At 43.7% G+C, this 144,179-nt stretch overlaps 1 protein-coding gene across 1 annotated transcript; it reads right to left on the minus strand.

The window, feature by feature from the left end:
• Positions 1-54,861: 54,861 nt before the first annotated feature.
• On the minus strand, positions 54,862-109,297 carry XPNPEP1 (X-prolyl aminopeptidase 1). Its single transcript, XM_082673245.1, has 21 exons — positions 109,206-109,297; positions 101,703-101,791; positions 96,692-96,816; positions 84,825-84,888; positions 83,520-83,624; positions 80,007-80,099; positions 79,610-79,753; positions 77,278-77,373; positions 75,058-75,139; positions 73,281-73,491; positions 69,151-69,240; positions 68,489-68,539; positions 67,246-67,304; positions 67,034-67,111; positions 65,061-65,132; positions 63,248-63,308; positions 61,689-61,758; positions 60,651-60,824; positions 59,958-60,034; positions 58,641-58,739; positions 54,862-55,409 (listed from the first exon to the last, which is right to left on the minus strand). Exons 1-21 carry the CDS (start codon positions 109,235-109,237, stop codon positions 55,281-55,283), a joined length of 2,001 nt encoding a protein of 666 aa, XP_082529371.1. The 5' UTR covers positions 109,238-109,297; the 3' UTR covers positions 54,862-55,280.
• Between the last annotated feature and the right edge of the window lie 34,882 nt (positions 109,298-144,179).

A 144,179-nucleotide genomic window follows, 5' to 3' on the forward strand; every position in this document is an offset into this window, starting at 1 on the left:
CCTCCAAGTTTTCATATATACAAGTCTTAATTCTCCAATACCCGTGTAATAGCTGAGACATATCTTATGTTTCCTGAGTATGGCCCCCAGGACCTAGCACAAAACAAGCACTCTTTAAAATCATTCAATGCATGATATCGAACACAAATGAACATCTGGGAAGCCCACTAAATGCAGATTGATCACACTGCCTTACAGCACACAAGTATCAGTTTGAAGGAGAAAAGCCAAGACCGACTCCACCTCCTGATCCTAAGCACTAGATCATTATCTGTCTCTAAAGAACTATGTGTGAAATTCCTGAGGTTATAAGGAGAAACTACACACAGTCCTTGAAACAGCTTTCAAGGGTGAATAATGCATGCTCTATATTTAATGCATGAGAATGCAAAATGCAGAAAATTGCACAAGAGAGGTCAAACTCCCATTCCCTGCAACAAGAGATCTTTCTGTCTTCCTGCCAATAAATGAATCACTGGTTATTAAATATTGTTTACCATCTAAACAGGGATCCACAAAGCCTGTGTTCTCTGATCTCTTTGTTTCAAGGCTTCTCCTAATCAGGGACATCATCGCCTAATTTAGTGATGCCATGTATCTTGCACCTTTCTGAAAAGTGGGCACCATAGCTCCACTCCCTATAAAACTGGCTACCATGTTGCAATTTGAGGAAAAATAAATCTTACCATCATGATGATAGTCTGTGCAATTGAAGCCAGGATAAAGATGGCTCCGAGAAAATGGAATCTTTGACAGCATAATTTTTTTTTTCTTTTTTTGCGGTACGCGGGCCTCTCACTGTTGCGGCCTCTCCCGTTGCGGAGCACAGGCTCCCGACGCGCAGGCTCAGCGGCCATGGCTCACGGGCCCAGCCGCTCCGCGGCATGTGGGATCTTCCCGGACCGGGGCACGAACCCGTGTCCCCTGCATCGGCAGGCGGACTCTCAACCACTGCGCCACCAGGGAAGCCCCGACAGCATAATTTTAACACTGTCAAATTATTCAGCTTTTTTCTTAAAAGTCACTTAATACTCCACACAGAGATTACTTTTGCCATCAAATATCACTTTGGAAAGAGTTAATGATTTAGGAACGTCTACATATTTGTTAAAAGGCTAATACAGCAAATGCATGAGATGCCATAACCAGAGAGCCCTCTCACCCTGCGAGTTTTGTGTGATTGCTTCAGTCGGCATCATTAACATAGGGCATCAGAGAGAAGGGGGCAGCCAATAAATTACTGGCACTCCCAGTAATTGGAGACCAGAGTCAGCATCAGCACTGGTATGGTTTAGGAGGATGCTGTGACCTTTATTTGGTAAAGAGACCTTTCCTATCCAGCAGTAGTCTTATCTTTTACTTTAAAACTTAAATAGGGCTTCCCTGGTGGCGCAGTGGTTGAGAGTCCGCCTGCTGATGCAGGGGACACGGGTTCATGCTCCGATCCAGGAAGATCCCACATGCCGCGGAGCGGCTGGGCCCGTGAGCCATGGCCGCTGAGCCTGCGCGTCCGGAGCCTGTGCTCCGCAGCGGGAGAGGCCGCAACAGCGAAAGGCCCACGTACCATAAAAAAAAAAAAAAAAAAAAAAAAACTTAAATAAAAGATTTTGTTGTTGCAAAGACCTTAGTCTTTGGGCTGAAGCTCATTCATAAGGGAAATGCATTTTTGATGTGATGATGATAGTAGTGGCAATTAAGTTGACTGAGTGCTCACCGCATGGCAGGCACTGTCCAAGGACTTTACACATGCTGCCTAATTTCCTTAAGTACCACACAATGGGTAATATTGTGAACCCCATTTTACAGATTTGAAAACTGAGGCACAGAGTTTAACTTGGTTAAGATCTCACAGCTAGTATGAGTCATAGGTATTGTAACTGCTACACTTTACTGGTTCCTAGCAACAACTACCACCTACAATTCAATACATGCCAAGCTACCTATGCATGTACAATAGCTGCAATTAAGTACGTGCCAAAGGGCCCCATGGTAAACATTTTCTTAGTTGATCCTCACCAACAAAACAAAACAAACAAACAAAAAGAGGTAGATCTTTACATTCTCATTTTATGTATGAGGCAACTGAGGATTATAGAGATCAACAACTTGTCCATAAACACTGCTCCCATGACCTAATTTTTAACTCTGTATTGAATACAAGTCTCAGTACATTGAAGAGTGTTTCCGTTTGATCATTTTCTGGAAGTTACACTTTTCTTGTTTCTTCTAATGGTAACTTCCAATTCATCTCAGCATATACAGAGCCTTTTCAATTGGAGGGACTTTTGGGGCCCTGGTAGAAGTCTTCCAGCTTCAGGACCCTAAACACATATAACCTGAAGACTAATAACCATGACCCACGTGAAATTTTGAGGAACACATCCGAAGGGGTGTAGAGGCTGGGTGAGACCATGGCATTGGGGGGGGGGCTTCACTGGGGCTCCAGTTTTTCCGTGCTGTCTCCAATTGCCCTGTGTGTAGAGGGAGAGAGGACCAAGTATACCTTGACACAATCAGTAAAGCCTTTGTTTTCTGAGCCTGAGTGATAACTCTATGATATATTACATCCCTCTCCTCCAATACGTCTCTCACGCTTGGTATTATCTCCATGGCAACTAGGAATGCATCCACAACCTTGAGGATATGTTTGTCTGCCTGTCTACCTATCTTAAGGTTAAGCTTGTTAACCTAAGTGTGTCAAAACATGATGGTTTCCAGCTCAATTTTGAATTAACTTAGTGAATCATGAAATCCTGGGAATCAAACTGCCCTTTTTCAAACCCGTGCTATGCAGCTTGTCAAACACGAGCAACTTAGCCTTAGTGAGGCTCAGCCTCCTTCCTCATCTATACAATGACAGAAATATAAGACTATTAGGAGGATTGGATGCGATTTCTCATAACGTTTGAAAAATAAAACCTAGGACAATAATTCGTCTTTAGAAGGGCTCCACAAACGTTAGCTCCACCGTTGGAGAGCATCCCTTTAGCTGTGTAATGTGTTGACTAAATGGACGTAGCACACGTGTCCCAGGGTTTTACTCTCAAAGGTTTCCAGTTGACTCTCTGTGGGTCATCTCAGAAGCCTGGTGGGGAAAAATAGGGGACATCCAGGTTAGAGAACCTGTGGTGAAACACATTGGTTAAGAAACAGCCAACCTCACACACTGCAATCCAAGTACCTTTGGTTGTTGAAGAGAATTGGCTTTAATTACCAAAATACCCTCATCTAAATTGCCTCTCTGAGAAAAAGAGCTTGAAGAGATTGAAGAAAAGGGCCTCTTTCCTCACTTCAGGTCTTCAGGGGTGGAAGGAACGAAGCCCTCCCCTCATCACACCACCCAGTAGGAAGCTGTAATGGCTAGTGTTCTTCTGGGGATTTGAGATAAGAGACCTGAGTGAATGATCATGAATTTTCAGCTGTTCCACAAGAGGTGCCTCATGATGAGCCTCAAAATAGGATGAAATCTAGGCAGACCTCCCAGATGAGCACTAATTGGAGCAAAACCTTTTCTGTAACAAATGGCAAAGCTAAGGTTTTTGTGCTGTGTATTTTTTAATGGTGCTATAGTCCAACTAATAAAAAAAGTGATGCAAAATCAATAATTCCTACCTTCCCCAATGTACACCATCTAGCCTAATCAAACCCGTTGACTTGCTGCAACCCACATGAGCAACTTGTGTACATAGGTTTTCACACATGCCTCTTGGAATGCTTCTCTTCACTGCCACCCCACTGCCCATCCTCTAATCCCAGAGCATTGTCTAGCCCTTCCATGCGGTTGTCTCTGAGAGCTGCTGCTCTCACTGACGTCTGTCTTCAGAAACCCAAAGGAACTTAGCATGCCTTCTGAGCAATGCTTCTTACACTGATTATTTACTCATTTTCTATAAATGCTAGGAATTGCTTTTCTTCACAACTATTAATTATTTAAATACAAAGACTATGTCAGATATTTTTTCCATCTTTTCACGGCGTAACAGGCCCAGTAAATATTTGCTGGTTGGTAAATAATGACTTCTGTGTAAATAAATACTGCAAAATTTGTAACAAATGATCAATTCAAATACTTCACAATAAAATATTTCTTCCTCATCCCTCATCTTAAAAATACAGCATTTTAAAGCCAGAGGGAAGATTCCTCAACCAATCTCCTCATTCTTTAGATGAATCCACTGAAGCTAAAGAAGGTGAAGTGACTTGATTAAGGTCACATCTAACTAGAAGCCAATTAGGGCCAGGGCCCAGATCTGCAGACTTCTAGTGATGTACCCTTTCTGATACACAGCGTGGTGCCCCAGGGTTACACTCTACTTGTAAGTTGGTCATCACAGTTCAGTAGAGGGAAGACAGACTGGGAGCTAGATGGCATGGGGCCACATCCTTGTTCTTTCACTAATTCATTCTATGGCCTTGGAAAAATCATTTAACCCTTTGGCCTCAGGCTTCACAGCTGCAGGAGGAAAGATGTTAATTCTGCATGATCTAACTCAGAGTTCAGCAAACTACAGCCCACAGGCCAAATCTAGTACACACTTGTTTTGGTAAATAAAGTTTTACTGGCATACCCGTTTATTTACCTATTGTAAATACCTATAATGGAAGAGTTGAGTAACAGTTAACAGAAACCATATGATCCACAGGCCAAAATATTTACTATTTGGCCCTTTGCAGAAAAAAAATTGTTGACTCTCAATCTAACCTATATGTAGTACAGTTGTATGAATCTAATGTATGCAAGGATTCTTTTCATCTATAAAGTGCTATATCCACATTTAAAAAATCATTGTTATTGACAACAATAGTAGCAATAGCAATAGTAAATCATGAAATATCATTTGCAGTAAAGGCGTAAAATTTTCTTTGTTTGGGACTTCCCTGGTGGTCCAGTGGTTAAGGCTTCGCCTTCCAATGCAGGGGGTGTGCGTTCAATCCCGGGGAGCTAAGGTCCCACATGCCTCCAGTCCAAAAAGCCAAAACATAAAACAGAAGCCATATTGTAACAAATTCAGTAAAGACTTTAAAAAAATTGTCTTTGTTTAATAGGTGGCATCTACATGATATATTGCTTGATTTGAGATCACCTCACCTCACCTCACTATTGTTCATAGTAACATGTTTTTGCAGAACCAAGTGACAATTTTAACAGATCCAGGAATATTTCAAACTAATTAGATCATTTATATATAAAATATAAAGCAAGTGTTTTCAGAAGAACATCAGGTCATCCATGGAGAGCATCTGCCCTCATTTTCATCACTAACCTGGCTCGCTATGTGAGTACCATCCTGTGTTATAAGTACCATGTAATGGAATTAACATTCACCTGGAAATACTGACTTGACACACACTGACCTTTGACTATTGGCTCTGTTACTCTAAATGTATTAAGCTTTTCCATTGATGTTTCTGGGAGGGAGATTGGTGGCTCACCGTGGTTTTCCCCTGCCATGTACTCTGGGCATGGACATTAACCAAGGAAGACAAACTGTTCTCAGCAAAGTGGGAGATGAATCATTGGCCATGTCCAACTCACTGCCATGGTAATGACACGGGATTTTATCCTAAGAATTACAGCAGTCATTGAAAGGCCTTAGAAGAGCTCTTCCTCTTATGTAACCACAATGTGGATAACAGGTTGGAGGTGCAAGAGCAGATGTGGGAACTGGCTAGGAGGCTGCAGGACTAGCCCAAGCAGGAGACAAGAATGACTTTGACTAGAGTTGTCATGGAGATGGGGATATGCAAACCATCATGAACAAGCTGAAGCTGGGGGTGACGTGGGAAGAAGCAGAGGAGGCAGGACAGGCACTGGCTTTGTGTTAGCCCAGATCCAACCTAGAGCTGCACGAGGGCGGTTAGCGAGAATCCAGCCAGATTGCATTTCCCTCAAATTCATCTCCTGCCCCTATTTCTAATGCTCCTAGAGGCCCATAAAAGCAATTCCAATTAGGGGTCTTTATTCCTCTCCAATAAAACTTAAAACTTTCATTTGATTCAGTAAATTCTTAACAACATCTTTTTATTTGCCTCTTTAAAAAGCCATTTTTACATGATGTAAATATAACAATTATTTAGTAGTGATAAATACATTCCTAATTAAACAACTATTTTATTACTTACTAACAGCTTAAAAAGTCTGAGATCCGTCGGGAAATAAAATATTTTATTTATAGGAATTGGGCTGAGAGACCTGATCTTCCTGGTGCAAATGAGTCAGAAATGACCAATATAAGTAAGATGAAACAGGATTTATTAGGCTTTAAGGCTGGGGTTCCTGTTTCCTTTGAAGTATTACTCTGCCTGTATTTGTATATGCATGTTTATGTATACGTGTGCATATGTGTGTGTATACAGAGCAGTTTGCCATGAAAGATAAGAAATGTCTATGTGATATGAACCTTCTCCCACCTGCATGACTAAAATATTCCTCTGAAATTTCTATGTCAGAAAAGAGCCTGAAACTTCTAAATGTTAAAGGCAAATACCCCTCAGAGAGATGAAATAGGGAACTTTGATCAGCTATTAATGACTCAGTGGAAACATACATATCTTCTCCAATAGCTGAGAATAAAGCATTGAGGCCATGGGAATTTTGATGAAGGATATGTTCAAATCATAAATTGCACTTCCAGGCACCACGATGGAAATATCTAGAATGCTGGGCACTACTATGCTGTTGGTTGGGGAAACAGTAACCAAAGACCAGATTTTCAATTTTACAACTTTTCCGAGGCCAGCCCTGACTCCTAACCAAATCATATATTAAAGTTGGGCTTTATTTCTGCCCACTTGGACAGGCTTGTCTTGGCCTGGCCCAGTACCCCAGAAGGTGATTGTCTTTTTTTTTAACTTTTTAGTTTATATTGGAGTATAGCCAGTTAACAATGTTGTGCACAGCAGGCGCACAGCAAAGCAACTCAGCCATACATATACTTGTATCCATTCTCCCCCAGACTCCCCTCCCATCCAGGCTGCCACATAACATTGAGCAGAGTTCCCTGTGCTATATACTAGGTCCTTGTTGATTATCCTTTTTAAATATAGCAGTGTGTACATGTCAATCCCAAACTCCCTAACTATCCCTTCCCTCCACCCTTAACCATAAGTTCATTCTCTAGGTCTGGGAGTCCGTTTCTGTTTTGTAAATACGTTCATTTGTATCATTTCTTTTTAGATTCTGCATATAAGCGATAGCATATGATATTTCTCTTTCTCTGTCTGACTTACTTCACTCAGAAGTTGATTGTCTTTATGTTATGAGAACGAGGTTTCTAATAGTGTGGAACATTCACAGTCTTGTGAGCTTGTTTTTAAATGACAAGAATGGACCTGTATAGACCTAGCCAGACTCTTTTGCTTGGATCACTTCAACATCCAAGTCTATGTAAAGAGGCTGGGACAGGGACTGAAGTGTAGGCCGTCTGTGCCCATGTAATGAGAAGAATGATCTAAATTTTTCCTCCTTCTGTTCAGCCATTTTTTTCATCAGTTCATTCATCTATTCAACAATTCAACAGCTATTTCTTGAGCACCCACCTGTGCTGGGCCCTGTGCTGGAGACTGGGGATATGGGAGTGAGAAAGACAGCCCAGGTCCTGCTCTCATGAAGGTAAGACCTGGTAGTAGACCAAGACTGAACTTCATTGGAAACATGTCATCCATCCTAGAAGGGCAGGGGATAGTCACCAGCTCTGTCTCTGTTTTACCATGTGACCTTGGGAAACTCTCTTGCCCTCTGAGCCTCAGGTTCGTTATCTGGGCTTTCGACCAGATGCTCTCCAAGATCTGTACCATTGTTTCTTGTGGCCTCCAACCAAACATGACTGGCTGATCGGCAGCCATGCTTCTCTGCAACACAGATACATCTGGATTCCTAAGAAACACCTCCGGGGGACTTGGAAGTGGGTGAAGCTACGTCATTGGGGGTGGTTTCACTAGGCATTCTGGCTTTCTTTCCATTCTTCCTTCATTTTTCTAAATCTCTGCTCTGTACTGGCTAGGCAAAGGAAGATGCATGCGCCGGCACTCTCAGCGTGTTTCTTCTGAGCCTAAGAGTGATAAGACAAGAGGAGGGGGTGCAACTTAAAGATGCTTTATCCGTCCTGATCACTTTTCAGAGAACTAATCTAAAATCCAGGGGGCAAAGTAACTTGATTAAGATCCCACAGCAAAAAGGAATCAGTCTGGGGCCAAGATGTACACCGCCAGGCTTGCAGTGGCATGCCCCTCCTGAACCCAGCATGCTGCCACAGTGTTCCCACATCCTGGTCACTTGATCCTCATAGTCTAGGGGGAAAAGAGTGAACTGGGAGTCCGTGCTGTCTCACCAATCCACCGTGCAGCCAAATCACTTAACCCCAGTAGCCTCAGCGCCACAGCTGCAAGAGGCCAGATGTCTTAGTGCATAATGCTGTTGTGCAAACAGAACGCAGGTCAGTGGTCAGACAAAGAAGCTTTTAAACACAACAGTGCTACATCCTTGCAAACCACTGGAATCACTGTTGTGGAAATGGTAGCAGTAGTAATAGCCATAGTAAATCATGAAAGATAAACTTCACCCGAGCCCATCAGGATTTTTGTCCATTAAATGTGTGGCAACCAAACTGCCTCTGGTGTCCACAAAATAATGTTTTGTAAAACTAGATTATACCTCTGAAGATTTCTGAAATATTCTAGGAACAACTGATATGAAGACTTGTGTACAAAACATAAGTGGATGTTGTCAGATCAGCAGCTCAGCCACGTAGGGCCTCTGCCACCACTTCCATCACGAATGTGACCCACCGAGGACTCCCCCATGTGCCATAAATGTGTAGTTAGACCTCCCACCTGAGACTCTGATTTGGAGCAAACTGACTTTCAGCGTTCATGTTTGTTGCTCTAATGCATTGGATTTATTATCATTAGCATCATTATTAGCATGGAATTAGCATTAGCATTTTTGAGAGGGAAGGTTTTGCCTCCAAGTGGTTGATTCCCTGCTCTGTTATGGACATGCTATTTCCTCAGTTCAGGAAAACACCATTCTCGGAAAAATAGGAACATTAATCATTGGATCCATCCAGTCCCCTATCCATCCAGCCCTTGGGAGAGGATTGATTGATGGAAAGTGCTAGCCTCAAAGTCAGAAAACCAGTTTCTGCAATTATGCTCCACATTCCACAAATACCTGAGCCTCAGTTTTCTCCTTAAACACATGGAGCCAGTATCTTCTTTCTCCCCTCCTCAGAAAGGGTTTTGAGAAGAAAATAAAGAGCAAAAGAAAAGTTATCATAAACAAGGAATGTTTAAAAAGAATGAAGTACATACCAAGTAGTTGTATAATATAGAGAGAGACTAGCCAATACGTAAGTCTTTATCTTGTGCCAGACACTGTTCTAAGCACTTTACATAAAATAAACACTATTGACTAGTAATAATAATAGAGTAAGTTTAATAAAGATTTATCCATATGGATGTTCACAATTTTCAAGCAGGGCATCAGCACTTTTCAGCCGTCTCCAGGCACAGCTGTGTCTCAATTCCAGGACAGGAACTAGAAGAGTTGCTGGGCCATGTGATCTGTAGGAAAATCTGTGCAGACTGTTCTACCCCTACAGCGCCTTGAGTGATTGGCTCCTGACCCGAAGTCCTCAGTTCAGCAGATGGAAAAATAGTCTTTCCCACAGGGAAAGGGGAAGAGAGTGAAATTATTTGCTCTCCTTCTGATATAATTCCCCATGTCAGGATTATGGTGTCGGGTGCAGTCGTAAACCCCATGGATGAAAAGATAACTTAAAATGCACATTTCATTCCATGTGTGGGTATTTCAAAGGACCTCAGGGTTGATCAGGAGACAAGACGGTAATAACATGCCAGTTAGTTAAAGAACCAGAGGATTGAATGGCTTTGTTCAACTACTGCTGAACTGATGTGCCCACATGTAGAAGATTTAAAATGTTGGCTCCCAGGCGCAGGAGCTAAATAAACCCACTTTGTTGTTGTTGTCTTAGTTTTCTTTCCCCAGAAGATAACATCTACCGTGTAATAAGTGGAAGTTTCTCCAACACAAGACACCCACTAACAACTTCCAAAAGGGATGGGGCCCAGCTGGGGCCAATAGAATGCGCGGTCTTGTCGATCATTGGTGAAGATAACATAAGAACTAAAAGAAGGAGACTGCGCCGCAGGTGAAGGCCTACAAGAAGCAGCAGGGCGCCGGGCGTGAGAAACACAAGGAGCTGCAGAGGGCGGCAGCGCAGGACCCGGCAGGGGGCTTCCTGGAGAAGTAGGCGGCCACCGAGAGCCGGCCCCTCGACCCCTTCACGCCCAAGGCCGCCTCGGGGAACGACCCAAGCGATGCCCCACGGGGCCCAGTACGGGCCCTGCACGCAAGGACAAGGACAAAGCGCTGCCCAGCGTCCGGATCCCGCCGCTGACCCCTGAGGAGACGGCCACGAATCAGGAGAAGCCGTCGCGCGTCGTGACCTGGCCCGCGTTCGGGAAGCGCTGCGCATGTCTGCACGTCCCTCCTGATGCCCGTGTGCTTCAGGCCGCTCCACAGCTCGGTGAACCGCGTGCGGCTCGTCACGCGCAGCAAGCACTGCCTGTGCGCCAGGACCCGCGAGCCTGAGGAGCGCTTCGCCGAGCGCCGGGCTGCGGTCCTCTGGAGCCGTGGGCACTCTGGAACGCGTGGAGAAGCCGGTTCGCAAGGACCACGTGGACCCCGTGAACCGGAGAAGCTCCCGGACCGCGGCATCATCGTGCTGCAGCGGCTCCGGAGTGAAGCTGCAGGTGGAGAAGTCCAGGCCACTACGGTAGCTGGTGAGCACATCCTCCATTTTGTTAGCTGAGCACATGTTGTATGCCAGGTACTGTATCGGGTGCTAGCTGGGATTTTAAGGGGAATAACGTACTTTCTGCCCTCAATAATACCAAACTGCCATTTCTTGAGTGCCAGGGTTGCTGGGCACTGTTGTAAGTATCCTGTATGTATTTGTTAATAGATCCTCATTAGCAGCCCAAGAGGTGGATGCTATTCAAAAAGTTTACAAATAATAAATGCTGGAGAGAGTGTGGAGAAACGGGAACCCTCCTACACTGTAAATTGGTGCAGCCACTATGGAGAACAGTATGGAGGTTCCTCAAAAAACTAAAAGTAGAACTACCGTATGATCCAGCAATTCAACTCCTGGGCATATATCCAGAAAAGCTGAAAACTCTTGCTCAAAAAGATATATGCACCCCAGTATTCACAGCAGCGCTGTTTACAATAGCCAAGAAGTAGAAACAACCCAAGTGCCCATCAACAGACAATTAGTTTAAGAAGATGTGGAATAGATAGATGATAGATAGATAGATAGATAGATAGTGCAATATTACTCAGCCATAAAAAAAAGAATGAAATATTGTCATTTGCACCAACATGGATGGACCTAGAGATTATCATAGTAAGTGAAGTAAGTCAGAAGAAGACAAATACATGATATCACTTATATGTGGAATCTAAAAAATAATGCAAATGAACTTACTTAGAAACAGACTCACAGACATAGGAAACAAACTTATGGTTACCAGAAGGGAAAGGGAGGGGTCAAGGGATAAATTAGGAGTATGGAGTTAACAGATGCAAACTATTATACCTAAAGTAGATAAGCAACATGGATTTACTGTATAGCACAGGGAACTATATTCAACATCTTATGATAACCTATAATGGAAAAAAAATCTGAAAAAGTATATATCTAACTGAACCACTTTGCTGTACACCTGAAACTAACACAACATTGTAAATCAACTCTACTTCAATTTAAAAAAAAGAGGAGAATGCTATTATTATCATCACTATACATATGAGGAAACTGAGACACAGAGAGTTTAAGTAACTTGCTCAAGGTCACTACGTAGTGATTGGAGTTGCTGCGCTTTGAACCCCAGCAATCTGGATTCAGTGCTCAGGAGACCAACCGCTGCACTCTACCACCTCTCCTGTGGGAGGGGGGATACGACAGGCACAGGCATGATCACCCTTCGCTCAGTGCTACCCAAATGGTTTGCAAATACGTGCTTCAGAAAAGGGACATGGTTAATCAAAGAAGGCTTCATTTTGTTATGAAGCGTGTAGAACTCCACAGGCAGGGATGGGTGGGGGTCACCTGCAGCTAGTGGGAACGGTGTGAGCCAAGTCATCCTGATAGAAAACACTGCTTCTCACACTTTGATGTGAATACAAGTCACCTGTTTATTGTTGCAAGGCAGTCCAAGCACAAGGGGTGTTAGTGAGATTCCAACCAGATGAGGCTTTTCCCCAAATTCATTATCTGCCCCTGTTTAAAATGAACATGAAGGCACATGAAACAAGTCCTATTAGGGTCTCTTTATTCTTCTCCAAGAAAACTTGAAACGTTCATTTGACCCAGTAAAATTCTTAATAACCTCTTTTTTATGTTCCTCTTTTTAAATCAATTTTATGTGTTCTAAGAAAAAATGATTAATGACTAGTGAGAATGTTTCCCTAATACCACAGTTACTTTCTTAAACTTCCCAACTTAAAAATGCTTCAAAAAAATGCTTCAGGTCTGAAATTTGCCTAGAAAATCAATTATTTACCTAATGTGTGTTATAATTTTCTTTCAAATAATTATCTAAGGGTTGGAAAGAAAACAAATTGGGCTGAAAAGCTCAAGTATGTAACTTTAGACCTGATCTCCCTGACAGAAATCGAGAGAATTTGTCTCTATGAAATGAGAAGGATTAATGAGCATCTGTGAGTGAGGCCCTGGTTTCCTGTGGAGGGTGTGTGTGCATGTGCATGTGCACGTGTGTGTGTGTTTCACATAAGTGCACTGCGTGTGCACGTGCATATCTGTGTACCGATGGATGATCATTAAAGAATAGGTGTCTTTAAACAAGAGGCTCATTTTCAGTCCCAGTGGCTGGGAGTTGAAGTAAGTGCCTGTGTGGCAAATCCCCACCCACCCCAGCTGAAAGATTTCTCTCTGCATCTCTAGGGCAACACCTGAAATGTATGTTTTGTAGCTAACTCGCTAGACAGGTATAGGATGTTTTAGTCAGCCACTACTGATTCAGTGAAAGTCTGATTATCAAATACTCTGTATTCTCCCACAACTGGCTTCCATGGGTAATGAGAGCTTTGCTGGAGGACATGCTGGAATCATGAATTGGGACCTGGGCTTTCCAGGGCACCTTATGAACAGTGCCCTGGGCACTAATTAGGTAGCAACTCTTGTAGACTGAAAAAAAAATGCGCAACCTAAAAGTTGAGAGCTATGTTTTATTCAGTGGACATTCTGAGGAGACAGAACTCTCAGATCCCTCTGAGGGACTGCTCTGAAGAGGCAAGGGGCGGGCCAGGATATATAGGAGTTTTTGCAACAAAGACCAGGTAGTCGGAACATCGGAAGATTACTGCTAATTAAAGAAAACCAGACATCTCAAATTAATGAAATTAGTGCTTTTCTATGAATGGGAAACTGCAAAGTCTGGACTCATTGAAATCATTCCTTTGATATGCACCTCAGCTATCTGGGGGCAGTAGCCTGTGTTTTCACATCCTGAGTCTCCTCAGGGTGCACTGTTGGGAGTGGCTGCATCAGTTGGCTGTTTGATGGCAAGCATTCCGTTTCCATCCTGAGTTCCCTCAGGGCTCCCCTTCAGGGCGGCTGTAATGTGGTGGCTTGATAGCTGCCACATCCTTTGTTTACTGATGTGGCAGGCGGCATTCTTAGTTCACACTCTGGTACAGGTAACCAAAGGTCCACTTGGTTAACTGGTCGACTCCGCAAATTTCTGGGGACCCATTCTGTCTCCTAAATCATGCATTAAAATTCGACGTGATTTTTGGTCCTGTGGACAGTCTTCAAGGCTTAGCTTGACACTCCTCACCACTCTAGAATTTTTCTTTCTTATGGCTCAGGCAGAGTCAGACCCAGGGCTATCTTCCCTAGTAGGAACAGGCTTGACATTCTTTAGAAGATTTGCAAATAATCTTCAAACCCCTATGTCCCCTTGGGATACCCTACTACCTCCCCCAGACTAATTAGGATACAAGAGAAAAGCCCTGGGTAGAGATTCTGCCTCTCTCTCTCCCTCTCTCTCTCTCTCTCTCTCTCTCTCTCTCTCTCTCTCTCTGTCTGCCTCTCTCTCTCTCTCTCTCTCTGTCTGCCTCTCTCTCTCTCTGTCTCTGTCTCTGTCTCTCTGTCTCTCTGTCTCTGTCTCTCTCTCTCTCTCCCCCTCTCCCCCTCCCTCCCTCCCTCCCTCCTATGCCACCTCAAGATCTCTCTCTCCTTCTCTCCCTCCCTCTCTCGCTGTCTTTCTCTCTTTCTCCTTCTCTCTCCCTTTTTCTCTTCTCCCTTCCTGCCTTCACCTTGTTTATTTACATATCGCATCCATTTTCTCTTGCCTTACTCTTACTTATCCTCAAGCCTCAGATTTATATCATTTTTTTCTGAAAAGTCTCCCACAACCACCTCTTCAGTCTCCCACTCCCCAAATTACATTAGGCACCATCCTCTGTTCTCCCTTTATCATATTTATTATTTTATCTGGTAATTATCTTCATATGGGATTGGCATCTGAAATGGGGTAGGGTCGGAGAGCAGTCTTATAGGACTGAATCTTCAAATTGTGGAATCTGTTACTATCTTCTGATAGACAGTGTCAGAATTGAGTTGGACTGTAGGACACCCAGCTGGTGTTCAGAGAATTCCAATTGGAATTGAGTGCAGAACCTTTTTAGGAAGCCACACATAATCTTTCTTCTTTATGTGAAAGTTCAGCTGAGCCTTCTCCTGAATATGAGAAATGGTCCTTGCCATATAATTTTTTATTTTTATAAATTTTACTTATGTATTTATTTTTTGGCTGCGTTGGGTCTTTGTAGCTGCGCGTGGACTTTAGTTGTGCTCGTTGCAGTGAGCGGGCTTCTCATTGCAGTGGCTTCTCTTGTTGTGGAGCACAGGATCTAGGCACTTAGGCTTCAGTAGTTGTGGCACGCAGGCTCAGTAGTTGTGGCTCTCAAGCTCTAGAGCGCAGGCTTAGTAATTGTGGCGCACGGGCTTAGTTGCTCCGCGGCATGTGGGATCTTCCCAGACCAGGGCTCGAACCTCTGAACCCCTGCAGGCGGGTTCTTAACCACTGCGCCACCTGGTAAGTCCTTGCCATACACTTTTGAAGGACCATTATTGTCAACCCAACACCAAATAATACTGTCATCAGCGAGATAGATGCTAAAATGGAGAATGCTGACCCCTAGTTAAGATTAGAGTAGGAGTCAGTTACCATCTGTTAAGAGCTCTTTGGGTGCCAGACACTGTGCTAAATGATTTGTATACATTATCACAAACGCTATGGTAATCTTATTCTCTGTTTTACAAAAGAGAAACAGGCTTAGAGAGCCAAGGTGACTTGGCCAAGGCCACACTGCTCGTACACAGGCAAACCGGGAATAAGACTGAATATCTGTCTGCACATTTCACAGTTTATCTGCTGCTCCACACCACTCAGAAACCTCAGTTAATCAGAATGTTCAGGGAATGTTGTGATGGAAAGGGCTTTCAGTTTGGATGTAGAAATTAGTGTGTGTTGAAGGTGACCAGTTTTTAAGTGTTGGGTTACATTACTGATGTGAACCTGTCTGTTGTCATTGCTTTCTCCCTTAGAAAGAGGACAAAGGTAGCTAATACGCTGAATAATTGGTTGTTTCTATCAGAAGAGTGCTGGCTAGTAAACACTACTTGCATTGTTTTTCAAATCCTACCTTCATTCATAGAGTCCTGAAACTTACACATGTGTACAAGGGTCCACTCCCCTTGTGTGAGAAACAAAAAGTCTTTTAAAAAATTTTATTGAATTATAGTTGATTTACAATGTTGTGTTCACTTTCTGCTGTATAGTGAAGTGACTCAGTTATAGATATATGTTCTTTTTCATATTCTTTTCCATTATTGTTTATTATAGGATATTGAATATATTTCCCTGTGCTATACAATAGGACCTTGTTGTTTATCCATCCTATGTAAAATAGTTTGCATCTGCTAATCCCAAACTCCCAATACTTCCCTCCCCCAGACACCCTCCCCCTTGGCAACCACAAGTCTGTTTTCTATATCTGTGAGTCTGTTTTTGTTCTGTAGATATGTTCATTTGTGTCATATTTTAGATTCCACATATAAGTGATATCATATGGTATTTGTCTTTCTCTTCCTGACTTCACTTAGTATGATAATCTCTAGGTCCATTCATGTTGCTACAAATGGCATTATTTAATTCTTTTTAATGGCTGAGTAATATTCCATTGTGTGTGTGTATATATATATATATATATATATATATATATATCTCACACCTTCTTTATCCATTCCTCTGTCGATGGACATTTAGGTTGTTTCCATGTCTTGGCTATTGTAAATAGTGTTACTATGAACATAGGGGTGCATGTATCTTTTCAAATTATAGTTTTGTCTGGATATATGCTCAGGGGTGGGATTGCAGGATCATATGGTAACTCTATTTTTGGTTTTTTGAGGAACCTCCATACTGTTTTCCATAGTGGCTGTACCAATTTACATGCCCACCAACAGCATAAGAAGGTTCCCTTTTCTCCACACCCTCTCCAGCATTTATTATTTGTAGACTTTTTAATGGCCATTCTGACAGGTGTGAGGGGGTACATTGTGGTTTTGGTTTGCATTTCTCTAATAATCAGCAATGATGAACATCTTTTCATGTGCCTATTGTCCATCTGTATGTCTTCTTTGGAAAAATGTCTGTTTAGGTCTTCTGCCCATTTTTCTATTGGGTTGTTTAGTTTCTTGTTATTAAATTGTAGGAGCCGTTTGTATATCTTGGAAATTAAGCCCTTTTCCTGTCCATTGCATCATTTGCAAATGTTTTCTTCTAGTCTGTAGGTTATCTTTTCGTTTTGTTTATGGTTTCCTTTGCTGCGCAAAAGCTTATAAGTTCGATTAAGTCCCGTTTGTTTATTTTTGCTGAAAAGCAAAAAGCCTTAGGAGTAGAAAGATGCTAGTAGAGGAGGGAACACAATGTGGGTAGAGGACCTACAGCCTCTGCAGTGCACAGAGAACGTGGGTCCCAGTATTTCTTGCCACATGTCAGTAAAAGAGAAAATAAGAACAGTCAGAGCGAATCATGACAGAATGGATAGTGGATCGGGCCAAGAGTTCCAGCCCCAGTTCTTCACTTCCTCTTTGTGTGACCTCGGGTGAGTCATTTTATCTCTCTGGCTCTCGCTGAACTCATCGGTAAACGGAGCAGTTTGGTTTAGGGGATATGTTACGTCTATTGGAGAAAAAAAATAAATGAATAGTGATTACCCTGGAAGTAGGAGGTGTAATGACTGAAAGAGAGCATGAGGGGGGGAGGTTTGAGGTTCTGGTAATCTTGACCTGACTGCTGTTCCAAGAAAGCGTTTACTTCGTGAAACATCATCAGTCTGTAAGCTTACTCTTGGTGCACTTTCTATATGTACTTTATTCTTCAAGAAGAAAGCTTACATTAGAAACCAACAAACCAAAAAATACACTAGGCACTTTAAATCCTAATTGGAAGAAAAGGTCAAGTATAAACATAGAAAAATGTTTTTTAAAGTGTTTAAACCCCCTATGAGTCTTCTTCTCATTTGAAGAGATAAGTGACTATTAGAAAGGAAAAAAAAAAAACCTCGGCTCCAAATCATGATAGGATAGTTTGGACAGCAAATCATCATTTACATGGTCACCTATCACAGATTTTCCTTTTGAAATATGATCTGAATACTACATAGTCTGATTTGTTTTAACACCCCCTATTCTGAAGCATTATATTTAATAAGTTGAAGTAGGAGGCATTAAGGTGAAACCTACTGTTACCAAAACCACGGAATTCCAGCAGCAACATTGTTACCCTATGGTTCTATGATCCCACAACGCAATGTAATGAGACTTAAAGGGTGTCAGGACTTGGGGACGCCAGGAGTGTGGAAAAGGGATGGCCATCAGTCCTGTGAACACAGATCACATTTAGATGAAGGTAACCTTTTCTTTACCATTAAAAGCAACCTTTTATTTTCATGTAACCTGAGTTTCCAATGAATATAGGGTGTACACAGTTGAGGGTTAGGAGGAAGGAACTCCGATACTTCAGACACTGAGGCAGCACAGCGGCTTCAGCTTATGAAACAACAGCAGAGGAATGGGAATCACTCTGACCACTGTGGGACAGAATACCAGCCCTTGAATCAGCCTATTTCAGAGGTGGCCCTCAGGCAGGCTTGGCAACAAAGCATATTCTCCAGCAGAAGTCAGCGCCTAAAAAGACAAGCATTAGTGTTAGAAAACTGATGTCTTATAAATGCGGATTTATGAGAATGTAAATTGGTACAACTGCTTTGGATCATTATCCAGCAGTCCTGGTAAAGTTGAGGATATGCATCCCTTGTGACCCAGCAGTTCCTCTCCTCGGCTTGTGCAGTATAGAATCCTGCCCACAGGTGCCCACAGCACACGGGTAAGGTTGTTGCTAGCAGCATTGTTTGTAATTCCATCAACACGAGAATGGATACCTAACTTATGACACATTTGCACAACAGAGAAGATGCCTGGACCAGAAGGGTATGTATCAACATGCATTTGTCTCACGAATATACTTTTGATTATAAGTGCAAGTTTCAGAAGAATACAGTATGACAATATTTTATAAATTTTCAAAGCAGACAAAAAAATACTGTAGTTTTTTGTTAGGCATCCATATATATGTATTAAAGATATAAAGAGTAAAAACAGGAATGATGAACAAGTTCAGTAACCTCCCTGAGAAGAGATGGGGGATGAGGGGAAGATTCGAATAGGTAGAAGCATGAGACATTCATAGGTGAATCACTATGATAATACAGTTCATCGTATTAGTCTTTATACTTTTTTGTATATCCAATCTTTTATGCAGTTTTTAAAAATTTTAATTGAAAAAATAAGAGTAAGATTTACTCACTCATCCTTCCATCCGTATGTTCATTCATTCAGTATGTATTTATGAGCATCTACTTTGTGCCAGGCACCCCTTTAAAGTCAAAGAGGAAAATGAGAAAAGTAAAAAGGATAGTCACTGACCTCAAAGGTCTCGTCAGGATAAAGAGACACACAGAGAAACTTAGACCACAGTGTGAGACTCCTTCCTTTTACAGTGAAGGAGTCTGAGTCGAAAAGGAAGATACGCCTTGGGCCAAAAGTACACACAGAACCTGCCTCCCAGGCATGTGGCTAAAGATGAGGGTGATCATGAGAGGAAAGCAAACCTAGCTCCATGGTCACAGGACACAAAGCTCACATTGGACTCCTGGCTCTTCTTCCCAGGATGCAGTGATAGCCATCATCCTGGCAAGTGGTCCCACTCAGGCGCCTGAGCTGTTTCAAACAAATTCTGCACTAAGGGTGATTTGTGCTGTGTTGTGCTTCTCTTTCAACATAAGTGTCATGATTCTTGGCGTAGAAGTGTAACAATGATAGGGGTACATTCATCAGTCATTCTAATGCCTTGTGTTTGAAGAGCAGTTTGAAGCTATTTTTCCCCAAGACTACTTAATATCAGAACATATTGGTTCAGACTACAGCCCTCTTCTGTGCTCTCGCTCACAAAAGAACCAAGGAATGCATTGTCCTTGTTACAACCATTGTGGGGAACTGGGTGGGGGGTGTATCAGACATTACACGATACCAGAAACCGAGCAAGGCGGGAAGATGGGGCAGTGTTCTGTCAATTCCAAGGAAAGAAAAATAACCTGCAGTGTTTTTTTCTTACAACCTGTGTGACGCTGATGACAGTAATACCAGTAAACTAAATAAGGAATGATATATGTACATATTGAGTCATAATTCCAAAGATGTCCATTGTCATTAAATGGCATGTGGAAAGCCCAGAAGTAGTTTATGGTAGAAAAAATATGACTCTTTCATTAAATACCTCTTAGACATCTGGAACAAAAAAATGGTGGCTAAACATTACTAATATTTTCAACATCTGTGATTCTGAATGCTTTGAAAATATGCACATGTGTGTTAATTTATACTTTATAGCTTTACAGCCTGTTGCAGGAGGATTAACTCTAAGTCTCACATCGTGCAGATGAGGACACAGAAACCCAGATGGGTTAAACAGCAACATCCCACAGTTTGTGAAAGAGCTGGAGCAGGAAACTGGCTCCCCTTATTCCCCCAGCACAGAGCTTCCAATCTCCCGTCAGCGTACATAGCAGTGCTAAGTCATTGACAGTAGCTCACAGAGGCAGTGGCTCTCAAACTTTCATTTGGGTTTGAAGTTTAGGGATGATTCTGAAATCAGTTGGCCTTTCATTCATGGGCAGCCAGCGGCCATAAAAAATGAGGATTGGTGTTTTCCCTTCTGAGCAGGATGAGAGGGGGCATAGCTGCCTGCTGTATGCAGGAGTCATTAGCCGTGAGTCTCCCTTGTTCAGAAATACTTTATAAAGATGATGTCTATCCTCTGTCAAGGTGACATCTGTTCTGCAAAGAAATCAGAGCAGTGAGTGCAAGAAACATGAAACGTATCAAGCACAGAATACAAAAGCAAGGGCTTTAACTTGCCTTGAAATGTAAGGTGGCATGAATCACTGGAGTGCAGCTTGGGTTGGTTTGTTCATTTGTTTATTTTTAACTATAGGAGGAAAGAAGATAAAAGATCTTTCCTGGGCCTGGACCATATGTCTATAGGCAGTCTTTGGTGTCACCGTAAAAGCCCTGGCATCCCATCACTCACATTGGAAACAAGTCTTTCATTTATCCTTCCATTGGTTCCTTTAGGCCTGAGCACTGGTACTGATGTCTGAATTGCTCTGGAGTATAAAACTCTCTGGAGTCCAAGAGACCCCACGCAGTCATAGAAATGCCTGCCACCTGTGTACCTAACTCGACTTCTCCTCCGTGTGAGGGCCTTTTGTGGGTCCAGCTTTGTCCCAGTCAGGGATAGGCGGTCACCTAGATGCCCCTGACTGCCTCATTCTACCCAGCAAGAAGTAATCATAGGGCTGGTTCAGCAGCCTCTCAAGATGGCTCTGGATTTAGCTTGAGTGCCCCCTGTTGACCAAGCCGTACTTAGTTTCCCAATGCACTGATCTCCAGACTTCAGATTCTCCTGTCTGGATTGCTAAGATCCGCCTGTGTTTGTCTTGGTTCTCCTGGACCCAGTCACCTTGCCATCTGTGGTTTACAGTCTCTGGGAATTGGATGAAATGTGATGTTGATCTTGAACTTACTATTTTTACCAGGGTTAGCACCATCACAAGCCATGTGTCTTTCAGAGAACTAGCTCCAGGGTCAAACCCTGCCCTGATCTGACACACCATCAGCTGCACCAGCAGGGCCTCTGAACTGATACCCATAGCGCCACATGCTGTAAAGAACCAAACGGTGCAATGTGGAAATGACCCCTGGTCACATAGAACATAAAGCCACCAGAACAGGACGACAGCCAAGATGTAACAGAGGCAGGTGCTGGTCCCTTGTGACTTTTGCTCTTTTTATCCCTCATTAGCTGGATGGCCATAGGACAGTTACTTAACTTCTTTGAGCCTTAATTTCATCATTTGAAAGATGGGAATAACAATACCAACCTTACTCAGTGGTGATTACACCTAATACATTTCTTGCTGTGGGGCACTGGTACATAATGAGCTTTTAGTAAATGGTGGATCTTATCTTTATTATCCTGATTGATGGAACATGTGAAAGTGCCTGAATTATAGTAGTTGACAAACAGGTATTTGTAGAAGGATTTTGGTTATTTCAAGGCCTTTTTAAAAAAAATCTCCTTACAGATTTATGGAAAAGCAGGTGCCCATCAATCCTTTCACTGCCTCCTACCTTTACTGTCTCTTTTCTTTGCTTTCCTGTACCATGTAATTATTCCCTGTGGTTTTCTGGAGCCCCAGAAAACACAGCATCATGTCAACAGTGATGCTTAGGCATTTGTGTGACACTGAACAGTGTTTACATCCTCATCTCTTACATCCTTACAACAGCCAGTTGGGGCATTTGAACAGGCGTTGTCCCCCTTTCAGTCGATGAGGTCATCAAAGAGCTTCTAACCAGTTAAGTGTCAGAGAAGAGACCAGAGCCCAGATTTTATGATTTCTCACCACAAGCTATGGTTCCATGTTACAGGCTGAGTCTATGTTCCAAATCTCCCCAAAACCTGAATCAGAGAATTAAAAGTTACTATGTCATCTGTAACCCCTTTCATCTGTCATAAGCCTGTATTGAAGAAAGCCATTCTGCAAGGCATCAAACATAAACCATTAGTGTACTCAACGCTGTGTAGGGGACGGGGTGACCCTGAAGCACCTCTGTGTCCATAAGGTGCCTGTGGTCTCTTTGGAGGGACAGAGTAACTGTGATGACGACAGCAGCATGAGGCCACATACAATTCCATAGCCACTACATTAGGGAGCATTAGAAGACTTGTACTAGAGCCCAATCCATGTAGATTAGGTGCTTGATTTTGCGTAATTCATTTGTATTCCTTGAGTAGCAAGATACTCACAAAAGGTTTTTTGGTTATTCCTCTCCTAGAAGAGACCTAGAAACAAGAAAAGCACAAGGAACACTTGGGCAAACAAAGATGAATAAGATTTCCTCTGAAGATCTGCCCCAGGTTGGCAGAAAAAGTCCTCGCTCTCTCGCTCTCACTCTCGCTCTCTCTCTCTCTCTCTCTCGCTGTCTCTCGCTCTCTCGCGCGCGCTCTCTCTCTCTCTCTCTCCCCCTCTCTCTCTCTCTCTCCCTCTCTCTCTCTCTCTCTCTCTCTCTCTCTCTCTCTCTCTCTCTCTCTCTCTCTCTCTCTCTCTCTCTCGCACACACACACACACACCCCCAAGAGTATTAGCATGATAGAACTAGAAGCAAAAAGCAAAAGGTATTACATTATTTTTAAACCTTTCTAGGCCTGGGAGGCATCACTTCTGATTACAACTTCCCAGGAGCTGCTGTTGGGTTTGTCAAGGTGCCTTAGTTTCCTGATGAACATGCGTATGTCTGTGACATACATAGATCAGAAAGAAAGAAACCTCTGGGGGAATATAGTTAAGACATTGCAGGATGGTGACCCAGTAAGAAAGCCAACCCACATTCTTTCAACTTGGAAAGAATTGCTGAAGCCACCTATGTCATTAGATTCCTTCACAAAATATGTTGCTGTGCACAGAAAATAGATGTTGGTAACACAAGAGCTCCTGGAAAGTGGAAAGTTCTAAATATATTCACAGCTGTTTCCCCTCAGGTTTTGGGTTTTGCTCCAGAGCCAGTTTCAGAATCTTATTTCAATTGAAAGTTTTTACCCAATCTGATATGCATTGAGGTTCCATCAGGTAGAATCCATTGACAGAAATTGCTTCCTGCAATGATATATGATTCGTTCATTCACATCTCTGAGGTATTTAGAGGAAATTATCCATGAATTGCATCATTAGTTTAAAAGCAACTGCAGTTGTTTTTCTGTCAGTATAACTTTAAGCCACGTAAGATCATTAGTTGGGAAAACATATTTGAAAAGAGTATATAACTAGTTCTCTCCCCAGAACAGTATGATTTATGTTAGAGAAACCTAGCATTGGAAATTAAACTTTTAAGCATAAGTCATCCTTGGGAATGACATCTAGATCCCCTCTTCTCCCTTGACACGCCCCACTGCAAAGGTGTCCAAAAAGTACAAGGATATTTCTAGGGGTACAGAAAACTGTGAAGATATCCACATTACAGCTGCAAACTACTGTGATGACAAAATACGTCTCCATTGGCTCACTCAGCAAAAAGCCAAGAAGATTATTTGCCGTTATTCTACTAGACCATTCATCAGCCTTAGCTTGCTTTCTCAGTTTGGTGGCCTCCTCGAGGGTTCTCAGTGTCTGGCTGCTTGGCCATGAATTAGGAGGCAGCAGTGCCAATTACATCTCTGCCCAAATTGCTGACACTGGCATCTTATTTAGAGTCCTGTTCTTGACTTTTAGATCACCTCTTTCTCTCTCCTCTATATGAGAATAAAATTCAGTGTGAGATGAGATTCATAAATGTCATGTTGTGGTTTTACCGTCTAGAAACATCAGGACAGAAATGTGCTCGGAATCTTACCTTTTGCTCTCACTGTGCTTCTTACTATCCAGCACCAGTGGAGTCGTTCAGATCTTTCTTACCAATGAAATATAGTCTGAAATAGCTCCGTAAACTACATAAGCAGAGAGACAATGGAAAAGGCAAGGGTGAGTGCAGCCAAACAAGTGTAATAGAAGGAAGAGATGATGGTTTGCTTGGCCATTCTTTGCGCTACCATCAGAATTTGGATTTTTATGGCAAGTGCTAATATATGAGGAGCTACAGAGGAGCCTTCAATGATGTTGATGCTCAGGGAACAGAGCATGGTGTCAGTTCCATGGCCTTCCCCTGATTCATCTGTAACAGAAGGGCTGGAGTTCAGTCTCAGCTCTGTCACCTTAATAGTTTTGTGGTTTTAAGAATCATTCAACCACTCTGAGTTTATAATCTTCATATATAAATCTAGGGCCTAATAACTAACTGATGGAATTTTGAAAACTGTATAAGATAATGTATGCAAAGTACTTTGTACAGTGCCTAGTTTATATTAAGCAAGTCAATAGTCACTATTACCGCTGTAAATAATAACACTACTATTATATTTCTTCCAATGGACTTTAATCATTTTTAAAATCGGTTTCTGTCCCCAGTATACAAATAAAGGGGGAAAAGGACTCCCAAAATCTTAATTCCCATGATTACATAATAATCAAAGCCTTTTAAAACAGCCCACTCTTCCCAAACTACATGTTTATAGGAGGTAAACCAATATAAACCAGCATAACGTTGGTAGAATCTGTAGGATGCATCTTTTAGGGAAGGGTGGGCAAAATTTCAATATGAAAAGCAATGTGGGTATTTGCTGCTGAGAGTTTATTTTCTCTTTATATCAGAAAATAATTATGTATTCCTAGTCAAGATTTATAAATAATTACGATAATGTAATTCAGAGGCTTGATGTATAAACTAGGATCATGCATTGCATTTAAATGTCATGTCATATCCTTTGGTGTCTCAGTGTGTAAGAGTTCCTCAGTCTTTCCTTGCCTTACATGACCTCAATATTTTTTGAGTTGAAGCTAATTACTTTGTAGAAGGTCCTTCAGTTTTTTCTACTGTTCCGTCGTGATTTTTGCATTTTAAGCAGGAATCACACCGAAATGATGCTGTGCTCGTCTCAGTGCATCATATCAAGAGTCACATATCAGGGACATCATATCCATGAGCCCTGTAACGAGAGATGTGAACTTTTGTCACTTGGTCTGGTGCTGGCTAGGTTTCTCCATTGTAGAGTTAATTGATAAATATGTTGTACTTACTTGAAGCCACATCTCAGGAATCTTTGATTCTGAAATCATGAAAAGTCTTCCTACTCAGAAGGGGAAAAAGTGTTCCCTAATTCTCAGGAGATGGCTGACTGTCATAATTTTAAACAAAGTGTGAGGATTATTTTTAAATAATTTAAATAGATTAATAGAAGAGTCTGACTTGCCTCATTACCTTGTCATCAAGATCAGTGGATAGATCTTTATCCTTACCTTACTTGACATTTTAGTGGCATTTGACGTTTTGACCCTTCCTTACATGAAACACTCCTCTGTTACTTTTTCCGTGATGACAGTCTCTAATGTTTCTCTTCCTAAAAGCTGGCCAGACTTGCTCCTCTGTCTGACCACGTATATATTTTTGGTTCTTTATCTATGTAATGATATATAACAATTATAATATTTTAGATAAATATGTTTAAGAAAAAAGAAGCAACAACATTCCAAACTGCTTGCAAAAGGCAGGGCTTAATCCTTTCACAGTCTGGACACAAATCAACCTCGAACAATACACAACATTAAATTGCAAAGCAATTAAGCTTGAAGGCCTAAAAGACCCAAATTTGTTTTATAATGAGAACCATGAGGTCCCAAATTGTGAAGTGACTTTCAAGGGTCCCTCTTGAGTCACTGATAAAATTAGAGGGAGAGAAGTTTTCCAGTGCCCCAGGCAGTAGTGTTTCCCTCCACCATCTTGCTTCCCAGCCGAGTACCTTACAAGAGCCACATTTCTGTTCTGCCAAGAACAGTCAGTGGTTGGTCCAGAGTATCCTCGAAAGCTTTTTCCAATGCCTCTGTTTATCCCAGACTAAACCTTGACTCTGCTTTGCTTTCACCTGGACAAAAGAAAGAGATTAGGAAACACAGGCTAGGAAAAATGGCCTGGAAAAATACTTTGTATGTTTAACAACTCTTATTACTTGCTTATGATTAGCAAGAGAATAGATATATAGGGCAGAATGTTTAGAAACTACATGGGGGAAAAAGCTGTCAGATGAAAATAAAAATGAACCATAATCCTGCCACAAAAGGATAATATATTCTCTTATAAATCTTTCTATATGTGCATATGTAACAATAGATAATGGTAGATAGTAATATTTTTTCTAGCTAGCTAACCAGCTGCTTTTTAACAAAACAAATGGAGTTTATTATAGTTTCATAATTGTATGTAGACTTTTTTACTAATTTATGTCCTAGCGACTTTTTTCTATACCTTTAAATATTCACATAAGTAATGTTAATGCTTGTTTAGTGTCCCGTAGTAGAAATGCATCATTATTTGCTTAATGAATTTTGGAAACTTCAGACTGTTTGCTTTAAAAAAAAAATACAAACAATGCTTCAATGCATTTCTTAATAGAACAGTCTTTGAGTATAACCATGATAATCTCCTAGGAGGGAAAATTGGGTCAAAGAGATATATATACATTTTTAGGATCATTGAAACATACCAACAAATTGCTTTCTCAAAAGATTGTACCAACTTATTGTCCTATCAAAAGTACATTGACACATTGTAAATCAACTATACTTCAATTAAAAAAATTTTTTAAATACGTTAGCAAACTCACAGTGTGTAATCATTGGCGGAAAAAAAGCCACTTTGCTAATATAAGTGAAAACATTTTTTAAATTGTGGTAAAATATACATAAAATAAAATTTACCATTTCAACTATTCTTAAGCGTACAGTTCAGAGGTCTTAAGGACATTCACATTGTATTGCAACCTAACCACCGTCAACGTCCAGAACTTTTTTCATCTTCCTAACTGAAACTTCATACCTATGAGACACTAACTCCTCATTCCCCTTCCCCTCAGTCCCTAGCAACCACCATTCTACTTTCTGTCTCCGTGAATTTGACTACATTAGTTACCCCATATAAACAGAATCAAGCCTTCTTTGTCTTTTTGTGACTGGCTTATTTCACTTAGCATAACGTCTTTAAGGTTCATCCACGTTATAACATATCAGAATTTCCTTCCATTTTTTTGATAGAGTATAATTTTAATCTGGTTCTTCATATTATTTATTGGAATAGCTAGTAAGTAATACAGAATTCTGAACCAAAGTATAACTAATAAATTTTTCTAAACCTCTGATTTGTATATTTGAAGAAACTGTAAAAGATTTTTCAGGCTTTTAAATTTACATTAAGAAACTTCAGTGTGTTACTGTGTGTGATTTTGCATGATGGTGGTAGTTAAACAAGGTTGGATTGCTAAAGAAGACTCACAGGACCCCAAATGACGATGCTTACAAACCCACAGTTCATTACAGATAATGCATACTCAGTATAGCAAGGGCATTAAATAAGGCTGTGCATCACAGCCAAAGGCTATCTCACAGCAGGGGATCTGGAGCGCCCAGGTGAAAGCTGCCTTTGCCCCTACTGTAAGGCCCTGGCAGAGTAGACGTTCTCAAAAAGATCAGGAACCACTGATGTGTGCAGAGAACACCTTGGAACCAGGGGGTCCAAAATGCTGTCTCAGCTGGACATTTTTATATTTTCCTGGTCATGTAGGCATCCTTCTGTTAAGTGACCAGCCTCAACAGCAGAGCCCTCCAGGAGTCTCACTGAGACCAGATGCAAGTTGTCAGTCTCACTGTTATGCGTAAAGAGTGCTGGCACCCAGCCCTGAAACTCCTCAGACCCAGGATTACAAAGCAACACTATTCTTTTTGTTGTTGTTTTGAAGTTTTGAATTTTATTTTATTTATTTTTTTATACAGCAGGTTCTTATTAGTCATCCATTTTATACATGTTAGTGTTTACATGTCAATCCCAATCTCCCGATTCATCACACCACCACCACCGGTCCCGCCGCCGCTTTCCCCCCTTGGTGTCTGTACGTCTGTTCTCTACGTCTGTGTCTCAATTTCTGCCCTGTAAACCGGTTCATCTGTACCATTTTTCTGGGTTCCACATGTATGCATTAATATATGATATTTGTTTTTCTCTTTCTGACTGACTTCACTCTGTACGACAGTCTCTAGATCCATCCACGTCTCTACAAATGACCCAATTTCGTTCCTTTTTATGGCTGAGTAATATTCCATTGTATATATGTACCACATCTTCTTTATCCATTTGTCTGTTGATGGGCATTTAGGTTGCTTCCATGACCTGGCTATTGTAAATAGTGCTGCAATGAACATTGGGGTGCATGTGTGTTTTTGAATTATGGGTATATGCCCAGTAGTGGGATTGCTGGGTCATATGGTAATTCGTTTTTAGTTTTTTAAAGAACCTCCATACTGTTGTCCATAGTGGCTGTATCAATTTACTTTCCCACCAACAGTGCAAGAGGGTTCCCTTTTCTCCACACCCTCTCCAGCATTTGTTGTTTGTAGATATTCTGATGATACCCATTCTAACTGGTGTGAGGTGATACCTCATTGTAGTTTTGATTTGCATTTCTCTAATAATTAGTGGTGTTGAGTAGCTTTTCATGTGCTTCTTGGCCCTGTATGTCTTCTTTGGAGAAATGTCTGTTTAGGTCTTCTGCCCATTTTTGGATTGGGTTATTTGTTTTTTTAATATTGAGCTGCACGAGTTGTTTATATAGTTTGGAGATTAATCCTTTGTCTGTTGATTCGTTTACAAATATTTTCTCCCATTCTGAGGGTTGTTTTGTCGTCTTGTTTGTAGCTTCCTTTGACAAAGCAACACTCTTAATCAGCATGCTTCATGCCTTGATCAGTGGTCAGTGTCATGCAAAACAGCTCAACCTGATTCCGGATCTGCTGGAATTAACACGCACAGCATGGAGTGTAGCGCTCCAGGGGAGGTATGAATTATCTGGTTGTTTCCATTTACTGTAGAGGTAGGTTCAGGTTTTCACAAATGCTAGTTACTCATAAAATGTGGCTATGGATGTTGTTATGAAAGAATCACATTTACTTTTTATCTCATCCCATAATTCTTTAACCAGAGATGTAAGTCTTCTCACACCAGGTATTGCTAGATGGTGTCTATTAAACTGCATTTGTCCCTTTGTGTACTAGCGTTGCTTCTTCTCTTAGGGCAGATGACCCTACTGTTTACTGAAAAATTCTGTTCTGAAATGTCTTTCAAGGTAAGTTTTATTGTTTGCCTCATATACTTTGCTTTTCCGTTTATTACTATTATATTTTAGGTTAGCCATACCTTTGGGCACTGCTAGATAGAAAACATAACAAACAAGCTGAAAAAGATTTAAATTTTTTCTGTATTTAAAAGAAAACTCAAAAGGTTAGTGTGCTTTTTTTAACGTTTCATGATTTAATAGCTGAAGTTGGAGACTTATTTCTCTTTTTTTCTCCTGTTCTCTTTATTATTTTTAGTGTGTAAAAAGAATGTTTAACATGAGAACCATATTCTTAGAAAAATGTTAAGTATACAATACAGTATTGTTAACTGTAGCCTCTATGCTGTACCATCACTCTCTAGGACTTATTCATCTTGTATACCTGAAACTTTGTACCCTTTAACTAATACTTCCCCACCTACCCCGTCTTCCAGCCCCTGGCAGTCCATTCTGTTCTCTGCTTCTATGAGTTTGACTATATTAGAATCTTCATGATGGTATCACGTAGCATTTTTCCTTCTGTGTATAGCTTATTTCACTTAGCATAATGTACCCCTGTCCAGATTCAATCATCTTGTCCCAAATGGCAAGATTTCCTTCATTTTTAAGGCTGAAGCACATTCCATTGTACATATATACCATATTTTCTTTATTCATTCAGCCATTCAGCCATTCATTGATGGACATGTAGGTTGCCTCTGTGTCTTGGCTATTCTGAGTAATGCTGCACTGAACAAGGAGGTGCAGATATCTCTTCAAGGTGTGATTACGATTCCTTTGGATATATTTTCAAAAGTAGAATTGCTGGATCATATGGTAGTTTTTTTTAACTTTTTTGAAACACCACCATACTGTTTTCCATACTGGTTGCACCAATTTACATTCCCACCATCAGTGTATAGGGGTTCCTTTTTTTCCACATCCTCTCCCGCATTTGTTATTTCATGTCTTTTTGGTGATAACCATTCTGACAGGTGTGAGGCAATATCTCATTGGGTTTTGATTTGAATTTCCCTAATGATTAGTGATGTTAAGCACTTTCTCATAAAACTATTGGTCATTTGTATGTCTTCTTTGGGAAAGTGTCTATTCACTTTGCTCATTTTTAATTGGATTATTTGGGTTTTTGGCTTTTGGTTTATATGAGTCCCCTATGTATTTATTTAGTATTGTTAATATACAAAGAACTACACATGTTTAATGTGTGCAATCTGTTGTAAGCATTTACCACGTTTTGTTTATCCATTCATCCAACCAGGGACACTTGGTTGCTTTTACATTTTGGCTGTGGTAAATAACACTGCTATGAACTTGGGCATACATATATCTGTTTAAGTCCCTGCTTTCATTTCTTTTGGGTATACTCCGAGAAGTGGAATTGCTAGATTGCATAGTAATTCTATTTTAATTTTTTGAGGAAATAAGTAGATCAATACATTTTAATTTTTAAATCTTAAATTATTAGTGAAGAGTGACGTTTAGAACAATTTTATGGGTCTTGGCATTTCTTTATTTGTGACATGAGTACATATTTTTGAACATTTGTAATTTTTATTAATATTAATAATAGTAACTATTTCCTCTTATGGAAGTTGCAAGTATTTTTCCATTTATTATTTACTTTTTACTTCATTAAAGGTGATGTATCTATTTGTGTATGTATTTATTTTAGAAGTGGGGTGAGAGGAATGGAACGATTCTTTCTAAAATAAATATGTGCAGTATGAAAATTCAAAGTTCATATGCTGACACGAAGCATAGTCTGACAGAAATGGCTTCCAGAGAGCAGCACATCTGGCCTTTGAGTCTTTGTCTTTGCTATGATCCTTGACAAGCAGGCACACCTGTTCACAGCCTAAGTTCCCTCCACCCAGCATTTAAGGAGGAAGATGTTCTTGCAGGAAAAGCAGTAAATCGACAGGAGAGATGCCCGTAAAGTCTCATTCAGGATGCTTAATGTGAGAGATTTTGGTGGAAAAAGAAAATTCCAACTATATTGTCACTAAGCTGCTTGAGAAATAGGCAGTCAAGTCGTGATTAATGAGCATTTCCTACATCATTTATGCCCAACCGCTCTGCAGCTTACTTCTGCAAACTCTAATGCAAGGCCTCAGAGGAAATACTATTTTCTCTGCTTTTGAGTATTTCTCAAATAGTATTTCTGTTTGTCTCCTATGTCCACTACTACTTTCTAGGTCACACAGAGAGCAGTCAGGTTACCAAAAGAGTAAAAGAATTATCAGGCTTAAAAAACAAACAAGACAAAGAAAAACCAAACAACTCTTAAATATGAAAGGTCTGCTTTAAACCTTAGCCCACAGATGTCTTCAGATTTCTTAAGGTTCTTTTTCTTGATCTCTGAACTACCAGTTAACTCCGTTTTTCCTACTCACAACTCAGTAGTGGCATCTGTATGAATTAGTCAAACTCAGAGGCAGGTGGGAAATCTGTGTCTTTGCTTTAACCTTAAAATCAAACCCACTCCTTTACAACAGTGTTTCTCAAACTGTTTTTTATTATTATCCCTCAAAAGAGCCCTTTTAGACAATTTTTCCTAATCACCCTCCTCCAATGAAATTTTAATATCATAGGTATACTATGCATCTGTTTATGTAGTGTGTGTGTGTGTGTGTGTGTGTGTGTATATATATATATATATATATATATACATAGTAAAAGAGTAAGGTTTTTTCCACCATCCCGCTCTGGCAAGAATCAATTTTTGCCCCCACGAGAGCAATATCACATCTATTGAGAATGAATGATCTACATGTTTTCTCTAAACAGCCCATACTCACCTTTAGAATCGCAGAATCTCAGAAATATAAGGAAACATATTGTTCTGCTGATTGAATTGTCCTTACCCACTGACTTGTAGTAGACCCATCTGGGAAGACTCTTTCTTTTAAAATACAAATGCTGGGGCTGGATCTAAGATGTACTCTCTCAGACTCTCTGTAGTTGGGGCCTGGATAATTTTTTTTAGTGCCAAGGGACGTAAGTGCACACTCCAAATTTTGAACCACTCATTAAGTCCAATCTTCACTTATTAATAACTTTTAAAACAGCTTACATTTATTGACTGCTAATGATGTACCAGGCCCCCTGTCCTGATTCTCTATCTCAGATTGCTTAAAGTAACCCCATGACTTAGGTATTACTATTGACATTATTTCTTTTTTACAGTTGGGGAAAGTGAGACATAAAGGAATTAAGGAATTCACCCAGCGATACACAACTAGTCCAGGCAATTTGACGCCAGAATCATCACTCTTTATCATTTGTCCACACAGCCATGCAGCCACCCTCATGCATAAATCATCCACTGAGGTGTCACTTTCTTGTAAAAGAGACACACACAAACGATTCACCTTATACTTCTGGATAAAAGTATGTCTTAAGAGAAAAAGCGTGGGATTTAGAGCCAAGTAAATTCTAGTTGGAGTTTTAAATCCTCCATTTTCTTAGTATGTTACTTGGGAATTTCTTTTTTTAGTTTATTATTTTATTTATTTATTTTGGCTGCATTGGGTCTCCGTTGCTACGTGCAGGCTTTCTCTAGTTCCGGTGAGCGGGGTCTACTCTTCGTCCTGGTGTGCGGGCTTCACACTGCGGTGGATTCTCCTGTACAGCACGGGCTCTAGGTGCGTGGGCTCAGTAGTTGTGGCTCACAGGCTCTAGAGTGCAGGCTCAGTAGTTGTGGCGCACGGGCTTAGTTGCTCCACGGCATGTGGGATCTTCCCGGACCAGGGCTCGAACCCGTGTCCCCTGCATTGGCAGGTGGATTCTTAACCACTGCTCCACCAGGGAAGCCCTATTTATTTATTTATTTATTTACTTTTTTGGCTGTGTTGGGTCTCCGTTGCTGCACGTGAGCTTTCTGTAGTTGTGGCGAGCGGGGGCTACTCGTTGTTGAGGTGCGCAGGCTTCTCATTGCGGTGGCTTCTCTTGTTGTGGAGCACGGGCTCCAGGCGTTTGGGCTTCAGTAGCTGTGGTGCAAGGGCTCAGTAGTTGTGGCTCGCGGGCTCTGGAGCACAGGCCCAGTAGTTGTAGCTCACAGGCTTAGTTGCTCTGTGGCATGTGGTATCTTCCTGGACCAGGGATCAAACCCGTGTCTCCTGCATTGGCAGGCGGATTCCCAACCACTGTGCCACCAGGGAGGTCCCGGGAATTTCTTAACCTCCTTGAGCCTCAAAATCTTCACTTGTAAATGCGGTTAATGGCACTTTGTAAATAAGGTTGTGTGGGGGGAAGTCCTAGGCTAGTGAACACACAGCAGGTAGCTAATAAATATTTGTTCTCTTTCCCCTTCCTTCTTTGTCTCTGCTTTAACATGTCCAATGAAAATAAGCTCACTGCCAACATAATGAGGAAACTAGAGCAGAGTAACATTTCCTAGTGACCAGTGTATGATCTATCACGTTTCCCAACAAGGGCACTCGGGGATACTGGTGACCATTCTTCACAGATGCAGAGCCAAAGTGTAATCGATGTGTGTGATTTATTTTTGCAACCACTGAGCAGTCACATAATTAAGGTAAAGAGCAAGAAGTGAGAGGTGAGCTTAACATTGAACTGAAGAGGAGAACCCTGAAAGAACATTGCCCTTTGAGGATATAAGAGAATGCTGTGAGGGCAGTAAGCAGGTCTTGTCAAGGAGTAACAGAGGAGATAAGAGGGACCAAGCAATGTTGTGAAAACTCAGGGATGCTTTCATAGATATTATAGGTCATGGGTTAGGTTCCTCAGGTGATAGGCTCTGAGATGCAGATTTGCATCCAGGAGATTTATTGGAGGATGTTATCAAGACATAACCTATAGGGAAAAACAAGTAGAATTATGAAGAAGGAGGGATTGAACCATGATACTGTCACGACAGTGTCCTCAGCTGATTCCCACAGGGAGGGAGTGTGAACTTGGGTGAGGTAGCTCTCTTTAGCTAAGGGCAGTTCTCAGAGAGCAGCTCAGCTGAGAGCTTCGGCTGCCAACAACGTCAGCAACTGGGAGAACGACTCTCTCAGGCCTAAATGTGGGAGTGGACAGGGCTGGGGTGCACCGTAGCATCCACTACAGTCTAACCCCTTGAGTTAAGTGGATTCACTTGCTTTGGACAATAATTTCTGGGAACATCTCCTTCAAGGTTCTAGTTGATCTTCTGTCCTGGAAAAGAGTCATACTCCTAGAGCCCCTGGTGGTGAATTAATTCTTTAAACCTAGGACTGTTTCCTCATGAACTTCCTGACTTCATTGAGTGGTATCTTCGTATCTCCTCTGTAGAAAAATCTCATTTACTTGTATAAGAACACTAATAGAGAATAGATAAGAATGGAAAGAAGTGGAAAAATAGGGTCCACTTTCAAAATTTATGCAGCTGAATAAAGGAAATGAGGCGTGAGTCGGGGATAGAACATAGAGAAGGCCAGTGGTAGAGAAAAGGGAAGGTGGCCTCTGTGGAGGATGAAGATTGGAATAGTGAGAGAGGAAGTGATGGGCTTCGAGGGGTGTGGCGTGGAGAGCGGTAGAGGGAGTGTGCACCAGTGTGAGATCTGGTCATCCACTCATGGGAGATTTTAAATCAAATTATTGGGTGTCTTCACATCTTTGGTATGAAATCTGGACTGGCCCGGTGGAGAGGTTGACTTGATAAGAGAAATGAATGAGGCTGACCCTATGGATCTTTGTGGGGAAATAGGCAGATTGCTCTGGTGGATGGCACAGGGGGGACCTTCCTGGCCTTCTCTTCCACGGTCCCTTCTCTGGGGGGGGGGGGGTTGAGGCGGGAGGCATTCCTTTCCCTCTGATACCTACTCTCCTGTATCTATCAGCCCACAAATAGATTTTCTTTTGCCCCCAGATAATAATAACAACAACCCCAAAGCTATCCATTTTGATTCATACAGATCTGTGCCCTGCTCCCAGCCGGGCCTCCTTGCTAAGAGAACTGAGGGAAGTGAGGCTGCCCAGACTAAAGTTGCTGATCTTCTCCCAAAAGTCTCCCTGCTGAGGCCTTAGCAAGTGAAAGTTTGCTTTTTAAGAAAGTGCCTTGCAAAGGGCAGCCCTGTATTTCTCTGTGGCTTGAGCAATGTCATTGCTGCCCAGAGAATGGAGAGAGAGGGGATTTACTGCTTAAAGGGCTTCTCAGTAATCACGGGCCTCAGCAGAGATGCAAATCCATAATTTATGGAGGAGGAGATCAATCACTAGAAAACACATCCTGCCTATTCAGGTGAGCCGTTGATCTCCGAACTCCTGTCAGTCCATCACGCTGAAATGAAGGGTCTGGGCCAAGGACACCTGGCACTGCCTTTCTCTGCCACTGGCTTTTAGGGCACAGACAGGAATTTTGTCATTGTCTCTGAGGCTTTAAGACCTATAAACAAGGCAGGGTTTGGAAAATAGGTTCATATAGGGGAAAATAGGAGAGGAAGAGGGGTCTACACTTCATCAGATCTATCTTAAAGGGACAAGCTCTCAGCTGTTCCTGCAGGTGACGGGGAAGCACGCAGGAATCAAGTCTTCTATGTGCGGCCAGAAATGAGATCTGGAGATTGAAGGCTGGTGGTCAAGCTGAGGATACAGAGACATATGATGAGCATTGGCTTATCTAATCCGCTTGCAAAATAAGAGGAAAGGGCAAGAGGGAGACTGAAGGGAAAACAGGAGAGCAAGTGAAGGACAGAAGTCGCCACAGAAGAAGAATGAAAGTGAATTCTTTACTCACTAAAGAATCACAGGGAGCAAGAGGAAGTGGAAACCTAGAACCGTAATATGCCTAGAATTGCTCAGCGGTCTGGCAGACTTGACCCAAATCTAATGTTATTCTCATTTTCAAATGCCCAGGAGTTCTAAGAGGTACCTGCTTCCTGTCCCTGTAATTTATGGAAATGGAAAAACCCAGACACCAGAGCAGCTCCACAGACGTTCATGTCCCACTGGCCTGCGCTCCAGCTGGTTCTTCAGACCACACAGGTCCTGTCAGGCCCTCTGGAGAGGAGGAAGGCTTTGGCCAATAGGAGCAGCTGGGAGATATTTCCCTCTCCTGCTCCCACTGAGGCATACTGTAAGGACCTTTATGGACTGAAGTGAGAAGTATCCCACCAGTATTCTTTGTTCTTTCGTTCAGGACTCCCAGAAGAAAAAGCATCCACTCCTCCCCTAATACAACCTGCTCACAGAGACATCATTTCCACCAAGATATCAGTGGAATTTCTTCTCCTCTGTGTTTTTACATTTTAACTGAGACCAAGCCCTAAGTCTGAAAGAATGAATTGCTAAGAGTGAGATTTTAGTAATAGCCAGCCTTATGAGTAGGCTGGGCCCCAGGCAAAGCACTCTTGATGTGACCTATAGACACTGAAGGATCCAGCCTCTGCCCAGGTCAACTTATATCCACTTGTGATATTTGTCTCTCTCCTCAAACATACCACCATCTCATCAGTCCCAGGGCCTTTGCACATGCTCTTCTATATGGAGCTCTCTTCTGCCACTCTTCACATAGTTAATAGTCCAGATTAGCCTTTATATCCCAGGACAAATGTCACTCCTTCAGGGAAATCCTCCCTGCCTCTCAAGACAAGGTCAGGCCTCCCTTCTAGAGACTCCCCAGTACCATGCACCACCCCTGCATTTCTCCTTTGTCCTGAAGGCCTCAGATCACAAGCTTGACAGTTTCTGGCTACCTAAAGAAGACCAGTGTGGCTAGGGTATAGTGGGCAGGAGGGCTGAGTAGGTTAGAGAGTCAAATAAACCAGGCCCATGAAAGCTTAATTCAGGATTTTAGTCTAAGGGCATTCAGAAAACACTGCGGGTTTTAGGCAGTGGAGTGGATTCATATTGTAAATGATTACTCCAGCCACTGGGTGGAAATGGATAGAGGTAGAAGGCAACATTAGAAGCAGGGAGATTCGTTGGAACACTATTGTGATGAGGATATATAGTGAGTTGTACCAGAGGTATTTAGTGGAGGTGCAGAGGTGTAAATGGATTCAGTGTATGTTTGGGAAGAAGGTACCAACGACGTATTCATAGATTGAATGTGGTGTTTGAGGGAAAGAAAACTAGCTTTTGACTTGAGTAACCAGTAAATGCAGCACTGTTTACTGACATGAGGAAGATTGATAGGAGTAGGGAAGTGAGGGAAATCGATGCTGTTTCGGTAAGTTAAATTTCAAGGCTTTTAGACATGGAATTGCTAGGGAAGGTCAGAGCTGGAAAATGATATTGTGCCATTATTGATCTATAGATTGGTTTACCAGGGCCAGGGTTGCTACTTGAGGATAGTGGAGGAAGGGGATGACATCAGTGTTTGCAAGTGAGTGAGCTTGTAGAACCATGGAGCCTGACTGAGCGAGAAGGGTAAAAAGGACCCTGGAGCGCTGAGAATAGGGCAAACGTGATAGCGTAAGAGGACTGAAAGTAACAATGAGGTTATGTGATTGGTCACATGGGAGATCCCAAGTAGGCGAGATGGAAGCATGGAAGATGGTTGTCAGAGAGTGGATTTAACGGGCAGAGACCTTACACGTTCCAAATCCCAAGCCTCTGCTATGCTGGTGGTATTGCTCTGCTCCAAAATATCTTTCCTCCTTTTTCGGCACCCGTCCATCCGTGGATGTTGTTACCCACTCTAACTTTAAACCAGCTTGATGCGCCTGTAGGCTGCCTACACATTGACCATTCAGTGGTCGCTGGGCAGGCTCCGGAGCCATTTGTGAACACCTTCCCACATCACTTCCTGCTGCTGTAACTCCGCTTGATTTCTCACCCTGTGGGACTCTGCTGGGCTCTTCCCCTCTTTGCTCTGGTCTAGATTCTCGGTTCCTTTATCCATGCAAGATCGTGCCTTCTGCTCCGGATTCTCTCGGCTGGTAACCACTGCCCCAGTTAGCTTTTTGGAACTAAGCCTCTGGCTGACATGGCACCCACTGGCTCTGCCTGGTTCTCCACAAGGGAGAGGATTAGAAGACGCCCACAACTTCCTCCACCATCCCTTCCCCAGAGCCTTCTCTAGCAGGTGCCGTTGCCCTACTGATGAGCTCCTCCTCCGTTTTCTCTCTACACCTGAGAATATGTTCCCATTAGCTTTGTAATAAACATACTCCTCTGGCGTGCTTTAACTGTAGGAATCTTATTCTGCTCCTTATTCCCTTTTTATTTTAACACCTGTATATGAAATTTGATCTCAATCTTTTTGTCATTCATTTTTATATGGAATTGGTTGTTTTCCTTCCTAACTTCATGGCTCTAGAGCTCCCTCTTCTGCTGTTTTTGTGAAATGTTCACAATATGTTGCCTTCCTTACTGAAAATCGCGCTCTGGTCTCCCCTCCTTGCATCTGGACTTTTTTCCTCCTTGCCTCTGTTAACCCCGTGCTGCTCACTTTGGATCTTATTCCCGGCAGTAAGTCACTGTGGGGTGTGGTCTTAGAAGGAATTCTGTCTGGTTAGCTTTGAGAGTTCGTGGGGCCCTGAATGCCAGGCCCTTGAGAGCTCACCACTTGCACACAGGCTGGCAGAGCCTGAAAAAGTCCTGGTCTCACCAGTTGTTCTCAGGTTGGCCCTCAAGCTTCCAGTGAACACCTGTCTGCTTGTTTGGGAGATTGTGGCATATGTCAGATGCCCCACTGCTTTCCTTTGCTTTCCCCGGCGCAGTTGTGAATACAGTTCAGGTCTTGGAGTTGGTGGTGGTTTGGCGCCACTTACTCATACTTACTGTTTATGAAGATACTTGGTCAACTAGCTTTTTTGTAGCTGTTGACTATAAACTTGGGGGAGTTGGAGTTTTTCCTACCTAATTGCTCTGCTTAATTTTACAGGTGTACTTGGCGAAATGACAAAAGAATGCCACCACTGCCATTATTCCAGGCTCCCTTGGGTTATCTGTTTAAGCCTTTTAACAACGCTCTGAGGTACTTACCATTATTATTCCTATGATACAGATGAGGCAACCAGAACCTGGAGAGGTTAAGCAGATTTCCCAGTTTCAAATATTATAAGTGGTAGAAATCAGATGGGAATCCAGACATTCTGCCTGTGCAGCACACACTACTAACCACTCTGCAAAGCTGCTTTTAAGTGTCATTAAGCCATCAGAGGGACGAGTAGAAATTGGACAAATGAGCAGTAGGGAGAAACCTGTTCTGGGTTGAAAGAACAGAATAGACAAAGGCCCTATGGCTTCCCTGCTTCTGAGGAATTAGAAGAAGCCAGTGTGGCTACAGACTTGTGAGACACGAGGTGATGCATAAAAAGGAATCAAAGTAGATTATTCAGGACACTGCAAGCCATGGAAGAGACTTTGGATTTTATCCTATATGCAGTGCAAAGTCATCAAAAAATCTGTATGCAACATTCTGACGGAGCTTGGAGGAAGGACCTCTCTGCTCCACTTAAAGAATGAAGTTAGGTATCTCTGTTGTTTTCTTTCTTCCAGTTTTATTGATACATAATTGACATACAGTACTGTATAAGTTTAAGGTGTTCAACATAATGATTTGACTTACATACATCATCAAATGATTACCGCAGTAAGTTTAATGAACATTTGTCATTTCATATAGATACAAAAGAAAAGAAAAAGAAAAAATATTTTTTCCTTGTAATGAGAACTTTAGGACTTATTCTCGTAACAACTTTCATATACAACATATAGCAGTGTTAATTATATTAATCATGTTGTATTACATTACATCCCTAGTACTTATTTATCGTATAAGTGGCTGCTTTCGTCACCATACAAAGATATTACATAATTATTGACTGTATTCCCCACACTGTACGTTTCATCCCCATGACTCATTTATTTTGCAACTAGAAGTTTGTACCTCTTAATTACCCTCAGCTATTCACTCATCCCCTCACCTCCCTCCTCTAAATTAGGTATCTTTGGACCTAAAGAATGATTTAACCAGAGAGGAGATGAATGAATGGCATGATATATGCATTCATTGCCCATTTAGAAGTGAACCAAGATAGGAGTGAAAGTGGTTCCTAGGGAGAGGAAGTGTCGTGAGAAAGGAGGCTAGAGAGCTTAGACAGGGGGCCAGATTGAGAAGGCCCTGGACAGTCCTTGCTCAGTGGGTTCCTGGGAGCAGTGGCTTTTCTCCACATCAGTTGATACTAGGAGAAGAGTGGTGACAGAGCCACAGAACCTTTGACACAATCAGAGCTGAAGAGAACCACTGCTTTACATTGAACAGAGCAGCACATTTTTTCGGGAGACTGTTTCCCCTTTTGCAATTTTCAGGACTCTGCATCAGAAGGTCAGCCACATTCACCTGTCAAGATATTCTGGTAGTTTTTTAAGGAACCTCCATACTGTTCTCCATAGTGGCTGTATCAGTTTACATTCCCACCAACAGTGCAAGAGAGTTCCCTTTTCTCCACACCCTCTCCAGCATTTACTGTTTCTAGATTTTTTGATGATGGCCATTCTGACCAGTGTGAGATGAAACAGAACTACCATACGACCCAGCAATCCCACGACTGGGCATATACCCTGAGAAAACCATAATTCAAAGAGTCATGTACCAAAATGTTCATTGCAGCTCTATTTACAATAGCCAGGACATGGAAGCAACCTAAGTGTCCATTGACAGATGAATGGATAAAGATGTGGCACATGTATACAATGGAATATTACTCAGCCATAAAAAAACGAAATTGAGTTATTTGTAGTGAGGTGGATGGACCTAGAGTCTGTCATACAGTGTGAAGTAAGTCAGAAAGAGAAAAACAAATACCGTATGCTAACACATATATATGGAATCTAAGAAAAAAAAAAAAGGTCATGAAGAACCTAGGGGTAAGACAGGAATAAAGACACAGACCTACTAGAGAATGGACTTGAGGATATGGGGAGGGGGAAGGGTAAGCTGTGACAAAGTGAGAGAGAGGCATGGACATATATACACTACCAAACGTAAAATAGATAGGTAGTGGGAAGCAGCCGCATAGCACAGGGATATCAGCTCGGTGGTTTGTGACCACCTAGAGGGGTGGGATAGGGAGGGTGGGAGGGAGGGAGATGCAAGAGGGAAGAGATATGGGAACATATGTATATGTATAACTGATTCACTTTGTTATAAAGCAGAAACTAACACACCATTGTAAAGCAATTATACTCCAATGAAGATGTTAAAAAAAAAGATATTCTGGGTAATAATGATTCCCTTTTCTTACTATTCATATCAGTTGCCTTTTGTTACAGTCACTGAGGCTTTGTGAGATGGCTTTGTGATGTGTTCTATATAATATTCCGCATTTTCCTATTCTCTTCTAAACTTCAGCAGAATTATCAGGGAAAATGGAAAAAAAAAGGATGCTGCCTGTGACTCGGGTATTATTTTTATCTACATCACATGGAGGAAAATTGCTTAAATGCTGTGGGATTGTCTTCCTGGGATCTCACATATTAAGTAAATATATAAAGCAGAGTCACTGTTCCACACCCTCACTGATGAGTTAACTTCTAGAGCTGCTCTAGGTTTCCATTTTAAACTCTGCCTTCTTGTTTTAAGTTTGTAGTCATTGGAAATCCTTTGTGAAAAGGCCACTGAATGAAGAGACAAAGGCCATAAGCCAGCAGGAGGTTGGGACAGTTCTAGTCAGCTAGGGGTCATCATGTGGAAGAGATGGCAGGTGAGAGCCACTAGCGGCAGCTGGGGGATGAGGGCATCAACCTGGTGAAGGGAGTCTGGGTGGGGCACCAGGAGCATCTGCCGCCTGGGCTTAGGTGGGACCACATCCCTAGTATTTCTAACAACACTTTTGTCTGGGTAAAAGGATCTACTCGGTAATAGAAGAGTTTCAGAAGAGTTAACAAAGACTGCCTTTTCAGAAGAGTTAACAAAGACTGCGACATTTGTTTGCTCTGAGATTTTGTCTTAGTGGCTGTGCTCTGGATCTGGTCTCCGTCCTAAGGCTGTGCTTTAATGGCCACACCTTGAAATGGTTAGAAGCAGTTTCATTTTCAACCCTGAGAGTCCCAGAATCCCTGGGCTCTCTATATCTATCTGAATCTGTTGGCAAACTTTCTTCCCTGAGCCCATCCCTTTCTTGTACTACCTTATCAAAAAAGGCTAGTAGCAACCAGCTCACGTTTTCAAATTCTGCTTTAAAACTGACTAACCCAAGTCAAGAATACTCTGTTTTCCAGACTGCCACAGGCAATAGTTTCACAAAATATTTACCAGTACATAACACGGGTTGCCATTCTTCCAGCATCCTATAAGAGTTTTCTCACTGCCGTCTGTTCACCAAGAGACCATGCAGTGATTGTAGAAATATAATTCTTTGAAAGGGCAGTAAAGAATTGGGGCCAATGATGTAATTAACACAGCATCTAACGCAAGGTGGATTAATGAGAATCCTTTTCATGGGGATGGAGAATAGAAGTTACCCCTGTGGATCTAATCCAGATCCTTTCTGCCATGTGATTATCTGCTAAGAGAGCCAGTCTACAGATATAGACAAATGAACAGAACAAAGCAGAGGTGTGAGAGGCACCAAGGGTTTCCTGGGTTCCTGTCACTTTGCACTTTCCCAGTTCCAGCTCCTGAGGCTCAGCTGTTTTCCTTTGCCTCTATGAGTCCCCTTTCCCCTATCTTTATGGTAAATTCCCATTTTTACTTTACACTAGCTTAAGTGGTTTCCAGTTACTTGAAATCAAATAGTCTCAACTAATTCAGAAGAACATGATGTACCTGAGACCAAAGTCATGTACCAATCCTCGTATGGTCCAGCGCCCCAGCCCCAGCCAGTCTGGTGCTGGACCAGATTATCACTTGGCTCTCTCCTGGTTCTGAAGTTCTATGTAAGGTGCTTCTGAATAAGCACACTGATGTGAGGAACCCATGACTTCCACAAGTAGAGCCCATGACAGGGAACCACCGTAGAGCGAGTGTGTAACTCAGCGCACAGCCACCTCCATGTGTACACACTCTACCAGCTGATGATAAGTGATAAGTAAGCGCTCACTAAGTCTTTCTTTCTCCGTCCAGAACCAGCACATTGCCCTCTGCTCATGGCTGGGTACGTGGTTGTGTGAAGAAAATCAGTTGCCCTATAACTATTGTCTTTTTCAGTTTGTAAATCAGTGTTATATTACTTTAATGAAAAAAATTGGGAAGCATTCTTTATGATCTAAAATGGTAAATGTAGTACAGAAAAGACAGAGTCTTACAAGGTCCTACGGTATAGCACAGGGAACTGTATTCAATATCCTGTGATAAACCATAATGGAAAAGAATATGTGTGTGTGTGTGTGTGTGTGTGTGTGTATATATATATATATATATATATATATATATGTAACTGAATCACTTTGCTGTACGGTAGAAATTAACACAACATTGTAAATCAACTATACTTTGATAAAATAAATTTAAAAAATAAAAAGAACCAGCACATTGGTTTAGGTGCATAAATGTGAGTAAAAGAGTAATTTACTTTGTAGATTTAAGTGGGCTTTGCAGGTGGCATCAACTATCTATTATAGACACTGAACTAGAACCAGCAGACTGTACCATTACGATATGTGGACACATGAAAAAAAAGCAAACAAGGTTTGCCATGTGAGCAATGAGAGAAGTTCCCCACTTCTAGTAGGTGGGGTAAAATTGCTGTATCCTACACTTAGGACTAGTCAACCAACCAGTATTCTGTCTCAGCTCCCTCCAGTAGTTTAGGTGGCAGGTAGCAGGTGGGTTAGGAATGGAGGTGAAAGACTCCATAGCACATCCAGGACTGCCTAGCCCGAGAGGTGCAGAGCAGATGCTCATCCAGGGCAGAGAAGTAATCCCAAGAGAGAAAACGTTAAAGAACTTGGCCTGCGGTTGACTTAATTAATACACCACTTCAAGTGTGGGGAAGGTCCTTATACAGACGTCCCGGCTGGTGATAATCTGGCCTCAAGGAAAACTAAGGAGTAGGTGGCTAACATTGCAGACCACTTTGTGATTAGAACAGGGGGACATTTGATGGCATGGGGTTTTTAGCAAGAAGTCCTGCAGTAAAGGATAGAGTGCTTCAGCCAGGGGCTTAGTGAATAAAATGTTGACTCCAGATGGCCATGAATGATGGCACCTAACTTCTGTGGCCCTGTTCCCTCATCTCTAAAACAACTTGTTGAGTTTCAGATTTGGCCATTTTTAAGTATATGGGATAGATTAGGTATGACTTCTCTTGAAAGTTTTCCCTGCAAGATATCTGGTAGGATATGTCTTCCCATGTGACAAAATGCCATTAAGAGTCATAACTGCTGCTGCGCAACTTTTGTCTTTTAGTAGAAACTCCTATTCCTTGAACGATGTGTATTGGTACATCTTTCTTTGCTTTTTTTCTCTTTCAAATAAAATGTTTAATGTTTGACTTGCTTATCCATATGTGTTCTGGGAATCAGTTTCCGCCCAGTACATCCTGCTGGTTTATTTCATAGCACACTTTTAAGGAGTGAGGATGCAAATAGCTTCACAGGTAACTTGACCTTGAAAAACTGTGGAGACTGACAGAGGGAACTCATCTTTGAGCAGCTGTTCTCAGTGCAACATTCGAATCTGTAGAAACATAGCTAGGCTCATTGGATGAACATTTAGAATCCTAGTAAATTGCTCAGAGATTCCTAAAGTCCATTTTAGAGGATCGGACCATGCGACGGTGGTTTTTGATACCGTTATTTTAATTTGTGTACTCTGTCCAAAGTTACATTTTAAAAAGTGTTTGTGCTTTTTGTAAAGTGATTCATTTTAAGCACGCTAAAGGTCATTCGAGTGTTGTTCTCCAAAAATAATAATGTCTACCTAACATTGTGAAAATTTTAATGATTTTTGCTTACTCTATGAAGTACTTTTTGTCTCTCCTGCTGTTATCTCTTTTACTTGCCTTATGTAACATCATTGCACATAGGAACCCCATGGATGAGAGTCATTTTCAGAGGGGAAAATGAAAGGCATCACCTTGTGACTTTCCAGTTTCTAATGATCCGTATATTAGTCATGTTCAAATCCCCCACTGGACTAGAACAGATACATTCCTTAAGCCTTTGAGGTTTGTGTACCATGTCTCTCCAGAATGTTAGAGCCAGAAAGGGCCTTAGAATTGGTCCACTTTATGAAATCGTTCTATTTTTTAGATGAAAAAAATAGTGTCCACAAAAGTTGAGATGACTGGTTCAAGGTCATTTGGCGAGGTGGTAGCAAAGCACAGAATAAAATCTATTCTAATCCATCTTCCACTCTGTTATCCTACCTAACAGCTGAAATTGAAGACACCATGCTTTTCTCCTGCAAAGTTTTTAGCTAAAAAAATAGGAAAAGAATCTGGTTTCTCTTCCCACTTCATCTTGGCTCCAGATCCTGCACCTAAGTTCTTAAATCAGAGGATAATAGAGTAGACATGATTATGGATGTATTCAGAGAGCAGCAAGAGCAAAACAACTAAAAACAATAATCTTTGCAGAATCCAGGAAGGAAACACAAGACCACCCACATGGTCCTGTGTCCAGTGACACCCAGAAGGAGACCAACAACATGACCCAGAAAGGAGGCAAATTAAAGCACACAGAAGGGAATGAAGCTGGAGCACCTGCATCGTCAATAACCAGTGTTTGTTTGAACAACTGTAGCACTGAGAGAAGAAAAAAAAAGAAAATTCCACTATTGTAGTTGACTCAAAGAGAGACATGCTACAGTTTCTTTGATGTTCTATCAGAGGGGATCTGCGACAAGCAGCCGGGCTTGAAAATACAGAGCTCTTCTGTTGGGAGGTCAGCATTAAGACTAAAAGATATCAGGAAACATCAGTAGGATGGACCCAGGGATTTCTACATGTGTGACTTGGACGCAAGACTGTTTTTTCAGCTGTTAGAGCTACATAGCATCCGTCTCAGTAGCATGCCCTGAGGTGACCAACACAGTGGCAGGAAATGGACCGTGGTCTCCTTGATCTAACCGGAGAGACATGGAAGCTCCCCACTAATGATACTGACTGCCAGCAACATCAAACCTCAGTGCCAGTGGGTGAAACAGCAGTGAGAACAGCAAGAGTCCGGCTGAGGGAAAGACCCCTAGGGGTGGAGGTGGAGGAAGACTTAGAGAGGAGGTCCTGACTCTCTCCCCTTTGCTGACCACCTCCTCTTGGGCCTGTGGGTCTTAACCTTGATGGTTCATTTGGGGCCATCGTAGTGTCATCCATTATTGCCCTCCTGTGTTCCTACTCAGGACTGATACGAAAGTTGGAAACATGAGCTCCAGCTCCTGTGCCACCTCCTCGTGTTCCCAACACTGGCCAAGGCTGCATGGGAAGCTCTTCACCAACTCAGCCTTAACACAATATGGGGGCTTCCCTGGTGGCGCAGTGGTTGAGAGTCTGCCTGCCGATGTAGGGGACGCAGGTTCGTGCCCCGGTCCGGGAGGATCCCACATGCCGTGGAGCGGCTGGGCCCGTGAGCCATGGCCACTGAGCCTGTGCGTCCGGAGCCTGTGCTCCGCAACGGGAGAGGCCACAACAGCGAGAGGCCCGCGTACCACAAAAAAATAAAAATAAATAAATAAACACTATATGGTGGTGATGGTATCATGGTCCTGCTAATAACACTTTTCAAGCCCCGTGTCTTCCTCACAGGGCCCTTAGCGCTCTTCATCCCCATTTCTCCAAATCTTCATCGTCCCTTTCCCCGACAACGCCTCTGGAACAGTCTCCTTTCTCCCGAAATTATTAGCTCATTCATGTGCTTGGGTGACTCCTGCAGCCAAGGGGGTTTCTATTCACCAGTTCCCTTTCCTTGTATCTTTGAATGATGCAGCTTCTGGATAATTGACGATCTGTGCTCATCTATGTAACATCAGTGAATCTCTTCACTCTTCTAATACACATTTAACTGGGACTTAAATATCCCCGTGAGCTACCCACAATATAAGAAAAATAAAAAGTTCTCTAAAAGCCTCTTATTTTTCCCAAGACATACTCTGTGGTTGTTATCCTTAAGTATTATTGTAAGTGTTATCTAACAGTGCACTGGTTGCTGTGAAGAAACAGAGGTGAGTTTCAGTGAGTTACTAATTAGAGAAAGAAAGAAAGAAAAAATATATATATATATATAATATCTAAGAAATCAGGGAAAGCACAACGGGAAAGGAGACAAAATACTAAGAGATTGTTAATTACTTTGTAAGAATGTTTGAGATGCATGGAGGGGTGTGTTTCTGAACATGTGTTTAATAAACCTGCGAACCCACCGGAAGGTGCCTGTGAGACGCTTGGAGTGTTGCTTTGATGACTTAAACCGGCAGCCAACTAGTTTCCAAATGGAAAAGGTTTCCTTTACTTAGTTTAGACAGTCGGTGTTCATTGTTCTAATCACTTTGACCAACCACCCCACAGGTCTCTGGATCCTGGTGGTTGATCTCTGGCCATTTCCAGATGGGTCACACCTTACTCTAAATGGGGTTGTCTCTGAGCATGGGTTGTAACCTACACAGTCATTTTTCCTACAGAAATGAGTAAGTTTCCAGTAAGGACAAGGCATTGGAAGTCCAGGGGATATAGTAGTGAGCAAAGCAGACGAGGTCTCTGTCCTCATGGAGTTTACAGTCCAGCGCAATGGACGCACTTACACGTGTACCTGTGTGATTGTCTAATCATAGCTACTCTGGAGGCAGAGCTCTGTGAGAGTTCAGGTGAGAGACAGAGGTTTCCTTGAAGATGGGGTGATTAAGCAATGGTATAGAGGTGGGTGGGGATTAACTGGGGGAGGGGAAGCAGCATCTGGAGGTCCATTAGCACAGAGAGGGTGACACATTTGAGGAAACCAGACGGTGATCAGGGTGGCTAGAATATAGACAAGACTGGCCAGACATGGGGCCAGAGAGCCAAACAAGGACCGGCTCAGGCAGGGTCTTGTGCTCACATGGACAATCTTGAATTTCATTCCAAGAACAATGGCAAGTCACTGGGGTGTGTTAAATGGTTGAATCTGTGGTCCAGTAACGAAGAGTAGAACAAGGCTTGACTGTTGAAAGCATGCTTGCCTCTGACTGATATGAAGCAGTTCTTGAATATCTCTCAAACTTGTGTATGTCTTTTTACAAGGGAACCTGAAGAATGTCATGTGAGGCTTTTGTCCTCTCAGCATCTGCGGGGAATCTCTGCTCTTGACTCTGCCCAGCTGGGGGGAGCCCAGTTTTCCTTTGGCTCTGGATACAGAGCCCTCTTGTGCGCCGCACATCTGCCCTCCTGTGTTTCCTTCAGAAATCCACGCCTTTGTGAGCCAGAGCTCAACCATGGAGTAATGAGGGAGGTGAACTAGGGAGCAAGGCGTGGGTCAGGTCTGTGGGAAAACCAGCGGCTAAGTTACCACGTGGAGGAGGGTAACTGGATCTTCCTCAACCTCACTCCCCAGCCCTCCTGGGACAGGTGTTCGAATCTTGGCTTATGCCAGCTAACATGAATAGCCTTTGAGTTTTGAAAATAATTAAATATCAGTTTGAAGTAGCAACCGAAAAATTGACCAAATCCATAGAGATTACTGAAATCAGCGTCTTGAGGCACACCTCAGTTTAGGGAGAGCTCAAAATTAAGAAGGATATTTGCTGTTGCTCCTGAGCCCCTGCTGCCTTTTCCAGTCCACCCTGAGGGCCATTTTCCCTCCACTCATCCTTTCTTTTGGTGACTCTGGGCACAGCCTGCTTCCTCTCCCTCATCCTACCAGCCAACAACTCCTGTTCCCCTACCCTGTCTATCTCCTAACTACTTTCTTTTCTCTTTTTTTATGCTTATTGATTTCCTTACAGAATGGAATTGAGTAAAGGGAAGATGTATGAAGAAACTACACACACAATATTATGTCAAGAAGAACTTCCTCAGAGTCAGCTCTGTTACATGGTAGATTGAGTTCCCAAGGAAAATAATGAGGCCAATCACCTGAGTTATTTAAAAATCAGCTGGACAAAGAAACCAAGGATGTGCTGGCAGGAAGGCCCCAGTCTCAGCTATATTGGAATGAAGAAAATGATCCTAATAGGATTTTTCTCTCCTCATTTTACTTTTTCTCTAGGCTGAATCCTTTAAGTCATGCTGAAATCAGTTATATCCAAAGACAGCAAGATTCACTACTTTCCTGTGGCCAAATTCATCAGAAACTAGAACAAAAGCAGGGAAAGGAGGTATTAAAGAATCGCTTTTTCAACTATCAAGAAACTCTCTGGTCCCATGGGAGAAAATCAGTGTAGAACTCTCATTCTTGGCCTGTTCTTGATTCTGTGATCAAAGGAAAAATTCTCTGGAAACAGGAGGGTAAGTTCTGCTAACATTTCATGGTAAAAACTACTGTGTTATACGTAGCTTCCTGCAGGATCTGCATATAATTTTTGTCCATCAACAAGTAAAATTTTACTCTCTGAACAGCACATTTTCCCACTACATGTTTATGGCAATTTCTCTGAAGTCCATTTATTTTTTTATACAGCCTTGCAGAGCATTGCAGAAGCCTTTTCAAACTCAAAATATATGAAATATAGTCATTACTATATTGGGGCAGATCAGTGTCCTTCCCACCTAGCACTCTAGTGTCCAAGCAAAGATGCTATGGTTTTCCATCTTGGCATCGTCAGATAAACATATCCCTTTACTTGACCCAAGACTTCAGTGAAAAATCTACCATGATTTAATAATCAGATAGTACCTCATACATAGAGCACTTGTACTTTATAAACTCTTTCACTAGTATCCACTCTTTTGATCTTCAGTTTGGGTATTATTAAGTCCAGTATACAAATGAAAGATCTGAAGCTCGAAAAGGGGGAAATAATCTGCTCATTGAATGACACAGAGATAGCAAGGGCAGGCTGGAACACAATCCCCGATCTGTCTCCAAAGCCCTAGATTCTTCCCATTCTACCACCTTGCCCTTCTCAGGGGGTTGGGGCAGCCTCACCCTAGAAACATGCAGGTGATAAGTTTTAGATGCTGAATGCAACCTCTATATATGTCAGACCAAAAACCTACACCCTCAAATAGGACATAATAAACATGCTGTTTTAATCAGTGACCCAGATGAAAGTAGCTGCTTATCTACTTTGAAGCATTTTTCATTCATGGGGAAACAAGGATGCAAATTAATTTGAACTTTGTGTCTTTGGGTTGAAGGAATTCACCTGATCCCTGAAAATGAGATTCATTCTGCCTGTTCTCTTTGCAGACCCTCTTTTCCTGGCCTCCTTACACCCCCAGGGTACCTAGGGGTCTTCCCCTGGGCATTGAGAAAGCAGTGTGTTGGAGTAACAATAACTTACTGCTGATTAGGTTTAATTGGAAGATCAAGCAAGGTAAACCCACACAATGCCTTGAGCAGGAACTTTCTGTCTTCTGCAGCTGACTGGTTCTCTGCCATTTCCAAGGATCATCAAAAACTGCAAAAACTTGACCTTAAGGATGGCAAAGAGTAAAGGAAGAAAACTTGTGAACATGGAATTAATGCCCTACTGAAGGCAGACCGCAAAAAAGATTTTAACAAGACTCACCACTACCCCTGAAGGTAGGCAGGACCTGACATCTGCTTCTAATTAATAGAATATGGCAAAGGTGGTGGGACGCTGTTCCCATCTGGCTAAGCTGGTGAAGTAAGCATCCGTGTTCACAGAGCTCATCTGTTTGGCTTAAGGTGATTGGGGTGGGCATTGGTTTTTGTTTTCTGTTACTTGCAACAGGAACTGTACTAACTGATATTACACCACTGGCAAACTCAGAAGTCTAGTTTCCCACGTTGATCTCCACAGCAACATAGATCAATCAGAGTTATAGATTTTTTTAGGGCTGAAAAGAACCCATTGAATTCTAGTCCAGCACACTTTTCTTTATGAATTAAGATCCACAGTGTTTTGGAAAAGGGTGACAAACTATATACCGATCAAATTTCTTGACTTGAAGTCAAATGATTTTTTTCGACTACTCCACACTACTTCAATAATACATTAAGAATCTTTTAGACTGATTTTTGATAACCAACTATGTACTCAGCTTTCTGCTCCCCCTTAAAGAAAGACTGAACATTGAGAAGTACTGCCCTTTGGAAAAACTGAAGAAAGGCATAAGAATGTCAGTGCAAACAACAGTAAAAATTCTGTGCCCCCTCCAAACATTCTAAGATGATATAAGATTTTGTAGGATTTATATTTATCCACATATAATTTTCGAAATAGCCTATTTTTTTCCAATTTTTTATTGTGGTAAAATACACATAACAGTATTCATAATAAAAGTAGTGAGTGGAAATATAGTTGAACTATACTTGTTAAGGACCTTTTTACTGTGTACCTTCAATTACTCCTTCCTGTCCTTTGTGCTATCATTGTCATGTATTTTAATCTTATGTATGCTATAAACACACAAAACATTGTTACTATTTTTGCTTTAAACAAGCATGTGTCATTTAGAGCAGTTAAACATAAGTACATGTTTTATTTTAAAAAAACTGAATAGTTTTTTATCCCCTATCTCCTATTTCTCTTCTTCCTTCCTTTTTCTCAGCCACCATTACCACCATATCATTTATTGCAGAATGTATTTTACTTAGTCACAGGTCAAATTGATCACAGGTCAGATTTAATTGACAGGTTCTTAAAATTTAATTGACAGTTATTTTTTTTAATTTATTTTAACATATTTATTTATTTTTGGCTGCGTTCGGTCTTCGTTGCTATCTTCGTTGCTATGCGCAGGCTTTCTCTAGTTGCAGCGAGTACGGGCCACTCTTCATTGCGGTGCGCAGGCTTCTCATTGCGGTGGCTTCTCTTGTTGTGGAGCACGGGCTCTAGGTGCGCGAGCTTCAGCAGTTGTGGCACGTGGGCTCAGTAGTTGGCTCATGGGCTCCAGAACACAGGCTCAGTAGTTGTGGCACACGGGCCTAGCTGCTCCACAGCACGTGGGATCCTCCCAGACCAGGGCTTGAACCCGTGTCCCCTACCTTGGTGCGCCACCAGGGAAGTCCCGACAGAGTTATTTTTAATGGGATTCTGGATATAGGTGGAGGTAAGAAACTCCTTATCTTAACCATAATTTTCAATTCCTTTATTTATCATAGTAAATAATTTCTGAATTATAGCCATTAATAAAATTAACTTCTCTATCTACAAAATGTAATATTATCTAGAAGTTGTAAACTTATCTTTGGTCATTTTTTAAATACACAGTTCTACGTGGTGATGGAGCCAGAGTTAATAATTTGGACCTCTCGTTTTACTTGCTTTCAGTGGGAAAAAAATCACGTTGATACCAAAAATTATGTTGATAGCTTTTTAGAAAGGAACCAGCTGAAAGCAGTGGATCAGGAACAATCTCTAAATATGGATTAGTGTTACATTTGATTCAAGATGGATTTGGGAACCTGTTTCAATCTGGTTTAATTGTAGGATGTACATTCAAATGTAATGAAGGGGATTTTGCTCCTGGCCATAGAATAGCTATAACATCCTATCTTTTGTTCTATAGCCAACTTGACCTAATGGATATCTATAGAACATTCTACCCCAAACTGCTGAATGCACATTGTTTTCAATTTCACATCTAACACTCGCCATAACAGACCAGATGCTAAGCAATGAAACAAGAATCAATACGTTTTTAAAAACTGAAATCAAAGAAAGTATGTTCTCTGACCAAAATACAACTAAATTAGATATTAATAACAAAATGATGTCTTAAAGATCTCCAAACATTTAAAAATTAACATATTTCTAAATAGCCTATGTGTCAAAGAAGAAATCACAAAAGAAATGAGAAAAAATGTTGAATTCATGAAAATTAAAACAGCATATCAAAATACATATGATGCAATTAAAGAAGTGTCTGCAGTATATCCATGTACAGCACAGGGAATATAGCCAATATTTTATAATAACTATAAATGGAATACAACCTTTAAAAATTGTGAATCACTATGTTGTATACCTGAAACTTATATAATATTGTATCTCAACTATACCTCAATTTAAATAATAAAATAAAAAGAAGTGTCTGTAGGAAAAGTTATAACTTTGCTTACATTTAAAAAAAATGATAAACATACAAAAATCAGTGTACGACAAAGATATTATAAGAAAAGACAACTACAGGCTGACATCCCTTGTGAACATGGATGTTTTAGAATTATTTTTTAAAAATTAAGAAAGTGAATCCAGCAATATATTTAAAAAGCCAAAAAATTATGACCAAGTGGGAGGTGTCACAGGAATGCAAGTTTGGGTTAACATTTAAAAATCAATCAATAGGGCTTCCCTGGTGGCGCAGTGATTGAGAGTCCGCCTGCCGATGCAGGGTGCACAGCTTCGTGCCCCGGTACGGGAAGATCCCACATGCCGCGGAACGGCTGGGCCCGTGAGCCATGGCCGCTGAGCCTGCGTGTCCGGAGCCTGTGCTCCGCAATGGGAGAGGCCACAACAGTGAGAGGCCCGCGTACCCCGCATACCGCAAAAAAAAAAAAAAAAAAGGAAATTGCATATGTACAGAATGGCCCAATGTCTGTGCATATGATGTGTATGTGTGCATAAATATTCTTTTATCCATGCACACATACTTTTTCTATATATTAATGAATGCTAAATACAAAGAAAGAAATTGGCAAAAATACATAGCAAATAGTGGTTATACCTATGGGGTATGACTTGGGTTCCTAAAGCAGCAGACCCAAAGACAAGGATTTGCATGTAAGTGGTTTAATGGGAGACGGCTCCAGGAAACACTGGTGGGAGAAAGGGAAAGTCAGACGCAGAAGGGAAGGAAGAAAATAAAGGGTGTGTTATTGAACAAGTTCCCACAGTGGGCAAGGAGGGCTCAGTCCCACTGAGAAACCCCAGGAGGCAGTGTAGACCACGCCTCGGACATCCCAGCCAAGGGAAGAGGAGTTCGTTTTCCCATGCCCAACCATCATGGTCTGAGGCCTCAGGGGCTTTAGCTCTGCCGGCCCTTCAGGCTGCCCCTCGTGCGCAAGTCCAGAGAAAGCCAGATAGGGAGTAGCAGGCACCTGCCAAAGACCACTGTCTATAAGTAGTGAGACAATGAGACGCCTGCACTGTCCACTGTAGGGTAGACCACAGTAGACTGCCACTTTCGACATGATTTTTTGTTGTTGTTGTTGTTTTTTAATATCAATGACGTATTTTAAAATCTGGAAAGAAAAACTTAGAATACTCAACAAAATATTAGGTTTTCTAGAGAAAAGACTTAAGAGGCTTGAAAGTAAGTCAGAAAATATGCAGGGAGGCCAGGGAATCTCTCCTCAAAGGGGTCCTTCCACCTAGAAAACGTGCCCTGGACGTGAGCCCACCCCACACACAGGGTGGATGGTGCCGGAAGAAGAAAGACGGCGGAGATGAAGCACGTTCTGACATTTTATTCACTGGTCATAAATACAGTCTCGTGCGCATGAAGGGGATCATGAACAAGGGACTAGCACCTGGAACGTGACTGTCGCAGAGCACTCACTGCTTCACCATCACTGGCCAGAGGACTCCCTGCAGCTGCTCGGGGCATCCCCCGGATCAGGCTTTTGGCTTTGTGGCGATCCTCCTTCTGGGACAGCAATTTATTCTTGGCTCATTCTCAACAATTTTAAAAAAATTCATAAAAGATAGAGTGTTTGCAAGAAAATATCAAAGAGGATAAGAAGATTTTCAGTTCTTCTCAGAGTCTAAAAGTAAAACGGGAAGGTAAGGAAGAAGGAGAGAAAGGGAAAAGATGTCAGGGGTGGGCCAGGCTTCTTCCTTTCCCCAGAGCGTTTAAAAAAACAAAAACAAACAGGTATTAATGCTGTTTGGAGATGGGCTGCGTCTCTCTGATGAGCCACTCGAGGGCTTCCTGGCGGCCCTGTTTTTGCAGTTCCTTCCCGATCACGTCCCTGCAGGTCAGGTGGTAGTTGTTGAGCCAGTCGCACTGCAAGAGGGAAGGAATACAGATGTGGTCTCACCATCACACCTTCACCAAAGGCTGCGCAGCGAGCAGTGAGGCACCATGTGCTGAGATCACAGGATGAGTAAAGGAGCACAAAACCCTTTCTCCCTGCTCATGGACAAGCGACCTCCTTGTGTTCTACCTCCCTGGAAACAGATGGGACGAGGCCACATGGCCGGTGGTGAAAATGCTCCTGGAACCACCTGCATGTGGACTGGAGTGACGGTGAGGGAACCACGAATGCCTGACGGTAAGCCGTGGCTCTGGATGCAGAGTAACCTGTAACCGGGTGTCCCCCTCGACAACACCCCTGGAAGCCATGACGAGAGAGTGGGGGCAGGGGTCTCACAGCTCCTGCACCCACCCTGGTTGCCTCAGCTGCTGTGAAGACACACCTGAGGCTGTCCTGCCAACGCGCTGAGTTTCCTATCCCGTGTCCGCCTACAAAGCTGAATAAACTAGGATCAGTCAAGCCGGTGAGGGTCTTGTGAGTGTGGCCGTCTGGATGCGCCCAAAGCCTTTGGAGGTCAAGGCCTGCGCTGCTGCAGGGTGAGGCTGGGAGTAAGCTTGACCTTCAGAGCCTCAAATGAATGGAGCCACCACACCAGGAGATAGAAAAGAGGTAAAGTATGGAACCTGACCGGACTTGGGGTGTGTGTGTGTGTGTGTCTGTCTGTTGGGACGGGGCGGGGGGTACTGATGCGCTGAACCTGATGACAAGGGTTCTGCCAATCTCCTCTGGGTGAGGAGTGAGGGAGGATGAGGGCTGGAGGGAAGCCCGCTCTGCCAAGACGACGACAACCCATGCTCCCCACTGCCCCGAAGGGGGCCTGACCACATCACATCAGACAGACGGGTTGGTGTCGCCGATGACTTTGACCCAACTGGTGCTCCTAGGCCCACGGATAAGAGGTGGGGAAGAGGGGTCGGATATCAAACACAAGCAAACGGCTGCATATCAGCAGCAAGGCCAGGCAGGGCTGTAAGGCAGCCTGCCGTCCAAAGCAGCTCAACAGTACAGACAGGAGCAAGCCTGGGGCCACAGAGACACTCCCAAGACCCTTTTGGTTGGGGCAAGCTGGGGCACCCGCCACCGCAGGGGGCTGGAGCAACGTCACAAAAGCCTTGGCAGCCTACAGCACACACATTCATGTCCAACCAAAGTCCTCTGCTGCCACCTGGTGACAAATTGATGGGAATGCAGCACTAACCCCAAAACTCCCTAAAGTTTCTACTAAGACTGGGAGACGGTAAAGGGCAATGACTGGTACTTTAAAAGCCCAATGGACAGCATCTTGCTGTGGGGTATTACGGTGCCTTAAGACAGAATGAAGCCCCAGATTTACTGAGTGGTATATGGGAAATGAACACTTTTGCTAAAAGAGGTAATAAATACACTCTGCTTGGAATATTAAATACTGTCCTCTACTTGTAATTTGTGGAAACTTGCTAATGATTCCAAAGTAAGAAGATATTATCTGTCCTATAAAAACTAACTGGCTAAAAGAATAGTTCAGTGATTGGGGCATGTAAGGTACAGTAATGAACACTGGACCAGGCAGACAGCACTGGTCTCTGTCCAATGTCACGGGGGAGTCACAGGTTAAAAAGACTCTCCCCCAAGGAAAAATGGCCTCGCTTAACCTTCCTCAGGCACTATTTCCCTGGATAAAGTGGAAGGTCACGCGGGAGAAATGTGTCCTGACTGGTACACTTCACGCGGACAGCAAGGCCTATGTGACCTGGAATCACTTGGCAGATGCCACAGCCTTGGGCTTCCAAGAGGGTAAAGTGACTTCTTAGTAGAGGGTCCCTTGCTAAGACCCTGGAAGCTGTGCTCGAGGGCCACAAGAAGAGACTGGCTCCTTGGGCAGAGGGCTGTAAGCAGGGTGGCTGCCGTGCTCACTTCTGTGCTGTCATGCCCTCTCACCTAAGCCAGCCCTGTGGGACCGGAGAAGAGGCCCAGGGCCGCAGGAGAGACTCTTCCCGCTGAAAAGACACACCTGACACTGTGCTGCTGACAGGCTGCTGCCTGTTGTGTATCCATCTACAGCCTGAATAAACCAGCATCAGCAGGGCTCGTTTGGGTGCTGTGAGCGGGAACGTTTGGCTGAATCGAGGCACTGGCGGTCAAGATGAGGTGCCCAAGCACAGAGGCAATCGAAGCAGCAAGTGGATGACCTTCCTCTGTCACCCATCTGTGAGCTGGATGGGGCAGAGGGGAGCGTCTGGCTGGGAGGAGCCCGTTCCACGGCCCTGCAGAAGGGAGCTCCTCAGCCCTCAGAGGCGCTTTCCTCTAGTGCCAAGCACAGGGCCCACGCAGGCTCCATTGAGGGTACGTTTCTGCCTCAGAAGCCCCTGGGGTGAGGCCAGTGGCTGCCTCTGGTAACAAGAACTTCTCATCCCTCGAGTGCTGCACCACGCGCCTGCCTTTGCCTTCTGCTGCACTGCTGCCTGCCTGCCTTGCTCTGGAATTCCTGTCCTTCTGGCTTCTGGCTTCCTGGCTTCCTGGCTTGGGCCTGACCACTTCACAGCAGACAGACAGGGTGGTGTTGTTTCCACCCTGTTTTGACCCTTGTCCCTGCTCTGACCCTGATCACCTGCCCCATCCCTCAAGCCTTACTCCAGGTTCCTGGGCCTGCCGCCTCACCTGGCCTCATGAGCCTGGGGACCCGTGCTGGGATTTGCAGGGCTTCCAAGACCTGTCACCCTCTGAGCCTGACAGGTGAGCGCTGCTGTGCGTCTGCTCTGTGACGGGTTTCAGAGCCCAGAGCAACAACCTCTCTCCCTGCCTGTGACAAAACTCGGCATATGGTAATAGCGTTTGCTTCTCAGTTCCTTAGTTTCACGCAACACAAGAAAACAATCTGGCGTGTGCAATGGCCCCACCCACCCACAAAAATGCAGGGAAGACACATGCCCATGTTTGCTAAACATGCCTCAGGGCAGCTATGGCTCTGGCCCTCCTGGAAAACAACAGCACACTATTCATTCCCACCTGTGAAGCCCTACCATCCCCAACAGTGAGGAGAGCAGGGCTGTATCTACCTTGAGACCCAAAAATACAGGAAAAGCACCTCCAGTCCTCAGGAGACCTAGGATTTTCCAACTCAGCTGGCCTAGGCTCTAACTTAAAAGTGACAGCGGAGGAGAGCACGTAGGGCAGCTCTCCACCCCACACGCTTCTGCCCTCCCCCAAGGCTTCCTTGTTACCTCTTTGTCTGTAAGAGAATCCACATCTATCATTTTGGTCTGTATCGGAACCAAAGTTAGAGGGTCAAAGGTCAGGCTTCCCCGGTTACTGAAGTTATACTGTGGGAGAAGGAAGAAAACAGAAGCTTTTACTCCTCTTTACCACAATGACCCGCCACGAGGTCACTCCCACCCGACAGGACCGTCCCTCAGAGCCAGGTGTAACTAGGAATCGAGACGTGGTTAGCTGGTCACCATTTTTAACAGACACAGGAGACACGATGAACACAGCGGATGCCACTTTCCAAGAGCTGCTCCACTGTGCAAACCGCAGCCTGTGCCACCAGGAAGAGCCAAAGAGTGCTGAGGGGCTCCCAGCAGCAGGTCCACAAGGCTCCTGCCTGCTGTGATGGAGGAGAGGCACAGAGGGTGTCTGGAAGCAGGGGGAGCTCTGGTTTTGGTTCTCGAGCCTCTGCTAAGGCATAAGTTCCCCAGCAGATCCCTTTTTTTTTGACATCAACCGTGCAGCCTGCCTTGACCCAGCCAGGCCCATCAGGTGACAGGTAACAGGTCTGTCCGGTGCACGTGGCATGGAATGGCCAGGGTACACAGGGCACGCTGGGTCTCTGTTCCTGGCGGGGCCTGTGGGAGTGAGGGGAGAGGCCACTCTCAAGAAGAGTGACATGAGTGTGCAAGCAGAGAGCAGACTCCTGCAGTCAGCTTCCCTGAAAACTGAGGAAGCCACCTCCCTCCAACGGTTCCACTTCCAAAATCACCCATGGAGGAGAAGCAAACACGTCTTCTAGGTCAAGCCCAGCACCTAAAGCCTGTGACCTCTTGGTAACGTGATGGGGAGAGGGTGACACACCTGTCTTCCAGAGGGCACCACACCTGTGGGGCCCGACCCAGGGGGTAACTCGGGCCTCCTCAGCTTTACCTGATAAAAATCATCTGGGGCATTTGTTGAAAATAGTTCCCGGGCCCCAGCCCTGGAGATTCTGCTTCAGTGTCTGGAAGGGGCCTTTAAGCGAGCACCCCTCCCCCACAGCAGAGGCGGCTTGACGACAAGAAGCTGCCTCCAGTAAGCTCGGAGCCCCAACTAACAGCAGCAGGGGGCTGCCTGGGGCTCCACGAGGTCCAGTTCAGGGTCCCAGTTCACTAAGGATTTTCCTTCTGGCTCTGCAGAGGAGAATGAATTCCAGGAGAGGCACCACTATCAGGGGAAGGAGGCTCCATTCTGGCCCCAGAATGACATGCTCTTGGTTCCAAGGACAAAAGTCCTCATCCTCCCCCATTAAGGAATAAGGGAATTTAAAAAACAAAATCCTAATTACTCACCTTGGTCTTCACAGGCACCACCAGGACAACATTCTCAATGCGAATTCCGAAAGCCCCGTCTTCATAATACCCTGGCTCTAAAACAAACCAAACCCCAAAATGAGAAACAGCCCACCATGAAGATAAGCACAGAGAAGCCTGCACTCCTGGGACGACAGCGCTTCCCAAGAAACAGATGAAGGGCCACTCAATCTGGGTGTAAGAGCCCAGAGAGCCTCCTCCCGCAGGGCACTTTTAATAGGCACTTGAGGTCCAGACAGAGAAAGGCTCAGAAGTTCCTGAGAACTGGCTGCAGGGTAGGGAGTACAATAACAGAGGATCCGCCAAATAAATGATGGGGCATATCCATAAGACACAATGATGCAGGCAGTAAAATACATTCACAAAGATGTGGTAACGACATGGGAAAAGACATGAAGCTAACGTAGCAAATTATTAAGCCATGTTTCCCCTGGGTGTCTGGATTACAAATGATTATCATTTTCTTCTTTATACTGTTCCATAGTCTCACTTCTTCTACAATGAATATTTACCACTTTTATAATCAAAAAAGGTTGTTGTTTGTTGTTGTTTAATTCAGGAGGGGGAAATTATTTCCAATTTACTTTATAATAATGAAAATATAAGAAACAACAAAGAGCTTTCAGAAAGGCCAGAGGACCCATGCACACCCTCTAGGTAAGGGACACCTACCATCAGTGACAATCATGCCGGCCTCCAAGGGCTCATCAGAGAATGTTTTATAACTGATGCCACAAGGACCCTCGTGAACATTCAGAAAAGACCCAACACCGTGTCCCGTCCCGTGCAGGTAATCCAGGCCAGAATCCCATAAAGCTGAGCGGGCAAAGGAGTCAAGAAGGTGGCCTGAAAGACACAGTAGGAAGCACTCGGTGATTCTGTACAGTACTTTTCAACTTGCAAAGCACTTTGGAGATTACATTTGTTATGTTTGGCTGCAGAAGGTGAAACAGAAACCAGCGGGTAAAAGTTACTGGAGGATTCAGGTTTCAGCCCAATACAAAGAAGAACTTTCTCACAGTCAGAGCTCCTGAGGAGGGCAGCTCCCCCACCAGTCAGAGCTCAGTCTGAAGCTGGAGGATGCTGGTGAGGAATGGTCGCCTGTAGCAGGTAAGGGCTGCAGTAGATGACATGGACGCTCCCTTCCCAGCGCTGGGACCCTACAGTTTCAGAATTACAAGATGAGATTCTAACCAGACTGCAAGCGTGGGGAAAGTGGTGCCCAGGGAGATGAGTGCCGGCCCAGCCTAAGCAGACTCAAGGCCCAGGTCTTGTCAACTCCCCGTGCAATGGCCCACCCACCCATCCTCATGCAAAAAGGTATATGTCTCAAGTCAGGTTCTCAGTAAAGTAAATCCCAATGAGGGTCCTGAAAGGAGGCACTGGCCCAGCACTGAAGGGCAGACAGGAGGCTGCGCCAACTTCCACTGGGGCCCTGAGGCCGTCATGCCCTGCTGCCCTCTCCTGGGAGCCACCCACATGGGTCACCCGACACCATAATAGGTCAGGAGGGAGGCTCACACCTGACCCTGGGCCCAGTCCGAAGCCTGGCTCCCTGGAGGTCCTCTCAGCTCAGTCCATGCAGCACCCCCATTTGCCCAGGATGGGCCTGAAGTAGGCTGGGGGCTGGTACGGCAAGGGAAGGACATGTTCTTCCACCCAAACTTAGACACGTCTGATGCCTGCCATATGATTGAAGGAATCACCTACCTTTGGTTCCAGTCGGGAAAACAGCTGCACTCACAGCTATGTGGCCCTTGAGGACACATGTGAAGCACTCCTGCCAAAGAAAACCCAGAGGGCATGTTCAGGACTGGCAAAGACGTTTTAATCCTGTCGTTTTCGGGTAGCTCTGAAAACCTTGCCTCTGAAGGTTTTGTAGCAATACCACAGAGAAAATCAGAGGAAAAAGGAAAAAAATCTGGTGGTGGAGAAAAACCTTGGCCTTGGTACCAATTTTCCAGAAAATCTTGAAATTGCATTTAATAAAAGAGAACTGACTGAGAGATGACCCCACAAGTCTTTCCCTTGTAATGAACATTCTGCCATACTCTCGGCCATCTGAGCCTCAGAAAGACTGGGGAAAAGTACTAAAAAGTACTGATGACACTAGCTAACGCTTACTGAGCTACTCCTCTGCCAGGCATGATGCGCACAGCACTGTGCGTTTAATCCCACACTTCTTACTGGAGGCACTCTTGCCATCCCCACTTCATAGATGAATGCCAGGTCACGCAGTTCATAAGTGGCAGCATGTGGCCTTGGAGCCAGGCAGCCCTGCTTCAGCCTCTGTGCACCTCACCACCATCTATACTCAGGGTTTAGTCCCTACTGCCTGGACAAGAAAAGTGCTGTTTGGAAGGGTAGTGGCTTGCCAGTAAGGTGCAGAGTCAGGACTAAACCCCACACTGTTCAATCTGGTCTGGATTGAACACAGTACAAGAAGAGTCACACCAAAGGTAGGTATCTGGAGCCAAGGTCACACCCTTCTTCATCTGCTGGTGCCTGCAAATGAATGACACAAGGGACCAACTCTGGGAAATGTGCCCTGCTCTACCCAATAAAGCCCTCTTCCCTGGACAAGCTTCCTGAAGGAGCTCCCTGGAAAAAGAGATATACTCAGAGATTCAACCAGTATTTGCCAAGCAGTGACTATCATCCAAGAATCTGCTGGGCTCACAGAACCTTCACAGCCAGCCTTGGAGGTGAGTACTCTTCTCACCGCTTTTATGGATGGTCTAAGTGTTGAGTTCAAGGTCATGGAGTCTGTAAACAGCAGAGAAGATCTGAAGCCCGGTCTCCAGACTCATGGTACACATCTCTCTACCTTACAGCTGTTTCCTCTTTTCCATGCCAGACAGACCAGAAACCGAGCAGTGCATGTCATTTCAGAGTGTTCCTAGTGAGTTGAGCCTACAAATAGGAATGCTGAACTTGAAAAAAGAACGGGGGTAGCTTTCAGAATGAAATCTAGCCACTGTTCGTAAAAAGGCATATTTTCACTACCCCACTCCCTTCCCCAAAGAAACTTCCTGACTGAAGAGAAGGCCAAAGCTATTAAAACTTGAATCTGAGCCACTCTGACCTTAGCAGACAGAATGCTTTTAAAATCTCTCCAATAATTAAATGGATGTCATAAAGCAGATAGCCTGATTCCACAGTCATGAGCTATTTTATTGCCCCACATATAATTTTTACTTATGTATACAATCCTTTTCACAAGAGAGAACTGTCAAAGAGCAGAGAGGGCCTCTCGAGTTTTCTCTTACCTTCTCATAGGCTGTAGGGGTTCCAAAATGCATGGTACGAGTCACATCTGTGGTTCCATCCCTTTCCAAAAGGAAGGACAAATTAGTTTTCACTCAGAATAAGCTTTTGCTCAAATGTGAGACAGATGAGGATGTGGAGAAATTGGAACCCTCATGCACTGCTGGTGGACATATAAAATAGGAGAGCCACTCTGGAAAGCAGTTTACAGTTCCTTAAAAGGTTAAACACGGAGTTACCCTAGGACCCAGCAATTCCACTCCTAGGTAAACCCCCAAGAGAACCGAAAACATATGTCCACACAAAAACTTATACATGAATGTTCATAGCAGCATCACTCATAATACCCAAAACGTAGAAACAACCTAAATGTCCATCAACTGATGAGTAAACAAAGTGTAGTATACACATACAATGAAATATTATTCAGCAATAAAAAGGCATGAAGTACTGATACACACTATAACCTGGATGAACCTGGAAGACATTACACTAAGTGACGGAAGTCAGCCACTGAGGCCATATAATTCCATGTATATGAAATGTCCAGAATAGACAAATCCAAACAGACAGAAAGTACACTAGTGGTTCCCTGGGTAGAGAGAGTGGGAAGCGACTGCTAACAGGAATGCTGTTTCTTTTTTGAGGTGATGAAAATATTCTAAAATTGATCGTGGTGACAGTTGTACAATTCCGTGAATAAACTAAAAACCATGAATTGTACACTTCAAATGAGTACGCTGTATTATATTTCAATGAAATTGTTAAAAAAAAAAAAATGAGACAAAGTGTGAATGCAAGGATGGCCCAGTGTAGTGGGAGTGAACTCAGTCAGGCCCTGACACACACACTCTTGGTCTACAATGTGAGGACTGTTTCACGGAAGACACCATCCCTGGGATTATGAATGAAAGGGAGGTGGACAAAGTAAACAGGAACCTGTTTCTAGCAAAAGAAGGTCAAACTCTAATTCCTCCTGTCAGGATGGCAAGCGGTTTATTGGACCCTAAAAATGCCCAAATGCATCTTTTAGAACACCCTAATCCACCCCTTGACACAGAAAGAGTAACTTCCAGAATACTGCTAAAATTTAGAAGTGAACCATTAGAACACCATTACCCAAGAAATCCAAATACCCTTAGCGCTAGGCTTTTATTAACTCCAACACACACATCCCAAGGCTAGGTTGTGGCTTCCATCTCCACCAGGCAAAGTCCCAACTTAAGTGGAGAAAGTAGTAAAAGAAAGTAGTAAAAGGCCTTGCTCGTGTGCTCTCAATGCAGACAACACCTATTCCTCTCCTCCTCGTGGGTTCCACATCAAGACCCAACCAAATCTTGGTTTCTCTGAGAAACTATTCTAGATGATGACTGTGAAAGCAGCAAGGCATGAAGAAGGAAATTCAGAAATTCAGGGACAGCCCTCGTTTCTCATTCATTCATTCAAAATTATGCCATCACTTCACAAGGCCCTGGGGCCACTAAAAGTCTGGGGAGCTGCCAGGTGATGTATGGGCTGGAGCAGAAGACTTCCCAATGGTTCTGAAAGCTTACTTTCAGTTATTTATTTAGTGTTTAACAGCTTCCAGCCAAGGACTAAACATTTCTATCAAACAGTCTTTTGTGGGAACAGGATCACAACTGGGCTATTTCAACAAGGGGTGAAAAAAAGGACAAGACGTGGAAACAATTCCATCAGTGGCTGGCGCAGAATGAGATGACCAGCTGAGCACTCTCGGCTGGAGCCTGGCTTGTCCACCTACTCATCTGCCTTGATTCAGTGGAGTCAAGCTCTACGCAGCCCCGATTCACTTACTTGTATTGAGCACCCGAGTCAATGAGGTACACCTCATCCAGAGACAAGGTCCTATTCGTCTCAGGGACCGGCCTAAGAAAGTTAATTAAAAATTAATTATTCCACAAATGTAAATGCTTCCTGAATCTGGGAGGAAGGAATACAAGAGTTCTTTGTACTGTGCGAACAATTTATGTAAGCCTTAAATTATATCACACTAAAGTTACCCAATAGGTTAATTATTTCAACTAATATTAACCTTCTACTATTCAAAGTCCTAGTCAACCTATCTCCCCAACAGATAAAGAGCTCAGGAGAAGGAAATAACATATTTCTTTGTATCTTCCTCCATTTGTGACTGGAAGAAAACAAGTGTTCATCAGATAATTGTAAAAGCTACAAAAAAATAATCATCAACAGAAGCAATAGGACCAAGCTGGGAAGTGGGAGGAGAGCAGCCGCAGTCATTTGTCTTTTTTTTTTTTTTGTGGCGGGGGGGTGGGGGTGGGGGTGGTCCAGGCCCCTGCCTCAGCCTCCACTTCCCTCCCTCAGTCCTAATCCCACCAGGTGCCTCCCCACTTGCTTCCTAGACCACCAGACAGGCAGAAGGTCAGTGTCTCAGTCTGGGAGAAAACCTAACAGGATTTTTGCTGGGGAAAGGAATGGGCCATGATGCTCTTATGCTGGAGCTCTTTTTTCAAATGAACATCTGGTATTTTTTAAAGTGATCTGATTTCTCCATGCCTTTTTCCAGACAATATGCTGCACTGGGAAAAGCTAAAAGGGACGCGAGCATTCCAAGTCTCCGCCCTGCAGCCGAGAGAGGTTCTCAGAGAGGTTCTCCTTCATTTCCAGGCAATAAGGGTGAAAGTGGGCACTCGAGCCCAACTGGCAGAAGAGACAACCAGACACGGGCCCAGTTTCAGCACCCTCTCTGTCAACAGGCTTCCAACAGCCACAACGAAGAGACACCAAAGGAGAAGCAAAATTCTCCCCCCTTGGTCTGAAATTATTTATTGTGTTAATTATATGCAAAATTCTAGAGTAGTATCCAGCCAGGAAATTCATCACCTGCATTAAATATAAGATAAAACTAAAGTCCTTTTGCTATTTTAATGTTGGAACAGAGGCATTAATGTGAGAGAACTGTACAGTCACATATCTGTGACTGTCTCCCACACAACAGCTTCAAAATTTGTCCCAAGACTAAAAACTCTGAAAGTGATTAAAAAGGCGGGGGGCAGGAATTTGTGCCCATGTACAGCACTGCAGCACAGTGAGACAGCCAAGTGTTCCTTCACTATGCACATCACGGGTGGGGAGCAAAGGACTCAAGATGCCCGCACGAGGCAGAACCGTGTAAGCCAGGTGAAGCTGAAGCTGGAGCCCCACTTCCCACCACCTCTACAGGCAGGTCTAGCAGTTCTAAAATACATCAGCGCCCCCTTTGTCTCACAGTGCAGGGATGCATGGCTCTGTGGGTCCATGGGCTCTTGTAGGTCATGTGGTACAAACCCCCATAGGCTGGGGAGGAAAGAGAGGTTACAGATTATCTCTTCAACCGTAGCAGGGTGCTCCACAACCTAGTGATAAGCTTTTTTGGTATGGAGGTGATGGAGCTCACAGGACGTCTGGACTACTGCATCGAGAAGGCTGCCACTGTCAGAAAAGAAAAACACTAAAAATTCTAACTACTAAGATTCAGGGATTATGAATACAGATACTGCAGCCTCAAAGGAAAGAGGGACAACCCGTTTGACATCGCGAGAATGTCAATGCGAAACCTCTGTGCCTAAGAGTTGGCTCCCAACAGGATTTAGAGCAAAGAAGAGAAAATAAGACCTCCAAGGTCCTATTTCCCATATAAGAACAATCTCAACAGACACACGGAGGTGGGCGCCAGGGCCTCTGGTAGAATAATGTCTCTCCCCTGCTCAGGCTCCTGTGCAGAAGCAGCAGCAAAGCCGGGCAGCGTGCTCCTCCGCATGCCTTACGCGTAGTGAATGATGGCGCCGTTGGGTCCCGTACTGGAAATTGTTGGGAAGCTCAGGTCCACAAAGTCAGCCTGCTGCCTGGAACAGAAAGATACACAAGAGCAGAGTGGCTTAAAGGTTTTTACTGTGCCAAGAATCGGGGCCCTCCCGGCTTCATGTAACTTGCCAAGGAAATGAGCACAAGGTTCATGGGCCCCCACAGTGATCCTTACCTGCGGAATTCCTCAGCTTTGTCAGCAGCTGAGATCTCCGTCACGCCACCTTTGGGCACCTATAAGGAAGTTGCTTATAAACCACTGGGGTGTGATAAATTCATCCATCTCCTACATATTATAGGAGGTGCATTAAAAGCTTACTTTTTCCTCAATCCCCATGTCCCAACTGTCCAATCTATAGGACACAGCATATGTCTCATCTTTACAAGGAGGGAATTTCCAAAGGCTCTTACTAAAGCCATCTAAAAGTAGAAGCGTTTCTATACATTTAATCTTTCACTCAACTATTTCCCTCAGTGTTATATCCTGAAAACTCCCAAAACTTAATACACCTAAATTTAAAAATTAAAAAGCATCCCCACCTAGGATATTATCCTAAGAAAGTGATCCTAAATAAATAAAGATAAATGCAAAGATATTATTACAAGGTAAGTGCAAAAAAAATTTTAAACAATCTAAAACATTTGAAAATAGAAGGAATGGGTAAATAAATCAGTCTAGCTACTAAACACAGTCTCTATTTGAATCATTTTTTTAAAGACCTCAAAGCACATGGAAAATGCTCACACTATGATAAGTAAATAAAATAAAATACAAAATCATAGCTGTACAGTGAGACACATGTAAAAATGATTTATGTTGAAAAAACAATGTACACAGATGAACAATTGCCGAAGAGGAAAAAACTGCTACACCAGTGGGAATCAGGGCGATATTTTCTTCTTCCAATTTAAGCTACTTTAAAAGAGTTGTTTATATAATATTTAAAGGAAATATGATATTGTTTAATAAGAGCACAAAGAAATCACCTTCCTGTCAACTACAAGGAGTGAAAGGGCAAGAAACTAATGCCCAGGAATCAATTTAATATAAAAAGTTTCATGGCTTAAAGTTCAAAACATACACAAAGATCTTTTTTCTCTTAACACAGTCAGCTTGCCTGTAATATCATAAGAGTCATTTTTTCTTATAATGAAACTCCACTTAGTTATAAGACAATTCCTTAACCACAAAGGATCCATTCTGTTAAGGAATTTCTTTCTTCATCTTTGTTACTACTGTCCATAATTAAAGAATTTTTACACACACACCAAATTCCCACAAAGAACTATTAAAAGAGAGTACTAAAATTAGATCAAGATCTTAGACCTCGTGGTCAACCAGAGCCACAGTTCGAATCACATGTAGATAATTTCTGAATAATCTATATCCATGTGTTAAACAAAGACTAAGAACCGACCTCTTTCTCCAGCCAGTTAAAGAGTTCACAGAGGGCAACAGCATCTTTAATCTGTGCAAATAACAGAGACATTTTTTAAAGTTATTACTGAAAATCAGATGGGCAGATTCAAAGCCCAGCCCTAATGTGATACTGAGAGGGCTGCACTTATAGGGCTACAAACCATCAGCAATCAGGGCTCTACATGCAGGCATTTCCTGTGAACAAGTGTGCAGCGATTTCCACTATGGGGGAAAGGGCTCCCCTGCTGTTGAGTAGTTCAGGCACAATCAGGAAGGGGCCCACCTCAGAGCACACAGGAGCACCCTCAGAGGGGTCATTCCTGTACTACTGGAGCAAGAAAGACAGGCCACTGTCAAAAGCCGTCTCTGGGCCCCAAATCTTTCTAGATCCACTGCTGGCCTTGAAACACAAATCTAGGCCTCTTCAGAGGCTTCACCTTCATCATTACCATCACCTACACTATCATCATCAACCTCCTTTTGTGTTTTATATTATGTAGAGATCTAGCCCATCCAGTATTTTATTTCATTCTCTCATTAACTCTGGAAAGCTCAGAGAAGTTCCCACCTTGTGCCAGGCTCAAGGCCACACAGCAGGTGAGGGAGCTGGGCCTTCTGACCACCATGCATCCCCTCTTCTGCACAGGCTGCTTTACTCACGTGAGCTCTCCTCATGCCTTCTGATTCAGCAGAATTCTTCACAGCTTTGGCGATGCAGATGGGGGTGTAAGGCATACAGCAGCGATGGTCCTGGGGCGAAAGGCAGTCATATGGGAAATCGAGTCTGGCTCACTCACCCAAGACCAAGGCTATCACCTCTCCACCCAGCACAGCACACTTAAGACAAATCATTGGAAGAGCTCCCACTCAGGACCCACCCAGCTGTCCCCTGGGGCCCGAACACCTGCCCTTTTTGGTTAGTGACTCTGAGCATGGCGAAAGGTGCTTGAGCTCATCCAAAAAGATAAAGTAAAAACATAAAACAAGTTATTTCTCATCTATCCCCCACCCCGTAGCTTTTTGAGACTGCTGGCTGCCAGCCATCAGAGAGATACTGCTTTTCAAACCTCCAAGGTCATGGTCAGAGTTCACTAACAGATCAAAGCTTGACCGAAACAACCCCTTTCTGGCTGCACAAAGGAGGCTTTTTCCCACTGTCTAGGGACGCACATGATGGATGAGGGGGGAGGGGAGGCTCCTGCTCAGGGATCAGCTACTGTTAAAGGTCTGATCTTAAAGGGCCTTAAAGGGCCGGGGAAGAGCCTTCCCAATTTGAAAACAAGTTAGAATCCAGCCCTGTGTTACAGGGAGGGGGGAGGGATTTTGCACCACCTTGCACTTGCACTAGCACAGAGCTTCTCAAAGGGCTTTCCTTCTCTCCACTCTCCTTGCTCTCTCTCTCTCTGAGATACCTACCTGTCATGAGACAAAGGCAGGTATGATCCCCAAGGAGGTAAAGCTCTGAGTAACTATGTCATGCAGTGTGACAGTGACAGGGGTGCAATGGCAGGCCAGGTCTAGAGGGCCAAGCCTGGGCTCCTCCCAGGATGGCCCACTGCTAAGTGGAGGAGAGAGGCCCAGGGCAGGACAGTCAAAAAGGCTACAACTCCTTAGGTAGATTTATTCCTAGATATTTTATTCTTTTTGTTGCAATGGTAAATGGGAGTGTTTTCTTAATTTCACTGTCAGATTTTTCATCATTAGTGTATAAGGATGCCAGAGATTTCTGCGCATTAATTTTGTATGCTGCTACTTTACCAAATTCATTGATTAGCTCTAGTAGTTTTCTGGTAGCATCTTTAGGATTCTCTATGTATATTATCATATCATCGACCTGTATGCAGAAAATTATAAGACACTGATGAAAGAAATTAAAGATGATACAAATAGATGGAGAGATATACCATGTTCTTGGATTGGAAGAATCAACATTGTGAAAACGACTCTACTACCCAAAGCAATCTACAGATTCAATGCAATCCCTATCAAACTACCAATGGCATTTTTCACAGAACTAGAACAAAAAATTTCACAATTTGTATGAAAATACAAAAGACCCCAAATAGCCAAAGCAATCTTGAGAACGAAAAATGGAGCTGGAGGAATCAGGCTCCCTGACTTCAGACTATAATACAAAGCTACAGTAATCAAGACAGTATGGTACTGGCACAAAAACAGAAATACAGATCAATGAACAGGATAGAAAGCCCGGAGATAAACACATGCACATATGGTCACCTTATCTTTTTTTTTTTTTTTGCGGTACGCGGACCTCTCACTGTTCTGGCCTCTCCCGTTGCGGAGCGCAGGCTCCGGACGCGCAGGCTCAGCAGCCATGGCTCACGGGCCCAGCCGCTCCGTGGCATGTGGGATCCTCCCGGACCGGGGCACGAACCCGTGTCCCCTGCATCGGCAGGCGGACTCTCAACCACTGCGCCACCAGGGAAGCCCAGTCACCTTATCTTTGATAAAGGAGGCAAGAATATACAGTGGAGAAAAGACAGCCTCTTCAATAAGTGGTGCTGGGAAAACTGGACAGGTACATGTAAAAGTATGAAATTAGAACACTCCCTAACACCAAACACAGAAATAAACTCAAAATGGATTAAAGACCCAAATGTAAGGCCAGACACTATCAAACTCTTAGAGGAAAACACAGGCAGAACGCTCTATGGCATAAATCACAGCAAGATCCTTTTTGACCCACCTCCTAGAGAAATGGAAATAAAAATAAACAAATGGGACCTAATGAAACTTAAAAGCTTTTGCACAGCAAAGGAAACCATAAACAAGACCAAAAGACAACCCTCAGAATGGGAGAAAATATTTGCAAATGAAGCAACTGACAAAGGATTAATCTCCAAAATTTACAAGCAGCTCATGCAGCTCAATAATAAAAAAACAAACAACCCAATCCAAAAATGGGCAGAAGACCGAAATAGACATTTCTCCAAAGAAGATATACAAATTGCCAACAAACACACGAAAGAATGCTCAACATGATTAATCATTAGAGAAATGATGGAGAAAAGGGAACACTCTTGCACTGTTGGTGGGAATGTAAATTGATACAGCCACTATGGAGAACAGTATGGAGGTTCCTTAAAAAACTACGAATAGAACTACTATATGACCCAGCAATCCCACTACTGGGCATATACCCTGAGAAAACCATAATTCAAAAAGAGTCATGTACCAAAATGTTCATTGCAGCTCTATTTACAATAGCCAGGACATGGAAACAACCTAAGTGTCCATCAACAAGTGAATGGATAAAGAAGATGTGGCACATATATACAATGCAATATTACTCAGACGTAAAAAGAAATGAAATTGAGTTATTTGTAGTGAGGTGGATGGACCCAGAGCCTGTCATACAGAGTGAAGTAAGTCAGAGAGAGAAAAACAAATACCGTATGCTAACACATATATATGGAATCGAAGAAAAAAAAAAAGTAATGAAGAACCTAGGGGTAAGATGGGAATAAAGACACAGACCTACTAGAGAATGGACTTGAGGATATGGGGAGGAGGAAGGGTAAGCTGGGACAAAGTGAGAGAGTGGCATGGACATATATACACTACCAAACGTAAAATAGATAGCTAGTGGGAAGCAGCCGCATAGCACAGGGAGGTCAGCTAGGTGGTTTGTGACCACCTAGAGGGGTGGGATAGGGCGGGTGGGAGGGAGGGAGACGCAAGAGGGAAGAGATATGGGAACATACGTATAACTGATTCACTTTGTTATAAGCAGAAACTAACACACCATTGTAAAGCAATTATACTCCAATAAAGATGTTAAAAAAAAAAAAAAAAAGGCTACAACTAAGGTACCTTGAACTCCTGTGCCAGGCCTCAGTTAAAATGAGGGGGAAGGTGTCAGCTGCTTAGCACCACCCAGCAGGGGCTCAGTCAAGGGCAGGGCTATCAGTATCATTTGACCTTTGACAAATCCCCAACTCCCAAAGCCTCCCTGGGCCTCAGGTCTCCTTAACTATGAAATGTGGTGGGAGAGGTGGGTGTAGGGTAGTGTCTCCCAAACTTCAGATACTCTCATACCACCTGCACAGGTCTTACCCTAGCTGCTACCCCCTGGACCCTTATTTACTAAGACTTTTCTTTAGACTATCTTTGAATCAACATAGGTTACTGAACTCAACTCTCTCTTAAGAAACAATTTTTATAATATACGGTCTCATATGCTAATCATATTTTTTTCTAGTACACACTAAAACACTTTTTTTATAGTTGATATACAATATTATATAAGTGCGAGGTATACAACATAGTGATTCATAATTTTTAAAGGTTAAATTCCATTCAAAGTTATTATAAAATACTGGCTATATTCCCTCTGCTATACAATATATCCTTGTAGCTTATTTATGTTATACATAGTAGTTTGTACCTCTTAATCCCATATCCCTATCTTGCCCCTCCCCCCTTCCCTCTCCCCACTGGTAACCACTAGTTCATTCTCTGTAACTGTTAAAACACTTTTAAAACAGAGACATTTAAATAAACCTAAGTATGAATGTGTACCACCTAAAATCATCTCTCATGTCACGTTTTGGAGAACACAATGGGTTTTGGAGAACTCAATGGGTTCTAAAAGCCTCACACTCCAGCCCAAAGGGCTCATCCAGGGAGATGACACCTCTGACCCAACAGCCAGTCCTGGAAATCTGCCTGAACAACCTCTGCTTCAAAGACAAGCCGCACGATGCCAGGACTGGAAGGGGCCTGGCAGCTGGAGTGGCAGGTTTAGACGGGTCTCTGGGGCTACCAACCTTGGGGATGGCCTCGCTCACGGCATAGCTGGCCTTGTCGCTGACCCACACCTTCTCCCTCGGGGAAAGGCTGGCGCACAGGGTCTTGAGCTCGCTCAGGATGGACTTGTAGGGAAGCACCTGGATTCTGTATTCAGCTTCCAGGCCCAAGTCAAGCAGCAGGTGCTCCTTCACACTGGGGGCATCTGTGCGGTCGCCATCAATGAAGAGCCTGCAGAGGGGCCAGAGGTGAGGTGACAGAAAAGGCGGGCACAGGAGTGAGAGGACAAGAACACAGACCCACACACAAGCGACAGGCTCTACCTCCCGGCATGCAAGCCAAGCAGTTCCTCCTTCCTCCACGCCTTCCCCAAATCCTGCTCCCCAAACTGCACTCCCTGCCCTGCGTATGCCGTCACCTTCCACCCCACTCCCCAAGCCAGGACCTGGGCACTCTCCTCCTTGATGCTCCTCCTTCACTCCTACATTGAGATCTTTGAACCTATAGCTTAAACACCCCTCAAACCTCTCCAGCTTTCGCTGTAGCCTGGCCCAGTCGCTGCCCAGGTACAGGTCACTACCATCTCTCACTTGGATCAGTACCACAGCCTCCTAACTGGTCTCCCTGCCTCCAGTCTTCCCTATCCACCCTATTTCTCGCAGCAATCATAATTCACCCCATAATTTCACTCCAATCATAACATTCTTTATGATTTACAAGCCTGACCATGTAGTTCCGTGTGAAAAACTCATTCGGTAGCTCCGCAGCATCCTCAGGACAAAAGCCCCAAGCTCCTGAACCTGGCTCACAAGGCCTTGCTTATGGGGGCCCTGCCCACCTGCCGGCTTCCCACTCCAGGTTCAACCACACTGGACCACTCTGGGTCCTCCACGCATACTGTGCTCTCTCCTGCCCAGAGCCTCTGAAAATGCTGCTTCCCCTGCTTAGATCACCGTTCCTCTTCCTCCCCGCCCCCTACTCACCTAGCTAACCCACACGTACCCTTAATCTCGGACTCAATATTACTTTCCCCAAGAGCCTCCTCTGACCAGGTCAGGCCCCTCCAATAACACCCGTACCCACTCCAATGACAAGTTAGTGCCCACTATGTGCCCAAATGCCCTCAGGAAACCTCTCATCTCTGCAACTCTAACCCAGGACCCTGTCTGTCTCATTCACCCCAACACCTAACAGAGACCCCAGCACATAACAGGCACTCAATAAGTATGTTGTCTGAATGCAGAAAGCCATCCAAATAAGAAGAGCAATGGCAGGTTGGCCACAAGCAGCAGTTTAAAAGATAAACTGACAAGGCACAGCTCAGGGGGTTTTTCTGTGTCACTTCTGACCTTCCAAAATGACTGGGTCTATTTGCATCGTGGACCCAGGATTGTATAACAGAGCCCATATTCCCCTTGGCATTGGCTGCTAGGAAACCTGGAATCAAATGTATGGCCTGAATAAGACTTTGCAGCAGGACTTTTGTGAACTAACCTCACTCTCTCCAGTTTTGTTCTGATGTCCTCGACCACCTATTTTTTTTATCTCCTAGTACTACAGAGACTTTCAGAGATTTCAAATCATTTTCAGGATTAAAAGAGAGGCAGGATATAAATAATTATCTACTGTTAAGGAAGACAAGAAGGGGAAGGAAGAGAGGCAGGAAAGGGAAAGGGCAGGAGAAAAGCAGCATTCTAGCACACGTCAGGCCGAGGCTGGCGGGCCCGGGCCAGAAGGGGGCGACTGGGGCTCCGAGGAGCGTGGGGAAGGACTTTCAGGTGCGGGGCCAACACTCACATGATGGTCTCTAGTCCTATGATTGCATAGGAGAAAAATACTGGATTGTGCTCCACATCTGATCCTCGGAGATTGAATAGCCCTGAAAAAAAAAAAAAGTTCCTGTCACCTGCCTGAGTGAGAGTTTAAGGGGTAGGTTGTAGAGCAAGGGAAGAGCTTCCACTCGCTAGGGAAGGACTGGGCGGCATCACTCAGAGAAGCTGGGAGCCTCACTTCCTGGTCCCACCTCTGAGCTGCAGTTGCTCATATCCGCCAAATGATGGCACCAGAACTGTTTCTTACGCTACCGCATCACCATCCCGAGAAGGGGATGGAAGAGTTATTAGTCAGAAAACCCAACAAATGCCCTCCAGACAAGAGTTGAAATGGTCCACCTGGCGGTGACCTGCCAGGCCTAGCAGGCCTGACGTGCCACAGAAAAACGCTCCGGCACTCCCAAATACAGGGGACGGAGCCAAGCACTCGCTCCCTTCTGAGGGGAACGACCTAGAGTAGAAAAACTGAGACCCACCCATGAGGGAGGCCAGATGAGGCCCTCTGTGCGAGGGTCAAGAGCCCCAGGAAGGCGGGGCTTCCCGGCAGAGGAACAAAAGCAGTGAGTCAGCGGGGCTCCAGCCCACGAATGAAACCCGAGCCTGCAGCCCACCCGGAACCACGGCTGGGTGGAGGACCTGCCTTGGCCAGTGTCAGGGGGTCTAGTGAGGTCACTGCGTGTTGGAGAAACTTAGAGGGACCAGCAGAGAGCACAGCTCCCGTCCGAGGACTTCCAGCTGCCTAATGCTTGCTCTCCTGAGGATCAGAGTGCAGAGAAGACCCTGGCGTAAAAAGCACTGTCTCTATTTTAACATCATGGCCTCGCAAAGTAAAGCAATGAGGCAATATGTTTTACCTATCAGACCAAACTAGCACTCTTTTTAAATGACAGCACCTGGGGCTGGCAAGGGTGTGGCGAGAGGGGTGTATTCACACACGCCTGTGCAACCTTTCCGGCAGGTACATGGCAAAATGGTCAAAGCCCTGCCATGCACACCCCCTCTAATCCATAACACCACCTCTAAAGCCAACCAGAAGTTGGAAGAAAATTATCAGAAACTAAGACATGGATTGTGATGCACCAGGACTCTGATGGATGTTAACAAAATCACGAGAACATTGGAAATTACTCAAAGGGCGTATGTAGGGGAATGGTTAAGTAAATTATGATACAACCATATGATGAGACATTTAATATTCACTTAAAATTATGCTTATGTATGCTTAGAGTATTCCGATACACTGGAAAAAATCTAGCTACAAAATTACAAATGTGCAGAATGTTAACTGTGATTTTCTGTGTGTAAGGAAATTATAGGTGATTTTTTTTCTTCTTTCTACTTCCTCTGCGCTTTCCAGGTTTTCCGCAATGGAAATGTGTGTCTTTTTAATAATAAAGGAGAGAAATTAGCTTTATATGTTATTTTCTCCGACGTTAAAGTTATTTAGTTAATTAGGGATATAAATCACTGACACTCTTGACAAAGTTTGGAACTGGGAATTAGAGAGCTAGGACACTGTGCAGTAAACTTTCTTTCTCTAGTGAGAAAAATCAAAGAATAAGGCAGTGCCTTGTCTCAGGTACCCTGGGTCAAATCCAGTCAGAAAATAGCAGACATATTAAGAAGATCCCTTCAGGTTCTAGAAGGCACTGAACAATTCCATAGGGATAGTTTAAGGTCTAAAGATTAAAAAACTGCTATTGTACCAAAAGGCTTGTTGAAGAACTTTCAGTTCCTGAGTTTTCTGAAGTAGAAATATTTCTAGAACATCCTCATTGTGAAGAACTTGGGGATATACAGGAAAAGGATAAAGAAAAAAATATCTCCTGTGATCTTACTTCTATACCCATAGAGACACACGAATGTTGACAGGCACCAAAAGTTTGTTGGAAATGTCCCTCCTTAGAGATGTGAAGTCCTGAGTAGACTGGCCAGAGAGGGACATCATCACAGATTTAACATCAGCCCCTGGCTGTAATACAGCTCCAGACCAAGCTACATTCCCCTCCCTGACTCCCTATAATTACTTCTCCATCCTACTCGGCATATCATATACCCCACTGGTGACAGTCTTTTGCTTATTCCCTGGCCACTCAGAAAGCTGAATTGCATGAACACACAGATTCCCAGAGAACCAATGCAGAGACTGGGTAACACATCCCAACAGTGAAACCAGAGCACTCACATGCAATCTCATCCAGGGCAGTGACCACAAACCACACGACGTTCCTCTCGGCCATTTTCAACCGAAGATCTACAACTTTGTCCTTCCAGGAGATGCCTGCAAGAAACAAACATACTTGCGACTCCAGCCCTGGTCTGGTCCCAGGGACCTGCGGAAGCCAAGTGAAAGAACCCATTCCAAACATTTTTAACCAGCACCATATCCCAGGGAGCATGTTATCTGAGCAGACAGGAGGCCCAGATTCAAGCCCCATACATGAGAAGTGACTCTAAGCTAGTTGACTGTCAAGAGCCCTGACTACCTCAAAGAAAAAGTAATTCATTTGTTCATCCAACAAATGTCTATGAAGCATCTACACTTCCCAGGCATAGATATCTGCAGGTACCATGCTGGTCACTGTGGTTACAGCTCTGAGCTACATGCAGTCCTTGAGCTCATGGGGCTTACAATCTAGAAGGGAAGACAGACAATTAAACCAGCAATTAGTGGGACTTTCCTGGTGGCACAGTGGTTAAGAATCCACCTGCCAATGCAGGGGACATGGGTTCGATCCCTGGTCTGGGAGGATGCCACATGCCTTGGAGCAACTAAGCCCGCAAGCCACAACTACTGAGCCCGTGTGCCACAACTAATGAAGCCTGCACACCTAGACCCCATGCTCTGCAACAAGAGAAGCCACCGCAATGAGAAGCCTGCGCACCACAATGAAGAGTAGCCCCCGCTTGCCGCGACTAGAGAAAGCCTGCACAAGGCAACGAAGACCCAACACAGCCAAAAATAAAATAAATAATTTTTTTAAAAAACACCAAAAAACCAGCAATTAGTTACACTTCTGTACAGGGAGCTTTGATAACACACTACCCAGCAGAGAGAACTCACCGAGTCTTAGAGGTCAGGGGAATATCACCTACCACTTTACATTCCTGGAGATACGAGACTTGCCCTTCAGTGCTAAGACCGAGGAATTCTCTACAGTCTGACTCAGTGTGACAACCACTTCCAAATCACACTTGCACCGTCAGACACAGCCACGGCCTCCCTGCTCTCCCCAGGATGAAACTGCGGTCCTAGAGGAGCTCACCCCATCACTACCACCACCACCACCACCCAGCATGAAACAGCACATGTAACGCAGGGCGCAGCCACCTGTGAACACAGCAGGCATCTGTCTTATTCGCCCAGCACCTAGCAGTGTCCTGTACACAGCAGGCACTCATATGTCTGCTGAACAGAAGTTTTACCAGCCACACCTGCTCTCCCCGCTTCTATAAGCAATAGGTCAGAGCCTCTGCTTCAGTTGAACAAAACTCAAAACACACTGATGGAAAATGCTGAGCTGACCCTGGGCCACTCACTGGACCCATCCCCCTAATCTGTAATACCCTCAGGTGAGGGTGTCACAAGGAAAGCAAGCTGGGGGCTGTCCCCACAACTAAACGCTGCTTTGAAGACCAGCTCGGGAATGCTGTTTAAAACTTGACTGAGAGTCTGGGCTGTAATGCTTTCTTCCCAGGACCCCTCTGGGCAATGTGCCTACATTCCAGACATCCCCCATCCACCTCTCCTCTGCCGTTTCTACAGCAAGGCTCCCTCCCCTGCAGCCCCACCTCCCAGGCCTTTCCCTCTGCGCTCCTCACTCTTCCATAAATCACACTTTCGTCTCCCAGAAAACATTCACAGAACTTGCTCCTCACTCACCACTATCACACAAGCCAAAGAAACCCACCCACACCCCAAAGCTACTAAAGCAGAGGACAGACAGAAGGAGGGCGCCTGGGAAGGTAAACGTACAAATGCTGACAGAAGAAAAGGAAATGGAATCTAGAAACCTCTAGGCTCACTATAGTCCAATAAAAATTAATTTAAAAAACAAAACAAAACAAAAGACAATCTGCTAAGGCTGGGGTGTGTATACAACCCAATCAGCTGTTGACACTGATTGTGGATTAATAAATATGAGAAGGAAAAAAGTTTAAATAAAGAAATAAAACTCTCAAGGTGACTAAATCAAAACAAGAAAAGAAACCTGTAGTCTGTTTCCAATATTAGACACGTTAGAGGGGCAGTTAGCAACTGAATGGTAAAAAAGCCATCTCAGCAGCACCCACAGGTCTGCCCAGAGGAGCTTTGCAAGAATAAACTGTGCCAAAGTAGGTGGCAAGTAGGTGGCAACTGTGGAAACAAACTGAACTCCTGCTGCATCAAATGCCCCACGTGCCAGGGCGGGGCAAAATCCTCCAGTCAGCTCAAGCTCGACCTGGATTCAGAGGACTTTCGTTGAGGTGAAGGGGCCGATGGTCGGGGGCCTTCTGGGCACAGCCGTGGTTCTGACCTGTGTAATCCAGGCCCAGTGTGATGAGGGGCTTGCACGGACGCTCAGGCCGGTCTGTCCAGATCTTGTCCACAAGGTTCTCCTTGATAGGAATGAGGTGGTGGCCAGCGCTTCTCAGAACCTTGGCCATCTTCTTCCAGTAATCTGAGGAGAAACACACGTGGTCTAGCTATGAACTGAACACCCTTTACAGGCAGCAGGGCTTTGAGAGCCTGGCACCTTCTGAAAGGCTATCCCGTGGCCCTGTGCTAACTCTTCTCCTCACCTTGACCTTTGTTGTGACATCAAATCATGCTGAGCCCCCAAATGTTCCACAACCCACAAGCAAACAGGGAGGATGGAGAGGCCTCTAGAACTCACTTCCTCACCCAAGATGAAAGGGCCTACGCTTACTCACCTGTAGGAATGATCAGTGGGTCCACACCAACCCTGGATCCTTCAGGAAGTACGCTCACCAGCCAGTCTTCCTGAGTTGGTGTGTCCTTCAGACCTACAGAGGGAAGAACTGATGAGAAACAATTCCCAGGGGACCCGAGCTCGTTGTCCTATCCAGAAGGAGGAAATTCACCAACATCATGATAGCAGGGTCTTTATTAAGCACCTTCTTCAAAGAGAATTGACAGCACTTGGAAAATCTGAACTTCCCTTAATCCTGGAAGGCTATCAAAAGTGTAAGATGCTACAAAAGGAAAACATAAAGTAAGATGGTATATAAGGAATGGGTGAGACAGAAGAAAAAAGGAAACAGGATTTTCATTAGACCCCTGATAAAAAGGCATCCCAGGAATCGCTGCAATACAGGTACATGGTGTCATCGTGAAGATCGTCTTGTATCAGCCTTCGGTCACTTTACCACTACTGGTGATGAGAGGGTGGGTGGTGATATGGTGAAGGCTAGAGCTGGGAGCCTCCCTTACATCGCACACCAGGTAAGGGGAACACACACCACAGTGCCCTCCCCATATCTGTAGGGCAGCATTGCAGAGTGAAGGCCCCCGCCAGACAACCAGGCCTGACTGGCAGCAGAGAAACGTATCCAAAGACTGTAAGAGGGACACACAGGAACCCAACATCGTGTCTTTAACTGGCTCCCTGGGCTTCCCAACTACCAAGAGCAAACAGTCATAGGACACCAAATAAGCTTCAAAAAAGGAACTAAAGTTATTTTTATATCCCCGTTTTTCTTTAATTCGACCCAGTATCTTGTATGTTTCAGATGTATACTTTTTTCATCAAATTTTTGCTAAACAACTAACATTTTGAGAAAATATTAAGAGCAAGAGTTCACATATTCTGAAATAGTACTGTTTTACCATTCTACCTAGCGAGTACTGATAACCACATAACCACAGAAGGGAAGTTCAAAGGTTTGTAAAGAAATGAGCTCATGGGACTTCCCTGGTGGTCCAGTGGTTAAGAATCCGCCTTCCAATGCAGGGGACGTGGGTTCGATCCCTGGTCGGGGAACTAAGATCCCACGTGCCTCAACCACCAAGCCAACTAAGCCCAAGCGCCACAACCACCAAGCCCACACGCCTCAACTAGAGAAACTGTGTGCCACAAACTACAGAGCCCACATGCTTTGGAGCCTGAGCGGCACAACTAGAGAAGCCCGCACGCCACAACAAAAAGCCCGCATGCCGCAACTAAGACCCCACGTGCTGCAACTAAGACCCAATGCAGCCAAAAAAAGCAAACAAATAAATAAATATTAAAAAAAAAGAAATGAGCTCATGAATCTGTTCTAAAAAACTGCCTAGAAGCTGGCACTGAGTTTTTATTTTGTTATTTGATTCTTTCCTATTTTTTTCAAACCGCTAAACAAGCCACTTACTAACAAAGTTTCTTTAATGCCCCTAGTATAACTTTCACAGGATGAAGTCATATCATCTCCTAGAAGACAGATGTTTGGCAAAAACCCCAGGGATGAACCACTCCCCAACTACACCCACCAGAATCTCCCTACACAGGAGAGACAGTGAGGAGGTGGGCTTAGGGCAGAAACTAGAGAGGGGCTTGGAAGGGAGAAGGACTCATCCGCTGGGGCTGTTTTAGAGGACAGGCAGACAGTATTCGCTCCTCTGACACTCTGACCCCCAAAGCGCTGACTTATCTAACAGCTGGAGTTTAGGCCCCAAAGAGAGATGACCACACCCCAGAGGCACACTGAATGATCCACTGGGGTACAAGCAGAAAGTATTAGGACGTCCATTGGTAATTTTTCTTAAAAAATAAGATATCAATCTTTGCTTGTATTTGAAATACAGATGGACTGGGCGCATATACCGTCAACAGAGGCATGTAATCAAAAAGTTTAAAGGTCTAGTGGCCTATCCATTTATAATAGCCCTACAACCCCAAGTGCCTGTGTGTGTGTGTGTGTGTGTGTGTGTGTGTGTGTGAGTGACAGAGAGAGAGAGAGAGAGAGAGAGAAGAGGGAGAACAACTGGGACAACAACCACCTGTAGCTTTGATGTTTCTATATTTTTAAAAAGACTTTTGAGAAACGGAAATTTAAAATAAATCCACTGCCAGGATAAAAACGTTCCTAATTCCTCCTTCCCTAAGACAAACAACACTTATATATGTGGAGAGTGTGTGAAACACACACACACACACACACACACACACTACCTCAGTAGGCTAACTGCTTGGATCTTGGAGTCAACTCACCTCAACTCAGTGTCAACAGCCCTCTGTTCCGTGAACCGTGAGTCTGGTAACAACCTGATTTCCTCATTACTTCCAACTACAAACAAGAAATACCAGGGATTTGGCCTCATCTTCTCTTCCTCACTCAGCCCTGGTAGCCCCTTTTCCCTCCTTCTATTGTCCAAGTTCAAAATTCAGAAGGCAGAGGCCTTTGTACAACCACTAAAATCATGTTTCAAAAGACTATTATAGTGACAAGGAAAAATACAGCATAAAATTAAATGAAAAAACAAGAGTACACACACACACACACACACACACACACAATCATTATCCAATAAACACTGAGCTCTATGCTTCCCATATACTATTTCTTTAACCCTCACCATTTTATGTGGTACTTTCTATTACTATTCCACCTCACATATGAGGAAGCTGAAGCACGGAAGGTGAAGCAACTTGCCCAAGAAAGTTCCAGACCCATGCTCTTGCCCTATGGCTGAGCTGCCAGAAGCAAGTCAGGATCCTCAGAGGGAGAGCTTCCTAGCTTCAGTTGCCAATGGCCCCTTACCTTTATCTCACTTTGAATCATGAGGCAGCAAAGAGCAATGGAAAGGCCCCAGTGCATGAATCAAATGCACAGCAAGCTATGTGAGCTGCAGCAAAGCAACTGTCCTCTCTGGCCCTCAGTTTTTCCTCACTGAAATGAGTATCCTGAACCAGGATCTTCCAAAATTAAATGCGTAATGGTATGTGTATATCAGCATGTCATTTTCTTGCTTTTCCTTGTGCCATGAACTGGACTGTGTCCCCTCAAAATTCATACGTTGAATGTAACTATATTTGGAGACAGGAGGTTTAGGAGGAAATTAAGGTTAAATGAAGTCATAAGGTAGAATTCTAATCCAGGAGGACTGGTGGCCTTCTAAGCAGAGGAACAGAGAGAGATAGCCATGTAAGGATACAGTGAGAAGGAGGCTGTCTGCACGCCAGGAAGAGAGCTCTCACCAGAACCTGACCACAATAGCACCCTGATTTCAGACCTCCAGCCACCAGAAATGAAAAAGTAAATTTCTGTTGTTTAAGCCACCCAGTCTGTGGTATTTTGTTTTGGTAGCCTGAGCAGACTAAGACACCTTGGATTCTAAAAGGGGCCCGTGGCCCCATAAAAGGGGTAAGATCCAGAAGCCCTGAGGAGCCCTAGGGTCCCCTGCCAGAGCTGCCCAACTAAAGTTGAGATGGCTGTGCCTCTACGCACCCATCTTCATAAGCGTCCAGTTGCTGTCCATCTGCTTGGCAGCCTGGAGGAAGTAGCGCCCATCAGTCCACATGGCCGCATGTTCTTCTGTGACGATGGCTGTGCCTACAGCAGGGGAGCAAGGAGATGAGAAAAGTTTCTGACCACCACCTAGAAGCTGCACAAAACGGCAGCAGGCAGGCAAGCACGGTGAGGGGCACCAGATCCCGTGTGGCCTCACCACCGCTCCGGTGGGGCCTCTGGTGGGGCAGCGGGGCCTTTAACTCCAAGAGAACCTCCAGGCAAGAGAAGATGATACCACTGAAAAACAGCTGTGGGCCAAGCTCCGAAAGAAACAGTCCTGAGTCAGCCTGGGTATTGGTCCCTGCACAGAAAGGACCCCACTTGTACAGCATGAGTCAAGGTCAGTAGAAAGAGGTCTGTGGACCTGTGGCCACAAGGGTCTCGTAATTAACAAGACAGCAGTGAATCTGCTCAGTGATCACAGCCATCTGCTCCACCAGACACCCTAAAGGAGGTGTTTCACCTTTCCCAAGAGAGACCACCTGGATGCTGTCAGTGTTCATTGTGATGCAGCAGTTGGTCACCAGCCAGGAGTTTATGCCTCCCACCTCTATCTGCCCTCAGTTCCCACAGGCCCAACAGAACTCAGGGCTTTCAGCAGAGGTGTCAGCCAAAACCAATTCTAAAGTGCCTTTTACATCAACGGAAGCAGTGCGCTAACTGCGAGGAGAGGGGTTTGCACGGAGTCTAGCAGCTTTGAAGGATGGGAGTCTGAAGGGGGGAACCCATCCTAAATCTCAAGGGCACAACAGCTTTGGGAAAGTTAGGGCAGGGCAACAATGTAGCTCAACATTCATCTTTGTTATTTAAGCTGAAACTGAAAACAGAGAAACCAAAAGTCAAGCGCTTAGACAATTACACCGGACCAATAGGCTAAGGAGGGGGTTTTAAGGGATGCTATTAGTGTCCCACTTTTTATTTGGAGTGCTAGTTACACGGGGTATTCAGGTTAATTGATACACTTTTCTGTATGTATGTTACAGTTAATAAAAAGTTCAAAAATATTTTTTAAGTAACATTTTTTAAGATTTGAAAAGCAAAGGCATAGAGAAAAGAGACACTAAAATGTAAGCTTAGGAGCTGGGGATGCTGGGACCACATCCCCTCTGCAGAGGCTCAATGGGGACGTCTGGTTTGCTTTTTTTTTTTTTTTGGTTCTATATCACAGGCTGAAACCGGTTCTAGTTATTTTTGAGAGGCAAACAAAAGTACCAAAAGAACAAAGAGAATTTAGAAACTCACCTGCAGAGCCATCAAATCCAGAGACAAAGGCCCGCCGACAGTCACAGGGAGCAATGTACTCACTCTGGAAAACAAAAAGGACAAGGAATTGGACCTTGATCAGTCACATGCGACTCCTGCTCAGCCCAGCAGGGCTGCAAAGCTGGCAAAAGCTGGGCACCTGCCTTCAAGGAACTGCCAATCTAGCTGAAAAGGCAAGCTGAACATTTTTTTTTTAATTAGTGCACACTACAGAAGACCCTAATTAATTACGGGCTAAAAACCTCAATTTTTTCATCTGGAGAACAAAGCAAGTCAAGAGAAACAGATCAAAACTGCTCTTTCCTCACTGAGATCTTACTCAAAAAACAAACCAATAGCCTTCTCCCTTCCTTGCCACTGACATTTAGGCATCTGTTATTTTTCTCAAAAGCCCGAATTTCTGTTTTATGTGCCAATAATTCTCTAACTTAAGTCTCTTTAGATATCAGCTTATTTCTGAACTTCCTGTTTGTATCCTCCATCCAAGGCAGTGTCACCAATCTCTCCCACGCAGACCCTGTCCCTTCCTGTTAGGGAACAAAGGGAAATGCTTCCTCTAACCCAGGAGGCTTCAGCAAAATAAAACATCATGTTCAAATCCAGGTCCTTCCCAGCCGATAATCCCTTGCCTCTGAATGGAATGGGATTAGGGCTAAGAAGGTAAGAGGTTCCCATTCCTGGGGAAAGGGTACGAGGCCACATTGTGTAACTTCTGGTAATAGCCAGTGAGGCACAGAGAGTCAAGTAACTTGTCCAAAGTCACACAGCTAATAAGTAGCAGAGGCAGGATTTGAACCTGGGCGGTTTCAGAGCCTCAACTCTGAAGCCCTATGCCACGCTGCCCCCATAAAACACATCGCATCCCATCCTCAAAATAACTCTCCAGGATAAGACCAATAGCAAATGAGAAAACTGAGGTTCAAACACAGAATCTTTAAGTAACCAACACGTCAATAGCAGGGCCAGGATCTGGTCTACTCGAGACCAGAGCCACTGCTCCTTCTCCTGTTAGCAGGTTTTTCCTGAGTTAAAGGACTTGGCAGGGTTAAGAATGCTTAGGATAGAGAAGGGGGCTGCTGGCTGGACCCCAAGGCATTTTGGGACAGTCAACATGATGTAGGGGAAAACGGCTCCCAGGTTCTAGTCCTGCCGTGTGGATGAGAGCTGCCCCTTTCACCAAGGCAGCCACAATCGCAGCCTCAGACCAGTCACAAGACCATGACCCACAGAGGTGCTGGAAGGGTCAGCAGAAAGAATCATGATGGCAGGATGAAGGGGCTCTGAGAGCTCTGGGTCGCACCTGCCCTCTAGCAGGCCCAGCTATGTGGTCTGCAACGAGTCTCCTCACCTCTTTCAGCCTCAGTTCCTCATTTCTACAACGGGTCATTTCAGATTGCTGAATGCAATGGCAAGCAAATGTTTGATCCTGAAAACACAAGGGAACATCGACCAGACAGCACTAAGGACATAAAAGGAAGTGGCCTCCGGCATCATTTGTGAACTGCAGAGCCCTCCTTTGTTTACTGACCCAGGAATTAGTGAGTGCAAGACTGAAAAAAAAAAGGCCAAAATGGGAGAGTCTGTTCCTACCCTTCTCCTAGTTCTGTTGTGAGGAACAGTAAGTGAATGTTCAAAACAACTCACCAGAAACCTGGGAGTGCTGCGTATATACAACAGAAGAGACGATATTAATCTCTTCCTCCTGAGGGGTGAAAAAGCAGCTAAGAGGCTGGGAAAACTCAGTTAACAAAAAAAACCTTGTGCTAAAACTCAGAGTACACAACAAGGAAAATACAGAGGGGGCACTCTGGACCAACAAGGAGGTCCGCCTGGCTGGGTGCTCTCCCACCCGACGCACAGTGAGGAGGCAGGTGAGGGGCTCGGCCTGGTTGGGCTCTGGCACACAGGGACACAGCTCTCGAGCAGTGCCTCACCCCTACCTGGGGAAGCCGGGGCGGAGGCTCACGTCCCCCCAGGGGTTACCTGGAGCTGCCTCTCAGCAAAGGCAGGAGAAGAGTTTCTCCAAAGGGAGATGGAATTAACAGCAGGTGGATGTGTTTGGTTTGGGATCGAGAAGAGGGTGGAGCAAGAATGTCTAGACATGACCTAAGTGGTCAACACGCCAGAAAGACATCACTGACCAAAGCTGTCACCTCCACACCAACAGGCTAAGCAGAGGCCAGACAAGCACTGGGCCCGGGCCTCCCACTCTTCCCCCAGCCATGAAGCTGGCAAAGCCCGGGAACATTCTCCCTAGAGAACAGCAAAAGGCCTAAAATAAGCCAAAGCCTTAGCATACTAGGAAAAAGCCGCAAAGAAACACAGCCGTTGGCTTTTTTCTCCAAAACTGTCCATTTATCTCCATCTCTAATATGTCCCTGTCCAAGCCTCCCTCATCTCTACCTGGACCACTGTCCCTACAATCCACTCTTCACACACACTCAGAGGGAGCTTTTCAAAATGTGTATGTGTCATGTTAGCATCCCGCTTAAAATCCTCCAATGACTTCCCATTACACTTAGGATAAAATCCAAACCCCAGGCCGGTCCCCAAGGCATAGCTTGGTCCCGCCCTGCTCTCCGCCCACAGTCCTCCCACTCACAGTGCTCCAGCCACACCACCTGCTTTCTGCTCCTCGCTCTTGCCAATCTCATTCCTGCTTAAAGGCCTTTGCACATGCTTTCCTTGTGCCTATAAAAGTCTCCCTCTGGTCATGGTATGGCAGGCTCCTTCCCATTATTATATTTCAGGTCAGATGTCACCTCCCCAGAGAGGCTTGCCTAGACTATCCAACTACAGTAGCCACTCAGCCTCTTCTACCCCTCTGTATAGTACATTTTTCTAGATGTTTCTTTTCTTAATGACTCTTTTACACTGTTATTGTCCTGCCCCCCAGAATGTAAGTCCCATGAGATCAGGGTGTTTGTCTGTCTTGTTTGTCACTGTCCCTGTACAGGGCACAGGTGACACACACTAGGCCCGCAACCAATACTTGCAGAATAAAGGAAGAGCAGGAAGAGAGATGAACCTTTCTCCGTAGTTAAGACCTTAGCCACCTCTTTGAAGACAGAGAAAGGGCTACAAGCCAAGAAATGCAGATGCCCTCTAGAAACCGGAAAAGACAAGGAAATGGATTCTCCCCAGAGCCTCCAGAAGTCACTTTAGCCCTGCTGACCACTGCAGACTCCAGCCCTCCAGAACTGTAAGATAATAAATTTGTGTTGTTGTAAGCCACTAAGTTCGTCACAGCAGCAACAGGAAACTAATGCTTTATCCAACAGGAAAAAGGCCAGAAGGGATTACAACTGGGGTTTCAAACTCAAAAGCCCTAGGGTACAGGCAGGTAAACGAAATGAGTAAAGCAGGACAAGAGGTTGTCTCTTCTAGAGAGAGCAGCTCCCACTCAGCTCTGATTCCTGTCATGCTGGAATGTGAACCACGTGTTGCCAACCTTCAGTATTTCAGGAAAAGCTAAATATATGTATGTTCGTGAGAGATCACTCAATTTTTAAACGTTGGCACCTAATTCAAACAATTTAAATAACACACAGACAAATAAAGCATATCAGTAAACTACAGAAAAACAAAAAAAAAGCCTCAGCCATGTCTCAAAATCCAGCTCAGACATGCCCTCTTCCACAACGCTTTCTGACCCAGCCGGCTTTCAGAGATCTCCCACACCTCTGGATTTTACCAAACCATCCACAATGGCATTCATCCATGCTCCCCACCTTGGGTGATGATAACAAATAATACTGGCTAAGACTGACTACTTGCCAATAACTATCTTCATTTCCCCTAATTCTAACCCCAACAGCAGCTCTGGAAGGTAGCATCCTTCCCATTTACAGATTTAAAGAAAAAAAAGAAGAAGAAGAATCAGCAGCTCAGAGAAGTAAATTACTTACTTACCACCCCCCCCACCCCGCCCGAACCAAGACACCACTGCTCTAAGTGGCAGAGCCGAGATCTGATCTCAGGTTTGACTTTCAAAAGCCCATGCCTTTGCCACACTGCCAAGCAACTGCCCCCCATTCACCTCTACCTTCATCAACCACGTAACAGATGTCTCCTACATGCAGGAATCAAACCTATGTTCAAGCCTGGCTCCCCCACTTACTGGCTTTCTTGTCTCTTAAATGAAACCAAGTCAAGGTACGTGGGAAAAATGGATAGCTGCCCAAAGATTCACGCCCTTTCCTTACTGTAAGGTCACTGAAGAGCGGTTGGTTTCCCATCCAGGACTTCATTTCCCAGGCCCCCTTGCATCTAGGCAGGATCACATGACTAGTTCTCACCAACGGAAAGAGGGTGGGAAGTGATATCTGAGTCAGGGCAGTTAAAGATGGACGCACCCTCTCCATACTCCTTCCCTTCCTCCAGCTGGAATGGTGGCATCACATGATGGAAAGTGCCTGGATCCCTGAATCACTCTTCTTCCTAGTGGAAGAAAGTCACCCACCAACCAGGAACACCCACTCTGGACTGCTACATGAACAAGAAATAAGGCTCTGCAATACAGAGTCACTGAAACTTTGAGATGTGTTACCACAGCTAGTGTTACTCTAATTAATACGGTGAATAAAATCACTCCGGGATAAAAATCACTACCTCCACCCCAGGAGAAAGCCTATTTAAGAAATACAAACAGGAAGCCAGCTCCTGGAGGAATGGGAGTAGAATCAAAAAGAGTTTCGGAAAATCGGAGTCATGTCTTCCAGAAGGAGGAACCATAAACACAGCCAAAAGCTCAAGGTGGCAAAGCCACCCCCACAAGGATGGGATCTGTGGACTAAGCCGAGCCCAAAAGCAGACGAGGGGCCTCACAGAAGGGGAGGATGAAGAGTTCGGAATTCTCAAAGGTGGGGCCAGCGCAGTTCTGGCCCCAGCCAATGATTCCCCTGGTTTGGGGCCAGTCGTGCCCGCAAATCCCAACATTTGCCTTAGAAGGTACAAGAAAACACCCAGATTACAAGAGAGAATGGACACTTCTTCGCTGCAAAAGTCCCCCCGGGCCCAAACTCATTAATACTACAACCATTGTTCTGAGTTTAAAAGAAAAAAACCTTAGAGTCGAAAAGGACAGAGAGGAGCAGACCCCTGGAGTGCCAAGTCCTTGCACAATTACATATTCAGGGTGCGTGTTGTCTCCAACATGCAACAGTGTGTGGGTGTGTGTATTTGTGCTTTGGAAAGTACACAAAGGACAGATTCAAGACTCCTCTTCATTTCTCTAACACCCTCCCCCTCCCCAACCGTAGGAGAAATTCCATCAACACTGAATCTAGCCTGAAACGAAACAGGAACAAGAGCCCCAGAGCACAGCAGCCTCTCTATTACTGAGGAGGCTCCTGCGGCAGGTCACACACAAAGCCAGCACTTCCTGTCCTCACAGTCCTGGCAAGGACCCAGAGTCCCACTTAACAGTCATCCCAACGAGGGCCCTCCTCTCCACAGGACCTGAAACAAGGAACGTGGGGCTTCTCATTTCTTTCTTTGGATGGCAACACAAACCCTCTCAGCTTCCAAACTTCCCAGTTCCCTCGGTCATCTGCCTGCAAGGTCCTCGCTCAATCTATCTACCGCTTCTCCTCCAAATCCTTCCCTTCTTCTCTGCTCCTAAGACCAGCACCCAAGTCCAGGCCCTCTGTACCCCGACGCTGGGATCCTGCACTGGCCTCGGAACAGGCTTCTCAGTTCCCAGTGTCTCCCTTCTCCAATCCACACTGAACACTGCTCCCGTTGATTGATCGTGTCACTCTCTTATTCAAAGACCTTCAGTGGGTCCCTACTGTGTAACAGAAACCTAAACTCCTGACTCTGGTGGCTCCTGAGTGGCCTTGACCAGACCCTATTATTCTTTCTTCTTTAGGGTTATCATTATTCATGTTCTCCTACTTCCATGGATTTGCCCATGGTATTTCTTGCACCTCTCTACCTATAAGCACCCAAATTCTATCTGTTCACATTCCAATTTAAATGCATTTCCATCATGAAGCCTTCCTTGACCCTGCCAGCTTAAAATATTCCCTCTCACCTATGAGTTCAGTCCACACTTTAAATCTGTGCTTAGCATTAGAGTAGCCACCAGACACATGTAGCTACCAAGCACTTGAAATGTGGCTAATGTGACTGAGAAACTAAATGTCTGATTTTATTTCAACTAATTTAAATATAAATTTTAAAACTGATGCTCAAGGCTCAGATATTACAAAACTTTTTAAGTATGTTTAGAACAACTTTGGTATGTAAGGCCACTTTTTCAACTGTAAATTTTATGAAATCTAAATACAGATCAAATATTTCCAACAAACATTCCACATTCAAGTTGAGATGTTTTGTAATGAAATACATACCGGAATTGAAGACTCAGTATAAAAAAAGAAATGTAAACTATCTCACTAATGATTTTTTATACTGATGATGTGATGAAATGATAATATTTTGGACATACCGGGGTAAATAAAATGTATTATTAAAAATAATTTCACTGTTTCTTTTTACTTTTTTTTTACTATGGCTATTAAAATAGTTAAAACTACATATGTGCCTCATATACTTCTACTGGACAGTGCTGATTAAGTTCTTTCCTATGACATTTACTAGTCACATTTTGTGTTAGATTTGTGACTGGGGCTATCTACTCTTTAACCTCTTTAAGGGAATATTTTCCCTCATTCATTTCTATAATAGTAATAATAACAACAACAGAAATAGCAGCTAATATAATGAGACTTATTAGGTGACAGACATGCTTTAAGCATTTATATCTATTAACTCATTTGATCCTAACAACAGCCCTAAGAGATAGATATGTCACTGTCCCATTTTTGCTGGTGGGGAAACTGAGACGCAGAGAGTTTACCTGACACTTAGGAGTTTGAGGTAACTTACTTGAGGTCAAGCAGCTAGTTAAGTGGCAAATCTGCCACCTGAACCCAGACAGTTTCTAGAGCCCATACGCTTACCTGTATGCTAACTGCTTGCCTTTTACATTTGTCCCAATACTTGGCCCTGATATGGTAGTCAGGAAATATGTACCAGACAAGCAAAACACAACTTCCCCTGCCTTGTAAGGCAGATGGCTAAGCTACAGCAATAGAAATGATAACCAAAGATTATAAAAGAAAAATGGGGGGGGGGGTAGTGGGGAGGGAAGTGAGAGAGAAGAGGACAGCAAGAGTACAAAAATATGTTTGTGAAGCCTAAACAAATAGACACTTCTGCAATAAAAGTGCCGCCAGCTCATATCAAGCAAGCTTAATTTTTTGTGCTTTCAGGATGTTGCTGGAAAACACATTTTTCCAGGATTAGAGCTTCAACTTCCTCATTTAGGGAGGAGCCATCCAATTCTGATATTCCAGATCCATTAGCAGGAGGTGAAACACTGAGGGAAAGCCTGGAACATCACTGGGGTTTGGCCAGAGTCGCTGCCATTCCCAAAGCTGAATAGGAAATTGCTTTGGGTCTATTAGGTCACACCTAATGTCAAAGACAGAATTTTAAAACATCAATCAGGGTATTAGACCAAAAACCAGCATTATGATACCAAAAAAAGTTGGCTCAGGAACAGCACCCAGGACCAAGAACATCAAGATAAACTTGGCTTGGCTACAAGAACGTCCCCTACCAGTAAACACAGATTTTATCCTAACTCCAGGCAAAAGAAAACTGAAACCTAAATACCAACACTACAAAGCTTCCAGCACACCCTTAACTGGAAACCTTCAAAGGTTACTGCAAGTAATACTCACAGGTCAAATCTTTCCATACGATGAGGCCTCACCTAGAGGTGAAGGTTCATAAATAAAGCAGAACTAGTAGGAGTTTGGCTGCTGCTCCACAACAGCCTGTGAGACCCTTTCAAAGGAGAGACCCAGTTTCGGAAAACAGTGTGCTAGTGCTATGAGGGTTAAGGTTATGTGTCAACTTGACTTGCTAAGGGATTCCCAGATAGCCAGCTGGTAAAACATTATTTCTCGGTGTGTCTGCGAGGTTGTTTCTGGAAAAGATTAACATTTGAATTGGTAGACCCAATAAAGATCGCCCTCACAGATACACATGGGCTGCATCCAATCAGCTGAAAGGCAGAGAATGAAAAACACCACTGCTGAATCCAGCAGAGAATCCATGTGACAGGAGGCCCAAGTCCAAAGGCTGAAGCCTGGGCCTGACAGGAGGCAAGGAAGAGCCCATCAGAGGCACCCAGGCAGGAGAAGAAAAAAGGAGCTCCTTGAGGACAAGGACAAGGTCTGCCCTTCTTAAATGGTGGGATGCCCAGTTCCTCTGCTACTTACACCTCCTCAGGCCCAAGCTATGTTGGCTACCCTACCTACTCATCCAGCCCTTAGTCAAGATGAAACTTTGGTTCCTATGAAGCTGGTGAATCTTGTTCATCTAGAGAACAGAGGTGAATGGAAGAATTCTGTTACCAAAGCCCCACCCTAAACCCCACCAGTCTCTCCTTACCTCCCCCCGTCTACAGTACAGGGCCACCTCGGCTTTCTCACGTGCCAACAGTCCCCTTCTGGCCTGATCTGCTGCTTCTCCTACACTTACACATTGTTCTCCCACCTCCCCCTTCACCCCTTCAACCACTTCTACTTGCCAAACCCTCATCTTCAGGGGCCTCTCCTCTTTACACCTCCGCTTCCTCTCACGTCTTCAAGGAGCAAGTTCAAACCCACTGTGGTACAAAAAGTGCTACTGAAGGTCAACAGACTAAGGAATTCCATGGAACAGAGTCCCTACCCCACTCCTGAGATGACTGTGGAAATTCCATGGACATTTAAATCTGAAAAGTGCTGAATACTTCATCTGTTCCTTAGAGTTGTACAGTACACACTCATATATTAAAGACCCTGAGAAATCCTACAGTTAAGAAACTGTTCAAATGGGCAAAGGACTTGAATAGACACTTCTCCAAAGAAGATACACAAATGGCCAACAAGCACATGAAAGGATGCTCAACATCACTAATCACCAGGGAAATATGAGTCAAAACCACGACATATTACCTCATATCCATTAGGACACCACCACCAAAAAAAAGAAATAACAAGTGCCGGCAAGGATGTAAAGAAATTGGAATTCTTGCACGCTGTTGGGGTAAATGTAAAATGGCATGGCCACCATGGGCAACAGTATGGAGGTTCCTGAAAAAATTAAAAATAGAATTACTATAGGATCCAGCAATCCCACTTCAGGTATATATCCAAAAGAATTGAACAAGATCTCAAAGAGACATTTACAGATCCATGTTCAGTGCAGCATTATTCACAAGAGCCAAGAGGTGGAAGCAACCTGAATGTTCATACACAAATGAATAAAGAAAATGTAGTATGTGCATACAATGGATTATTATTTAGCCTTATAAAAGAGGAAATCCCGTCATAAGCTACAACATGGATGAACCTTGAGGACATTACACTAAGTGAAATTAAGCCAGTTACCAAAAGACAATACTGCATGATTCCACTTAGATGAGGCACCTAAGGTGGTCAAATTCTTAGAAAGTAGGATGGAAGTCGGCGAGGACAGGGAGAGGTGTTCAGTGGCTGTAGTTTCAGGTTTGTAAGACGAAAAAGTTCTAGAGATCTGCTGTACAATTATGTGCACACAGTTAACACTGATGCATTGTACAGTGGTGTGAAAAATGGTTAAATGTTAAGTTTTTTTACCACAATAAAAAAAAAAGGAACTGTTCCACTCATTTCACTATGTTCTTGACCCCTGACTACATTTTTTGCAGAACACCTTACAAAACACAACAGGAATGCTGTAGAATACGGTTTGGGAAACTCTGTTCTAAACATCAAAATATCCTGAATGTCATGCTGTCACCTCAAATCATCCAATCCCTTTGGTTATTCATTTCAGCCCTTCATTTGCTTCTGAGGCCAGGAAGTCTCCTGTGCCTCCAAGCAGGGGTCCAATCTTGATGCTGTCCCCAGGTTAACACTGGCCTGATATTGTCACGACCATATGGTTTGCCACCGTTGGAGAAGGGGCAGAAAGGAGGTCAGCTAGGGTGGACCTCTTTGGGGAACTTAGCTTCAGCTAACAGTAATACCCTTATCTGCCACCCCCTCCATCATGGCAGACCGTCATCAGTCATGTCAGTGCCACACGTGATCTCACATGTGAGCACGCACACACACACACACACACACACACACACGCACACACACACGTACTTATACACTCACAGTGACCAAGGGTAAACACCAAGCTACTACACTGATCAAATTCTCACCCAGGACTCCGGATTTGGAATTAAGGTTCTGGTTCAATCTGGTATCTTGAAAGTAACAGATAAAGAGATATATATGCAGAAATTGTGGGGTGGCCATCTATTCACTATCTACCTTGTTGCCTGAGACAGAAAGAAACTTATCTGCAGCAAGAGCTGAAACCCCTCCCATTCCAGTCCTCCTAGGGGGCCAGCTGCACCCTGCCCTCAGGTTCCACGGGACATCCTACCTGAGGCACAACTCCAGAGAGTACCATTCACAACCTGGAGTTGTGCCAGTGCAGTGGCCCTGCCCCTAAGTCCTTATAAAGCAGCACTTTTATTGCTCAGAGTACTTCAAGGTGGTTTCTATTGCCTGCAACTAAAGAATTCTAGAACACCAGTATTTCTGACTATTGCTTTTTACTTCCTTAGGCTTTTGCCAGAGGAACTTACCACCTTGTTTCTGAAAAGCACCCTAAGCTTCCCTGCTTCTCTGCCTTTGCTCCTACTAATCCTTCTATCTAGAATCCCTTCCCCCTTCTCTATTTACCCAACTCTATGCGTCCTTCAAGGCCACGTTCACATGCCTCCCGTGCCCATGAAGCCTTCCATCACCCTCCCCTCTTACCCTCAAACATCCACAGCCCTCTGCCCAGATTTTCTTGATGGAACATCCACATTCCACCCTGCAATATAGACATGTGTATGCGTATCTTAACTCCATCACTAAACTGTCTGCTTCTTGAGACCAGGACCATTCTCATCTTTGTGTCATGTACCATACCTAAGGCAGTGCACATAAACAAAGGCTATAAAAAGTACATGTGTAGATGACTCTATGGAAGAATAGCACTTTGTATACCGTCTCAGGTCTCTACTAAACCGTAAACACGGGAGGGCAGGAATTCAAACTTAAATTCGTCTTTGTAACCCTGCAGTACCATGACCATGGTGTAGGCATCCAAACACCTGCTGACTCAATGAGCTAAAAAAGTAAATCCTAGAATCCTTTCGTCCTCTGCTTTTCAGCCCCATCACATGCAGTCTCCACCTCTCTAAACCCGACTCTCCCATAATTAAATCACTCGTGTTCTCAGATATAGAGGGCACTTATTGAAATGCTTCCACCAAAGGCGGTGGCTGGGGGGATGACGGGGGTAATATACAGAATCATCCCTAAAACCTGCTACAGTGGAGATCCAAGATGAATTTCTGGCTGCCCTTCTGGCTGTGCCAGTGGGACAGGACAGTCTGGATGGGGAGAAGGGAGGCAGGAGAGACAATTCTGCTGGGGACATGGCGTGGCAAAGGAGATGGGGTAAAGCGCATCAGCAACAGAGAGGTCCAGACTTCTGCCCTTTCGTTTGTCTCCTAATTCTTCCACAATTTATTGAAAGCTAGCTATATACACTGGAAATAAGGAAGCCAGGGCCAAATCAATAAGCATTCAGTGAGACTCTACTGGACACAGGTCCCTGTGCCTAGCCCTGGAGAACATGCTTAGATGTGGGTTGACAACTTGAATCCTACAAACACATTGGGGCTGAGGGAAAGGAATAAAAAGAAACGAGGGGCTGACGAGTTCCATCACCAGCCCATCTCCACTCAGTACCTGGTGGGCATCTCCCGACGGGATGATGTAGGCCTGGATTGGTTCTGTCACATACTCCAGGTTCCTCATGGCTTGTCTCAGCTGCCGAAGCAGCTCCGAAGTTACCTTTGGAGCCATTCTGCTGTCTGCAACAACAGGAGAGTTTGTACCAAAACCAGACTGCTCCACGCCACTCAATGACTAGTTAAGTACCAGAGTGGTACATCTGTTATAACTGATGATCTATATTGACACATCATGATCCCCCGAAGTCCACAGTTTACATTAGGGTTCACTGTTGGTGCTGTATACTCTATGGGTTTTGACAAATGTATAATGACACGTATCCATCATTATGATTTAATAGTTTAATAGTTTTCATTGCCCTAAAAATCCTCTCTGCTCAGTCTATTCATCCTTCTTTCCCCTCCCCCCAATCCATTGGAATGACTAATCTTTTTACTGTCTCCATAGTTTTGCCTTTTCCAGAAAGTCATATTGTTGTAATCTTACAGTATATAGCCTTTTCAGATAGGCTTCTTTCACTTAGCAATATGCATTTAAGATTCCTCCATGTCTCTTCATGGATTAATAGTTCATCTCTTTTCATTGCTGAATAATATTCCATTGTCTGGATGTACCACCGTTTGTTTATTCATTCACAAACTGAAGGACACCTTGGTTGCTCCCAAGTTTTGGTGATTATGAATAAAAATAAAACATCCATGTTGCAGGTTTTTCTGTAGACGTAAGTTTTCAATTCCTTTGGATAAATACCAAGGCACATGATTGCTGGATCACATGGTAAGAGTATATTTGGTTTTGTAAGAAACTACCAAAATGTCTTCTAAAGTGGTTGTACCATTTTGCATTCCCACCATTAATGAATGCAAGTTCCTGCTGGTCCACATCCTAGCCACCATTTGGTGTTGTCAGACTTTTGGATTTTGCCAACCCATTTTTTAAACAAATAAAAAATACCTGACTTAACCAAAAACATCCTAATGTACAATGCTGTAAGTAATTTACGTTGAGGCTATTGTACTACAGGTTATCCTCAAGAATTTACACCCTGGCTCACTGTGGCTTGTACTCTGCTAGGTATAGATCCTTTTTTTGGTTTTTTTCTTTAGCATTTTTATCTGCTGCTTCTCCATCATCACCAGCACCTTAGGCTATAAAAGCCTGTCTTTATGGTTATCTCCAACAGATTCCCCTACGAGGTACCATACTACTGCTATTGGGACTCACTGAAAAAGTGCCCCATTTTATTCATAATCTGCAAGGGCAGCTTCAGCTGCTGGCCTCAGGGCTCCCACTCAGAAGTCTCCAAAAGACAGAAGTACTCAAAGAGAGAGACAATGGAAATGGTCCTATTCATGATTCAAACATGTCCATGATCCCTGCATTACAGATGCTTCTGAATACTTTTCAGAGGGACATCCTTTCCTTTTGTCTGACCTACTGAGCCTATAATTTCTCATGTACTTGAAAAAGAGGGATCAGAAGTATCTAATCTGACCTAAATTTATATGTCAATACCTCCATTGGGTTCAAAATGAAGCCTATTATGACCTCATAAGCTTGCCAGTATCTGAAAACTTTATTATGACGTCTTTCAGGAGCTTCAGAATAAATCTGTGTTTCCGAACCATATTTCTGAGCAATTTAACATTTTTAAAAGTCAAGCAAAAACGTAGACATCCTTTGGAGCAGTATTCCAACCTTGGCTGCACATAAGAACTACCTGGGGAACTTATTTAATTAGTCTGGAGTACAGCCTGAGCACCTGGAATTTTAAAAAGCAACTATATGACAGCAGCCAGTATATTTTCTTTCAAGATCATTAATTTCCTCATAGAATTGGGCTTCTATTTGGGCACATCCTGACTTAACAGATTTTGATGGCACTGACTAGGTGTTTATAGCACTGACTGTAGTATGGATCGATATTTTGTTACTGACTTCATCAATGAAGTCAACAGAACTAACGGCAAGCACAAAATCCTCAGTTACAAACTGAAAACCATCAAAGGCAAAATGGAGCCGGTCAAAGACATCCTCTGCTTCCTGGTCACCACAACCGTCCTCCTCAACACCACATTCTGACCTTCATCACCATCTCTTGCCTCATCATTACATTCCTCCTCTTGACTGGCCTCCCCAGAATCACCAGCATCCTCAGTTTCACTCCACTACAGTGGCATCTTCACACTTCCCTCCACAATGCCACCTGCCCCCCTCACCACTATTAACATCTCCCCTGAGCCTTCCTTCCTCATCCTTCATGCCCTTCATATTTGGTCGGTGTCCTGAGTCTGATGCAGCCACTTGTCACCTATATCAGACCCAATGAAAGAACTCCCAATACCACAACTAACAGATAAGATGTGATAAGGGGTGGGAAGCAGCCGCATAGCACAGGGATATCAGCTCAGTGCTTTGTGACCGTCTGGAGGGGTGGGATAGGGAGGGTGGGAGGGAGGGAGATTCAAGAAGGAAGAGATATGGGAACATATGTATATGTATAACTGATTCACTTTGTTATAAAGCAGAAACTAACACACCATCGTAAAGCAATTATACCCCAATAAAGATGTTAAAAAAAAAAAGATGTGATAAGGGGCAGTGGCTGAGGCAACGAATGGGCTGTGGCAGTGGAAGCACCTATCAAGGAGGAGGATACAATGGGCAAAGGTGGCTGAGGGAGAGGTGGCCACAGGCCAACAGGCCTTAAAAGTGACTGAATGGGTGAGCAGCTAGAGCTGAGGAGGAGACAGAGCAGGTATAATTATAAGACCCAGCCACTGAGGTGGCAGCAGTTGAAATGAGTCAAGATGGCGGAGGTGAAAATTATGGCTGGTGATCCTCATAGGGTAATTTTTATGAGGATTAAATGGGCTACTATATACAAAGCACTTAGAAATAGGGCCTGGCATATAGTAAATGTTCTGTTTGCAATTACTAGAGGTAGATACACAATTAACTAACTATGAAAGCAACGTGATAAATGGTGCATTAGGTGTATATATTGCTTCTCCTTAAGGCAGAGACCATGTCATCTTCATCTCTGAATCCATGTATCTAGCCAAGCACCTAACATATGCATACACTCACTCAAAGATGGCTGAATGAATATCACAACTTTGTGTCTATGATCTTTTCAGACTCAGCATAACAGTAATGAATCTTCAGTGAAAGAAAGCTAGGATCCTAGAAGATGCTGTATAATAGCATCTGCTCATTCCATATCCCATTACTTTTCAGAAATGTTAGAAGCAGCCAAGAGCTAATCAGGGTGTGCAGGGAAGCGGGGAGCCAAGAACAACAAACCTAGGCCATGATGTAAAATTAGCCCATACATTGCCAGGCATTTTTAAATCATGCTTTAAAAAGAATGACTCATTTGAAAGTCTCTTGCATATGTGGGTCTGCTTTTAGACATAAGCTCCTAAACCTTCAGCCTTTATCACAAACAAAAGACTTTTCACTGCTTGGAAGTACATGAAGAACACACCCTATTTACCTCACTGGGTGGCTAGGAGAATTTAACATGACAGCATGCGTGAAAGCTCCATGCACAGCATCTGATACATTGTAGAAGCTCAAGAAATATTATTTGAATCTGAATCTGAAGCACCAGCTGGGATTCCTCCATGCCTTGTTATAAGAGAAGGGACTAGTTTACTCCAATTTCAGCATCTTAACATTTGTACAGATGCCAAGCTGCTTTTCCAGCATCCATAGCTTTAGAGATGGTGGTTTGTTTCTCTGTCCCACTGCTGAGCAAGCGCCAAGGGCTTTACATACATTAGTGGTTAATTCTCACAATAATCCCCCCCAGGGAGATTTCACTATTCCCATTTTACAGATAAATAAACAGGAGTTAAATCCTTGCCCAAATCAGCTGGGTCATCAGGACCAGGACCCCAGCTCTAGCCAATCACCAAGCCCACGCTCTATTAGATCATATTATCTAGGGGACATAACAGAGGCTCTCTTAAAGCATTCTAAGACCAAAGGAATCGAAACAAGTGGGCTCCAGTTTCCAGCTGGGATTTACAACCTCAGACAACTGAAGCTTTCCAGTTTCCAGCTGGGATTTACAACCTCAGACAACTGAAGCTCCCTGAACCTCTATTTCTTCATATGTAATAAAAAGAAAGGTAAGTTCTCTTCAAACTCTAAATTCAATTATTCTATCACTTTTCCCTTTCCTGCTTCCTCTTTTTCCCATTCCTTCCTCTCCTCCCTCCTAACAGGGCCCCAAATGTGTTGGGTACATCTACATTTTTAAAGAAAAAGGACCTAAAATTGGATGTAGCTGCAGCATTGACCTTCCAAAGAAAGATCCGTTACGGTTTCTAATGTGCTTCACGGGATTGATTTTTTCAGTCAACTAGAAGGAAACACTATAGTTCTCCTGGGTAGCCCACAGAAAAGCACCAGTTTACATGGGCCAGAAATATAGAAATACACCACTTTTCAGAATTCAGGTTTCTGGCAACCCAATAATATAACTAACCAGTCCTGGGAAGAGGATACGGTTCCAGAAAATTTTCCCAAAAAGATTTTCCTGAATGCCCATTCAATTTATAAAGCACAATAATACACCATAAACTTTTCTTATTTCATAGTCTTATGATGAAAACTGAAAGCTAATCTCTAAGGTGGTCAATAAAGGATTACATTAGAAATTAGAAAAATCAGAATAGGACTTTTTCAATAACAACCTGTCTCTACCACTACCACCACTGTCACCACCATCCCAAGAACAGGAAATGCAAAAACCATAACTCTAACTTTCTACTGAAAAATAACTATACGCACACACACACATAAAAACAATAACCAACAACCCGAGAAACCAAAAGACAAAATGGTTTTTAATTTCCAGATATATATCCCTTCATCCCCACGCATGATCAATTATTAATCCCTTACCCTCTCTTCTCTCCCAACTTGGTGTTGGGGTGAGGGAACCCAAAATCCTTTTGAGATGTTCCATCTCAGTAACAGATAAAATTATTACCTGTTTCTACACCTGGGTCTCCTGAGTGTGTCGCCTCGTTAGGTTCAATTATTCTTAGATTTTTCAGCTGAAAATCCTGGTAGTTTGCCCTAAGGAAGAGAAAGAACAGGATATTGCAGACTTTGACCTTAGTAAACGTGGCAAGGCTTAGTCAGAGAGGAACATCAACTTGACTTAGCCGTTTTCCTTCGTGAGTCAGAAGAACTCTCACCCCAGTATCAGTGATGAAATAAGTTTCAGATAAAACTTGCAGATACAACAAGACCATTGGCAGGTAAACCTTCTCAGTCTCAATCTCTAATTCATGATTTCTCTTCAGCTATGTCTAATCTCCTGTTTAACTAGTCTAAAAATATTTTATTTGCAATGACTACATTTTTCACATGTACAGTTCTATTTGGTTCTTTTTCAAATTTGCCTGTCCTTTCTTCATGGTGTCATATTCCTTCACTATGGTTTCTATTCCTTCTCTTAGCTTTAATTATTTGGGGCCCTTATTTTAAAATTCATTTCAGACCCTCCACTAGAAGGTCTTGGAATAGTAATCCTCAAGTTTGCTCGGTCTGCTGGCTCCCTCTTGGTGGGTCATTCTTTTTCTTACAGACTCACAGACTATTTTATCTATGAGAATGAGACGTATCCTGGATTGTACAAGCACTACTGTCCCTGTTGTTTGCTTCTGAGATTAATTTTCACTTTAACTTCTCAGCAAGGAGATTTACATACAAGTGTCCTGTCCTCATACAAGGATAGTCTGGTGCCATGGACCCCAACTACGAAGGCCTACAGCGTGTAAAATCCCTCAAGGCTCAGTTTACCAGATGTCATGCAGGCTTTAAGCTCCCCTACATTTCTGGCACCTGAGGATTTCTCTTTCTTTCAAGCCCATTCAGTCAATAAATATTTACTGAATTACTGAAAATCTTCTATAATCCAGGCCCTATTCTAGACACAACATTGAACAAAACAGAGAACATCTCTGACCTCAAGAGGTTTACATGGTGGGGCAGGGGAAAGCAGGAGGATCCTAGAAGGGGAGGATATAGGAGGAGAGGCAACAGACACAAGAAAACAGTCTAACAGGCAGTGAGTATGTGTTCTATGAAAAAAAGTCAAGCAGGGCAAGGGGAAGACTGTCAGAGAGGTAAGAGGAAAGGTTATTTTAGATGGGGTTGCCAGGCAAGGCCTCTTTACTAACAGATGACATTTTAGCAGAGACCTAAACAAAAGTGAGGGATGGAGCCATGTGGATGTCTAGGGGAAGAACACTCCAGAAAAGGGGAACAGCAAGTGCAAGGGCCCTAACGCATGGTATACCTGAAGGAAAGCAAGGAGGCCAGTGTGGTATTGATGTGTGTGTTGGAGGACAGGGAGGTAAGTGGTTAGGAGACAAGATCAGAGGCAACAAGGAGCCTGTTGTTGGCTATAGAAAGGGTTTTAGATTTTATTCAGCTATGAACTTAAAAATAGTTTTAATTTTACCACACTTGTATGTGCTTAGACCACCACACAGCCAGACATTTTCACCAGTCACTCCAGGCCTGCTCTTAGATGGCTGCTACTTTAATTTCCTTGGACAGAATGAGGTGTCCTTTACTGGGGGAACCGTATATTCTTTCATTAAAAAGTAAGGTACCTAAATATTTCTTATAAATATAAATGCAAATATCCTCAACAAAATACTAGCAAACTGAATCCAGTAAGATATAAAAGGATCACACACCATCACCAAGTGGAATTTATCCCAGGTATTCAAGATTGGTTCAACATATAAAAATTAATGTAATACACAACGTCAATAGAATAAACAAAAACTACATCATCATCTCAATAAACATAGAAAAAGCATTTGACAAAATCCAACACCCCTTCATGATGAAAGTACTCAACAAACTAGAAAAGGAGAAGTTCCTCAGTCTGATCAAGAATACTACAAAAGCCATGGCTAACATCAACCTTAATGTCAAAAGGCTGAATGCTTTCTCCCTAAGATCAGGAACAAAATAGAGATGTCCACTCTTGCTACCTCTAGTCAAGATTGTGCTGGAGGTCCTATCCAGGGCAATAAGGCAAGAAACTAAAACAAAAGCCATCCAGATTAGCAAAAAAGAAGTAAAACTATCTCTACTGCAAATGGCATTATCTTCAATATAGAAAATCCTAAAGAATCCACACAAAAAATCAGAACTAGCAAACAAGCTCATCAAGAATGCAGGATACAGGGCATTCCCTGGTGGTCCAGTGGTTAGGACTCCACGCTTCCACTGCAGGGGCACGGGTTCGATCCCTGGTTGGGGAACTAAGATCCTGCATGTCATGTAACGTGGCCAAAAAAAGAAGAAGAATGCAGTATATTAAATCAATATACAAAAATCTGTTGTATTTCTACATACTTGCAATGGACAATGCAAAAATGAAATTAAGAAAAGTTCATTTATGACAGCATCAAACCAATAAATACCTAAGAATAAATTTAACAAAAGAGGTAAAAAACCTATACTCTGAAAACTACAAAGCATTTTGAAAGAAATTAAAGAAGACCTAAATAAATGGAAAGACTTTCCATGTTCATGGGTTGGAAGACAATATTGTTAAAATGGCAATACTCCCCCAAATAATCTACAGATTCAATGCAATTCCTATCCAATTCTGGCTGGCTTCTATGTAGAAATTTACAAGCAGATCCTAAATTCATACAGAAATGCAAGGAATCCAGAATAACCAAAACAATCATGAAAAAGAACAAAGTTGAAGGATTCACCCTTCCTGATTTCAAAACTAATAAACCTACAGTAATCAAGACAGTGTGGTACTGGCAAAAGGATAGACTTATAGATCAATGAAATGGAATTCAGAAATAAACCGTCACATTTACTGCCAATTTTTTACAAGGGTACCATTCAATGGAGAAAACTATAGTCTCTTCAACAAATGATGATGGGACACCTGGATATTCACATGTAAAAGAACCAAGCTGACCATCTACCCTCACACTATATACAAAACTTAACTCAAAATGGATCACACAGACATAAATGTTTTTTTAGAAGAAAACACAGGCATGAAGAAAACACTGCCTAACCTTGAATTAGGCAATGATTTCTTAGATATGACATCAAAAGCACATGCCCCAAAACAAAAATAAATAGACTGGACTTCACTAAATTAAAGACTTTTATGCTTCAAAGGATACCATAAAGAAAGTGAAAAGACAACCCATAAAATAAGAAAATATTTGCAACTCATATATATGATAAGATTCTAGTATCCAGAGTATATAACTATTACAACTCAAAAATAAAAAGACAAATATTACAATTTTCAAATGGTCAAGGGCTTTAATAGATATTTCTCCTAAGAAGATATACAAATGGCCAATAATCACAGGAAAAGATTTTCAACATCATCATTCATTAGGGAAATGCAAATCAAAACCACAATGAGATACCACTTCACATCCACTAGGAAGATTATAATTAAAAACAAACAAACAAAAAAAAAAAACCGGACAGTAACAAGTATGGGCAAGGATGTGGAAAAATTGGAACACCCAGACATTGCTGGTGGGAATGTAAAATGGTATAATAGCTTTGGAAAATTGTCTAGCATTCCTGAAAAGATTAAATACAGAGTTAGCCTATGACCCAGCAATTCCACTCCTAAGTGCATACCGAAGAAAACTAAGTCCACATAAAAGCTTACACACAATCAGCCTTTATCGCCTTTGTGCTTCTGTCTGTATTCCAACCCCCTTCCCCGCACTGGATCCTGCTGGAAGCAGCCTGGTCTGTTTCTGAGGCCCGGGTTCCTGTTCCGCTAACCCAACTCTCTAGTCACGTTTGCTTGGCTGTGTAACCAAATAGTTGGGATCACAGAAGAAGTCCCCTTCCCTGCATGTCAGCACAGAGGCTGTGACTGCCACCCCGGTTCCCCGCCAAGTGCCCTGTGCCCGAACCCGTCCCCGGCGTTGCACTGCGTGAGTTATGAGGTGCCTTTCCCGGAACCCTCCTCTCGCTTGGACCCAAGAGAGACGACAGCTCTGGCTGGGGCTCTTGGTTTCGAGAGGGTCTGGACTGGTTTGGGTGCTTTAAAATAGATTTTTTAGTTCAGTGGTGCTTATGGGGGACACGGGAATAGAACTTCAGTGTGAGACTTGGGTGACGGGAAAGTTAAATATTGGTCTTTTTTATTTTTTTTTTTTGCTTTGCTATTGTTACCACTTTTGTCTCCATGTTAAAATGCCCAAAATGGAAAAAAAAAAAAAAAAGCTTACACACAAATGTTCATAGCAGCATTATTCATAATGGCCAAAAAGTAGAGACAACCCAAACGTCCATCAATTGATGGATAAATAAAAGTGGTCTCAACTCACAATGGAATATTATTTGGCAATAAAAAGGAATAATTACTGATACATGTTACATCACAGTAAACCTGGAACACATTTTATGCTAAGTGAAAAAAGCCAGTCAAATTAGACCATATATTGTTTGATTCCATATTCAGTGTCCAGAATGGGCAAATCCATAGAGACAGAAAGTAGATTAATGGTTGCCTAGGGCAGCGGTGGAGTTGGGGAAATGAGGAGTGACTGCAATGTGTACAGGGTTTCTTCTGTGGAGGATTAAAATGTTCTAAAAATTGACCGTGGTAATGGTTGTACAACTCTGGGAATATTCTCAAAACCACTTAATTGTACTTTTTAATAGGTGAATTGTGTGGTACATGAATTATATCTCAATAAAGCTGTCATATTTTACAAAGTAAGAAACCTTTTCTCGGACAGCGATACAAGTCACATTCTCACCTGATCTCCATTGACTTCATAGGCACATTTACAAGATGGTGAACCAAGGAAGTCAATTTCTCTATTCAAATTTAACTGGTGCCAGTGACTGGTTCAGACACAGGACAAGAGAGCTGGAGGGAGGTTATTCAGAAGTAGCCCTATTCATTCACTTCACAAGAGAAGAAACAAAGATAACTTGCCACAGGCCATACACATCAGGAGCTGCAAAGCCAAGACCAGAAATCAGGTCTGACAGCTGATGCTCACAGAGAACTTGAGTTTAAGCTCTCTCTGTCAGCATCACCACCTCCACCTGCCTGTAAGGATCAAAGGAGCCACAAAGCAGCTAAACATTAAAATGGTCATGCTCCTGTCATACCCTGGTCTCTGTAGAGTCCAAGATCCATCTACCCTTCACTTACTTGGACAGACACATTCTCAGACTCTCAGTCAAAGCAGGGCTATCATTAAATGTTAGAGCTAGAATATACCTCAGGGATGATCCAGCTCAGCTCCCCCCTCTAGAAAGAAACTGAGAAACAGAGATCACACAATTCGCTCAAGGCCTCGGGGCTATAGGATGACACAGCTAGAACTGGAGTCCAGGCCTGTCAACCTCCAGCTCAGTGCTCTTCTCCTGCCCAGGACTTCTTCAGTCTACACCTTCTCAGTGTCATGATGTGTCATGAGATGGGTAAGAAGAAAGAAGCATGCAGAGAACTTCCTGTTCAATCTTTTTATAAGATGGTTATGGCACATTTTTCTCCCTCTCTCTTTTTAAAGAACTCCCTGCAGTGTTGTTACCCTCCCCCTTCCCCCAGTCCATGATGAGAATCGTACATGTATATCATTCAGGATGGGGCAAAACAAGGACCAAAATGCTCAATCATGCCCTGTGAGGTGAGACAAGGGGAGAATGGAACAAGTTCTAGGATGAAGAAGTGGGCAATGTTATTTTGCCTACCCAGAATCCAACCCTCCTTCTTTTGATCAGAGCACCTAGGTTTTCTTTCTGAGAACGTCTCTTCTCCACTTTCAGTCCACAGAGTTGGAATGAGCCTCACCCATTCACCCACCAAGTACTGGGACCCAGACCTGCTCAATCCACCCCTCCAAATCACAATGATCGGTTCTGGGATGGACATTAGGATCAAATCAGTCCAGCAAGGATCAGATCTGGAATTTCTGCTCCAACCATTGGGTAAAAGGGCTCTATTTCTGCGGGGGCTGTCAGACTAGAACTGTCATAACCTGCCAAAGGAGAAAGTCTGCCTGAGAATGAAGCCAACACTGAAGAAATCAGAGCCAAGAGGTGTAAGAGAGAAGCCAAGTCTGATGCCAGTGTGGTCTCGTGGACTCAGCTGCACTAGAAGCCAGCTCACCCCCTTACCTAAGTCCATTTGAGTTTAGTTTCCATCACCTAAACTAAGTCATGTTTACACTGAATGGCACTCAAATTCTGCCATTAGGGGAGGTGCCTGGGGCAAATGGCCTCCCTTCTCTCAGCCTCTCAATTGCCTCTTGTGTGAGGTAAGGAGGCTCTCTCAGCTGATACTGAAAGACCCTTCTACCCTTAAAATGTTGTGATTCTATGAATCCAGCAAAGACCAACTTGGTCCTCAAAGGCTACTTCTCAGCCTATAAGTTTCTAGAAAGAGAACTCATTATCCACTTGCCTGACCCCACTTCCAGCACTTAACACATAGGCAGCTCCTTCCCCATGCAGGTTAGCCGCACATCAGACACCCTTCCACCGAGCGGGCAGGTCCTCTACTCATCCCCAACATGCTGTGGCAAGGCCAAGTCCAAGTCAAGGTCAGCTTGGGATCTGTCCACTCACAAACACAAGCACAAGCCATGGTCTGTGTTCAGCAAGTGAGTCTGGTCATGCTGTCCAGCCTCTTCATTCAAGTTGCAACTGTTCAGAGGACAGCTGATCCCGTGTGGATTGCCAGGGAGTTTGGCTTCTGGCCTTTGTGACATCTCAACGTATCTCTCAGTCTCCCATTTTGTCAGCTGCTCTGGTTAAGTATACCCTGGTTGTGGCGGAAGCACAGGCTGAAAGCCGTTTAATGTGAAACCAGAGGATTATCCTTCTCACCTCCCTGAATCCAGGGAGAACCCAGGGCAGGTTACTGGTGGGATTTTCCTGGAGATTATGCCCAAGTATTCCCGTACACAGCCTCTGAAACCATCTAGGTGGGAAGGGCCGCGGCTGCCGATCCTAGTGGCGGTGACAGATCAGGAAGACGAACTGAAGGTGTCATACTGTAATTTGAGAATTACATTCCCAGGGTAGAGGGGCGAGGGCAGGGGCTCGCCCGCCTCCCCGAACCCCGGGAGGGGCCAGGAGGGGTCAACTTCCTGCCACAGCGGGGCCTCTGGCCGGGCCGGGGAGGGGGCTGCGATGGCCACCGCCCCCTCAGGCCGAGCGCCGCAGCTCCGCACACACACTTGTCCGGGGACCCGGCTCGGGCTGCCCGGGGATGCCCGCGACCCCGCCGGAAACGAACCGGAACTTGCCCGGCTGCATGGCTCCCTCCCCGTGGCCTCGCTCGCGGGGCTCCGGTCAGCCGCGGCCGGCGCCCGACTGCGGTGGGCAGCCCACCGCTCCTCACCCGCTCGTCCCTGCCCTCCAGAGTGCAACATGCGCGCTCGGGGCCGGGGGTGGCGCGCGCTGCCCGGACACCGGCTCCGCGGCAGAGTGCCCTCACCTTACTCGCGGTGCCTTTCTGGAGGCTGCCATTCGGTGGTGACGTACCCCGGCCCACGTCACAGCAGCGCAGACCAGCTGATCTCCCGTGGACCTGCGAGAGGGAAGGAGGCCGGCCTCGCCCGCCTCTGTGACGTACGCCCGCGCCGCGGCCCCGCCCACCCTCAGGCACCCGCCCACCCGCCCTCCAGACCGCCCCACCCCCCGGGACCCATCTGCGCTCCCATCCCAACCCGCATCGCGTCTTTCCTTGCGGCGAGCGAGAGGGTGGAGGCTGTGCCGCGGCGCGTCAGTTCTGTTCATTTTTCTCGCCATTCCCCAAGGAGGAAAAAGAAGGGCTTTGTCGGCTGAAGGGGCTTCGGCACGATGAGCTGCCCTTCAGGGATGTTCTAGCTTTTAGGAGGACGTGGCCGGTTCTGGAAGTACCTCAGCACGACCTCACTTCCTGAAGCTTTACTATATCCCCCAGATCACTTATACAGGCAAAATCCCGCTGCACACTCCACTTGGATAGCCAATAGGCTCCTCAGACTTACAATGTCCGAACGGCACTCCTGGCCCAATGCACCAAAACAAAACTGTGCTCCACCAAACAATCAGTGGCTAGATCTTGGAGTCATCCCTGCCTTTTTTACACCCCACGTCCAGTCTGTCAGAAAATCGTGTCGGCCATGTCTTCAAAACAGATCCCTAATCCAACCGCTCCTCACTACCCACACCTGTCCCCCCTCTAGGTCTGCGTCACTACCTTCTCACCCTTGAGATTGATTACTCAGGCTTCCCTAATGCCACGGGCACCTGCACAGTCTAGTCTAAACACAGCAGCCAGCTCAGTCCTTTGAAGTCTGAGATCTTGTCCCTGCTCTGCTTAGCACTTTCTGATGGTTCCTCATTTCACTCAGGCTAAAATCTCTGCTTGATTTGCCCCTAACCATTTCCTGCTGTTCTCACACTGATCGCTCTGCTCCAGTGAATCTGACCTCCTTGCTTTCCTTGAAAAAGCCAGGCACACTCATGCCCCAGGGCCCTTGGACTTGCTCTTCCCCCCAAATCCAGGGTCCCTTCCTCACCTTTCCCTCCTCTTGCCTTCTAATCTTTGCTCAAGTATCACCTTCTCAACAGACCTACCCTGACCACCCTATTTAAAATTGTAAACCACCCCCAACATTCCTAATCCCCCTTAACCTGCTCAGTTTTTTTCTGTAGCACTTATTATCATTTAACATGATTTAAAAAATGTATTTATATGTATTGTATTCTGCCCCGTACTTTACACACACACACACACACACACACACACACACACACACACACACCATAGCCATCAGTGCAGGAATGGTATCTGTGTTGTTTAATGATGAACAATACCTGACATGCAGTAAGTTCTCATTACATATTTTCTGCATCAGTGAATGTCCCCAGAATGTGCAGTACTCAAGGGTAGGGATGGTCGCTCTCTTGTTCATTGTTATGACTTGGTACTTAGAACAGCTCCCAGAACAGAGTCAGCACTTCAGAAATATTTGCTAAATGAAAGTGACTACATTTTTATTTATTTATTTTTTGCAGTACGCCTCTCACTGTTGCGGCCTCTCCCGTTGCGGAGCACAGGCTCCAGACGCGCAGGCTCCGGACGCGCAGGCTCCGGACGCGCAGGCTCAGTGGCCATGGCTCACGGGCCCAGCCGCTCCACGGCATGTGGGATCTTCCTGGACCAGGGCACGAACCCGTGTCCCCTGCATCGGCAGGCAGACTCTCAACCACTACGCCACCAGGGAAGCCCCGAAAGTGACCACATTTTTAAAAGCGATCTGCACCTCTTGCTTTGACCTTGGTGAACCCCTGATACACCTGTATCACAAGTAAGTTATGCTGCCTGCAAGAGCTTAGAGTTCTAGTTGTTATTCAGTCAGCATTTAGACAAGCTAAATTAGACCCTGTAGAAAAAAGTATAAAAGAACTAAAAGATGTGGCGCCTTGTAAAGCAGCAGACCGTCTGCTTCATTTCCCCAAATTTATGGAGCCAAAAAAAAAAAGAATGTAAATATAATGACTGGTTCCAGCCCACATCTAAAAGATGGTGGGCAAGATCAAGTTGTACGAAAAAAAAAGGAGATGTCTGAGAGACAGATAAGTGGGACCTAAAGGGAACAGGTATTTCGTAATCACATCGCCTAGGAGGAGGCTGCTCAAGATTTATCGCATCTGGCTTTAGGCGAGAAAGAGAAATACTTTGAACTGGATTTGAATTTCTGTTTGCAGGATAACAAAGCATCCCTCCCCTTCTTGAATTTCTTTCAGGAGAACCTCAGGGAGAAATTATTGAGCCGAATTATCAGCAGAGGGTGAGAACACTGAGGTTATGTCAGGCTCTTCTCCTATCTCTGCAGTCCTCATATGTTTGAACAGGTGGAACAGTTACACTAACATTTACCGAGTGCTGTGTGCCTAGCCCACAACAACCCAATGAGCAAACGACTGTAATCCTCATTTTACTGGTTGAGGAGACAGATTTACAGTGGTTGAGTCACTTGCCCAAAGTCCGCAAGCTAGTAAGTGGTTGGAGTGTTGTATACATTCAGGCAGCAGGATGGATTCCTAGCCCCCAAACACTTAATCATCACTAAGTTATATAGAAGGGACCCTAGAGGTCACCTCATCCAACCTCCTAGTTTACACAGTGGAAAGCGGGAGGCAATGGGATTCATCATTCAAACTCAGACTGGATGGGTTTTAAATGTAGCCAGAAACATTGTGTGGAAACATTTTATGGGTTGAACTGTGTCCTCCCAAAATTCATATGTTGAAGCCTCAACCCCCTATACCTCAAAATGTGACACTATTTGGAAATAGGGTTGTTGTAGATGTAATTAGTAAAGATAAGGTTGTACTGGGGCAGAGTGGACCCCTAATCCAAATTACTGATGTCCTTATAAAAAGAGGGAATTTGGACACAGAGAAAATGCCATGTGAAGATGAAAACAAAAATCAGGGCAATGCATCTACAAGCCAAAGAACTCCAAAGACTGCCAGCAAACCACCAGAAGCTAGGAGAGAGACATGAAACAGATTTTCCATCCTGGCCCTCAGAAGGAACCAACACTGAGGATACCCTGATCTTGGACTTCCAGCCTCCAGAGCTGTGAGACAATAAATTTCTGTTTGAGCCACCTAGTTTGTGGTAGTTTTTTACAAAAGCCCTAGGAAACAATACAAGATGACTTCGAAATGTCCAAGAGTATGCATTGCAGAACTGTTATTTTGGCCACACAACATTCATCCATTATTCTTCTGGTAACCCTCCTCCTATTTCCCTCTAAGGACCCATCTTTTCTTCCATCCCTCCCTCTCTCATTCTCAGTCTGTGTTATTTGGTGAAACACTTGGATTCCAGGCACAAGCCACAGTGATAGGCTCAGAAATTGCTTTGGGACCAGTGCAACAAAATTTCCATGGTGAGTGCTGGAAGAGAGCCTTGTTCACCTTTGCCAGGCAAAAACCTGGATGTATCCACTCTGGAACTGCTGCCTCTATGTGCAGCATGTGGATGGCACCAAAGCAGCAGAAGGCAGAGCAAAGAGAAAGAGAAGCGGAAACCTCATAACATCATTTGATCCCTGAATCCTGCCATGCCTTAAACCAGATCTCCCACTAGACTTTTCAGATGTCAGCCAAAAAATTTCCTTTTGTGTTTAAGTCAGTTTGATATGGATTTTCTGTCACTTGCAATCAAAAGACTCCTTGCTGAATCATTTAAGTAAATTATGTTTCATCTATACAACTGGATTTTATGCATGAAGTAGATATAATTGTATTAATATTGATAATCTTAAACTAAGAAATGGAACAAGTATTGATAGATTGTAAAACAATGTAATATCCCATTTTTATAATCTTATATAAATATGTCTATACTGATATAGATTTATTTTTTAGAATAAAAAGAAAACGATCCACAAAATATTAATAATGCTTATCTCAAGTTGGCAGAATTTGGGATGATCTTAATTTTGCTCTGCTTCTTTGTGTTTTTTGAGATTTATTTTTTAATTTAAAAGAAATTCAAAGTACTAATCATTTCTCTGAGCCTTTCACCTTTGAAGAGAGAATGGGGAGCCTGTTCCATCCTTCAAATCTGAGCACCACAAGTAATAGTAGTCCTTCAATATTCAACTTGATAACTGGTTGATGCCCGGACCAAGGATTGCGGCGAAGGGCGACATCCTTTTTCGTAAACACCCAGATGAGAGGACTGAGAAAAGAGAGATTCCTGTAAGCTCTCAAACAAAATTACAAACTTCAGAGGATGGTTTTAACCTTTTCAAACATTTCAATTTGTGCTAATAAAATTGATAGTTATAGGAACAGTGATGAGTGAGGCTCTCATAAATTGTTATAATATGGTCTTATTTTCTGTAAAGTTAACTGAAAGATAGGCTTGTGGTTACACCCTAGAAAGGAATCAGAGAAGAAAAGCCAACTTTCAGGATTGTAGAGTCTGCCAAAACAATGTACTGTAAATTAAGGGTGGGAGAATGCATTTGGCTCAGTTCAGAATCCACTCACCCTTTGTATTCAATGAAAACTGAACTCAGACCTTTGATATCTGAGTTCCATTTACTCTTGGCAAAGTTCAGTTCTCTGGTTCAAAAAAAAAAATCCTCAGGAGGCCCAGAGGTTTTCTTGGACATCAAAAGTTTCTTGCACAAACAACATATTGATGAGCTAAGTGTAAATGAATCAGAAACATACAGAATAAGTGAATCTAAAACACACACACCCTCCCATGCTATACAAAAAACTTAGCACTCAGGGAAGCACTATATTTGTCTCTTCCCTTAAAGAGGATTCCTTTTTACCATATTTTATCCCTTTCTCAAGAAGTCTTCGAGGGACCTTTGTAAAATGTAGCAAAAGAAAGAGAGTATATCCAGCTGTTCCTGATGTTGGCTTCTCACAGTCCCTTCCTGGCTATGCCCTGAAACCTAGGCTTTGGATAGAGGTAGCATGGCCTAGAGGTCAAGGTCAAGAGACAAGTTCTGGCCCTGGCTCAGCCACTGAAAAGTCATGTGACTTTAGAACTAGCAGAGCACCCTCTTCTCTGGTTTCCTAAGAATTTGGGTTGGACCAGCCCCTTCCAGACCTGCTATGCATTTGATCAAGCCTTAATAAGAGGACTTGAAGTTGGCAGCCTGGCAGATAAGTTTTGTGTGGCCCTCACTGTATCCTTTTTTCATAATAGCTTTATGGGTATATATTCACATACCATACAATTCACCTATTTAAAGTATGCAGCTCTTTAGTATATTCATAGAGTTGTGCGTCCATCACCACGATCAATTTTAGACCATTTTCATCACACCAAAAAGAAACCTACACCCTTGAGCATCACTCCTCAATTCCCTTCATCCTCTCCATTCTAGGCAAGCACTAATCCACTTTCTGTCTCTCTAGATTTGCCTCTTCTGGACATGTCATATAAATGGAATCATAATATATGGTCTTTTGTGATTGGCCCCTTTCACTTAGCAAATTGTTTTCAAGGTTTATCTATGGTGTAGTATGTATCAACTTGATTCCTTTTTATTGCCAAATAATTTTCCCTATAATGTTTATCCATTCTTTAGTTGACGCACACATGGGTTGTTTCCACTTTTGGGATATTGTGAATAATGCTGCTATGAACATTCATGTATAAGTTTTTTTGTAGACATATGTTTTCATTTCTCATGATTATATACCTATGGAAATATTGAGTCATATGATCAATCTATGTTCAACCTTTTGAGAAACTGCTGAACTGTTTTCCAATGTGGCTATGCATTTTACATTCCCAGCAGCAGTGTATGAGGATTTCAGTTTCTCCAAATCCCCACCAACATGCGTTATTATTTTTCTTATTGATTCTGGCCATCTCAGTGGATATGAAATGGTTTTGATTTGCATTTCCCTGGTAGCTAATGATGGTTTTGATTTGCATTTCCCTGTTAGCTAATGATGTTGAGCTGCATTTCGTGTGCTTTTTGGGCCATTTGTATATCTTTGATGGAGAAATATCTATTCAGATGCTTTGCCCATTTTTAAGTTGGATTATTATTAGTGAGTTGTAAGCATTCTTTATATATTCTAGATGGAAGTCTCTCATCAGATATATGACTTGGAAATATTTTCTCCCATTCTGTGGGTCGTTGCTTTTTTTATTCTAATGAGACAGCAACATTTAAAAAGGAGGTGTTCGCTATTTAAAAACCCACATCTTGGGAATTCCCTGGTGGTCCAGTGGTTAGGACTCCATGCTTTCACTGCCGAGGGCCGGGTTTGATCCCTGGTGGGGGAACTAAGATCCCACAAGCCATGTGGCGCAGAAGCCAAAAAAAAAAGGTTGTAAATTCATTAAAAAATAAATAAAAATAAGAATCCACATCTTCAGCTTCTTCTGGAAGATCAGAAGTTTGGCTTTAGCAACACTGCTCCTTCCTTCTTGTTGCTGGTTGTTTCAGCAACACCAGCATGAATGGAGCAGGGGCTACTCCCTTGAGATGGGACAGGGAGCCCTCCATTTGACCATGTTGTCTTTTCTGTTTTACCTGCTACGCCTCTGTACATATTCCAGTTTGTGACTCCTTCTCCTAGAGAATTTGACAAAGCACGGACTGAATTTCCACTCCGCTGAAATTGCCCTGGCAATTGAGTTGAATCAACTACTTCTTGCTAGAATGTTTTCACCTTTAGCACTTAAACACAGACTCCCCCAAACTTAGCACAAACAAGCAAGTCCCCCACTCTTCCTGTTTTGTGATTTGGATTTCGTAAGGTGTGAGGCAACTTATCGGGGCTTGGCAAGGCCTCCAGGGTTTTGGCAGCCCTGTCGGTGCTGATGTTATGAGTGTCCCTTTTGCCATAATGCATCCTCATTACTAACTCAAACCAGTTAAACTCAAACAAATGGAGTTGAAAAATACAGTAACAGGCTGCCTGAGCTTCAAAACACTGCCTAAAAATACCAGAAAAACAATTTTGTGCTTAAGACCATAGCCAGGAGTGAAAATCACAATTTCTGACTGTTGACCATCCCTTTCCCTAATCATAATTTGCCTTCCAAAAGCAGCCCCTCTTAGAATAAAATGAGAATCTCTAAAGAGATATATTAGTAACTTAACCTAGTCATATAACATTCTTTTCCCCTGTTTCTCATCAACCTTTGTTTAACTCTTTACTCATCCATTCCTTCATTTAAATATGTTTATCCTTACTATTCTTTTTTGAAACAGTTTTATTGAGATATAATTCACATACCATACAATTCACCCATTTAATGTGTACAAATAAGTGGTTTTTAGTATATTCACAGAGCTGTGCAACCATCAACACTATCTAATTCCAGAACATTTTCATCACCCCAAAAATAAACCTCTTATCTTTTAGCATCAGTCCTCATTTCTCCCATTTTCCCCAGCCCTGGGCAACCACTAATCTGTTTTCTGCCTTAGTAGAGTTGCCTGTGCTGAGCATTTCATATAAATGAAATCACACAATATGACATCTTATGTGTCTGGCTTCTTTCATTTAGCTTAATGCTTTCAATGTTCATCCACTTTGTAGCACTTATCAGTGCTTCATTCCTTTTTATTGCAGAATAATATTCCATTGTGTGGATATGCCACATTTTATTTATCCATTCAAATGGACATTTGGGATATATAAGAAACTCATACAAACCAATAGCAGCAGCAGCAGGAGCATCACCATCATCATCATCATAATCCAATTAAAAAATGGGCAAAGGACCTGAATAGAGATTTTTCCAAAGAAGACATACAAATAGCCAACAGATATATGAAAAGGTGTTCAATATTACTAATCATCAGGAAAATACAAAACAAAACTACAATGAGATATCACCTCACACCTGTTATGATGGCTATGATTTTAAAAAAATTAAAAAGATAACAAATGTTGGCAAGGATGTAGAGAAAAGGGAATCTTTGTACCCTGTTGGTAGGAATGTAAATTGTTACAGCCATTTTGGAAAATAGTGTGGAGGTTCCTCAAAAAGTTAAAAATAGAACTACTGTGTGATCCAGCAATCTCCCTCCTGGGTGTATAGCCAAAAGAAATAAAATCACAATCTCAAAGAAAAATCTGCACTCCCATGTTTATTATAGCATTGTTCATTATAGCATTGTTCATAATAGCCAAGATACGGAAACAACCTAAGCATCCCTTGACGAATGAATGGATCAAGAAAATGTGGTAAATACACACGATAGAATATTATTCAGTCTTCAAAATAAAAGAAAGTGCTCCCACTTGAGACATGGATGAATCTGAAGGACATTATGTTAAGTGAAATCAACCAGACACAGAAAAATAAATATCACATGATCTCACTAATACGGGGAATTTTTTTTTAAGTCAGGTTCATAGTAACAGAGTAGAATAGTGGTTACCAGAGGCTGGTGGGTAGGGAAAAGAGGATATATTGATCAAAGGGTATCTTAGTTATAAGATAAATAAGTTCTAGAGGCCTAATATACAGCATGATGAATATAGCTAATAATAATGTATTATACAGCTGAAATTTGCTGAGAAGATAGATCTCAAGTGTTATTCCCACCAAAAAAGGTAACTATGGGTGGTGATAGATATGTTAGTTTGATTGTTGTAATCATTTCACAACGTATACATATATCAAAACATCACATTGTACATCTTAAGTATATATAATTTTTATTTGTCAAAGATTAATTAATTAATTAAATTTTTAATCAATATGTGGGTTGTTTCCACTCTGGGGCTATTATGAATAATGCTGCTATGAACATTCATGTATAAGGTTTTTTTGGTAGATATAAGTTTTCCTTTCTCTTAGTTATATATATAGGAGTGGATTACTGGGTCACATGGTAACTCTATGTTTAATATATATATATATATATATATATATTTTTTTTTTTTTTTTGGCGGTACGCGGGCCTCTCACTGCTGTGGTCTCTCCCGTTGCGGAGCACAGGCTCCGGACGCGCAGGCTCAGCGGCCATGGCTCACGGGCCCAGCCGCTCCGCGGCATGTGGGATCTTCCCGGACCGGGGCACGAACCCGCGTCCCCTGCATCGGCAGGCGGACTCTCAACAACTGTGCCACCAGGGAAGCCCTATGTTTAATATTTTGAGGAACAGCCAAACTGTTTTCTACAGTGGCTGTGCCATTTTATACGCCCACCTGTGATGAATAAGAGCTGCAATTCCTCTACATCCTTGTCTGTTCTTACTGTTCTTGATTGATATGTTTGTCCTCCTTGCTCCATCAACTCTCCCCAGATTTCAATGAAATTCTAAATGACTTTTGCCACTGGGGAAGTGAAGTGGCACTTCTAGAGAGAAGCCTTACTTAGCCTCTCTTTTCAGGGAAGCCATTGGAAAAAGTATACTTCAAAGGTCCCCATTACTCTAGTAAATCAGATTTATTTCTACAGTGTGCCATAAACCTGAGTCTCTAAGCACCTAGTCTACATATTTTAGATACAAACAAAAGAAAGTAATTCAATCACGTAAATTACAGCCATAGATTTATGGAATTTCAGAACTGGAAGGAACCTCCTACCAAAGATTTCGTTTTATAAATGAGGATGCTCAAACCAGGAGATTCATGTGAGCGATGCCACATAGTCGGTTTCTAGCAGAATAAGACCGGAACCTAGCTCTGATGATTCTCTACTATTGGTCTTGTCAGTGCAACCCAGTCACTCAGTGATCTGAGCAAACCCAGCTCAGCAAACACTGGGGCGGTTATAATTTCAAGAGCAAGGGCTGCATCCATACACACACCAAGCAAAGTGAAGAATTAGGTGATTCCCTGGATAATTCCTAGACAAAAGCCACTCAAGTCAAAACCTAGATCAAAGGTTGTGAATCGGGTACTTGAGGGCTGAGTCTAGCCCATAGGTATGTTTAGCTTAGGCTACATGGTATTTTAAGATTTAAAAACAAAATAGTTGCCAACTCATAAAAATGAAGAGATTTCACCCCCACCCCCACCCCCCGCAAAAGATCTATTAACATTGGGCCTGTGGTTCCTGCTTAATTTTTGCAACAAACAGGCTGGAGCTGAGCGGCACCACCAAGGGCCCACCTAGTGGGCCCCACTCATCAGGCCACATGCCACGTTCCTGAATGTATTTGAATTTAGGGCTCTTGATCCAGATGACTGAGACGTGGGTGAGGCGTTGGTGCATTTGCTGTCTGCAGGAGTATTCCCACTCTGTATGGCCCTGGTTAAAGAGAGAAGACAGACACCAGACAGACGGCCGAGTACTGGTGGGCAACTGAGATCTCTGCAAGGCTTATCAGGGCAGCAGATGATCAAAACAGGAACACCAGAGTGCTGGGAGAAGCTGTTGGGCCTCTGCGGGGCCTCCTTTCGACCACAGTTCACAAAATAAGCAGCAGATGCTGCAAGGCCGCCACAGATTTCAAAGAGAAATCAAGACAGCATGTAGCCTCAGAGCACAAGTCCCCACAAGAGAAAGTCTGGGAACAGCATGCCGCCTTGTGAGCTGGGGCCCTTCACCTCTCCAGGTATGAGGCGCTGGGCTTTGCTTGTTTCCAGGAAGTGCCTTCTAGTTTGCTGGGCCATGCAGCCTGGCAGCTCTTCTAATCAATTGCTAATTGGTGACCCTGGGGGAAAAGAACACCTGAGACCCTAAAGGCGATTCTGAAGACTAAACAAAAGAACACAAGACAAGCACTTTGCACTGTGTCTGGAGCCCAGAAAGAACACAAGAAATGTTAGTTCTATTATTACTGGTGAACTCCCACAGGGCATTTTAAAAATCTGATACCTATACATCTTCATAGAATCACGACTGTCAAAACCGCAGGAGTTGTGGAGACCATCTAGTTCACTAAACTTACGAGAAAAGCAGTCTCCTCCTCCCTCAGAGGAGGTGGTGGCCCTGACCAGTGTGTGGTCCCATCAGTCTAGGGTTTTGTCAGTGCCTCTATTGTGTAAAGCAAGGCACACCTGTAGACTCCAGGGTCCGTTTGCCCATGGGGTAGGCCTCACTGTTATGCTAAAGAGTCACCTTTCCTGGCACTTTTGGCTCACTACTTAATAGTCAGGACTTAAGAGGCCCTTGGGTGAGGCTCAGAGACAAATGAGCTCGGAACACATGGGGGAGGGCATGATTTGCGTCCTTTCCCTCTTTGCTGGAGTTGCCCGAGTGTGTGAGGAGTGGGATAGAGGGCTCTCAGGTTGGAGTTCAGCACAGCTGTAAAAACAGCCCGTCCCACTGGCTTCCCCCAGCTCTTTGGCACAAAGAAGCCATGGAGTGGCTTCAGGAAGTAGGAGCAAAGGAGGAACTGCTCTTCAATGGAGAGAGAGTAAAACAAAAAGTTTCTATTGTATGACCTCATCACCAACCAAGTCTTTCTTCCTTTCTTTGAAGTTAGGTGGAATTGGAATCATGTGGGTGTTAAGTAATAAAAAATAAATGTAATAGATTAAAGCTCTCTAAAGAAGATTTTGTTGTATGACATGATCGCCTGTCAACTGCAAATGGGCTTTAAAAGTTTAAAAACCTTAAGCTGCTATGCTGGGCAAGGCTCTGTCCAACCCTCCACCTCACCAATGCCCCTCTTTCTGGGCTCCAGCCTCACCATCCAGTTCCTCAGAGGGACCTTCCCTTGTGTCTCAGGACCTTTGCACACTGTGAATGCCCTAAGAGGCTGCAGGTTCCCTGGAACAGCAACTGTGCTTCCAGGTGTGTGTGTGTGTTAAGGGGCAGGGGAGACTGGCATGGAGCTTAAAGAAAAGAGGATCCAGCTGATCTCTCAAGAGAAGCAACAGGATGAACTGGAAGGAGAAAGGGTCTTAGGAGACCTGCTTCTGCCAATTGCTGAACTGTGTGACCTCAGGGGTCATTGTCCCCACTGGGCCATAATCCTCTTATCTGTAATATGGAAGAATGGATGCCCTCTAAGCCCTGTCCCTGCTCTAGCATTTGGTGACTCTAATATCAAGTGAAGAATGACCAAGATATTCTTCTCCTATGTCTGCACAGTCAGCAGACAGACAGACAGTCATAGGTTCACCAAAAGGCACATACAATTGCAGCGCTATTCATTGCAGCCCCAAATCAGAAACTACCCAAATGTCCATAAACAGTAGAATTGATAAATTGTGGTATATCCATACAACTGAATAGAATAAAGCCATGGGAAACTACTGCTCATGCACAACGTGAATGAATCTTACAAACAGGACCCAGACACCTAAGAGGTAGATGTTGTATGAATCCGCCTTTATAAAGTTCAATAACAGGAAAAACCTATTTGTAACATTCGAAGTCAGGTTAGTGGTCACCCTAGCAGGAGAGTAGTGACTGAGGGAGATGAAATGGGGCTTCCAGGGAACTGATGATGTTCTTTCTTGATCTAGGTTCTGGTTCATGAATATGTTGACTTTGTGAAAATTCATGGAGCTGCACTATTACAACTTACACACTTTCCTATATTATTCTTCAATTAAAATTTTACTTAAAGACAATTTTAGAATAAAATACAGAAGACTATCTTTAAGATTTTGGGGTAGGGAAAATTTTTTAAATAAGACACAAAGAATACAAATCATTAAGGAAAAATTGATTAATCTACTACATAATTTTTTTTTAATTAAGAGGGAAACAGAAACAACAGCAGTGAACCTGTACATAGCTTCAGTCTAAGGAATAACATCATGAATAGGTAACATTTATTTTGCCATGAACTATGCCACACCCTTTGCAAACATTATCCATTGAACTCTCATGACTACCCTGTGAGGTCAACGCTATTATCATCCCTATTTTGCAGATGGGTAAACTGAGGCTTGGAGTTAAATGGCTTGGCTACAGGCACTTGGCTAGTGAGCCAGTACTTGAATTCAGGTGGGCCTGACTTCTAAGCTTCCTCACTCCCTACTCAGCCAAGGAGGTTTAGAGGTCAGGTCATCAGATATCCAGGCTGTAGGGAGAGGGAGGTCACAGGTCACAGGTCACAGGTCCAGATTCCCATCCCAGTCCATTCCCAGCTGTGTTTTCGAAAAGAGCAGATGAGTTATGATACCAAGATGCCTCTCTCTAGAGATCAGGAGCTGCAGTCCCATCAGAACCCTCTCCTCCTGAGGGAGTAGAGTGAGTATGAAGGATGGGATATGGGGTTGAGAATTGAGAGGAGGAGGGCAGCCTCCTCCCTTTCATTCCCTGTGCTTTTATCATCAGTGGTGATGGCTTCCATGGTTGCTCAAAAGGAAGTCTCTGCTCCATCTAGGCCTCTTCCCCTGGGTGTTGTCCCAAACTGCCAGGTTCATTCCAATCTCTGAGCGCAGTTTCATAGTTTCTCCCACCGGGAAGACCCTACCCCTCCTCTTCTACCTAATTCTGCTATTGTCCAGGCCCAGCCCGAGCCATACCTATTCTATGAAGTTGACCTCTATTACTCTAGGCCAGCTCTGCCCAATAGAACATTCTGGAGAGGAATAATATTCATTTGCTCTGTCCAATAGGGTGGCCACTGGCCACATGTGGTTACAGAGCACCTACTATGGCTAGTATGACTTAGAAACTGAGTTTTTAATTTTATTTAATTTTACTTTACATTTAAATAGCTACATGTGGCTAGTGGCTACCATATTGGATAGTACAGCTCTGACTCCCTGTAATGCCTTGATTTTATTCCTCAAAGAACAGAATACAAAGTTGATTGTTTCTCTAAATATTTTCTTTGCCTGAGTGTTGCCTTTGGAGCTGAACCATTAGCATAAAGAGGGAGTTAAAGGTAGGAAAAATCTACTTTAATGGCCCTACTAAGCTCGTGCTGAGCACAGAGCAGGTTGGTCTCTTGCTAAAATCAATTGTCGCCCAGAACAGGCAGAGGTAGAATGCAAGACCTGGAGTACTTGGAACCACAAGTAACCTGATGCTCCACTACAGAGGGGAGGTGCGGGGTGGTGGTGACTCCAGGGAACGAGCAAATGCTCCCCTGTTACAGAAGCAGCGCCCAGTGTCCCGATGAGGGCAGCTTTAGTCCCAGCCAAGTATTTCAACCCCCTCTGAGGCCTCATGCATTTCCTGGAATCCTCTTCTTGCACCTCAGAAGTGGCTCATGCTTCCAGAAACTGCCCAGGTCTGAGGCCCAGTGCAGAGATGAATGCAATGCAGCAGGACAGCGGAGTGCAGGAGCGCCTCTGGGTGCTAACTAGAGGCGTTAATCTTAGCATTCCTGTGAAGCATTCCTCTGAACTCTCCCTTCCCTTCTCCAAGTCCCAGAAACACCCTGCTTAAGATTTTCTCTCTGAAGTGCTGACAGACCAGCATGGGCCCAGTCCCCATAGCTTGAACTTAGGAACCGCCCACTGGCCTAGGGTGATTTCCATGGGGACAGGCAGCGAAGAAGGGGGTCACAGGGGTACTACCAGCAACAGCTAGAAAGGAGAAGGGTCTGTGAGTCCCTTGAGACAGGAGGATGAAAGATGCGCAGGGGCTAAAGCCTATTAAAGATGTTCATCAGATGCTGTGTCCCAAGTCCCAGGTGCTCCCACAGCTCAAATAGGGATTTTTGAAACAGATGAAGGTTGAGCGGCCAGATGAAGATAGGCATGAAAGGGAGAGGACTGGGGAAGCTCGGACATCGTGGGAAGTAGTCTACACACTAGACAATCTGGGAGGTCCTCGTGTGGAGTTGGAGGAGCCTCAGTACTTCCTGTAGGGGAAGGTGGGAGTAGAGAGGAGTGCAGATACCCGCTACCACCCAGGATGCCCAAGCTGCCACTCAAAGATGCCCTGGGGCTGGCCTGGGTGGAGAGGAAGGGCAGGAAGTCAGCTGGGTTCCTGGGCGCTTTACGGATGGTCACCCTGGGGCACCACCAGTCCTTACCTAGTCTAGAAAAAGGAAGGATTTAGGCTCTGCCGGCTGTAGTAGACCCCAGCCTCCACCTCCTATGCCCACACTTGCCCTCCTTGTCCAGAGAGAGGAGCATCAAAAGGTTAAATGGCCTGGTACAAAAAGCACTAACCCATTTAAGACCCTGTCAGGAAGAAGATCGTCTTCTCCCTCTTCTCTGAGTCCTGCCCTAGCTCGCCCTGAACTTCAGAGACAGGCTTACAGGATGAGGAAGCCCTGTCACTGCCTGCACCACCTCCCTTCCCCGTCTCTCCCCACTGACTCTCTTCCACCCGCCGCAGACCTCCCAGCTGTCAAACTGAGCGCACACCACTGAGGCCTCATCTAACGTGGCCTCTGAGATGACGCATCCCTCCTCCGTGAACTGCTCTCCCCCAGGCCTTCCTGATACAGCGTTCTCCTCCAGCCCCCAGGGTCCCCCTCCCTTTTCCCACTTCTGTAGGTGTCAGGGTTCCTTCTCACTCACCCTGCACTTCCCCTGGGCACTGGCCCTGCACTGCCCCTAGATGCTCAACCTGAACTTACTTGTCTCCACTGTCATGTCCTTAACCACCTTATCTAAATCGCCAGCCCAAACCTGACTTTCTGAGTAATGAATGGGTCCTTATTCCTAACTCCCTACTCAACAGTATTGCCCAAATCATTCTGTGGGCACTTGAAACTGAATATGTCCAAAATTAAAATGATCTTCTCTTTTCTCCTTGAAATTTGATTCTTTTGTAGTAGTTACAAATATTCAATACCATTCTGTCCATTAATAAAAAGAACCCCTAATGAGATGAATTTTTGCATGTATTCCCCTTCCTTCTGTTGACAGTGTGTGGATTTACATTCAGCCAAAACCCTTACCCACCCCCACCCCACAACCCAGCCCATCTTATCTTCCCCAGTGTCTGGGGAAGAGACTGCCAGGCATGGTCCTTATTTACCAGCATATCCCATCCTCCGGGCCACAAAGTTTGGTTTAGGAATAGGCAGTACATGTTCCAGTTTGAACTAGTGAGATGGGAGGAGATTCTCTGGGGAAAAAAATGCCTCACCCTTATAAATTCCTTGGACAACTGCTTTTCTCCTGGTGGAAGTAAATAAGGAAGCATGTAGCTCTCAGAACATTCTGGCAGTCATCCTATGTTCCAAGGACAGCCAGCCTTAGGGTGAAGCAGACAGCCTGGAAGTCTGAGAAGAAAGAAGAAACTGGGTCTTTGGTGAAGTTCTGGATCAAACCTCACCTGAAGGCCACCTTACCACTGGGCTTATCAATAAATTTGTATTATATTTTAAGACTGTTGGAAATGGATATTCTTTCCCTTGCAACCAAAATCACCCTAAGTGATACAACTAGTAATAAGTCTTCAATAACTATTTGTTGAATTGAACTGATCCCTGAAAAACATTAATTATACATTGGCCTCTAGGCGACGTAATGCCTTGATCCAGTTAAACTACACACGTCTCATTAAGAAAGCACTTCAGTGGCACAAACTGCTTGTTTTAGAGGTTTCCAGAAATAGCAGGCCTTGAGAAGCGCCTCAGTCATACTATGGAGGTAGTTAACCATGCTGCCTACACATAAGCCTGGTTTTCTCTCTCTGTTGCAGTTTCCTTGTCTCTAAATCCAGGTGATAGAACTTGTACTTCCTTCTACTGTTCCTGCATATGAAAAAGTTGAGAAATCAGAGGCATTAAATTTTGGTAAGGTTTTCTTCACATAGCAAGAAGTACAGATTGCAATCTATATAAAGGAGGCCTTAGCAATCTTCTCACCTTTGGAAGGACAGTTTATTTCTTGGAAAACTTGCACGAAGAGCCTTTAGGTTGGCTCCGTATGTTGAGAAAACCTTTAATGAGGTGTCAAAATCACAAATAAAACTTCAACTCATTATGCCCCAAAACAAATTTATCAAGCTACAAGAATATCTGGAAAAAGAGAGGATCAAACTAGATCAGAGGTTTTCAGTCAGACAATTCTAACACCCTGGTAAATCACAACCCATTTGTAACGTACTTTTTAAGTAACTTCTTAAAAATAATTTTCTAAGTATCATGTTTACTGTAGAGAACATCTGTTGGTTTTGCCCACCCAGCTTCCATTCTCCTAGTTTCTTATAACAGCCCCTCAATTTTCCTTTAGGGAATACCCCACACCCACTCAGTCTATGTGGTTCAGACAAGACTGAGCCCACCTCCATCCCCCATCCCCCCATAGTGGAAAGAGTGGGAGACAGTATAGTCCCAGCCAATCAGCACATCCCATTGGCTTGAACCCTGTGGCTGATTCAGGAAGCGGGCAGTGCTTCCAGGTCAACCCAATGAGTCTTGATCCTAGGATTTATGCTAGAATTACAGTATTGAGAAACTAAAGCTCTCTTTTCACAGAGGGTGCTAAGCTTTGAGAATACAAACCTAAGGTTCAGCAGTCATTTATCACTCATGAAGCGATTCTTCCTGAAAATGTCAACACAAACTAAAGTAGAACCTAAAGATGGATACATAGTCCAAGTCCCGATAAAACCATTTGTGCCTCTGGATCCAGCCATGACAGAAGCATCTGCCCCTGCATATTCTCATATGACACAAGTCAGTGCATTTTATCTTCTGCTTAAGTCAGTTTGGGTTGGGGTTCTATTACTTATAAGAATCCCAAGTTTGCATTTTTGGAAAATAAATTGAATGAAAATGAATTGAGTGAAATCAAGGTTACCCTTATAATAACATCTCACGTGCTTGCATTCTGATACACTTTCTTGAGTGAAAGGGAATGAGGTGGAGAAAGAGCCAACACAGGCAAAGGCATTTGACCTACAGTTTAGGCACCCCTTGAAGTGAGAGAGCAAACATCTGAACCGACAAAAGAAATGTGTTCTGTTCACGACCACCGTTCATCTGTCTGTCTTCACAAGAGAAAGCTTGAAAACCTCTTTACTGTTTTATTTCTTAAATTCTTACAAGAGTGTGTAAATGACTTTTATCATCACAGCACATTTCTGTCTGTAAGCATACCTCAGAGATATTTCAAGTTCGGTTCTAGACCACGGCAATAAAGTGAATATCACAGTAAATCGAGTCGCGAGTTTTTGGTTTCCCAGTGCATATAAAAGTTACCTTTTGGGGCTTCCCTGGTGGCGCAGTGGTTGAGAGTCTGCCTGCCAATGCAGGGGACACGGGTTCGTGCCCCGGTCCGGGAAGATCCCACATGCCGCGGAGCGGCTGGGCCCGTGAGCCATGGCCGCTGAGCCTGCGTGTCCAGAGCCTGTGCTCTGCAACGGGAGAGACCACAACACTGAGAGGCCCGCGTACCACAAAAAAAAAAAAGTTACCTTTACACTATGCTCTAGTCCATTAAGTATGCAATACCATTATATCTAAAAAAATGCACACACCTTAATTAAAAAATATTCTATTACTAAAAAAACGCTAACCATCAGCTGAAAACGCAGGGTTGCCACAAATCTTCAATTTGTAAACAACCCAGCATCTGCGAAGTGCAATAAGTGAAGCACAATAAAATGAGGTATGCCTGCATAGCTTTTTGGATTTCCCAAAGCACTTCCCCGCTTTGGGATACACAGGCACATTTGTACGTATCCAACCCTAAGCACCCACTAGCAATTCTGATACCACTTGACAGATGGAGAAACTAAACCTGAGAAGCGACTTGCCGAGACCCAGAGAAGGAGAAACTCAGGTTTGCTCATCCCAAGCAGCTCCCTTTCCTCCTCCTGTGAGGGCAAAATGAGATCATAAGTAGGAAAGCACTTGGAAAGAAGGGAACTCTATCGATGCCAGATGTATCATTATAAAGCCAAACCTAAGTACAGAATGACCTTGTTATCACCCCTGCAGTGGGAATGCTTACAGATCAGGCCTGCTTAATCTCCTGGTACCCTGGGGAGAGCATCTGGGGCCTCTTCTCCAGCAGGGTTAAGTCTTGCATGTTCCTGACATCACTTTCTCCAGAGGGGACCCATCAGGAAGAAAAGAGTGACATCCCCTTCATTCCTTAAAAACATCACCCCCAAATTATGCCCAAGTCAGGCCAATCCAAATGTCAGAGGATAATAACTTCGATGTCAGGATTCAAAATTTATAGACACTGTGGACATGTGTGATGTTTTGTTTGGGGAAATGGATTCTTCATGTGCATGATATATGGCACCAGATAAAACATGCTGACAAGATTACACACTTGGGGAAGCGGGGGGATGCACAAGCATATTATTTTGAAAGTACACTGTTATGACATTTAAAAATTCCAGAGTGAAGGCTGAGCAGATCCAGAGGTTAATGCGGTGCGGGAACATGCAGCTGTGCGGGACCGTGAAGAACCATTCATTTTGCATCACAGTGTGCATTTTTCATTTTCTTCTCTCTCAAATCATAGAGCTCAGTGTATTTTAAGCAAATTTGATTGGGGGTATATTTAAAAGTGCATAATGTGAAGGTAATCATAAAGACTTTTTTTTTGAAATTTTGAAAATACTCTAAAATTCAAAATCTGTTCAAAATTGCAAAATTTTTCACCCGAGAGCCCCAGTGAATTGGAAATTCTGCTGATTCTCTTGCCAGCTGGCCAACATGATGGCTGCTATCCTTTGCCAGGAAGAGTCTTGCTTCATGAAATTTGTTTGTTTTTTACTTACCATGAGGTCTTACAGAGCGCAACCCTCATATAACATGTAACTTCCCTATACTCAGGTGCACTAAATGCTTTTAGACGGCTCATTAAGTACAGGCTTTCACACATCTGCTATTTTAAACTTCACAACAGCCTAAGAGGTAAATAATACCACGCGCACCTTACGGAGGAGAAAATGGAGGCTTAGAGGATTCCAGTAACTTGTCCAGGGTTACATAGATAGGAGGATGCAGAGCCAGGACTCACAGCCAGGATATCTAACTGCTCATACCACAGACACCGCAACCCAAAAGAGGTGGAGGACATTCATATGTGCATCCATTGACCTCTAGCTTGACCCAGGGGCTGGGCTAAGTGTTAGGTCAATGGGGAGAGGATGATGCCAGGACCAAGATTTCCAAGGGTCAGGCAGAGGCACAAGATACAGGGTCCAAAGTTCCAGGCTGGTTCCAGCACGCTTCAGTACCTAGAGATTCCCCTGCCAGTAAGATCTGAGGGGTTGTGGGGTGAGGGTTGTTCCTCCTACCAACTGACTCTCTCACTTTCTCTTATTGAGTTCAAAGCTCTGAAAGAGAACATCTGGTTGGTTTACTTAATCACTATTAATCCTCTTGTGCAAAATTTTTGTACCAGGCTACCTTATAGGCTGCTTTGGGGAGCCTGTAGACTAGCTGCCCTTATGACAAGTGTTCATCTGTGATCTAATTAGCTATGACTTTGGGGTAGGAGATGTTAGGGATGTTGTCCAGTTCCAAGGATAACTTGGTTTACAAGATCTAGGCACCAGGCAGCACCCCAGCACAGAGAGTACAGCAAAAAGTTTAAGCAAAAGCCCAGTCGTTTCAATTAGGCAAAGGTAGCAATAGGTTGCAGTTCAGGGAACAAGTGAGTCTCTGAGACATACCTAGTGCCATTGAGATATTGGACCCTGATGAGCACAACTAACTTGAAACCCTACTTCTACAGGCTAGAGACTCTGACTTACCATCTGCCAAGATAACGGTGGGCTCAGGAACCAGAGAAAAGTGGACAAGAGAGGGCTGGGCTTCAAGACTCTGACTGCTGTCTTTTGTCCAACTTTCCCTTTCTGGGGATGCTGGCGAGTCTAACCAGCCTGGACTCCCCAGAGCTGGAGCTGGGCATGGAGCTGAGAGGAAGACAGTCTGAGACATGGGTGACTGGGAAGCAAGAACCAGCTACAAAATAAAGGGTCAGCTCAGCAGATCAGGTGAGATGGCAGGAGCAGTGGGGGAGACAATGTCCAGAGACACGCTCTGAGATAAATGTCCCAGGGCATCTGCATCAAACCTGTCGGTTGGCAAGTAAGATTGAGGATCACCATCTGGTTTGGATTTTGGTTTGGCGTTTTGAATTTTTTGCACCATAATCCACACTTTATATACTGATCCAGTATACAAATAACTAAAACATAATTTCACAAAACAATGTTTACCATTATTAGAGGTGGCTTCTCTGCTTCTAATCTTTTCAATTTCATTTTTATGTTTTTAAAAGTGTGACTCACTAAATTGATTTCACAGCTCATTAATGGATCATAGCTCACAGTTTAAAAACATTGGCTTGACAATATCTATATGCCTTTTGGCTATTCATTTTTCCTGTCACTGGCCCTTGGCAATGCCAATGCCGAATTCTTTCAGTAGATGCCATGTTTTGAGACATCTATCCTTCCCATCTAATACCTTCTCTCCCATATAACCCCAGTGCCCCCACATAGGCTCCCCAAAAGGACTGAAACTCTGGATCCATGTGTCTATAACATGATGTTTCTAACTTGGGCATATCTGATTGGACAGGAATGAACTGACACACAATGGATGACCATTTTGAAATTAGACCATTGAGATGACAGTTGGATGGTGGATGGTCCTTGAGATAGGTCTGTAACATATGGTTGTACAGGTTGTGGACTACACAACTCTAGGGATTACCAAGCACATAGATCATGGTGTAAAAGGTGTCCCCTAGAGTCACTTGGTGTACAACCTGTACAACTGTACATGACAACCCTTCTGGAGCTCAAAGTTAATTGCGTTCCAGGGCTAAAAGGGCCATATTCCATCATGTCCATGTAAAATAAAGTGAAAAACGTATTTATACTATTACCAGAATTCATTTTAGGGAAAAAAAATTATCTCTGTATGGGAGAGTACCTCGATAAGCTACTTAGGGAATCCTTCAATGACAAACATAAATTGGTGCCGAGACATCAGAGGAGGAAGAAAACCACACTGCTTGAGACAAAGGGAAATATTTCTTGGTTTTTCTCCTAAAATGGAGACAGTTGAGCAATGCTGTCTTAGGAGGAAGTTGGTAGGCCACAGCCTGGAATGCCAACCTATAAACAGCAGTGAAGCCGTACTATAAAAATGCCACTGGAAATGTGAAGGAAATGGGAAATTTGAGGTTCCCAAAACTTCTCTCAGATACAAAAGTGTAAGTTTGCAACAGATACTCTGATAAGCCACATAGGTTGGGATGAGCCACCAGGAACATGATTGTATAAAAACAGAGAATTGGTTTTAAAACAACTTTTTAGGATAGTGGGTCAAGCTAAACACAATACTTTTATTTTACTCAGTGAGCTGTGCATGTTTGGGGCCAGAGTGGAATTGCTCAGGAAGACAAAGCGGAGGCTGAGTGTGATGCTCCTCTTTTGTTCTCCCCCCATGCACCCCATGCAAGGCATTGCCTCCCCTCCAAAGATGGATTTGAAAAGTTATCCAATTATCAGTCTTCCCAGGGTGACAAATTGTTAAACTGTCCACTGTGTCCAAGAGCTTTTGTCTGGTTCTTGGTATAAGTAAAGGGGAAAGAGAAAGAGGAAGGGAGAAGAGTAAAAACTAAGGAGATAAGGTGAAGTGAAGGGCTAGTGAAACTCACCAGGGGTGGGTGGTTTAAGAATGGTGACACCTACTGTTTCATTGAAGTTTTACAGTTCATGGTTGTAAGCTCTTCCTCCATTTCTTCCTCACCAATTTCTCTGTACAGCCTCTCATGCTCATAAGGAATTTGTGTGAATGAGAGGTGTGTGTGATGTGTATGTGTGTGTATAAGTCAGAAAAGGGTTGAGTTTCTTGTCTGGTCACTATGGAACAGAAGAGAGAACTGAGGAACTCAAGAGGGAAAGGAATCCGTAAGAACAGAAGCTCCACTGGGAATTCAGAGATATCTTAGAAAAGTCTTTGGATAACCACAGGACAAGGAATTGAGAGTTCATTCCAGTTTCACCTAGAACTCAAGGAGGAGGGAAGCTCCAGCTAACCTCTGAGTTACACACAGAGGAGCAACAAAAGCCAGTCTTCAGAGAGAGAAAGGGTTAAGCAGACACAGAGACTATTTTGTTTCTTGTATTAATTAAGTAGGCTAAGCTGGGGTGACAAAATTTTATAAATGCTCACAAACAGTAGGAGTTTATTTTTCGCTTACTCAACAATCTGAAGACAGCTCTTTTCCATGTGCTGATTCAGAAACCCAGGCTCCTTCTAGCTTGTGGCTGCACTATTCTCCAGGGTCTAAGATCTCATCATTATCTATATCCAGCCAACAGAAAGGGAATGAAGCAAGGATGTGACATATAACCTTCTTGGCCTGGAAATGGCTTACATCACTTTCACTCACATTCTTTTGGCTAGAACTCACTCATGTAGCTGTGTCCTACTGCATATGTAACCCAGGAAGTGTGGTCTAGCTATGCATTCAAGAAGAAGAAATAGATTTTTAGTAAATAGCTTCAATCTATCACAGTCCACCCTTCCAGACACTAACTGACCATCTGCACCCTTCTTCCCACATAAAGAGTCTGCACTCATGTCCTTCTCAAGGAAGACAACCTAAAGCTCCATTTAGTCACTACATGCACCTCAGAGTCTGGGATTCTTGAGGATTCAATGTTTTCTTAATCAGGTCTGTATGTGGTTCCTCACAGCCCAGTGATTTATTAACTAAAAGACCAGTTATCTGGCCTCTAACACACATCCACTCTAACATGATGGAATAGGACTTGATAACTGCAATAAGACTCCAGTTCAGAAAAAGGAAGAATGGGAAAAACAGAGTCCTTGGTTAATAGCATGATGGAGCCCTGCTAGGTGGACAGTACGAAGACACTCTGCCTGGTAAGAAAGGGTAAGTTCCCTGTTTAGTCCTTTAATCGCCTCTTTGGGAGGATTTCACTGCCTAGTTTTCTCTAGGCCCCTTTACTCCACCCTCCTGATATCCTTCCTTGCCCACTATTTTTGGCCACTTCTGACATGCCCTCCTTGAAGGCTCCACAGCCTTCATACTCTACTTTCTACTCATGCAAATTTAGGACCAAAGGGTAAGGCTTGACCAATTTAAGATTATTTCACCCAGGTTTGTGACTCCAGTAGTAATACAATCCCCTCAAAAAATTTGGTAAGCTTCTCATTTATTTGCTTCTAGTAAATTCCAAATGCCAATAACCACACCCAAAATTCTTTCCTGGATGTAGTTCTGAGTCTCTGTAGCTTTCTCACAACTTAATGGCAGCTACCTTGAGGCCATCTGAACAATAGACCCAAGTGGAAAGGCTACACCCTTAATCTGATCTTTGCTGCAGGGGTTGAACTGCTATATTTAACTGAGAATTCTTAATAGGCTTTTGTCCTTTCCAAGTCTGGGGTTTTAGTTTTTTTCTTCTGGTCTTATTTCTTACTGTTTGAGACCCAGAATCAGGTTTTTCAAATTCAGAGGCTTTCTTCAGTCCCTTTTATTTCTGTTTATAAACGGGCCAATTATTGCCAGGGCTCATATTTTTCTAGTAGTAACTTGTTATAAGTAGCAAGGAACTCAACTCTAACACACACTAACATTCTGTCTCTTTTTAATGGCTTCCCCTAGAGCTACAGGTTCATCTTGGTCTGCATTCCAAATGACTGCTGGCAACAGCTGAACAAATATTCTGCCACTGCATGACCTGGGTCACCATTTTTGCAGCCCACTCTATTTTCTTGTCTCTCATTGCACAACTGATAAACGAGTGCCACATACTGTAGGTGTTTCTTACTTAGCAGTCCCTTTCTAACACCAATTTCTGTATTACTTAAGGTAGGTAAACTGCGGTTAAAAATAGACGTGAAGTGTATAATGATTTGAGCAACATAGAAATTTATTTCCCACTTGCCTCGTAGTCTAAGGCAGTTGTTCCTGGTCAATTGAGTGACTTCCCTCCACACGGTGATTCAGGAATCAGATTCCTGTATCCTGTGGCTCTGCCACTCCTAGAACTTCCTCATCGTCTGTGTCCAGTCTCAGAGTGAGACAGGCTGGGACCTGGGACCCTCTACCGGAGTGCTTTGCACCTGAACAAACCTCTCCCTGAGCAATAGGATACAAAGAAACTATAAGAGACTAAAAATAACTGCATGTTTGTGCAGTTGGGGCAATTATGAGCAATAAGATACAAAAAGGCCACAAGCAAACTGCCCTTTCTGAGGTGCCGGGAGAAAAAGCAGGGTGCTTCCGTGATCCCTGCACACAGCACCACCAGGACGGTGGACAGACCACCTGAGCTACACCTCCTGCCTAACCCATGGATTCACCCTTGTTGTTATCCCATTTAAGGACCCAAGCACCTCCTCTCGGGAAGCAGGCAAGGGTACCTGCTTCTTGCTTTCGCTCCCTTGTGCTGTAGCATGAGCCCCATTAAAGCCTTGCCTGAAATTCTCATTTGGTCTCATCAATTTCTGTTGATTAAAGAGTCCAAGGACAAGGATCAGTAACAAGAGGGTAAAGAGAGTGTGAAGGGGCATTGCGGCTTATTAAAAGATTTGACCCAGAAGTGGTCCACGTGACTTCCACTTGTGTTGTGTTGGCTAGAACTCAGTCATGTGGCCACACCCAATTATAAGGGAAGCTGGGAGATTAGTCCCTGGCTGGGCAGCTATTTTTCCAATAGCAACTCTCTAGTTCCAGGGATCTGCCAACTGTAGCCCACAGACCAAATCCAGCCCACTGCATGTTTTTTAAATAAAGTTTTATTGGAACACAGCCATACTCATTCACTTACGTATTACCTATGGCTGCTTTTGCACTTTAAAAGAAGAGCTGGAAGCTGCAACAGAAACTGTGTGGCCCACAATGCCTAAAATATTCCGCATCTGTCACCTTTACAGAAACGTTTTGCTGACCCCGGATTTATACTATGGAGGCTAGAACTATCGCAGCCACCTTCCTACCACAAGGGGGCGTCTGGAACTGCTGGGGCCCACCACATGACTGCTGAAAATGAAGCCAGTCAAACAGAAGGCGGAGCCTAGAGATGGAGAGAAACCAAGTCCTGATGACCTCATTCGAGCCCTGAAGCCAGCCATCCCAGAAGCCAGCTTAGCCTTGGGGTTTCTAGTTACTTGATCTAATACATTTCCTGTTTCGTTTAAACCAGTTTGAATTGGGTCTCTATCTCAACAGAAAGGGCCCTGTCTGATAACCTCTCCCACCTTAGGGTGGCAGACCACGGGGGAGAGAGTGATGCTTACCTTATAACTAAGAACAGTGACGAAAGTTCAGTCTGACTTAGCACACCAATGGGTCAGACCTGAACTGTGGACAAATGCTACTGAGGTGTAACCAACATGTGACACGTCCCCAATTTAAACACTGCAAGCTGTTGAGACACTGGTCGCTGGGAGCTTCCTTTGAATATTTCATGTCTCTCTCTGAGTCGATCAAATTTCTAAAAGCAGGTGAAGTGAAAGGCAAGGGTTCAGCGAGGCAGCTGCTTAATGATCCCTCAGCCCTAGGAGACCTTGCGTAAAACCTGGCCAAGAAACAAAGCAGAGATTTTTTTCCGTCTGGCTTGTCCTGGAAAGGCCCTGTGTCATCTACACAATGAAACATAATAAGCGGCCTCTCTTCCAGGCCGAGCCCTTGGAGTTCTCTGCAGGTGCACTGGCAGAGCATGGAGGGGTTGGCAAAGGGCAGGTGGCTTTGTTCCCCCTGCCGCCTCCTCCTCAGAAGTTACTCATTACAGAGTGAGACGGCGGTGTTATATAACACAAACTCGGCCTGATTCCACTGCAATACAAGGGAGAACAAAATGTATAATGTCTTCTAGACACAGCAGACTGAGAGGCCATATATAGGCCCCTTTAGATTCCGACAGGCAGTGCATTGAAGTCAGAATATTCCCTAGTGTATGTATAGCTGATTCACTTTGTTATACAACAGAAACCAGCACACCATTGTAAAGCAATTATACTCCAATAAAGATGTTTTAAAAAAAAAAAAAGAATATGCCCTAGACTTACTGTGAGGTGCCCCTTATGAAGGCAAACTCTTGTTGTATGATAAGAGTCTTCTAGAGTAGAGTCAACAATAGCAAAGCCTGTGTTTCTAATAATTCTTGGCATTGGCCGAGCAACCTCCCTTTGTGGATCTCCAGGAGCTTTGCAAACACTTGCTGTCAAATAACTTTACACACAGGCATACAACTGTACTTAAAAATCTCCCTTGCGAATAAGCGAAAACTAATTATACATACTCTCTTTTAATTAATAAATATGTCCTTCTATAACCACATATATCCTGCGACATGAACAAGAAATACAATACCCAGGAGATGGAAATGAATCCAGCTGCTTTTTAACCCTTTGTAAAAGTATGGGGACATTGTGTAAAGAATGTGGTTTCTAAGCAGAAGTATGTAGGGCAAGAACGCCCTAAAGCTGCTGAAACACAAAAAGGCAGGAGCCCTGGAGGCTGTGAGCATGTGGACAGCTGTGCGTGTACCTAGCTGAGCTCAGTCATACCTGTTCAGGTCTCTTGCGGTCACTCAGTAAGGTCTCAGAGCTGGAGGCAGATCAGAGGAAGTTTTATTCAAGGAAATAAACAGTAGCTGGGCCAAAAAGAAAGTTTAAATCTTGGTCATCTAGGAGGAAAACACAAGGTTGGAACTAGAAATGTAGAGGTGAGAAGTGAAGCAAGTTCATGTGTAGAAAAATAAGCCAGAAACTGAGAAGGTCACATAGGGAGGTCAAGTGCAAGGTGAGTCAGGGCAAATGGTCCAGTAGGAAATAGAGAGAGAGAGAGAAAGAGGAGAAAGATTTATTTTCAGAAATTGACTCATGCATTTGTAGAGGCTGGCAACTCTGAAATCCATAGGGAAGCCAGTTAGCTGGAAATCCAAGTAAGAGCTGGTGTTGCAGGCTTGAATACTAAACATGCGGGGCAGGCCAATAGGATTTCAATTCAGGCAAGATTTCTATATTATAGGCTCGAGGCAGAATTCCTTCTTATATCACAAGAAATCTCAGCCTTTGCTCTTAAGATCTTCAGCTGATTAGATGAGGCCCACCCGCATTAGAAAGAGTAATCCACTTTACTTAAAGTCAACTGACTGTAAATGTTAACCATGAGTGCAAAGTGCCTTCACAGCAACATCTAGACTAAGGTTGACCAAACACCTGGACACAAAATTACCTGTCATGTGTTGTTTAAAGGTACCCAGCAGAAACAAGTTCCTTACATCATAAAGATTCGGGGCTAGGAGAGACTCTATAGATGAGGAATCTAAGAAGCAGAGAATGGTGAAGAGTGACCCTGGGGCCAAAAAGAGAGTCTAGGATTTATGTCTCCTAAAACCCAGTCAATGCTTTTTCTCAAACTCTGGAGCTAGAAATCCTAAGCCCTAGTGCCAACTCCCACACCATTTCTTTTTTTGATCAAACTTGGTTGGGTATAAAAACAGACATGTGCCTTTAAATTAGTGCCAGCTAGATCGCATTCTATTCATCCAAATATCTATTTCTCCAATAACTTGAGGAGGAAGTTAGGGATAGCAGAAGGCTAAGGACAACAACAAAATGCAAGAGTTTCCAAGAGTCTGGAAAACATATGTGGACTTGGAGCCTTGCCCTTACGGGTTTTAATTTTGAGTCAAATGCATCTAAGCAGTATTTACTTTGGGAATTTTCATTTGCACTCATGTTCATCTATTTGCAAAAATGAGTTGCCTCAACATGGGTCTGCTTATCAAGATAGTGTTGTTCACTTTTCCATTTATTAGGGCTATAGTGGAAATATCAGCTTATTTCTGACTCTTGTCAATGAAATAACGGTGCTTGCTGTGTGGAACCATCTGGCCCACGCAGAGCCTGGATCGTTTGCATCAAAACCTGCCTGGCATCCCTCTGAGTTCAGAACCCTCCTGTGACCGGGGTGCCTCCAGGAAGTGCTTAGAGCAACAAAAAATTGGCAAAAATAATCCACCAGAGCATCATGAATACAAAAACTCTCCCCACAACAGAACAATTACCAGACAAGCCAAGTACTTTTCTGTGGGAACCAGGGTGTACTTGAAGAAATCACCCAGAGACTAAGGCAGAGAGAAACGATCTGTTACCATTCTTCTAATTTGGCCTGCTTTCATTTCTCTAAAATCACAATGTGCAGTGTGTGGGTGTTACCATGCTGTTTTTTCCCCCAGCAGAAATGACAACCACGAGAACCTCCACCCTGCATGTGAGCGAGTATCTGTCAATTAGAGTGGTGTATATTGAATATAATAATAGCAGCTTCAGTGCTTATTATGTGTCAAGGAATGGTCTGAGCATTTTAAGTGAACCAACTCATTGAATCCTCACAACCCTATGAGGTAGGTACCATTATTATTTTTATCTCTTAAGTGGGAAGGTGAAACAGAGAGAGGTTAAGTTAGAAAGATTAAATTTGCTAAACAAGTGCCATTGTTCATCAATTCTAAGACAAATTTTTGTCATATTTTAACATCACTGAAATTAGGATATTTCCTGCAATTGACAGCATATTAGCATTGTGTCATAATTTGGTTGGCAGCTCTTTTTCTTAGTGAGGCTTAAAATAATGATTGTTTTACAGTCAATGGCATCTTAAACGTGATGAGATCCAGAAGGTGAGAGAGCCAGGGTACAGTCCAAACAGTTTGGTTCTGGAGTCTGTGTTCTCAGGCCATACAGTGAGAAGTTCCTGCTGCCCCAGGGAGGGGGTAGGGGAAAAATACACTTTGATTTCAACCAGGAGTTCAGAAAGTGCTGTGAATAGGATTTCCAGGAAGACCACACCACTTACCTAGTTCTTAAATTGGCCATTAAAAAGTAAAACTTTACTTACTTGGTTTTGAAATGGGAAAAAAAAAAAAGCTAAGACCGTCTAAGCCAGTTTCTCAGTCTTTTTTATTTTTTCAATCCTCAACACTTTTTGACAAATCTCATACCAGTTCCCTCCCTCAGACACCTCCCAGGAATTCTGATATGCTGACCCTGCCATCACCCCACTCAGAGTGAGAGTCTTCGGCCTGAAGATTACCCCAAAATGTTCTTGTTCTGTGTACAGTTATGCATGGGATTGGATCCCTTTCTCTTTCCCTATCTTCTCGAGCATAGTAATATTCACACAGCACTAAACTTAAATTTTTTTAAAGAGTGAGGCTGAGTCACAGGGTGTGAAGAAGAGTTAAGTTTATGTGCGTGTGCGCGCACACGCGCGTGCGTGTGTGTGTATGCTGTGTGTGTTTATATGCTGTGTGTGTGGTTTGAATTTTTTGTTTGCTTTTTGTTTTGTTTTATATTTTGGGTTGTTGGGCAAGAAATCCCTATTTTAGAAAAAAAAGAAAATCTGTAATGTAAACCAATTGATTGTTCCCAGTTTTTCTATCAACAACACATTGATTTTGTTGCCCAGGAAACTAGAGGGAGTTTCTGGAGAATTAATTACCTCATTCCAAACCAAGGGGTCACGAAACACTCTCTTTTCAACTCTGTTTTCATAGGAAACAAAGACCATTCCTTGTAGCTCACCTGAGTCTCTCTTGAGTCTGAAACCTGAGCCTCTACTCATAACTGGGATTTCGCACTTCCTGCTGCAAACCATATGTTAGGTTATAACGGGAAAACCCTATAGTTACAGTTCGGGGGAGGTGGAGGGGGGGAAAGAAAGGATGAGGTCACAAACCCCTGCAGGAGGCAATCACAGCTCTAACCCAAAGTTGCTAGAAAAGCATGTTCCAATAAATTAGATAGATTGTTTTCGTAGCCCTTCAACTTCAACATTTGGCTTTTTATGGTTGGAAGTGTCTTTCCCTCTACTCCTTGTCATGATTGGGCTCTTTCTAGACATCTGCAAAAGCAGCTAGCCTGCCCTTGGCCTGTAATCAGCCTGGATTTTGTTCCCTTCACCTGGAAAGTTACTTTAATTAGATGCATTTTTATTCCTCTTCTTCCTTTGGTGGAAGCACCATATACAGAGGATCTGGGGGCAGGTGGGGTCTTCAGAGTCACTAAACCAGACGGAGCCCTCTTAGGGGGCTTCCGTGGTGCCGAGGACCCCCCAGGACTCTAGAAAAAGATGCCTGAGGGATCCAGGTGAAAGCACCATGGAAGAATTTGCCCTCCCAAAGGCACAAGGATGGGAGTGAAGACTCACAGACGTGCCCCACTGTCAAAAAGGAAGTCTTGAGTACCCAGGAGTAATCCAGTTACCAATCTGAGCCAAAGACGACATTCACCAGGAGTGAGAACATAGTCATTGTCACATACGTGGAGGCCGACAGACGACAGGAGTGTTTCCTTAAAGATGACTGGCAGAGAACTGACTCACATGCCAATGGTTGGAGGAGAAAGGGAACAGGATTGGAAATCTGGCAGACTTAAATCTGCAACCTGGCTCTGTCACTTGCTAGCTGAGTGATGTGCAGTGAAATATCTGAGCTCTCTGAACCTCTGTTTCTTCTTCTATAAAGTGAGGATTACAATAGAAAATAGGATTATTATGAGAATTAAATTATGCCTTGTATTCCACAGGCACTGAATAAATGCTCTGCCCTATGCAATGCATCATGGGATCTTTAAGCAGAAGGTCCTCACTCTCCACAGGAGAGGGTTAAGGCAGCACCTTTGCCTATGAGGGAGCATCTTTCCAAGATGGCAGTTATGCTATCCGTACCCCCTCACCCCCAACAAAGGTCACACTGCTCCTACTCTTCAGCGCATCTGAACTCCTTTACTCTGGGGCCTAGTGAGCCTCAGAGGTTAGAGCTGTGCTTATTCCACTTCTCCTAACAAGATACCAGGAATGTGGACACCTCTGGCCTTGCAGGAACCGTGCTGTTTGAACACATCTGGATCAATGTCATGGATAACTTACCATCTTGTGCACTTTCAAAAACAATGTAAAGGGACATCTCCCTTTCTTTCAGCTCTGTTCCGTGAACTTATTTCCATAATAAGCACATTTTAGAAGGCACTTGGTCTATTGCTGCTTAATCCTTTCTTTGGCCTCTAAGCCTTTAAAATGCCCATTCTGCCTGCTTTGGGAGCCCCACCTCCTCTGTGAGGCCCCCTCTGGTTGCCCAACACCCAATCTGCCCTCCCTTCTCAGGACTCCTGCAACACTTCTAATAAGCATCATATGGTTGAGCAGAGAACGTTCCTCCTCCCCCTCCCCCCCTCCTCCTCCCCTCCCCTCCCCCCCTCCCCTCCTCCGTAGTGCCGTGGTCACCTCTTTGACTGATGTTAAGTCCCTCGACTAAGGCTGCCAGATAAAATACAGGATGCCACTTAAATTTGAATTTCCAAGAAGCAACAAATACCTTCCCAGTATAAGTGTGCCCCATGTATTGCATCCCATATTTTTATCTGCTACATCTGGCAACAATAAGGCCAGACTATGATGCTTCTGCATCTACCACTGCACCCAGCATGGAAGTGAGACTATTCTGCGCCAGGCAAAAATAATTGCTGGTAACAGCAACAATAATAATAGCTAACATTTATAGAGCATCAACCACCTGTATTTGCCAGATGCTGCACTAATTAATTTTATATAGCCTATGTTAAGGAGAGGGCACGTGTACATACACATGTTGTTGATACACAGGGTAGGATACGATTTTTTTTAAGGCAATACAGCTTAAAGATGGAGGGGAGGTCCTATAAGCCATGTGACCCAGCTCTGTCACTTACTGTCCCTGTGCCCTTGGCTGTTTACCTACTCTTTCCTTATTCCCCTCATCTGTAAAGTGATGTGTTTTTCTCCTGGAGCTGTGTAATGGAGAAAATACACTAAAATAAGTGAGATAATACACTAAGGATGAAGAACAGTGCCCAGCACATAGTAAGTTCTCAGAAACTGTCAAAGACATCTGGTGATGGAGATGTTGTCACTCTTGTTAGAAGTGAGGAGGGAAGCTCTTTAGCCTGAGTAATCAATAGAACCCTCAAGGATAGGTAAGTTTGACAAGTCAGGGGTGATTCCCAAGACAGCAGGAAAGTGGGAAGCAATTTTAGAAAATGTCGAATAGACTTGTTGGCCAGAAATCAGCACCCCTGCTGCTTCGGTTTGCATGGGATTGATTAAAAATTTTCTTTACCATCTAAAGTGCTCTGTTAAACCTGAAGTCCTCAGAGCTAAAAAATTTGCTATCTTGACTAGAGCAGTTTATAGGTCTAAAGATGCAAGTTGAATATTATATGGTGGATTTTTTTTTTAAAGAGGAACCACCAGGTACAGTTCTACACTTGATTCCTAAGCTTATCACAGTGAGATAATATTCACCAAGGCGCTCAGATATTTAATGACTATAAATCTATCAACTGATAGTCTTTTGGTAATGAACCTTGGGAATCCCCTCCCAAATATCTTTTTGTCCCCTTCTTTTCTACAGGAAAACTAGGGTACCAAAGCACGGGCCCAGCACTTGGGACCTTTGCAAGATCTGGGCTTCCGCTGAGGTTTCTACTCAGATCTGGGGCTGTGGGAACGAAACCAGAGAGGGTGCCAGATGGCAGAGTGTGGGAAGTCCTGGGCTGGAAAGGGATGGCCAAGATAAACAAGCGACTGGAGGTCTGAAAAATGAATGGATAAACATCCAGACCAAAGTCAACAGTGCTAGAGAATCCAACCCGGTCTCCGTAGCCAGCGAGGTTTGGACACATGAATTCAGCCTCAAGTCCTTGAAAGAACTTTTGTGCATCTGATTCTTAAGCAGCCTTGCCTTGGGACGTTGCGGGTGAGGGCAATCACACAGTTCCAGTAGCAGCGCAGGAACTGTTAGATTTTCATCAGCATGACTTTCTGTAAGATTTCTGCTTAAAAATCAATAGATGACTGGATACTGGTTGATATTAAAGAGAGAACGTTAATTTTTATAGTATGATAATGGCATTGCGTTTATGTTTTTAAAAGAATCTTTATCTTTTAGAACTATATACTGAACATTTACAGATGAATGATATGATGTGGATTTGCTTCAAAATAAGCTAGGGGTGGAGGCTGGGCGTTGGCCATAAACTTAGAGAGCGTTATATGAGTCTCTCTACCTTTATATATGATCCTTGAAATTTTCCATAATACAAAGGTTTAAATTAAAGTTATCACAGACATATTTATTTTGTATCATAGAAAAAGATACAAACAAGGATCTAATAGAATATATGTCTGGGTTTTTTTTTTAATTTATTCATCATAAGGGACATTGGTTTCAGGTATACATAGAACAAAATGAAATGGCACACTGGCAAATTTAAGCCATTTGGAGCTATGGATTAAACCTCTTGTATATCAGAATATTTTATGACAGAATGCCTATGCTTTCCTGTAAATTCCCTGATAAAGTGTTTATAGCACTGTTTGTATTCTCACTTTCCGGGATAATTGGATTGTGTAGACTTAATTTTGGGGAACAGTAAATTCAGGCAGTAGGATTTATGGTGTGGACCTAAGAGATGCTTCAGACTAGCAGTTATTCCTTGGTTGGCTGGTGTCCTGTTTGCCATTCAGTGGGGTCTTGACACAGACTGGGGCAAAAAGAGGAAACAACTGCTTGAAAGTAAGAAGGCTAACACACTGACCAAAAAGTCCCTGCTGGAATTCTTCTCTGACTCAATTCATTTCCTCCCAGGCTTCTGGTACGATGGGGTTTTTTTTTGTTTATTTGGTTTGTCTTTTCAATCTCCGATAAATTTGAATTATACTCACTCTATGATGTGTGTTATGGAAAAAAACAAAAAGGCAAACTCTTTAGAATCCTTGTTTAAACTGGAATAACGGATTCAACTTTGAAAGTAATACATGTTCATTTCCTGACCAGCAAAAGACCCCAAATCCTGTGTGACCAGAGTTAGTATTCATGCAACTACAATGCCTTGAGTTCGTTTGCTGTTGTTGGGGGCTGGGTAGAAATGACCTGCTGTTTCTCTAAAGTACGGTTGGCACAGTCATTGACTATATAATCTTACTTAGGTTGCAAATGTTGTTAGAAAACCAGCACATGTCATATCACATTGTTTTTAATGCAGTAAAGAGTCAGATGATCCTGCACAGCTTGCGCTGCGCGGGAAGGCCGTGTGCAGGACGGCCTGCTCTGCTCACCGAGTCTGAATCA

The sequence above is a fragment of the Grampus griseus genome (assembly GCF_964374135.1).
Source record: "Grampus griseus genome assembly, chromosome: 16".
In the NCBI taxonomy this organism is placed as follows: Eukaryota; Metazoa; Chordata; class Mammalia; order Artiodactyla; family Delphinidae; genus Grampus; species Grampus griseus.

What these genes read in the sequence shown, in the direction of transcription:
- XPNPEP1 (XM_082673245.1), bottom strand. Translation starts at nt 109,237, where the DNA reads ATGGCAGCCTCCAGAAAGGCACCGCGAGTAAG. An exon ending in ACTGGGCCTGGATTACACAG is followed by an intron (nt 77,374 to 79,609) that starts GTCAGAACCACG and finishes TGTTTCTTGCAG; the next exon opens with GCATCTCCTGGAAGGACAAA. An exon ending in TTTCCCGACTGGAACCAAAG is followed by an intron (nt 60,825 to 61,688) that starts GTAGGTGATTCC and finishes TGTGTCTTTCAG; the next exon opens with GCCACCTTCTTGACTCCTTT.